We start from the raw sequence: 144,179 nt of genomic DNA, 5'->3' as shown, positions 1-144,179 counted from the left end.
ATTGAAGAATTCTTATGTCACTATAATTGGGTAAATCAAGACCTTTGTCTTAGGTTGATTTTGACTCCTGTGTTCAATAGTCTCATTGATTTTTCTGTTGCTGGAGAAGGGAACTCTAGGGAAAGGATTGTGTTGGTTAGGAAACCAGATTACTTTGGGCAACTCTTGGATGATCCCTTCATGGGTTTGGTAGTTGCCAGGGACAGGAACACCAGACTTTATGCTCTTTGAGGATAGGAACCTGGTTTTATATAACTGTGTGTCCCTGGGGCTTGGGATATTGTGTTGTAATAATAAGTATGCAATATATATTTGTTTAACTCACACTACTGAACAATAGTTAAGCTCAGCATAAAATTCCAGGTTGACAGGTTTTTTGTTTTTTGTTTTTGTTTTTTTTTTGCTAAGCACTTTGATCTTATGAGCAACTGTCTACTGGCTTCTGGGTTGTTTTGAGAAGTCTGCTGTCCATCTAATTGCCATTCCCCTCTTTCTCAGGGGTAATCTTTATTCTAAAGTTGGTGTGTATTTTTCTCATCCATGTTTTTATACTTTTACTAAATGCATGTATGTATGTATTTATTTTTTTAATGTTTATTTATTTTGAGAGAGAGAGAGAGAACATGAGCAGGGGAGGGGTAGAGCGGGGGTGTGGGGTGGACAGAGAATCCCTAGCAGGCTCCGTGCTGTCAGCAAAGAGCCTGATATGGGGCTTGAACTCAAGAACTGTGAGATCATGATCTGAGCCGAAAGCAAGAGTCAGTCGCTTAACTACCTGAGCCACCCAGGCACCCCTACTAAATGTATTTCACTATAAAATATTAGTGTGGAGTTTAAAACAATTATGTAAATTACTACCCTGTAGATAAACTGCTATTTGCTCTTTCAAGTTACTATTATGATCTCAATATTTATTGATGTCGATACAAGTAAGTCTAGGTCTTTCATTTGTACCGCTGCATAATAATTTCCTTGTGTAAATATACCACCATGTACTTATTCATTGGTGATCATTAGGTGGTGGTTTTCACAAACAGTGCTTTGATGAGCATTCTTGTATCCATCTCCTTGTGTTCGTATAGAAGATGCACAATTACAAGTGGAATTCCTAGGTCATATCTTGGATGTTGATGGTTGATCTCCAAAATGGCCATACCGACTTACACTACCCCAAACAAGGCAAAAGAACCTCCCTTTACATTTTCACCAGCATTGGCATTGCCAGACTTCTGAATGGGTGTGACCCCCTACTTAATACATTCTCTCTGGTATTGTCATTCCCTTAAAAATTTTTTTATGTTTATTTATTTTTGAGACAGAGAGAAACAGAGCATGAGTGGGGAGGGGCAATGGGCAAGGGAGACACAGAATCCGAAGCAGGTTCCAGGCTCTGAGCGGTCAGCACAGAGCCCGACATGGGGCTTGAACCCACCAACCATGAGATCATGACCGGAAGTCGGACGCTTAACCGACTGAGCCACCCAGGTGCCCCTGTCATTCCCTTTTATAGATGAGAAAACTGAGACTAAAAAGTGGAGTGTCCAGAGAATGAGTGAATGAATGATGGATGAATGAATATGGTGATATTTTGTTTATTATTTCTCCCCCCAGAATTTAAGTTCCATGAGTTGTAAGTACCTATTCCTAGGTCCTGGCATAAGGTAGATGCTCAATAATTATTTGTGGAAAGAATGAATGAATGAATGAAGGATGCTGGTCAGAGAACAGCTGCTTTCTTCAGGAATCTCCTCTTGGCTTTCTGAGTTGGACTCTGTACTCTTCACTTACCCTGCAGGATTTTAGAAGGAGGGGCTCCAGCAAGCTCTGCCGCTGGAGTGGTAAGCCGGCAGCCTGCTGACGCTGAGCTAACACTGGAGGAAGGGTGAAAGCTAAGAATTTTCTCAATGGAAAATTGAATCTGCTCAGCAGGAGTCTGATGAGAAGCTGGGGCCAGCGAGGGAGGATGCAGCTGGAAGGAGTGTCCATCTGGATCCCACAGCCCTCTGGGTGTTGAGAGGTTATTCTTAGCCATCTTTTCTTCAGTCTTTATTTTCTCTTAATCAGGGCTCTCTTGATTTTGCAATTGGAGCCTTTTTTCCCCCTTCTGTAAAGCAATGATTTTCCATATAGTAATTCTTTCCTTCTTTAGACTTCCCGGAGGGGGTGGGTGGTTCTTTTTGTGCTCAGACACTTTGCACATTGCCTCCCACCCAGCTCCTCCCGGGTGCTTTTGTGGCTGGTGGAGACTTATTCTGTGAGCTGAGTATTTGACCCCATCTCCGTGTTTGTTTCCAGAGAACATAACCATAGCATTCTCGTTGCTAATTATTTTTTTCCTAGTAACATCAATGAGCACATTTCCCACCCTTCCTCCCTGTGCCTCATGTGTCCTGAATTCTGCTGGCTTAATTTAACTTGAGCCTTAAGAGGCAGCAAAACCGAGGGCAGGTGGCCTAGCTCCAGTCTTTGGATCCTGCGTCATAATCCTAATCACTCTCATTGACATGGTGCTCCAATGGTTGACAAAGCACTTCCATGCTCAGTAGCTTCTGAGTCTTTCAGAACGACAGAAGCCAAGACCCCTGGGGTCTGGTGACATCCCAGCATCAGGTGTCCAAGAAGGCCTGGGTTTGAACTTGCTTTTCTGACGCTAAATCTCCTCATACTTTTTCTTACGGCTCTTGCAGGAGTTACAAGCTCAGATGCCCTTGGGGCCAGCTGTATAGTCAAATGAAAGAAGCTGGCTGGGGTAGTGAGGGTTGTGGGGAATTGGAGAACATGCTTTGCCTAAGGGCGTTGAAACGCAATGCGTATAAAAAGTAGTTAAAAAACCCATTTATTTTATCACCTACACAGTGCCCAGTCTACAGTCTATCTTTTGATGCTGGAAAAGGGAGAGCATAGAGTCCATGTCACCTTTACCACGGAGTATCATGGCCTGGTGGCATGAGTAAGCACACCTTGGTTGCAGTAGGTCTCCAGGGTAGATGAGGCAGTATGGTATGTCAGAGGTCGAGTGGTTCTCTTGCTCTTAGGGTAGTGTTAACGACTGAAGGATGTATGGATCTTGGGTCTACCCATCATCTCACATCCCTTAAAGTTTTCAAGGAATGAGATTCAAAGTAATATTACATTAATGGTTGTGCAAGTCCCTGGTTCCCTAAACTGCAGCCCTTATCAGAGGCTCTACTTCATCCCCACCTCTTTCTACCCTTTCTCATCCCTTTTTGAAATCATGGGACTTGGTCTATATTCTGAGAGAAAGAGTGACAGTGACAGACCAGAGAGGTAGTCAGGGCCTTAAAGGAACCCCAAGTTCACCTTCTCATCCAGGGCATGGGGGAAAGAGCCCTGAGAAGGAGAGGAAGAGGACAGCCCACTGCATTTAAGTAGAAAAAGCCTGCCCATGAGTGAAATGTGGCTCAGTGAAGGTCATGGCCTTTGGCCAATCAGATAAAAACTCCTCTTTTGGGAGGGGGGAGTTAGGGAGGGCATGGGCTGAGGTGGGGCTAGCATGAGAATGGGGCTGAAGCATGTCCCCTACTCTGAGTAGAACAGGTTAGGATTGTGACCCTGGAGAGCACAGCTCTCCTACCTAGTAGCTCTGTGACCTTGGACAAGTGATTCCACCTCTTTCCTCGTCATCTTCATCCATAAGACATGGAGAAGTGCAGGGGTGACGCGGATTAACTGAGCTAAGGCATGTGTATTGTTCGGTAAATGTTAGTTGTTTTTATTGTGAGCTCTGCCTTCTAACTATACTCATCTTCGTGTTAGAACCCGAGGAAGCCTACAAATGCTGCCAGAAGGAATATGGAGAGGATAATTCATAGAACAAGAAACTATAATATTCTGCCAATATTTTTCTTTTCAGAACTTGCCACTTGTCCAAATGCCCTGATTCTACCTGTTTTTTTCCTCCGGTTCCATACCCTCAGATGGTTCCAGTGAGTTGGAATTCTGGACAAGGTAGCTGGGATTCTGCTGGCTAAGATTTGGCTCTGAAATGTGCTTTTTGAGGGGTGTAACTGTGATTTTTGTGTAAATACTCCAACTTAACTGTCATTCAGTTGAAACTTTTGCTAAGCAGTTGTTTTCCCATCTGGCTTTTTGTGGGGCAGAAAATTAAAGAAGGCAGATTCTTTTATTCAAACACAACATTGCTGTACGTACCTAATCAATAGTGAACTGAAAGCACCCCCTGCCAACCCCCACCGATCTTTAGAATTTGTTTTCTTTGGTATGTCTCACTCATACCAATGAAAAACAGTTCATGGCAGATATCGCCTAGGCATAGAATTAGGTTCTTGTTAATGTGAAGAATTACGTTCTTCATCAATGGCAAAAATAGAATTGAGAGGCTATATGAAGTGCTTATAGACTCTGATTTATTCTTAGTTTTTAGTCTCATAATGTTTCTGTTGAGACCGGTTGACAGAGTGGGAGGCTCAGCACGGAAAAAGCATGGTAAATTCTGAAATGCAGGTAATTCACAAATTACGTTACATGTGTTTTAGCATGAAGTCAGCTGTATAGTCAGGGATGATCTCTGTCTTCTCCCCCATGCACCCCCCCCACCCCCACCCCAATCTTTTCCTCTCCTCACATCAGCAGCCATCCCCTCCTGGCTAAGCCCAGAAGGAAAACTGGATGGCAATGGAGGGAGGGTACCATCCAGGAGATTATGATACCCAGGTTCTAGGTCCAGCTCCAGTTACTACTGACTGGTTGTCATCCCTCTGGGTTTCAACTTCCTTATGTATAAAGTAGGAGATTGGGGCCAAGGCACCTGGGTCTAAATGAACTCCCAATTTTCATTACTCTGTGGATCCCACCTCTGCCAGCTTGGGGCCTGGCGGGTCTCTGCAGCTGGTCACTTGGATAATCCCCAAAGCACATAACTGCATGCAGGAGAGCTGAGAATGGACTGTAATCACAGCAGAGGCCAGCCACTCAAATAGACGCTGGGGCCTTTGGCTGCTTCCCGGAGCCACCAGCCAACCAAGAGATGAAGCTGGCTGGAAAAGCAAATGGATGTGTTGGAAAGGCCAGTGTCATCTCCAAACACAGCATCTGGGAAATGCCCATGTCCCCACAAAGAGGTCACTGAAACCCTTCAGCTGGTGGTGCAGTGCAAAGAGTCAGGCAAACCAGGTTTTGAATCCTGACTTTGCCACTTACAAGAGCTGCATGACCTTGGGCAAGCTCTCTGGCCAAGTGTCGTTTTTCTCCATAGAATGGGGTGGCAATGTATCTACCTTGCAGAATTGTAGTGGGATTGAGGTACTGCAGAGGCCAAACAGTACCTACTGAGTGTAGGTACTCAGAGGTACTTAGTAAATGATGGTAGTAGTTGCTATTGTTATTATTAACCCTGTGCCCTTTATTCACAGGAGTCTCTGGGGTGGGGATGGGGGAATGGGGCCGTGGTGTTTGGCTCAGGGCTCCTCTCCATGGCTGGGAGACACGGGCTCCATGCCCAGGCCCAGCAGTGCCAGGGAGCCTGGTACAGAGATGCTGCTGATTGGGGCGCTGATTGAATTCCCTGATAGAGGAGCCTCAGCATCCTGGCCGACAGTGCCGCCAGCAGCATTTAGCACAATCTGCTTGAACCCCTAATTAAGTTATTTTTCAGAACTGCCCTTTTCAAGGTCTTGTCCCTTTTCGTCACCTCTCTCTGGCCCCTTCTCTGTGGGTCCCTGCCAGAGAAGGGAAATAAAGCGGTGTGGGGCTTTCCTCCCTCTGTCCTCCAGAGAGAGGGTGACAGGACGCAGGAAGAGGCAGTTTTCAGGGCAGAGTACACGGCTGACACAAGCCCTGGCCACTCAAGGTGGCCGCAGCCCCATCCTAGAGGCTAAAGTCTCCGTGGGCACCTGGCCCATCCCTGTTTTCCTTCAAAGCTGGGTTCCCAACTCAAACCTGCCTCCTTCTCCATCCTGTGTCCCGACAGCTCGCCATCGTGGGAAGCGTGATTAAGTGGCACTTAGCGTATCTTTCCATCTTCTTGTGTCCGCCTCGTAAAAATAAAATACAACAAAATAAAAGGAGCCCGGGATGGAACTGTTGTTATTTTTTAAAAGGGGAGAAGGGGGTCACATGACTGCGAGTAACCGGTTCGGTGAAGTGGCTGCAAGTCGGAGTTTGCTGCAGAGCCGCCCCCTCCCGGCGGGGGCGCTGACGTCACGGAAAAGCCCCGGCGCGGACCGGCCGGCGCGCTATAAACGGCGGGGCCGCGGCGGCTGCGGGCGGCGGCACGGACGGCGGGCACGGCGCGAGCACCCCGCGCTCGGCGGCCCGGGATCGCAGCGCGCACCCACGCAGCACACGCGGACCCGCGGGCGCCCACGCTGCCGAGCCGAGTAAGCGGGCGGTTTGGGGCGGGGGTCCTCCTGAAGCCGGGCGGGGCGGGGGGCGGGCGGACACGAGGTGGGCGTTCCCAGCCCGCAGAACTTTCTAACTTGAGAGAAGAGCCCCTGAAACTTGCGGTCTGCGCCGTGGTTTTCCGGTCAGGGGCAGAGTTTAAGGTGCTGAAGATGCTATTTGTCGTTAGCAGGTTCCTTAGTTCGGCTCGGTAGGAGCGTGACCTCCTCCTACAGACTGTGTGGTCAGAGGGCAGCCGTGACTGATACGTCATGCTTTTGTTGTTTGAATGCAAGTCAGCCAACTGAGGCTGTGCTTGTAAGATCGAAAAACCGGCTGGTCCTCCCCGTTAGTGGCCGGCTCTCACGAATGATCTTGCTGATGAAAATGAGACGGCTTCTACTTTATCTCAAGTAGCCTTCGGGAACAGACCTTCGTGCAAGGGGAGGGAGTCTTGCAAAGGGAAAGTTGTGGCAGAGTTGTTGAATGTCATTTTGGGAGAGTCCTTGGCCTTCTGATTTTCTTCAAGAAGGTGGAAATCTGCGTTGAATTTTAAAACTCTTGGAGTGAATGTGGTTTCAGAAGAGGGAAGCATTTTCTTTGCAAATGGGATAGGTCGGAACGTGAGTAGGTCCTTAACCTGCGAGAACAACAGGGCTTGGGGCTGGGTTTTTTTACACATGATGTCTGTGGGCAAGAGGGCAGAGCTGAGGCATAAACCTCAAACAGAAAATTCTTTTTTTTTTTTTTGCCCCCAAATAATAGCTTATTCAAGCAGCTGGAGAGCATCAGGGTGACTTTACTAAACATGGAAGTTCCAATAAGTGCTTGTCCAGTCCAGCCGGAGGAGTGATGTCATTGCCACGTGTTTCCCACCCAGGCACAAAAGCCCGCTGGACGCTGGTGCAATTAAGAGCCATGTTTAGACAAGAGCAGCTAACCTGGCCAGCTGGTCCCCAGCTCCATTAACTTGTTGCTTTTCCAGCCATCTCTGAAGGCTGTTAGTTTCTTCTGGCTGCCTCTGTGTCAGTGCTGAGTGAGGGGTCCCAAGGCTTCCTTGAGGATGGAGGAAGCCCAAGGGCAGTGGGTGATGTTGACGGTACTTTTTTCTTTTTGCAAATGACAGTCCTCCTGAGGAGCCTGTTACGAAGTGTATGCATGTGTGTGTGTCCAGTTGAAAGCCTCTTGGGTTTGGGGACTGTTTCCTTGGGGTTCCTCATGTCAGGGTTACTGGGTCTCACCCCATCTGATCAAATATCACTGATGACTGACTGTGTGGTTGAGCCCCCGAGCTCTCGCTCCTGCTTATGATGCTTACATCTTGGCTGCTTTGCTCTCCAGGACCCAGCGATGACTCTGAACAATGTCACCATGCGCCAGGGCACCGTGGCCATGCAGCCGCAGCAGCAGCGCTGGAGCATCCCAGCGGACGGCAGGCATCTGATGGTTCAGAAGGAGCCCCACCAGTACGGCCAGTGCAGCCGTCACTCTGCTGCCCCGGAGGACCACTGCCGCCGGAGCTGGTCTTCCGACTCCACAGACTCAGTCATCTCCTCCGAGTCGGGGAACACCTACTACCGGGTGGTGCTCATAGGGGAGCAGGGGGTGGGCAAGTCCACTCTGGCCAACATCTTTGCAGGTGTGCATGACAGCATGGACAGCGACTGCGAGGTGCTGGGAGGTAGGTGGCCCGACCCCAGTGGGCGTCTTTCCGTTAGCGGTGGTCCAGTCGGAAAGAGCGAGTGGGTGCGCCATTTATCTGCAGAGTTGGGAGTGGTGATTATGCATTCCTGGCACTGGCTGGGCAAGCTGAGTCCCCAGAACAGCCTGCTGGCATGGTCCTCAGGACAAGAGAATGAAGATTCATCCTGTTCCAGATGGAACCTGGGCCAGAAAGGGGATTTCTTAGATTCCAGCTCCACAGGGACTGGGGGTAGAGTGGTTAAAGAGGGCAGAGTCAGAGGGTCAGGATCCCACCTCTGGTTTTTGCCAGCGCTGACCTGGATTTTTCAAGAGCTCGGTGCAGACATAGCTTTTTCCCACGATTATACCTAATACCAACCCGATTTGAAAAAGTATTAGGATGGATTCATCAGTTTCTACCGTTATTAGAGTCTTTCAAGGTTGTAAAATAGTTTAAAATAGTACAATGTCAAAAAAAATTTTTTTTGAGTATAACAATGGTGATACATATGTTTGTGTGTGTGATACATATGTTTTCAAGACGATTTTCTGTGTATAATCTCATTGAAAATATTCAAGACCTGCCTATTTCCAAAACTGATTTGAGGTGACATAGTTGCAAAAATGCATGTGTTCCTCGAATACACGTAAAGCATAGCGCTGCATTCTGGGAAGTAGTATGAGGATCCCAACTGTCAGTGGTATTCATACAGTGTTTCTCAGCCACAGCTTCCCTCGTAGCATACCTGACAAGGGGAGCTGGATGTCCTTATTTGCAGCTATAGAAATGAAGGAAGAACCTTCTAGTGCTTGCCCAAGTGGCACGATGTGTCTGTGCTCTCAGTTGCAACTCACAGCTGAATCACAGACCCCCAGGGTAGGAAGATGCCTTAGTGAGGAGTCAGTTCTGCCCTCCGCTTGATGCACTGGAATGCTGCTCCTTCCTCACTACTACTGTGAGCCCATTTTGGCTAAATGTTTCATCTTGATCATCTCCAGTGTGCGGGAGTTCACTGCTTACGAGGCAGCTCCTGAACTGGACTATAAATGATGACTCATTGATAGGACATTGATTTCTCTCCTCACTTCTGGAAGTCTCAGGGACTATAGCTAAACGAGAGTCAAGGAGAAATAGTGACCTCAGTCTTAGAAGGCTGGTTTTTCTCTTTCTCAGTAAGGGCTGGTGGTTGACTGTCGGTATGGGAGAAAGGGAGAGAGGAACTACTGTCTAGAAATCACATTTGCAATGGGAGAGGTGCTTTGTTGGGCATCTTATATTTGATCCCTTTTATTTTGGTACTCACAAAATTCTTGTACTCATATGAGTAAACTGAGTCTACAGAATACCACGTGGCTTACCTAGAATCAGTGGGGTAGCTGGAATGAGAACTCAGGATTTTATAATCTTAGTTCGGTGTTACTCTTATAGTGCCATTGACAGGGTACCTGCGATGTGCCAGGCACTATGCTAAGTACTTCTCATAAGTTTTTTCTGATAATGCAAAAACTGAACCAATTTGGTATTAATATCCCTATTTTACAGGTGAAGAAATGGAGGCTTATGACATCAAGTAACTTTCCCAGAGTGATAAAACTAGTCCACGGTATGGCCACGAGTCAGACCTAGTTGTGTGCATTCATTGTACCCTGCAGCCCATGGGCGTAGCATCTAAATACTCCTAGTGTCAGGCATGTGCCTGGCTCTGGGCTAGGCTCTGGGGTACCCAGTGGTAGTATATACCCTTTTAGGAAGGGGTGAAGTGTCAGTGGCTATAATTCAGAGCAGGGTAAAATTAGTGAATACCTTATGAAGTTAACAATAAAGTGTTTGGGGAGATTGACATAAGGAAGAGATCAACCAGGAGTTTTGTTTGTTTTTCAAGGGAGGTCTTAAAAGAGCTGGGTGGCAGGCTTTCAAAAATGCTTGTCAGTTAGAGTGGAGAGGTACTTATCCGGAGGGTGGTACCCCTATAGGCATATGGTGCCGGAAGACCGACTCATAACTGGAATTTGGGAAGGCATGCTTCTATATTTGGGAAAACTCATTTTGCTTAATGGGGGGAAAGGAGAGGGAGAATCCTTTCCTTACCTCCTTGAATAGAATCTTTGGCAAGAAACTCCTCAGGTGACCCAACCTATTTAATGTGTCCTATTTGAGTACCTTAATTTATACTGTCTAGGATTACATCTCTTATCCATAGGCAGCTGTTGGAATCACTACAGCTGGAAACTTGGAAGAAGGTTTTCCAAGTCATGCCCTCACATTGTTCTTTTTTCAGCATTAACCATAAAAAAACCTCTACACAATACTCTCATCAGTATCTCTCCTAATAAAGATGGATGTTGTTACAGCTCTATTGCAATAATCTTATGACTCTCTGTATACATTTAATGCCATTCGTTCATTTATTCGTCCATTCATTCATGCAATATTCATTCCTAAGTAGTTACTGAACATACACCATGGAACTTGGTGAGACACTGCGGGGGCATGCCAGGAGTCCTAGGGCTCCCCCCTAAAGATGCTTCCAGTATGTGCAATAGAGATCAGATGTGCACCAACTAAATCAAGATAGGATGTGATGAGTGGCTTGAAGAGGTAGAGGGACCGTGCTGTAGGAATTGAGAGGAGAAAAGATTACTTCTGACTGTGGAAGTCAGTAAAGGATTCATAGAAGAGGTGGCCTCTGAGCTGGATCCTAAGGATGACTAGGATTTGGAAGCCCTGAGTCAGTGAGAAGGTACGGCACGTGCACACAGGAAGTATGGGAAGAGCACTGGACTTCAGTCTGGTGATGTGGTTTTGGAGCCCAGCTTTGACACGATGTAGCTGAGTGCTCCTGCACAAGGTGCTGACCGCCCCCCCCCCCCCCCCCCACCCAAACTCCTCACTAGGGAGATAGAGATGATGCCTACCTCATAGGGCACTGGAGGATTGACGGAGGTAGCATATAAGCATGTAGCATAGTGCCTGGCACATAAGACGTACGGAATGAGTGTTAGAGCTGATTCTGAATCTACCATTTCCTGTGCCTGGATTTATCTTCTCAAACTGGCAGTTTTGTTGCTTGTAGTCCCCATCCACTCCGGCCCCTCTTGGCTAGGGCCCCGTGAGACGTGCAGAGGAAACGTGCCACAAGAGGAGAGGACGGTGTTCCTAGAGTGGGCTTCCCTTCCTGGGCTATGGAAGCTGGAAGCAGTTGAGAGTTTGGGGGAGAGGGATGTTGGAGCCTCCCAGCCTTTGAGAGGCTGCAGGAGCCCGTTCTAGTGTGGGAGAGAACTCCTGTGCAGCTTCCACACAGCATGTGAGCCAATCTTGGACAGAAGGGTCTCTGAGCACCGTGAGGGTTAAGTTAAAGACACATTAAGGTGTACTAGTCCAGGGGAGAATAGCTTCTGTCACCCAACCAGGTGACATCCATCCCATCCCTCAGGATGATCTCTCTCATTCCAGAGTGTGCGTGTTCACCCCAGCTTTTACTGAGAGCACTGGAGAAGTGAGGGCTTCTCCAGACCCACGATACTGAAAAGCTCTATAAGCCTGTAGGCCTCGACCCTTTCTCCACACACCTTAACCAGGGCAAATTTCAAAGGACTTTTCTAGAATTTCATGTTCTTTTATTTCTCCTCTCCTTACCTGATTAGCTCTTGAGAAAGCTAAAAGGTGAGTGACAAAGGGGAGGAAGAGAAACTAGAACTTTGGTTGCAGGCAGGCCCTCTCCTGGTTAGCAGAGGGCCGTGAAGCAGGATACTTTGTGTGTCTGAAGAATCTGTGGGGAGTGGGGGGGAGTAGTCAGAGGCTGTATATAGATCTGGGTGTGGGGGCACCTGGGTGGCTCAGTTGGTTAAGCATCCTACTCATGATTTTGGCTCAGGTCAGGATCTCAGAGTTGTGAGATTGAGACCTACATTGGGCTCTTAGCCTACTTAACATTCTCTGTCTCTGTCTCTCTCTCTCTCTCTCTCTCTCCTCTCCCTCCCCCCTCCCCACTCGTGAGTGCCTGTGTGTGTGTGTGTGTGTGTGTGTGTGTGTGTGTGTGTGTGTTCCCCCCCCCCCCATCCCACTGGCAAATAAAAATAAACTAGGTGTGGGGCATATGCGGTGAAGCAGGGTGGAGATATATTGTTTTAGGATTTGCAGCATAATGATTTTCAGGCAGGGCTAAGTCCAGGAATCTTCCAGAATGTCAAAGCAGTTAGGCGTCTACTTTTTAAGGTATAATCCCCGTTTTCTCTAGGCTAATGTTCAGACATCTCTTAAACCAAGGGGAAGCGTGAGTTTGCTTTTCCCCCCTAGCTATTGGAATGTAGTAGGTTTCTACTTGAACTGCTGGGGTCTCAGTCCCTTGTACCTGCTTCTGGATGATGAGTGGTGGGCTGAGGGCAGAGAAAGTGCTGTTTTGGATTTTTTGAGAACAGGGAAGGCTTTTAGAGAAAAGGGAAAAACTCCGAGGTAGTAAGGGGCAGTCAGCCAACCCCCCTTTTGTGCTGCTCAGGCTCTGATCATTTCCATTTGGTTGTAAAATTTGCCTGTTGAGTCAGGAGACCCTACTCTGCAGAAATCCAGATTGTGCGTCCCACTGTGATCCCATTCATGCTGTACATTGTGGATGGCAGACAGGATGGGGATAACAGACTTAATCCCCCAGTGGGACACCATTACCATTGATTAGAATGACACCTTATGGAGGCACGGAAATTGACGGAAAGAGCCTTTTCATTTGTCCACGTTTTCCTTCCTTTGCCTCTGCTGATTCCATTTCCTAGATGAAGAAACATTTAAACTGGGAGCATTGCTTTTTATAAATCCCTTGTTATTATAAAACAAGAGATGCCTTGGTTTCCCCAATGTAGTGTTTTTAAGCTAGGATTTACCTATGGTAGGAAACACCAACTATGGCAAGAACCGGCTTCCTCCATCAGAGCGAGTGATGACAACAGCTAATATTTATTGCATTTCTACCCCGTGCCCATGTCTAGCCTATGTAATTGCCCCAAGGCATGAATACTGTTATCAGTCCCATTTCACAGATGAAGAAACTGAGGCCCAGAGCACTTCAGTAAATGGTCCAGAGCCACATAGTTAATAAGAGATGGCATTCAGATTCTAATTCAGGTTTGCTTGTGTTTATATCCCCAGTGCTATAGTTATCATTCATTCATTCATTCGATAAGTGTTGGTTGCCCACCTGCAGTATGCTAAGCACTGCACTGGGTTCCGGGGGACATAGCAGCAGATCTCTGCCTTAATATTCGGGGGCCGAGAGGGACAGAAAAGAATAAGATAGGTGAATAAAATAGGTTAAGTGGATTGCATGTGGGGTACTTACAAGTACGACGAAGAAAAATGAAAATGGAAAGGAGTAAGCAATACTGGTAGGGGAGATGTGTTGCAATTTTAAGTAGCTGGTGAGGGAACACTTCCCCTGGAAAGAGGTGAGGGCACACGCCTGTTGGATATCCCAGGGAACAGGTTTCAGGCAAAAGGAGCAGCAAGAAAAATGGTAAAGAAAAAAAATCATTACAAAAATAATAATTCTCAAATGATGAAACTCGAAACAGGAAACCTCGTTGTGGAAACAGAGTGGGGATGGGCTCATGTGGATGGAGTTGATGGGAATCCCTCTTGCAAAATCCCAGTTAACTCAGCCAACTCTCCCCCTTGCCTCCCCCGCCTCGCCCCCGCCAACTGGTTTCTCTGGGCTGGAGCTGCTCTGGCGCATGGTACTGCTCACCCTTCACCTACACTCAGTCTGGGCTCAAGTGTAGGGAGGAGAGTTTCCATTACCAAGGAGGCCTGGAGGCTGTCCTGCTGACTTGAGATGGAAGAATAAGCCTGTTTATTCCTAGGGAGCTGAATGTTTTTTTTAAAGGAAGAGAACTTCAGCCAAAACAGGGTCGCAAGATTTTTTTCTTGCATGTTTCAAAACAGGAAAAATGTCTCTGAGCTTAGAGCTCCTGAAATTGCCAGTTAAGCACCCTACTGAAAGGTACAGTGGATTTCCATGTAAGGCTTATGAATGAGGCTTAGAGTTCCACTGGGCAGTTAGTGTTCTCTCATGGCATCATCCAATGAATCAGAGTCAAAAGCTCTCAGTGAGTTTATCCTTATAAATGGTTTTTCTATATAAAAGGTCCAGGAATGATGAAAACAAAAGCTTTTCATTTCAAGTGGTTTTTGGTGACACATGCAGAAGACATAGGGGTTCTGCTTAGGAGGTAGTGGAAGAATATACGTAGAATGTTGTTAAAGGTGATTAAAAAGTAGTAATTTGCCTTTGTGAATATCTGTATATTTGCATAATTGATTGCATATTTAGTAAGCTAATTTTCTAGTGTAATTTTCTACGTGATGCTTATGGAAAAGCGTTGCCTAATTTCCTGACTCCAGTGTCACTGTTCTTGCTTTTCTAGAAGATACATACGAACGAACCCTGATTGTTGACGGGGAAAGTGCAACAATTATACTCCTGGACATGTGGGAAAACAAGGTATGCAGAGCTCACAGCTCTCTGTAAGTTCTGTCAAGGCTTGCCTTCCAACAGGCTGTCTGATGCAAGGGTGACCTTGTCCTTTTTAGTGTTCTAGGTGAGGTGGGCTCATTTTCTTGATTAAAAGCTTTCTTTTTCTGAAGTAAGAGGCTGTTCTAAGGAACAGGTCATTCGCAAATGAGCTCTGAATATTAAGCAAGTGACAGTGATTTGCCCTCAGTTCAATTAAAAAAAAATACAAAAACATATATCCGCTTTAGGGCAAGTGCCAAATATGGATGATAATTTAAAGCTATATATAAAACCAGATTATGTGGAGTTGACAATCTTAATACTAGTCTTCAACATGTGCTTTTTAAAGATTTTGGGCTCCTGAGGATATTTGCTAGACCTTCTGTTTACTGAGAAGTCTCCTGTTCTCACAGAAGGACTCTAAATTTCATCACTTGGGAAAGGCAAAAGGGAGTTTTTGGAAGTCAGAAAAGGCTCATTTTTGGTAGATTGGATAAAAATTGGAAATGTGGTTTGGCAGAGTCATTGTATAATTTATCAACTCAAGCTGTAGGAGGAATGGGACAGTAAAAACTTTTTGGCAGAAATACCCGATGGGCTAGCTTATAGCCACCAGACATAGTACAGGCATGGGAGGCATGCATGTGGGGAGCTGGAATACGTTTCCTTTCTTCCTCATATCAGCAAGGGTACATAGGATACATGTACTGTTTCCCCCGATGCTTCATGTACCAGACCAGCCTGAGCTCAGGGAGGTTCTCCTTTTACCAGGGAGAGAATGAATGGCTCCAAGATCACTGCATGCAGGTCGGGGATGCCTACTTGATTGTCTACTCCATCACGGACCGAGCCAGCTTTGAGAAGGCATCTGAGCTGCGAATCCAGCTCCGCCGGGCTCGGCAGACAGAGGACATTCCTATAATTTTGGTCGGCAACAAAAGTGACCTGGTGCGGTGTCGGGAAGTGTCTGTATCAGGTAAGGGGAGCGGTGCCAGTGTCGTAGAAACCGTCTCTGGGTCACCTGGTTTTCTTCAGATAGGTGCTCTTTTCTTCCTTCATGAAGCCGGAACCAGGGACTCATTAAAATGCTCCCTGGAGTTTTGTGTCTAAGATTCCCGCATTCCCAGCAGATTGTTTCTGTGCTGGTTGTTGCTCCCTGATCCATCTGGTCGACTTGCAGGATTCCACTTTCCCCTTCCTGCAATTCCTTTAGGGAAAAGATCGTGCTCAGGGATTTACTGGCACTCCCCAGCCTTTATTCCTTGTCCTTTTCTATTCTCCTGGGAGCTCTCAAGAGTTCAGGGAAATAAAAGTAGTCTCTTTATGCAAGAAAGATGAAAACTCCAAGAGTTTCAATGAGAATAAGGATTCTACTCTGGCTGCCTCTGGTTCCTGGAGACCCTAGAAACTCCTTCCTGTCCCCTGCCTTTTGCTTCCTAAATTTCAGTTAAGGCATCAGCCTGATGCCTTAGTTTTTTTTTTCATGCGTAGTTCAGAGATACTGCCTATTTGCTTTGGGGGCCTTTGAGATTTTTTTGGCCTACTATAGATTTGGTTCCTGGTACCATGGTAAAAAATAAAATACTGCATTGCTAGGCCCCATTCAGGAGGAAAGAAACCTGATGAAGACTTAAGGTATACAACTAGTTTGGGAATGTCTTACTCTTAGGAAAGGACTGTCTATAGTAATCTTTTTTTTTTTTTCCCTAACGAAAACTTGGATACATGGCCGTTGAACACAGTGGAACATTTGACATTGAGGCTGCTCCAGAAAGCCTGTTTGTATAGTTTGCTGTCACTGTATTGTACATGTGTGAAATCATCAAAAAGTTTTTCAAGGTACCTCATCAGAGCTTTAAAATTGTTTTCTAAGAGAGGAAAGTCAGATAGTAGGATTCTTTTCCAATTCAGGAAACTCAGTTAGGAGAAAGAGTTAAGAATCTGAGCTTGAGGAAGAAGCAGGCTTGGCTTTACCCCTGCCACTTACAGGCTATGTGAATGCCTTCATGTTTTTTTTTTTTTTTTTTTTTTTTTTTTTTTTTAAATTTTTTTTTTCAACGTTTTTTATTTATTTTTGGGACAGAGAGAGACAGAGCATGAACAGGGGAGGGGCAGAGAGAGAGGGAGACACAGAATCGGAAACAGGCTCCAGGCTCCGAGCCATCAGCCCAGAGCCTGACGCGGGGCTCGAACTCACGGACCGCGAGATCGTGACCTGGCTGAAGTCGGACGCTTAACCGACTGCGCCACCCAGGCGCCCCGATGCCTTCATGTTTTTAAAAGACCACCCCCCCACCTCAGTTCCTTCATCCATCTGAAAGGGATAGTGTATTTTTCAAGATTGTTTTGAACATTAAAAAAATGTTTATAAAAAAGTATTTAACTCAGTTCCTGGCACATAGTAAGTACAATAAATTAAAGCTGTGGTTTTTATTGTTATAATTAATGTTACCGTATTTGATGAAATTGGACTTTTGCATAGTGAATTTATGATGGCCAGATCTAAAGACCATCTCTCCTGCTTCCTGTGACTCTGCCTCTTTCTATGCTCTGGGAGTGGCCTCCTATATCCATCACATGTGTGACTGACCTAGAGTTACCTGGAGACAGCTTGAGGTCAAGAATCATCAGCTTGGCTGTGTCCTGTGTAGCTCCTCTGACTTTCTTCTCCCCTTCTTTTCTTTCCAGAAGGGAGAGCGTGTGCTGTGGTGTTCGACTGCAAGTTCATTGAGACCTCCGCAGCTGTCCAGCACAATGTGAAGGAGCTGTTTGAGGGCATCGTGCGGCAGGTCCGCCTTCGGCGGGACAGCAAGGAGAAGAATGAGCGGCGGCTGGCCTACCAGAAAAGGAGGGAGAGCATCCCCAGGAAAGCCAGGCGCTTCTGGGGCAAGATCGTGGCCAAAAACAACAAGAATATGGCCTTCAAGCTCAAATCCAAATCCTGCCATGACCTCTCTGTGCTCTAGGCACCCAGAGTCGCCCAGATGTCCCCCTGATGGACGTCATCGAACACCATTGGGACTGATAATCTATATTAGATTGGATCCTTAAGTATTATTACATATGGCTTCCCCCATTGTAGCTGGGAATTAATGTGTTAGCCTTAAGGGCAACATAATGCATGGGAAATGAAAGATCTTTGTAAAATCAGTATTTATTTACAGGAAAAAGCCTGACCTGGCTGCTTGAACACCCAAGACTCATTAGAGGACATGTTTGGTGTTCACTTGTGTTCCTCTCTCCTTTGGATAGTAGAGAATTGAAGCCTACAAAAGAATGCTCAGAATGAGAACTTTTCATCATTAAAATTTCACCCAGTGTTCTGATACATGAATTTGAGGCCATTAGGTCATACACAAATGTAGAAAAGCCTTCAAGGGATTTATTCAAAGGAGGGAGAACTTCTTTCTCTGTACCTTGTATTCATGGAGCTAGAGTTATAGAACCGGGCTCATCATAATCATGACCATCATGGCTCCATCAAGCTGTGAAATGAAATGGTGCACCTTGCTGGAAGCTAAAGCTTAGTGAACAATTTTTGTTCAGCGCCCACAGTCGGGGATCCAGAAATTTGTAGAATTGGGAACTGAGACAGATACTACTTACGGGATCAAAAAGTCATGTCTTTGCTTCTGTGTCTTGTAATTTTTTGTTTAGGGGAAAATTATTTTAATCAAATTCTACTCGGTCAAACCACCTTTTATGTTTCATTGTTTTTAAAGTCATGGGGCCATCATGAAAATATTTTAAAAATTTGAATTATTGATAACCTGGAGTGCAAAATGCCAAATTTTGAAATATGATCAAAGGTCTGAATTTTTATAAAACACAAAACATAAATACTTCCAGTACTTTGGGTTGACCATTGTATGCCACAGCTCTGCTCTATTTATTGTTATTTTGCAAAATAATAGCCATTTTAACATTTGATAAAGCATATTTATGAGCATATTTCTTAATAGGAAAAATGTCCATTTTATTACCATTTTCTACCTTTTTCAGAATATGCAAGTTTTTACCTATGTGTCTTATAATAAAAGAAATAAAATCTTTGGGAAAAAAAGACATTCTTTAAAGTTTTTTTTAATCTTTATTTATTTTTGAGAGAGAGAGAGCAAGCCGGGGAGGAACAGAGAGAGAGGGAGACACAGAATCAGAAGCAGGCTCCAGGCTCTGAGCTGTCAGCACAGAGCCCAACACGGGGATCGAACTCGTGAACCGTGAGATCATGACCTGAGCTGAAGTTGGACGCCCAACCAACTGAGCCACCCAGGCATCCCCAAAAAAGGCATTCTTAAATGTTTTTCCTCCCCAAATAATACAATTATGATTCTTTCCATATAGCATTTAGGGCAAGCACTCTCTAAAGAAACATGCCTGTTATTTTATTTCTTCTTTTCTTTGGTGATAGCCCAGTTGTTATTTGTTTCAGAGTATCCTTGACACCTCTCCTTTGGAGTCATGATTCATAATGATGCAAAGTTAGTTTTGGCTAATACGGTTGCGAAGTATTTGGGTTCCTCTAGATGCTAAGTTCTAGTAAAAGCCAGATTGATCTTTTACTTTGGCAAATTCCTGACTGAACAGATGTGCCCTTGCTCCCTGAAGGCTCATGGTCCTAAGCTAGACTAAAGCATTAGAGGAAATTATAAAGGATTATGGGTCCAAAAAAAAAAAAAAAAAAAAAAAAGGAAACTGGTGATTTTCAGCCTGGATCCAGTTAGGCAAGGCTTTAACCAAATTCTCCTCTGTGTCATTAATATGGTTTGACCTTCCTACGTGGCATCTGCCCAGTGGTGGTGTGTGACCCCTGGCTGGAATGGAACCATCTGGTGTCCCCCTTTCACATCTCTGGCCCCCTACATGCACCCTCTTTTACTCCCACTCCCTGTGTTTCTGAGTTTGCAATCAGGCACACACTAATAGCAACAATCATGGGACCTCAATATTGCCGAAAGCAACAGCCTTATAATTCAGTGCTGCTGGCCCGTTCTCCTTTTTCCAAATTGAGCACAAACGTTCCCGTCTCTGTGTGCTTTGCCTCTTTGAAATGCTCAAGGAAGCAGTACAGGGAGGTGATAAGAGAGAAGATTCTGGTTTCCCAGGCCTTTTAATATCAATGCCATTTAACGTCAGTGTGTCTTTGGAGTAAAGGCGAAACGTTTGCAACCATCACTTTTCCCATCTGTAAGATGGGGTTGCTAACTAATACCTACCTTATAAGGTTTGAGATGAACATCTTTTAATCTGCCATACCACGAAGAGCTCGAGAGATGTCAGTCTTCATTGTCATACACCTTCCATTCTGCATAAATCAGTTTTATACATCTACCTTTCCCCAAACAGAATGGAAACTCCTTACAATCAGGGACCACGACTTCTTTTCCTTTTTTAGCCCTATACTCCTCAATACGGTGTTTTGTTTTGTTTATATTGGGCTTTTTTTTTTTAATGTTTATTTACTTTTGAGAGAGAGTGCGCAAGTGGGTGAGGGTCAGAGAGAGAGGGAGACACAGAATCCGAAGCAGCTCCAGACTCTGAGCTGTCAGCACAGAGCCCAACGCAGGTCTCGAACTCACGAACCACGAGATCGTGACCTGAGCTGAAGTCGGCCACTTAACCGACTGAGCCACCCAGGCGCCCCTATATTGGGCTTTTATAATGTTGTTTCTTCTTCTCCTTCTCCTACTTCCTCTTCTTTTGATGTAGGTTTCATGCCCAGTGCACAGCCCAATGTGGGACTTGAACTCACGACCGTGTGATCAAGACCTGAGCTGAGATCAAGAGTTGGATGTTTAACTGAGCCACCCCGACACCCCTATAGTGTTTCTTCTTGAATAGCTCTTCCCTGTGGCCCCATGAGGTTGAAAGGCCGTTTTACAGCAAACAAGTTCAGAGGGATAAGTGACCTGTCCCCGTTTGTTCAGATGTTCAATATCTGAACTAGGAGTGGAGGCCAGATGTGACTCAGAGTCATTTGCTTCTTTTGGTGTCCCAAACTGTTTCCTATAGACACAGCTCTTTTCATCCCCAGGAACCACTGCACTCCCCACACATGACACCCCCCCCCCCCATGACACCTACTTCACAGGGTTGCAGTGAGGATGGTGTTAGGCCTGCAAAAGTGATCGGCCCTAGAGGACTCTGAGGACTTCTATTCTAAGGCAGCATTTACACCTTCGTTCCCGTCATCCTTCAGACATTGTTGGGCACCCAGGCACCGCTAGGTGCTGGGGATACAAGGACGGAGACATTGTCCTGGCCCTCACAGCCCCTGAGAATAGTATATTTGCCTGTCCTAAGAAGCCAGGGAAGGTGGCGTTGGAGATAGGAAGAAACTGAAAAAAACCAGGATGATACCTGGAAAGGGCTGGATTTACTGCTGTTAGACAAAATTCAAATGAAGGACAAAAATTATCAGTAAAATGATTGGATTCGGTGTGGAAAAGTAAATTGGGCTATTTTTAAAAATTCCATTTTGGGTGGGGCGCCTGGGTGGCGCAGTCGGTTAAGCGTCCGACTTCAGCCAGGCCACGATCTCGCGGTCCGTGAGTTCAAGCCCCGCGTCAGGCTCTGGGCTGATGGCTCGGAGCCTGGGGCCTGTTTCCGATTCTGTGTCTCCCTCTCTTTCTGCCCCTCCCCCGTTCATGCTCTGCCTCTCTCTGTCCCAAAAATAAATAAAAAACGTTGAAAAAAAAAATTCCATTTTGGGGAAGTGGGAATGTTGGGGAAATTTGTTTTGTAAGCATCCTGCATTTTTGCTCACTAACACATGAACTATTCAATACAGGGAGAGAGAGATGATTATGAGTTCACTTGATGAATGTGAGCTAATTGTAAGGAGCTCCTGTTGTGCAAGGGGCTGTGGAGAAGACAGTGTGAGAAAGTAGTTGTGCCCTTAAGAAGCTTGTGATAGAGCTGTGACATATTGGTGGGATGTGGGCACGGTGGTGAATGAGGACAATGGCACAAAAACCTAGAATGATGGAGAAGATGGGCCAGCAGAGACAAGTGAAGTAAGGCAGTTGGAGCTTGGGTGGGGGAGAGAATTCCTTGGTTGGTTGGTGCAATCATGAATGTCTTCCTGGAGGAAGTGGCATTGAGCTTGATCATGAAGACTATTGAAGATTTCCACAGGTGAGATGGGCTGAAGAAAAGAAAAAGGGAGAGGTTGGTTTATGTAAAGAAAACAGTATATAGTTTGAGCAAGGGCAGAGAGGCAGAAGAGAGAAAATTCTGTTTAGAAAAATGAGAGAAATTCAATGTGGTGAGGAACATTCTAGATGGTTAAGTGAAGTGTCTGAAGCTTGGAGTCAGAAGTAGTTTTAAATTCTCACTTGCTGGGTGTATTGGGTTGAATTGTGTTCTCTCCAAATTCATATGCACCTCAAAATGTGACCTTATTTGGAGGTAGGTCCTTCCAGATGTAATTAGCTAAGGATCTCAAGATGAAATCACTCTGGGTTAGGGTGGATCCTAAACCTGATGAGTGGTGTCTTCATAAGACAAAGGAGGGAGAGATAGAAAGAGATCTGGACACAGAAGAGACACTCAAGGGAGAAAGGCCTTGTGAAGATGGGGGCAGAGACTGGAGTGATACAGCTGTAAGCCAATGAATGCCAAGGAACATCCGGCATTGCAGACCCACCAGGAGCTGCAAAGGGAAGGACGGGTCTCCCCTAATGTTTTCCAAGGGAGTATGGCCCTGCCGACACCATGATTTTAGATTTTTAGCTTCCAGAACTGCAGGAGAATACATTTCTGTTATTTTAAGCCACCACGTTTATGGTAAGCTCACAGTCCTAGGAAATGAAATACTTTGGGTTATTTAGGGCAACTTAGCATCTATAAGCCTCAATTTCTTCATTGGGAAAACAAGGGTGAAGGATTATTGTGAGGATTAAATGTAAAGCGCTTATTGTCTGTCTAGGAGGTGGAAAGTGAGCGGTCTGCAAGAGAAGATAGACAGCCGTTGTGGCATATGTTGGTCTCCAGCCTGAGAAGTTTCCACCTGGTTCAGAAAGCACGCTGGAGCTTGAATGTTTCCAAATAAGGATGCGACAGACCAAGTGGCGTTGCTTCAGGACATGGCTCAGGAGGGTTGACTGGCAGGAGCCACTGCCAGGAGATCAGTGAGGAAGCCACCAGAATACCTAGCCTGGTGTGCCCAGTTCGCGCGCTGCAGAGGGAGGGAGGGAGTCGTTCATTGGGAGAAACAGCGCCTCAAGAGAGTCTGAGGATGGGCGTACAGAGCGTGTATCTGTATCTGGCCCCGTTCAGGTTTTGTATAAGGAGCGCTCACGAAGCAACGGGCCCGGCACCTTACAACAGCAGATAGCAGAGCAAATGAGGGGTGGGGTGGGGGCGGGGAAGGCAGCTGAGTGGGGGAGTCCCAAGGGTTAGCCGAGGCCCCAGTCACAAGATTGCACTGCAGCGAGGGCGCGGATTCTGACTTTGACTGCCTGGAAAACAGTCAAAAAATGAGAGACCCTAAACCGTCAGCCCTTGTCCAGCTTAACTTCTGGGGAAATGAGGAAGTCAATACCGCACACCTGCTTTTCTTGTGAAATGGCTAGGGAAACATGTATGCAAACAGGGACTTGAGGCTTTCGGCCAAAGAATGCTATTGGATGCGCAGGTGACTCTGCGTGGCTGTGCACGTGTGGGCACGCACGTGTGCATGCGAGTGTGCATGTATATGTGTGTGTGTATGTTGGGGAGGGGTACGGCGGGGGGTGGGAAGAGATGCCTCACAGTTAAAGAAAAAGTAGAGTAACTTCAAGTATCAACCGGACTCTCATCTTGCTCTACTCTTCAGTATATGCCCCAAATGCCGCTGCGGTCAGTGGTCTTATGTATTTTAATGTCTTTCAGGGAAATGAAGTATTCAAGAAGTGCACGTCTTTTCTAAAAGTCAAGACAAGTTGTAATAAAGAAATTTTTGTTTCAGTGTTTATTTCTGAGAGAGAGACAGAGCACAAGCGGGGGAGGGGCAGAGAGCGAAAGAGACACAGAATCCCAAGCGGGCTCCAGGCTCTGAGCTGTCAGCGCAGAGCCGGAAGCACGGTTCAATCTCACCAACCATGAGATCATGACCTGAGCTGAAGTCAGACACTTAATCGACTGAACCACCCTGGCGCCCCAAGACGAGTTGTAATTTAAGTTTGCTGGGATGGTGGTCAAGTAAGTCATGACAAAAATGTGCCTGTGTCTTCTGTTGTGCTGGAGTTTTTAACTACTTGAATCAAAGCAGAGAAGCTCTCCTTTACTGTCAGGCTTTTAGAAAAATGGAAACACAGGGGGACTGAGAATTGCTCTTCCTGGTATCACAGGAGGCCCTAGGGCAGCTGTTTGGGAGAAATCTGGCTGCCTTGTGCGGAATTTGAAAGTTTTGGAAGGCGCTTTCTTGAAAGGTGTGTGAAATTTTACATGCATATTCTTACACACACATATACATACATGTATACATATATATGTGTTTATACATGTTTATACATGTATAAACATACCTACCTGTGCATATGTATGTGTTCAACACACACACATCCACGTTTACAGCAGCCTTGTTTAAAGGCAGGGAGTTGATGTGGTCCAGACGGCAGATACTCTGAAATAAATATCTGATGAGGGAATTACAGCCTTTTGACGAGTGTTGGCAAAGGGTACCTTACCAGGAGCACCCCGAGACACAAAGTGAGCGCAAGTGTGCAAACATCAGAAAATGGGCGAGGCACAGGGTTGCGAGGAGTGCAACTCAAGCAGTCAGTCAACTTTTATTTGACAAACAACAACAACAAACACCATCGGGTGTACTTGAAAGCAGTAATTTCTTTTTTTTTTGTAAATGTCAGGCTGGACAAGGCCATGAGGTAGGAGTGGAAATCTTATTTTAAAAAAAGCCAAAGGAAGTCGCCTTGCGATTCACCTATTTGATTAAAGATGGAACTGGTGGCCTGCCATGATGTGTTTCACTATTTGGAAACAGCAGTGTGAGGAGCTTGGGTTATCTGAGGAATGGTTGGGCAAAAGCCTTTCTGAGCCTCGGTTGAAAAAAAGTGAAACCAGGCCCTCCAGGTGTCTTTTGGGTAAGAATCGCAAGACCATGAATAAGCAACCCTGGCCAGCAGGCTGGTGGCCCCGTGTATACCTTCTCTTAGCACCAGGTGAAGGGCACATTTGAATGGTCACTATTAACTGTAAATTCTGCAAGTCACAGCCAAGATTATTATTGATAAGGATAGTAGTGCTAATTGTTACAACCGTTTAAGTTAGCATTTCTTAGGTGAAGTACAGGGGGCCAGATAGGGAGCCACGGTTCAAAAACAGACCACAAGAGAAATTGAAATTGAGTTTTGCACAAGTCCTGGACAAAATACCAATCAGGCATTCCTCGGGGGGCCGCATGGGGAGGTCAAGGCAGGGTGCAGGCAGAAAGAGAAACAGGCCCTTGGGCATGTGCCTTTATTAGAGTTCGTGCTTTGGGGTTCCCAGGCTAAGGCCTGATTGGTCAATTCCAACCAGAGTTGGCTTGTCTTAGTACAGCTACTGAAACTTACCTGTCTTAGGCTCAGGCTTCTGGCAGATGAAGGAATTGTGCAAGAGGTGTTGATGGGTGAAAATATCTTACATCCAGAGAACATTGGTCTTGGAGTTAAAAAAAAAAAAAAAGCCTTAGATACTAGCCCTGGCTTTGCTAGTTACTAGTGAGCTCGAAAATCCTCATATAGGGGCGCCTGGGTGGCTCAGTCGGTTAAGCGTCCGACTTCAGCTCAGGTCACAATCTCACGTTCCGTGAGTTTGAGCCCCGCGTCGGGCTCTGGGCTGATGGCTCAGATCCTGAAGCCTGCTTCCGGTTCTGTGTCTCCGTCTCTCTCTGCCCCTCCCCTGTTCATGCTCTGTCTCTCTCTGTCTCAAAATAAATAAATGTTAAAAAAAAAAAAAAAATTAAAAAAAAAAAAAAAAAAAAGAAAATCCTCATATAAAATAGGAAAAGCGATATGAAGCTCGCAGCGTTTTTAAGATGACAAAATGTGATAAGTAAAAGTGTTTTGGAACCTCAGAATATTCAAATCTCTACAGGGTTATTAAAGTGTTATACACGTATGAGGTGATATTAGGGCCTGTTGGCACATCAATTACTTCAACAGTGTTTGAGGGAGAATTACAGTTACGCGTGTGACTGGCACGTGGGAAAGATCTTTTGAAATAGGTGGGTGTCTCAGTGCCCTCCCCCAGCTTACCCTTTGGACCCCAGAATGTAGACATTCGCCTACTTTGCTGATATATTGGACTGGCCCTGATCGCTGTCTCTTGGAATGTGGAAAGCCAGCTGAAAAATATTAGCAGCTGGGAAAATGCCAATGCTATCTCTCGAGGCAGCAGAAGAAAGGAACTCTTCATTTGATTTCCTTAATTGTGTCTTTGAGAGTCTCTGTACAGACAATGGGCAATGAGAAATGCTATTTTAGGTGTTGAAGATGAGGACTTTTGACTCATAAAAAATCAGGTTGATAGTGACCTTGTCCATTCCCTTGCTTTTATGACAAGTGCTCCATGCAACAGATAAATGGGACGTGAGGGTTTCACAGGTGCTTTCGGTTATAATTGTGCATATGAGAAAGAAGACGGAAATGGACATAAAGAATCCACTTCCTTTGTGACTGAGAAGGAAGATGCAGACTGTGGGGCTCTGTACACGAGCGGCTGGAAAGAGGGATGAAGTGGCTGAGAAAAGGGTCCGTTCTGGGGTCCAGTTGCCTGGGTTTGATCCTGGCTCCCAGCTGGGAAACCTGGACAAATAACTTAATCTTTCTTAGGCTCAGGTTTTTCATCTGAATGAAGAAATCGAGGAAATGAGTTACAAAGTTATCTACTTCTTAGTTCTTTACAGGAAATGGGAAAATGCATACAAAGCCAACTGCTGGCACATGACGAAAAGCTCAACGCTTTTAATTATGTTTTATTACTTTCTTTATGCAAATGAAAACTAAGAGCCTTCAGAGATTAGTCTTAGGAGGAAGCCTGCAATGAGGGAGGGGCTACTTAACAAAAGACTTCTACACTATTATCCTAAATTGTCATCTTTCCCTTGGGCAATCTCAATGCCATTCCGGCCCGAATGCCCTGGCCAAGGGGTGGATCAAACTCCCTGCCAAAGGAGTTCTGCTCAGTGGCTGAGAACCGCTAAACATTTCAAAAAGCCTTTTTTAAGTTCTGAGATTGCTAAGCAACTTGTGTTCTGCGTGTAAACAGTACAGTCTATAATGGTGGAGGTAATTAGCCCCCAGTCCCTGGGGATGCATATTGGGGTGCATTGTCTCAGTCCTCTTGCCTGGGTCTCTTATTTCCAACCTTGCAAACCTGCTTCCAGAAGAAGGATCCTTAGGTTCTCCCACTTGGGAGCTACCTCATCGATATCTTGATATGAAGGTCCAGAGAAGCAGGTGTCTCCTCTGCGCTCTGCTATTGCGTGCTTTCTCTCTGAATCCTCGTTTACTGACTGACACGAAGCCCTCTTCCTTCCCTAGATGACTGGCCCAGTGTTTCTTCCCTGCATTAGATGAGACCCTTGCTCTGTTCCACCCTGGGATTTTATCCTTGAAGGTTCAGCCACAACATGACATACTGGCCTTTCCCAAAGGATATTCTCTGGGATCCTTGCTTTGTGTGTTATTCATGTGCAGTTCTGGTGAAAGGGAGAAGTCCGTGGTCAGATGCATCCAGGGAAATTTTGGTTATAGAAAGTGAAATAGGCTTCTTTTTTATTGTGATAAAATATGCATAAGATGAAACTTACCATTCACTGTGTAGTTCAGTCTCTTCACATTGTTGTGCAACCATCACAGCCACCCCTCCTCAGAACTTTTCCATGTACCCCAACTGAATCCCTGTGTGCATTAAGCAATAACATCCCATGGCCCTTCTCTCGAGCCCTTGGCAACCACCCTCTACTTTCTGTCTCTGTGAATTTGACTATTCCAGGTACGTTGTATCAGAGGAATCATATGATATTTCCTTTTGTGACTGGAATATGCTATATTCATATAGCATAATGTCTTCAAGATTCATCCATGTAGTAGCATGTGCCTGAATTTCATTCCTTTTCAAGGCTGAATAATGTTCTATTGTATGTATGCACAAATCTATTCTACCTTTTGTTTATCCATTCATCCATCAATGGACACCTGGGTTTCTTCTACCTTTTTAAAATAAAAATATTGTTTTTTTTTTTTATTTTGAAAGAGAGAGAGAGAGAAAGAGAAGAAGAGAGAGCATGCCTGAGTGGGGGGAAGGCAGAGAGGGAGATCATGACCTGAGCTGAAACCAACAGTCTGAGGCTCAACCAACTGAGCCACCCAGGTGCCCTTCAATTCTTCTGAGAATATACCCAGAAGCAGAATTGCTGGATCATTTGGTTAATTCTATCTTTAATTTTTTGAGAACTCTCCATGCCATTTTCCACAGTGACTGTACCATTTTATATTCCCACCAGTGAAGTGCAGGCCTTCACTTTCCCCGCATTCTTGCCAGCACTTCCTGTTTTTTTTCTTTTTTATGATAGCCATCCTGAGTGTGAAGTAATGTCTCATTGTGGTTTTGATTTGCATTTCCCTAATGGTTAGTAACATTGAACACCTTTCCATGTGCTTATTCGTCACTTATACGCTATTTTTGGAGGAATGTCTGGTAAAGTCCTTTGCCCATTTTTAAATTGGGTTATGTATTTTTTGCTGTTGTTGAATTATAGGAGTTCTTTATATATTCTGGATATTAATCCCTCATTAGACATATGATTTGCAAATATTTTCTCCCGTTCTGTGGGGTTTCACTCGGCTTATAGTGTTCTCTACTGAACAAACATTTTTAATTTTGATAAGTCTAATTTTTTCCCGTGTTGCTTGTGTTTTTGGTGTTATGGCTAAGAAATCGTTGCTGAATCCCATGTTATTAAAGTGTTTTCTTCTAGGGTTTCATAGTCTTAACTTTTATGTTTAGGTCTTTGATCTATTTTGAATTAATTTTTGTATAAGGTGTAGGGTAAGGGCCCAACTTCATGTTTTTTGCCTGTGGAAAATAGGTCTCTTGCTTCATCTAGAGTTTTTGGGTTGCAAGCAACAGAAACAGACAGAGGCTAATAAATGGAATAATTCTAGATAGTTCGTAAGAATTAAGGGAAAACATGAATGGTAAAATCTCTGGAGGTACAAAATATGACTCAGCTCCAATAACCTTGTGCGTGTGTACTTCTGTGCTGGATATTGTGTTTGGCTGTGTACCTGTAAGGGAAGTGTGTGTGTGTGTGTGTGTGTGTGTGTGTGTGTGTTGAGGATGAGGCAGCATTGTCACTGAATGGTTTCAATAAGCAAAGCCACATGAACTTCATGGTTGAGTGGGGCGAGGGGGAGGGAGGGAGTATTTCCCTAAAGGAAAGCTAGAATGTTGTTATAAAAGTGGGGACAGATGGGGAGGGGTACTGAGCAGGCCAAACAGTAAATGCTTCACCAAAAAACTTTCTCAGAGCTGTGGTACTACATCGTGAATCCCTGGTAGGGAGGAACAGAGTATGCAATGTTTCTCACATCTATTGGCCCAAGACACCCTTTAGTACGTCTTTCAGAATTAATGTTCCATGGGACGTGTTTTGGGAAATGATCTCACATGCTAATAAAAAGAACTCTGTACTTGTACAAGAGCGAATTCAGTCCTGCTTGGCTTTTTTCTTCAGTGTGTAAATCAGACCCATCTTACATAAAAGGCGAGGACACATGTCGCACACGTGCAAGTGCTGAGCAGCAGTGGGTTAGGACTTTCCAAGGTCATGCTGGGAAGCTGAGAGTCAGACTTGAGGAATTCTTTCATAAACTCACAGCTTGAATGATGACCTCACATAAGCCAAGCAGAAATATGGTTCATGAATTTTTTTTGGTGGGCATATTATCTATGTGATGAGTACAAATTTCTCTGTGACACTGAGACGTGAAGAATGACACATTTCTTTATTTTTTAAAGGAAAATTACATCTAAGCCATTCCTCAGCAGGCTGGTCTTTTTGGAAGACCTCCACTCCTTTGGACTATTCGTGAAACCAGGGGATTTGAGGCCAAAATAACTGGTCTTTAGGGAATGGTTACCTTTATCACTACTGTTCTTTCTGATACTCATTCCCCACCCTGGGTGCTCGTCCCCAGCATGTATTGGGCACTGACACTCTGGGTGGGTTCCTAAGATGCCCTCTACTGTATGCTTCTTCCCTGACTTCAGGCTTGGCACAGGACTCTTAGTGTGGCTTCCCAAATCTCTTAGCATCCTGCCTCTGCAGGTGCCCAGGAAGCCACACCCCAACTGAAGTCCACTAGTCCGTGGGGGTGGCACAGTGTGAGGCTGGGACAGCCCTGCAGGAGCCCCATCTCCTCCACAAGCTCTGGGACTCCCATTTCGTTTGACATCGAGTAATTTCTGTTTCTTACCTCAAAGCATCAATGCCTCTATTCCCTCCTCTGGAACACAGTGATCCAGCACTAACCCTTGGGGTAAGGGGATTGCAGATTGGTCATCAAATTCAGTGCCCCAGGGGTTTTTTAAGATCCATGGCCCTGTCTCCAGAGGTTGTGCTCCAGTACCAGAATGGGGCCCAGAGCAAGCTCCCCAGGAGAGTCTGATACAGCAGGTCTTCTGACCATACTTTGATGAGCATTGGTCTAGACCTTGGGACAAAGGGCTGACAAGTCTCCAGCGGGTAGAAAGAGCTCAGTCTTTGAAACTCTATAGTTGGTCTCCCAGCTTCCAAAAATGGACAGCATACTTCTAAAGTAGCAACAGGGTTCAATAGGGTTCAGTGTTCCTATCCTGATTAAATTCGCCATGACAAACCTGTGTAGAGCTGTGTTCTGGAAGTCCTTGTAAATACAGAGGAGTCTGGCAATTGTGGTCTGACAGGTATTGGCATGACCTTGGCCAAGTGCCTGGTTTGCTAAGTCTTAGTGTCTGACAGGCTTGTGGCTTGACGTGATTAGGAGCAGATAGATGTGGGGGCTGGGCAAGGGCTTGTCTTCCCCAGGGCACAGCTGGGAATCCAGTCACTGATTTGGGAACCTTCTGTGACTTTCAGAACCAGTGCCTTTTATTTTCTGTTGCTTCTCTAAATTCCATGTCGGCACCCATATTTCTCTTTTTTCACAAATCCTGGAGTTCGAGAAATCAGTGGCTGTCCACCAGGACTGGTCAGGTGGAAATGACTGGTTTTTAATTCCAAAACTTAGGGCCAATTGGCAGGCTGATTTGGGACTCTCTGAAGACAGGTTTTGGAAGGGAGCAACTGGGGTTTTTGTAGGAGCCCTTTAAGGCTCTGAGGGTCAGGGTTGGGATGAAGGACCGGCTGAGTACAATAAGCTAGGACCAACGAGAATGGGCAGTGGGAATATTCCTGGTGCTCAGAATGGTGTTTTCTAGAATGTGAACCAGCAGGCAGGAAATTGGACACATGTCACCTGCCTCAGCCCTTCCTCGAATGTCTGGTCACCTCTGTGCTTCAGGGTTTTTTCTTTGGTAAAGTGAAGTGTGTTGGGATAAATCTATTAATTCGAAAATAAACATTTACTGAGCTTTGGTTAGGCACCAGGCTCTGTGCTAGAGGGATGTGACATTAAATACAGCAAGGTACATGCCCTTGTGAAGATAATTTCCAAGGTCTCTTGTCTGAGTCTGTAAAATAACGCCTCCCCTACTGTAGTCCTTGAACGCTGCACTTTCACATGCATAATCATGCCTGCACTGTGAAATGTGTTGTCCTTCCCACTGTGTGGGTGTCAGATGACTTGTCTAAGGCCACATGGCTACTAAACAGTGGAACTGGATTTGAATCCAGATTTTCTGATTGTCAGCCCTGTGCTCTCTGCCCTGTAGCTTGCTGTCTATGACTCTCCTCCTTAGTATCTATGATGCTCCCTCCTTCCAGATTTTTTCCACCCGGTGGAAAAATAGCTATCATTTTCCAAGCACTTACTTTAGATCCTGCTACATGCATTCTCAGGGAAATCTCGCAGCAACCTCAATAGGTACAATTATTATTGTCATCTCACAGAGGAGGAAACTGGGGCTTAGAGAGGTTGAGGGTCTTGCACAGAGTTGTGCAGCTTATCAGGGGCCTTTGATGCTAGGTCTGCTCTGGGGCTGTTTTGTTATACTGTCCTCTGGAATCTTTGAGAGAGATGACTGGGGGCGCAGTGGACTCAGTTCTGTCCTGCAGAGATGAAGGTTGGTATGGTCTTTCCTGGGCTCCCACTGGAGGATGGGGAGAGAGCCAGAAGACTCCAGGGAGCTGATTGTGAAGAGGCCTTGGCCAGGGCCCGCTTTTGGGTTGAAGGCCCTGAGACCGGAGTCTTCATGGGGGAAACTTCATGTCAGACATCCAAGGCTCCTGAGATGCCCCCAGGTCCCATAGATCTAGATGTCCCAATCGAAGTCAGCTGAAAGGTGGGAGCACCCTGTCGTTTTCCAGAAGAGATGATGTGTGCTGGCTGGGGAAGCTGCTTCTGGGGACGGAGGCCCTCCCTTTCTCCCTGTGCCCGCCATCCTGGGCTCCCTGCTCCCACACTCAGGCCAACCAAGAGGACTTTCCTCTTCCTAAAGCCTGCCCGTGGTGCTCTCTTTATCCAGCACTTGAAAGCTCTGAGAACGAATTAACCTCTGGCGGGGGAGCACCCTTGCCTTGGGGCTTCTGCTTAGCCTCACACCATTGTGGGAAGGCTGAACAGTAGTGGGGTGCACCCCTAATATGCATATGGGGAATGTATGTTTAAAGGGACTAGATCTTGGTCATCTCGCTAATCACTGACAGAGGGAGCCAGGCCTCAAAGCTCTGACCTTAGTTTCTGAGGGCAGGATGCCGAGCTGGCCCAGCAACGTGGGTAAGCGTCATTCACTCACACCTGTGGTTTGCTGATAGGAACTTTATCTCATCCACGACAACCCTGTGAGGCAGGGAGTAGTGTCCCCATTCTACAAATGAGGAGCCTCACACTTGGAGAGGTTCACTAACCTGCCCAAGGCCGCTCGGCCAGAGGGCCGAAGGGCAGGATTCAAACTCGGGACCTTCTCATTCCCTTCACTGTGTCCTGCTCTATCTTCCTGTGACTTTCCACACTTGTAGGGTTCAAAGTAAGGTTGAGTTCACCGGATATGAGTGAAGCACAGATGGTTCTTTATGGAGGGTGGCTGGTAATTGGGGTCCTAATTGCCCATCAGTGGCTGACCCTCCAGGCCCTGGATTTTAATTATCTTGCAAGCTGCTGTGATCAGCTTAGACTCACTTGTTAGCAACAGGAAGTGTGTGGGCTATGCAGAGGCTCCAAAGGGACCTTCTAAGGTAGCCAGCAGCTCGGGGACAGTTATGGATAGAGTAAGCAGAGCAGTCCGGAGATGAATCCACAAGCCGTAGGTCTCCGGGAAAGGAGGCTCTGAAGGCTGGTGAAGTCACCTTCAGGTGACAGATGCTAACGGAGGAAAGTCATGGCCTTCGTAGAGATGGGTGTGAGGCATGCATGTGTGAGTCACCGCAGGAGAGACTCACAGGCATGATCTGAAACCCAGAGACCAGAACCAAGATGTCTCCACAGCTGCCCTCCCATAAAATACATGATTAATTATAAGAAAACTTCCTTACAAATGTGAGGCTTGAAACTAGTTTTGCAATTAGGAAGAGGAAAAGGTGCTTCACATTCAACTAATTTTTATCTGACCTGTCTGGTCTCCTAAGGCAAGGCTCTGCTCGTGCTGTAAGGATTACATTCTCCGCCAGGGCCTAAGGGGGATTGCAGCTCTGGGTCTTTCCAGACTGCAGAGCGTGTTTGTGAGATGTGCAAACCGAGCAGATGGGCATCTAATGAGCTTAATTGTCCTCTTTCCCACCCTCTGGAGATCCGGGGAGGTAAAATCAAGCCTGTACTTTTGGAATCTGAAAGAGAAATCAGATGGCACAGTTTTTTTTTCTCAAGAAAGCATCATTCATATATATGTGTGTTTGTGTGTGTGTGTGTGTGTGTGTGTGTATGTATGTATATACACGTGTATATATATGTGTGTGTGTTTTAATGAAGAAAGTGTAATTCTTAAACGGGGAAATTTCACGTGTACACAGATGATTTTGACCTTGCACTGGCAGAGAGAGAGAGAGAGAGAGAGAGAAACACAAGACATGAATGGGGCTCCTTCTGGGTGCCTGATATTCCCTGTGACCCCCCCTCTTTAGCATGCCCATGTCTTGGTTTCATGTCCCAGACAATGCGGAGGATCGGTGAACATCCTGGAGTTCTTGAGGCTTGCTCTCAGTGTCACAGACAGGTGCAGTCTCTGGGGAAGAAGTGCCACATCTTGGATGGAATTAGATCACTGGAGTGAGGGGGCAGGGGGGTGATGCTAATGCGACCCCAGGCCGGTCCCAGCTCCTGACCTGAGGGCCTGATCCCACCAGGTCCGGGAGGGCAGGGTGGTCACAGGGACCCCGAAGCACTGGCTTTTGCTGGAATTAGGGTGGACGGGATGAGGGAGGCCAATGGAACCGTCCACTAGAGTAAAATGGTCCCCATTTGAGTGGGACGGGACGATTTAAATTCGGTGGTTTGGGGGTCACTTTACCTAGCCTTCAAATAAGGCCAGCATGCTGTGAATCACCACATCCTGGAAGGCCTGGGGGTTTGGAGTTTCAAGAATAGGTGGTCAGAGCTCTCACCACCTAATTAGATTTATCCAGAGAGCCCTCAAGGCAGAGAGGCCTGGTTCCACTTCCTTCCTGATGAGTCATCCTGGGGAAGTTATTTAACCTTGTAATCCTTACCCTTATAATATGAAGGTCATAAACATCTCCCAGTTAGGGCTGATGTAAGGAATAATACCAACAGACCCTTGGGGCTGCTGCAGGTGTGTTCCTGAGCCCTCCAGCCTAACAGACTCACCTTTTCCTTTGATATCCTGGAAGGCTCACTTGAGACCTGTTCCACATTGTCCTCTGAGTTCTTGGGGGGATTTGTTTTCCTCCTAATGGCCCCCACTTTGATTTCCTGCTTCTGCAAGATTTTCAAGCCCCTCTGCACCTCTCCTGCTGTGACTGTGCTCCTGTTACTCATCACCCGGATCCCCTTTATTCAGTGGGAAATGTCATCTACCAAGGTGGTTGTGTCTGCAGATTTGGGCCCCATTGTGGGTGGTGCAAGAGGGTTTACAGCACAGACCAGACAACCTAAATTAGATGTCAACCTTCTTGTGATCCTCCACTGTTCTACAGGCCATCCCCCTAGTCATCTGTATTGGTTAGCTACTGCTACATAACAAATCATCCCAAAACGCAGTGGTCACAATTCTGTGCATTAGCAGTTGAGGGTCAACAATGTGGTTCTTCTGGTTTCAGCTGGACTCTCACGTGGGTCTTGAGTTAGTTGTGGGTCCCTTTGCTGATCTCGGCTGAACTCTCACATGTCTGGTAGCTGGACTGGGATGCGTAGGGTCTGTTTCATGCGGTCTCTCAACTTGTAGCAGATTAACCCAGGCTCACACACATGGAAGTGAGTGGAAGCATGCAAGGTCTCTGAGATCTAGGCTTAGAACAGGCATTGCGTCACTCCCGCTGCATCTGCTGGTCAATGCAAGCCACGGGACTAGCCCAGGTTCAAGACTAGGAGAAGAGGACTCTAGTTTTGGATGAGGGGAGTTGCAAATCATATTGCAAAGGGTGCACATTCGGGGAAGAGTGAAGTGTTGTATCCGTGTTTTGTAACCCAGCATACCACCTTTTCTGTCAGGGTCTTGCCTTCTGTCCTGTTTGTGGATCTTTAGTCTTTTCTCCTGGACTGTCTAGATCTCTTTCCAAATATTCTCTTCTCCCTGTTCTAGGGTTCCCAACTCTTCTTCCTACTTGAAGAAGACTCCAAAGTCTCCTAATGTTATGATGCAGGATATATGACTTTTTTTTTTCTTCCCAATCATGTTCACACACACAAAAAAATGGTCTTAAGTGTGTTGATTAAAGTAAACCAGTGGTTCTCAGCCTGCTTGGGCATCAGAGTCACTGGCAAAGATCTTAAAATTACTGATGCCTGAATGTGAGGGTGATCTGGCTGTGACATCTGTCACACCATTGATCGCCATGGTTGATTTGGTTGTTCTGGCTGTCTAGGCGGATGTCCTCTTTCTCCCTCGCTGCTCCTTGTGCGTCCCTCCCGAAGCTGCGTGCTTGGTCCAAGAGGACGACCATCCCCAATAGAAGAGGATCTTTCTTTGGTCAAGGATATACAAGTGGCTGCACTACCCTACTATAAACTCCAAATAAGCTCTCAAGGTCCATTAGTAGGAGAACATAGGGTAGTCAAGCCTCCAAGACTCCAGACACAACCAAATGAAGTATTTATATGGTAGTCTACCTTTCTTTTTTTTTTTTTTTTAATTAAAAATTATTTTTTAAAAATTTTTGAGAGAGATACAGAGCACAAGCAGGGGAGGGGTAGAGAGAGAGGAGACACACAATCCAAAACAGCTCCAGGCTCTGAGCTGTTAGGATAGAGCCCGACGTGGGGCTCCAACTCACAGACTGTGAGATCATGACCTGAGCCAAAGTCAGAGGCTCAACCAACTGAGCCACCAGGTGCCCCAGTAGTCTACCTTTCTTTAAAACAACAACAACCACCAAAGACCAATGCTTGGGTCCCACCCCCAGGACCGGGAGTAGGTTTTGGATACTGGTATGTATGTGTATATATATATATACACACCGGTATATATATATGTATATGTATATATATATATATAATTTTAACTAGGCTCCATGCCCATTGTGGGACTCAATGGACCTCACAACCCTGAGGTCAAGAGTCATATACTTTATGAGCCAGCCAGGTGCCTCTGGATGTTGGTATTTTAATTTTTATTTTATTCATTATTTCTTAAATTTTTTAATGTTTATTTATTTTTGAGAGAGAAAGACAGAGTGTGAGAAGGGCAGGGGGCAGAAAGAGAGGGAGACACAGAATCTGAAGCAGGCTCCAGGCTCTGAGCTATCAGCAGAGCCCGACATGGGGCTCAAACTCACAAATAGTGAGCTCATGACCTGAGCTGAAGTTGGACACTCGACCAATTGAACCAGCCAGGTGTCTCTGGATGTTGGCTTTTTTTTTTGGGGTGGGGGGGGGATGTTGGTATTTTTAAAAACTACAAAGTGGTTCTAATATGTAAGTAGGATAGAAAACCACTGAAATAAACAAAAACACCATGTATCTCTGAGATAAATTTTGCTCCTTCCTTAAAGTGTGGACATTTTAGAAGCTGGTTTTTTTTTTTTCCCTAATCAGTGAATTCCCTCTTTGTATTACATTTGTAAAGTGTCCAGTGTCGTGCACATGCTCACTAAGTATGAGCTATCATCACTATGACTGGTGCTATCATGGGCAACATAGTGTGGTGGTAAGGAATGTGGGCTTTCGGTCAGCCAACTTGGTCTCCGCCTCAGTTTTCTCATCTGTAAAATGAGGGTAATTAAAATTCCTACTTCACAAATAAATACTATGATAAGTAATATAGTATTATGGTGGGTATTATTTAATACGTCTTAATGATTGTGCTTAGACCCAAAGTAAATGTTCAATGAATGCCGGGTAATGTAATTATCAGTGTGTTCATTCAGCACCCCAGAGTTTATTAAGCTTAGTTTGCTTTCTTTTGGATCCAGTTTCCAAATCAAATGTGATGACAATGGATAGAGAGAGGTAGCAATAACATAGAGAGCACAGTCGTGTTGGAAGAAGGCAGAAGAGAGATATTTCTTTTTTTTTTTTTTTAATTTTTTTTTCAACGTTTTTTATTTATTTTTGGGACAGAGAGAGACAGAGCATGAACGGGGGAGGGGCAGAGAGAGAGGGAGACACAGAATCGGAAACAGGCTCCAGGCTCCGAGCCGTCAGCCCAGAGCCTGACGCGGGGCTCGAACTCACGGACCGCGAGATCGTGACCTGGCTGAAGTCGGACGCTTAACCGACTGCGCCACCCAGGCGCCCCAGAAGAGAGATATTTCTATTGCTCGGGGGAGCCCTCAGCTCTGGCAGCTCCAGATTATTAAAAGCACTAAGAAAATTCTCTGGCAAACTTGGGTATCTTTCTTCTTTTCCAAGTTGACTTTTCTTCAGCCCAAACATTTATTTTAACGGAGGCAGCCTCAAACTTGTGCAATTACTTGAGTAGAGCCTAATTGGCACATTTAGCTCCATTTGGATGTCCTGGAGGTAATAGATGTGAGCAGGGATGCAAAGATCTGGCAGGGGCCCGGGCCCTGGGCCAAGTGCCAGCATGGATGTGGCAGTGGACAGACAGCATAATGAGGGGTGTGGGCGGGACAGAGGACACCTTGGAATCACAGAGTCACTGGGACCCTTTGATATCTAGACCCACACGTAAGGAAATAGAATTCTGGAAGAATTAAGCATCTCGAAAGTCACATGAATGGTGACGGGTAGAGCTCAGACCAGGGAGAACCATGGAGATTTTAACTGTCATTGTGTCCCTCCTTGTGCTAGGCTTGTGTTGGGTCTTTATCTTTACTGCTTAGTTATACCTCATAACTCCAAGAAGCGGGGATCATTGGTTCCTTTTTGCAGTTGAGAGAATGAAGGGTTCTAGAAGGTATGATGTCACAGCAACTAACAACCTAGGTCACAGCACAACCCGTGACACCACAAAAACTGTTGAAGGCATTGGAATGACATTAAAAAAACCTCCCATACGATTTTTATTCGCTTTGAAACAGATTGCTCACCTGTCTCCAGATGCCAAATGAGATTATCTCCATGGTATGGTTTTAGGAAGACCATAAGTGAAAAACAAAAAACAAAAAACACCCCAAATCCTTTCCAAAAAATGAAAATCAGAAAACCCAAATCTCACTTCAGTTTCCTGTCATCATACTCATGGATATGTGGAAAGAAATTAGAGCTCAGTTTAAGGTTTTAATTTCTGATAAAATAGAATCATTCTTGAAAGAAGCTAAAATTTAATGTGACCCGAAGGAAACCATGAAGTATAGGAGAATGATCTCATATTTTAAATAACGAATTTGGGTTAAAAGTTGGCCCAGCCAGTACAAGTCACATATATAGGAAAGTGCCGGAAGAATGGCATGGACAAAATCTTATTTTGGTGGGAAAAAAGTCCAAATTATGAAATATTTAGGAAATACACAATGTTATTATGGTCTCTTTTATAAACCAATGCATGTGATATTATTGTGAAAAATACGATGTGAGAATTAAAAACTAATAAATCTCAACAGTCCTGATAACCGTCTCATAAGCAGAAAGCAATTACAAAGTTAGAATGTAATTTACCAACTTGGGAGTCAGACCTCCCGGTTTCAAATCCTGATGGGGCCACTTTACTAGTTGTGTTACTTTGTACAAGTTTACTTAACTTTTCTGGGCCCATTTCCTTATCTAGAAGAATAGTCCTAATGCGTATGTAGGTGCCTCATAATGTCATTTTGATATCTGAATGTGTTCATGTGTTATTTTCTTCTCCTTACAGGAATCCTCCCCTATTATTGCCTTGTTACAAGTATATGTCTTTGAATTATGGCAACCACTTTCCTGGCTTCTGGTCATTGTCTTTGCCTAGGACGGTCTGGCAATACTTCTCTTCGACTCTAATTTACTACTTGCACATGGCTGCCCTGGCTTGGACTAACAGCTCTTGCACTGTTTTTCAGATTAGCCGTGATTTTCAGAGCTTTGGCAAATGTGCACGGACTGGCTCACTGCTTGCTGCAAGAGACACCGCGGAAGGGAACGCAGATTCTCCTGGTCGCTCTCACCAGAAGTTGGCCATGGCAGATGTGGCTTGCCCCACACGTGCCTGTTGAGTGGTGCCCCATAGACTGGTGCGTTATTTTCATGTCTGCACCTGGCGGGCATGCCTGTGGCTCTGCTGAGCACTCAGCCTCTTGCCCACTCTCCAGGCCCCTGGTCCTACTTGAGATCAGGCACTGATCTCCTACTGAGATCAGGCACTGAGAGTAGGGTTATCTGGGGGGGCGCAGGAAGAAGAAGAGACAGACTGTTTTCCTAGCCCAAATACCAACACAAACTTTAAAAGCAAATAGCACGAAGATTCTACTACAATCTTCTTCTTATGTCTCTCCAACTCAATATTTCCACCCTCGAAACATGAGCCACAAACAAGGGTAGATCTTAGCATAAATTAAAGACATGGTTTCCGGGGGCGGTGGAGGGGGGCCCTGGAGCCGGTCACCCGGGGTGCTAGAAGGGTCAGTTAGAGATCAAAGCGCAGCCTTGCCACTGGCTGCCTGCCTTTCAACGGCTCTTTGGAACAGCTTCGCCACAAACTATGAGCCACCGTCAGTCTAAGTTTGGGGTTGGCCGAGATAAGACACCTGGCAGATGGCCTGGTGAGAGCCTTTCCAGGGCCTCCTTAAGAATCTGTGACAAATGATGATTGTCAGGAGGGTGCGACAGATTGGGAGATATGGGCGTGCCCTGCTACCAAGAGCTTCCCTAAATCTCTTTCGAAGAGAGGGTATAGTTTGCAGTCTCCTTCCATCTGCATGAGGATTGCTCCCCACAGTTACCCTAATCGCGGATGAAACGATGAAATCATGAAATCATTACATGTTACAGGAAATAGAACATGTAATATTGCACACTTACCATCACAAGTTCCTTCTGTTATAGGCATTTTGTCGGGACTTCACGTTTCCCTTACTTCTGACACAGCATAAAGAGAAATCACAGGTAATATGGAATTTGAAGACCTGTGTTCATATTTAGATTCTTCCATTAGTTGATCGATGCTAAGGCAAATCACTTAACTGAAAAGAGTTCCTCCATCTGTAAATGAGAATACAATATTTAGCTCACGGGTTTTAAAAATAGCATCTTAGATACATAATGCCTATTTTCTCAGTCAATGGATTGTTTTTCTCTTAGAGAAGAAGAGATAAAATCATACCTTGGAATCAATGCGGTGATGCTCTCATCAGGCATGTGGCCTCTTGGGAAGGTTCCACAATAACTCCGGTTCCTTCTAGATGCTTCCTTCCTCACTTTGTGATGAAACTTGCTCAAGTGTGTATGTGTATGAGAGAGAAAGGGAGAGAGTGAGGGTTAATTTTATTTGTCAACTTGGCTGGGCATGATGCTCAGATATATGGTTAAACAATATTCTGGATATTTCTGTGGGGATGTTTTTGGGTGAAATGAACATTTAGATTGGTGAACTTAAATAAAACAGATTGCTTTCCCTAATATGGGTGGGCCTCACTCAATCAGTCAAAGGCCTGGATACAACAAAAGATTGATTCCCTCTTATTCCTCTCTCCCCTTCAGCCAGAGTAAATTTTCTTAGCAGATGGTCTTTGGAACTTCAACGTTGGTTCTTTCTCATTTTCAGCCTGTTGGCCCACCCTGCAGATTTTAGATATGTCAGCCTTCATAATTGCATGAGCCAGTTCTTTAAAATAAACCTCTTTTCTTTTTCCTTTTCTTTTCTTTCTTTTCTTCTTTTCTTTCTTTCTTTCTTTCTTTCTTTCTTTCTTTCTTTCTTTCTTTCTTTCTTTCTTTCTTTTCTTTCTTTCTTCTTTCTCTTTCATCTGTCTGTCTTTCAATATCTTTCTATATAGATATACATTTTATTGGTTCTACTTCTCTGGAGAACCCAGACTAACACAGGGGTAGTGAGACAACGAAAGCATCAGTATTCTCTGCTGCTTTGTATCAGCTGAAGGACTTCACTTGAAAACCCAGCTCCTAGCATATTTCACTGAAGATTTTGCATTTTAGGAATAGTCTTTTTGTCTTGTGCCTGCTTTTTTATGTATTTGCTTATTTGGGATAAATTAAAAGCAGTAAATGAGGAATAGTTCGGTGGTTATTAGATTGCACTATGTTCAAGTGAATCTTAGCTCAAGCTAAGACCAAAGACACACACCCACTCCTCTTCTGAGGACACAAGCCCATTCCTCCCAATGTAGTTCTATTTTCAGGGCCTACAAGACAAGGATTATGATCTTAATAATTATAATATGACAATAATAACATAGTGGCCACCTAGGATCCCTTACCGATTGTGGGCATATATAGGACTTTACATATATTATTTCCTTAAACATGAGAGCAGATTTGGGAGGTCTCCCCAAATGTACCGAGCAATCATTTTCTACCATATTCTTTCCAACTCGGTTTTAAGGCTCTTTTCTCCAAAATCTTCCAGTGATGGAGTAAATATTTTGGCAGAGGTCATATTTATCTAGATCCAATGGCAGAAAACCCAGTGTGGTCAGAGAATGTGCTATTCTGGGTAAGGAAGTATTCTGGTTGTATAGATTTCACATAGCCATATGCAGCTGAACATTTATCAGATAAATTTAATTCAATAAGAGATATTTAGAGCTCTGCCTCTCTGGAGTATAATTGCAGTTTGATGAGTCATAAACCTTTTTAGGATATTTCGCTGCCTCTGGGTATCTTTACGGCCATCAATACTCATTGTATTGTATCACTGCTTTCTAATCAATAGGATGCTAAATAAATGAGCTCTTATTGCATTACTTGCCACAGGGGAAAGGGCCTGGATTTGTCTATAAAAATATCATTCATGATCTATTTAAAAGTGATATAAGGTGATGGGAAAAGGAGATGTGAAATACGCTTCCATTGCCCACCAGCACCTGCCAGGCTTTCTGAAAGCTTTGCTCCTGGATTTGCTGCCAGATAAATGACCAAGGCATGAGTTGTCTTCTGAACTCTCTTGCCTTGTGTAACAAGGTATTCATCCTGTCCATCACGGTGCTGTTGGCCTTTACTTTAAGGATTTGGACTTTCACCCGGGAAATGTTCTGTGAATTACCCCTGCAGTGACATTGACCATCAGTGTCCACAAAGTGCTGCTCTGGGGCCTGCCAAAGTAGAGAGTGGAGAAAGGGTCTTGTAGGCAGACTTCCCTAGGTTAGAAGATGAGCTAAGTCACCTACCAGCTCTGTGACCCTGAGAAAATTATTCGACCTCTCTGAACCTCCTCCGATTTCCCTGACCACTGGAAATACAGAACCCCAAGTCATGCTGTGAGAGGCTAAAGACATCCCCACAATGGCTGAAAATTCGTGGGGCTTAGTCACAAGTGGGACCATCTGCCCCTTCACCCCCTACATCCTCCTTACTCCCAGGTCACCGGCTCCTGTGTCTGCACGCGCTCTGTTTCACTCTGTGGCCACCTGGCCATGAATCCTAGCTTTACATTTAGATGCTGACACAGGAGAACAGTTTTTGTGTTTCAATACTAATATTTTAGGACTTTGATCTTCAAATTTACTGTCTAATTCAGGAGCTTTCATTTAAATTTTCTGAAAGGCCAGACCGAGAAGGCAAACCAAGAGGATTCAGCACATGGTGTTATGGTTGAATAGTCAGGCAGCTTTCCAATTGGAATGTGCTCATGACTGTCTTGAAATTAAAATTTTTAAAAATTTTTTTAATGTTTATTTATTTTTGAGAGACAGAGAGAGAGAGGGAGACACACACACACACATACACACACACACACACAGACGGAGCATGAGTGTGGGAGGGGCGGAGAGAGAGAGGGAGACACAGAATCTGAAACAGCCTCCAGGCTCTGAGCTGTCAGCACAGAGTCTGACGCGGGCTTGAACTCACAGACAGTGAGATCGTGACCTGAGCCGAAGTAGGACGCTTACCCGATTGAGTCACCCAGGCTCATGACTCTTTTTAAAGAAGTAAATGCCCTGATTATTTAAACAAACAAACAAACAACCCCACCACTTAGCCATTATTGACCCAGATCCTTGCTCAAGAACAAGAAGTTAGAGAGAAGATCAGGATGTGTGTGTGTGTGTGTGTGTGTGTGTGTGACCTGATTTTTCTCATCTTAACATTTTCTAATAGAAGAATTCAAATGCAAACAAAAGTAGAGAGAATGACGTAATGAATTCCCATGTACCATCACCCAGCTCCTGCTGTCACCAGCTCACGTCTGATCTTATTTCACCTCTGTTCCCCTGCATCTCACAACCCACCCTCACAGCCCAAATGGGTTCTTCTGAAGCAAGTTCAAGACAGCAAACCACTTAATCCATAACTTTCCATATGTATCTCTACATGGTAAGGACTCTTTAAGAACTGAAACCACATAACTGTTATCACACCTAAAAATGGACAACATTGGAATTTTCCTAGTTGTGTCATTTCCCTACCCCCACACTTTAGAAAGAATTGGTTGTTTCCATCAGGTCCAAAAATTCTCTTAAATTTGTTTTAATCTACAGGTTTCTGCTCCCTCTTCCCTGACCCCTTTCAATTTATATATGGAAGAAACAAAGTCATTTGTCCTGTAGTTTTTCATATTTTGTGTTTTGCAACCTGAGGTGTCATTTCATCCATAACCTGTTCCTCTGACCAGCATTTCCTATAAACTAGCTGTTAGACTCACATTTTAGAATTGGAAATTTGATCTGATGCAGGTACAAATTTTCATCGAGAATTCCTCCTAAGCTGACTTGTATAACATCTCTCAGGAGGCACATAGTGACCAGTTGTCTGTTCTAGTTCATCATCTCTGTGTAGATCCATTATTTCAAGTAGGGGTTGCAAAATGATAATATGCTAATTCTATCATTCCTTCATTTATTAGCTGGAAGACTTTTATAAAGAGAAACTTTTCCTTAAAAATTTATTTTTTATTATTTTATTTTTTATTATTTGATTCCCCTGAAATTCAGCGTGTATAGGAAGGGCAGGTTAAATCCTTGATTCTTGCCCTGGATTTACACCTTTCCAGAATAGTAAATTGGTTCTTTAGCACCCTCCAAAGGTGATCAGCGAGTTCTTGTTGTGCAGTATAATTACTACCACCTGGATCTTACATATTTCATGTGTTTCGTATTGGAGTCATTATTCTTACTGGTTCTCAAAATTTTCCATCTTTTGCCTGTGAGAGCCTCTTTCCTGTTGGCTTCTGAATCTTTGATACAACCCCAGTAGTTTTTGAGAACTTCTTTGCTGTCCAGTATGACAAATGTTCGAGGCACATTCTGTGGATTTCCTGCTGCAGACCTGAAATCAGCAATTTCTCCAAGGAGGCTTAGCTCCTTTTGTGAAAAATGATATTTAAAGATCACGAACTGGTTTTAGGCTGCCCATTGCTTACAAGTTGGTCATTGTTTCTAGGTTGTTTTGGTGGACAGAATGACAAAAAAATATTTAGCAGAAAATACATCATGAGTTTCTGCTAATATTTTGAATTTGGATTTAGTAATGCAAGGGTTTTTTTTAATTTAACTTCTTCGATTTTGTATTTGCATATTTTCACTCTTCTGCCTAAAATCCTGGTTCCAAACAATATTAACATAATTACTTTCTGCTTTATGATGTTTCAGAATCATAATATTAATATCATTACTAACAGTATGATATTTGAAAACAGTGTAAGATTCTTTAAAGTTATTTTTGTCCTTAGGATCTATCCCACTAGGGATACGCAGTCAAATTACTGTTTTAAAATTACTTGGATTAATTCCTCTCAGTAGTCATGTTGCCAACTCCATACATAGTGAAGTTCACTTGTTTTATTTGCTTTCAATTTTTAGGAATTGCTCTCCTTTCATTTTGATTTAAGACTGTTTTATAACTATGTAAAGAATTTATGTGGTTCCAATGACGAATCTATAACACTAAGTTTTATCAAGAGAAGTTCTAACTTCCCTTCTTCTCTCCACTTTGGTCCCTCTCTTCCCCTACGGTAACAATTAAACAAATGTGGTTTATTCTTCTATTTTCTAAAGTACAGATGGTTCCAGACTTATGGTGGTTCAACTTACTGCTTTTTCAGCTTTACGATGGTGCAAAAGTGATCCACATTCAGTAGACGCCGTATTTCAAAATTTGAATTTGGCTCTTTCCCCGGGCTAACGATACGACAGACGATCATGTCTCACGATGCCAGACAGGGACAGCCACAGCTCCTGGTCAGCCAGGAGGCCATGAGAGTCAATAACTGATATACTCACAACCATTCTGCACCCATACAACCATTCTGGTTTTCATTTTCAGTATAACATTCAATAAATTACATGAGATATTAACACTGTTATAAAACAGACTTTGTGTGAGATGATTTTGCCCAACTCTAGGCTAATGTAAGCGTTCTGAGCAAGTTTCAGGTTGGCTGGGTTAAGCTCTGATGTTGGGTGGGTTATGTGTATTAAATACATTTTCCACTTACGATGTTTTCAATTTATGATGGGTTTATCATAAATCAAGGACATTCCATAAATCAAGGAATATACGAATAAGCAAATGCCTACAAATGTGTTTTTATATGTGTACATAGTTTTACATACATACAAATATACATATTTGTATCTTCCCCTTCTTAGATATAACGTAAATGATATACTATATATACTTTTTAAAAATGTTGTTTCTTTCACTTAGTGTATCCTAGAGCTTGCTCCATAATTGTGTATAGAAATTATCCTGATTCCTTTTAACAGCTGAAAAGTGTTTAATAGATATACCACATTGTATTCAACAGAACCTTATTGGTCGACATTTTGATTGCTTTCAGTTTTTACTAGTAACTAATGCTGCAATGAATAACCTTATACATAGATCTTAGGAAATTTTTTCCAGTGTCTCAACGGGATATTTTCCTAGAAATGAGATTTCTAAGACAAAGGGTAAATGTAATTTTGTTAATATTGCCAAATTCCCATCCACAGGGTTGTATCATTATGCATTCCCCATAGCTCTTCAACAGGCCTTGTATTTGGGCTTTTGTTAATATGATAAATAATTGTTTTTTAATTTACATTTTTCTCATTATTAGTGAGGTACAGAATTTTCTTCTTCATATGTTTTAGGGCCATTTGCATTCCTTTCTTATGAACTATTGTTCATATTGCTTGTCCATTCGTCTACTTTCATGGGGGATCTTTTTTGCTTCTATTTTTAGCAGCTCTTATACATTAAACATATCAACCCTCTCTCTATTATGCAGTGCATGTATTTTCCATAGTTTATCTTTTCTTTTTACTTTGTTCTTGGTGTTTGTGCCCATGCAAATTGTTTTTAAAAATTAATATTATTGTGTTTATCAATGTTTTCATTGTTTTTTGAGGTTTTGAGTTAGGAAAGTTTTTTCCATTTCCTGGCTGTAGAGGAATTCACCTTCTGGTACTTGTATGGTTTTCTTAACTTTTTTTTTTTTTTTTAAATTTCTGATCGACTTGAAACATATTCTGGTGTGTGGTGTGAGGAATGGATCTTTCCCACATTCATGCCGGTTTTTGACCAGAGCTGAGTAGCAGCAGCCAGGCAGACTTAGCTGTTTGGTTAGGGCCTGGAAGGTGGTTGACTGAAAGATAAAGTCTTTTCAACCACAAAATTCTGTGGTTCAGAGTCAGAACTCATGAACTCCTGTAGTTAAGAGTCAAAACTCACCAATATCTGCAGCTAAGAAAGCAAAAATCCCTCAAAATTGTCTACCACAAACAAAAAACGTTAAAAGTAATTTGTATGACGTCTCTTCAGAATTGAGCACAAATAGAGTTGGAAAAAGCCTCTAAGAATCCGATCTGTCTGTAAGTAGAAGAGCTTCTATACTTCAGATACCAGTCAGGCAGAGAGCAAAGCTGACACGATTTTATGAATTGATAAGCCTGGCCTGTATTCCAGGTAAGGGAGGACCATTCTACCCTTATCAGAGTTGACCAGAGGGCTGCTTCCAGAATAAGATCATCATTTTCTTTTTCTAAGAAGCAATTTGGATGCTCTGGGGTGGGGGATGGTGTGCTTCAAGGGAGGCATAGATGAAACAAGGTTGGACATGAGCTGATAATTGCTGTACATGGGGTTCATTACATTATTCTCTCTACTTCTGTTTATGTTTGAACTTTTCTATCACAAAATGTTAAAATGAGAAAATTCAAGTCACACACACACACACACACACACACACACAGCCTGGATGAAACATTTGGTGTGACTATAGACTACAGATACTTCTGTGGGCCTTCTGCCTATCTGTGAATCAAATTAATCACTAGCAGAAAGATTATCCTAGATGGATTTCCTTAATTTAAACCCCTGTAGAAAAGCCTTTATTAAGTAACACTTTAATGATATATCCTTTGCTTTTACCAATGGTGGATGTAAACAGTGTCCTTCTAGAGAATGTTTCTGCATCTTTTATACTCTCAATGCAGAGAGATCTTACACTGTTGGATCTACTCTCTAAAGTTGGAGGTTTGATCTGATTCAGGTACTTTTTTTTTTCAACATTAGTCCTGCATACACAGCATTACATGCTTTTATTGGGAGGCATATGGTGACCGGTTCGTCTATTTGTGATGTGGCAGCCATTGCTGGTCTTTGCCTAGACTTATCATTTCAGTAGGGTTTGAAAAATGATAACATTCAAATTCTATCATTCTCACTTTGTTTATTTATTGAAAGACATCTTTAAGAGAAACTTTTCCTTGTGACCCTAGAGTTCTTTTTCATAGATCATGGCAGACATGACTTCAGCTTGGAAAATGCTAAGGGAAGCAACAACCAATTGCTACCATCTCAGGAAAATCTCAGTGAGCCCAGGAGTCTTCGGAAATGGAGAGCTTGGAATTTGAACAGAGCACTCTGGATGAATTTATATAAATATGTCCTGGAGGGAATATAGGAGCACACAAATACATAGGACTGGTTAACATTGCCTACTTAAACATTAGAGAGTTTGCCCAAAGCAGCAATTCTAGTTTTGATATAAATTCTCCAGAGCTGTTTTTGAGATTGTTATAAAACAGAGTTGGCCTTTAAAACCACTTTTTAATTGAGGTATAAACAACATACAACATTGTGTTTGTTTCAGGTGTGCAAAATAAATGATTTGCTGTTTGTGTATATTGCAAAATGATCACCACGATAAATTTAGTTATCATTTGTCACACACACACACACACACACACACACGAGTTGGTTATATACTAAGTCCCCTTCTGGTTGGTGGCAGTAAAGCCATGGCAAGGCCAAGTGATAATAGAAAAGGAATGGTCGTGGTGTCCTGAGCAGGAGCTGTAACTAGGACATCCCTATAAACCAGGAGCGGTGTACAGAGTGGCAAAGATCTTGGGTCACTGCATCTGAGTTCAAATCCTCGCTCAGTAATCTACCAGCTAAGTGCCTTTGAGCAAGATAGTTGACTTCCCTGAGCTTCAGTTTCCTCAGTTGTAAATGGGGCTTGGAGGTTGTGATCTGCTTTTCAGACTTGTGCACATTAGAGATAATGTAAGCCAAGCACTTTTCCCAATGCCCAGCACAGAACAAACATTCGCTAAACAGAGAAAATCGAAGTAACTGTTTATTTCTCAGAGTAAACAGTTGAATGAGAATCAGGGCTCATCCTGAAATCCAGTAGACGAACACTTCAGGTGGCAAACTAACTTTTGGAGTAATCAGATGGGTTACATTTGAAAATTGTTCAAAGTTTCTGATGGGGAGTATTGCCGGCTCCACAAAAGATGAAGACATTGCTGTAGGGCTGTAGAGTCAGGACAATCCCCTAGTCAGCTACCAAGAGAAATCAGAGTCCTCACCATGCTCCCAGAAGCCATTTGGTGAGAAATGCCATGTCCAGATTATGTCCACTACAGTGCCTAATGATTCATCTCAAGCTTTCTCACTGATGCTTGCTGTAGTTTGTTTTTTTGTTTGTTTTTTTTAGTTTAGCTTTTAAAATAGAAACTTACATGAGGATTTGAACTTAACTTTCTGTGGCTTCCTTTGTATCTGGTTTGGTGTGGTAAAGACACCAGGTTTTAATTTTAATTTTCTAGCAGCCTTTGTAATATCATGACATAGGGTGACTCTCTTCTTAGTTACTTACTTAGGCTTGTGACAGATAAGGCTGATTGCTGTTGGTTTCTGGTCTGAGTGTGGTTGGGAGGAGCAAATGGGAAAATATGCTTAAGGCAGGTGGAGTAGAGTTGAAACCTCTTTAGAAAAATAATTAACGGAAAATGTTAGGAATCTCCTCTTTCCACCTTCGCTATATATTTAAAATATATTGGTCCCATTTTTAGATGGTGTTCAGAGCTCCCTACAAAAACCCCTAATGCACCTTGGGTTTTTACCCCCTTGACTGGGCTATTGAAGTAACGAGCACAGAGTGGAGGGTGCATTATCGAGGGTCTAGTCTAAGATTTCCCAATCCATGCTGGTGATACATATCAAGGTCAAAGAATAGCATTAGAATTGGGATTCAGATCCCAATTTGCTAGTCTCTAAAGTCTGTAGTCTTAAACACTCTGCTTAAAGAATAGTACACTGGAAAAAAAAAAAGAATAGTACACTAATTTGTCATGGAGCTGGATAAAGGCAGGGAGAAATAAGTTCCCACTGCCTGTGTCAGGCTCGGGGGAATGTGCCACTGGCACTGTGACCTCCAGACCGGCTCCCTGGTAATTCTCCCCACACTCTTTTGCTTCATGACCAAAAAAGAAAAGGACCAAAGAATTTTGTATGCCAAAGAGAGAAGAAAATTAATTTTCAAAGTCCAAGGTCCCTGTAGACTAATGTTAAATTCTAGAACAAAGATCCTCAAGTCAGAATTGTTATGTGGGGAGCCACATGATAGCCTAGTAATGGAGAGGATATTCAGTCATTGAGAGCAGGGTACATTTTATTTTATTTGTTATTCTTTATTTAAATTCAAGTTAATTAACATACAGTGTATGTATTGGTTTCAGAAGTAGAACCAAGTTATTCATCACTTACATACAATCCCCAGGGCTCATCCCAACAAGTGACCTCCTTATTGCCCATCACCCATTTAGCTCATTTCCTGCCCATCTTACTTCCAGCAACCTTCAGTTTGTTTTCTGTATTTAACAGTCCCTTAGGGCACCTGGGTGGCTCAGTTGTTGAGCGCCCAACTTCGGCTCAGGTCAGGATCTCACAGTTTGTGAGTTCAAGCCCTGCGTCAGGCTCTGTGCTGACAGCTCAGAGCCTGGATCCTGCTTCCAATTCTGTGTCTCCCTCTCTCTGCCCCTTCCCCGCTCATGCTCTGTCTTGCTCTGTCTCGCTCTGTTTCCCTGTCTCTCAAAAATGAATAAACGTTAAAAAAAAATAAAAAAAGAGTCTCTTATGGTTTGCTCCCTCTCTGTTTTTATCTTTTTTTTTTCTTAATGTTTTTATTTATTTTTGAGAGGGAGAGAGACAGAGTACAAGCAGGGGGAAGGGCAGAGAGAGAGAGGGAGACACAGAATCCACAGAAGGGTTCAGGCTCTGAGCTGTCAACACAGAGCCTGACGCGAGGCTCAAACTAGTGAAACTGCAAGATCATGACCTATGCTGAAGTCGGACACTTAACCGACTGAGCCACCCAGGAGCCCCATATCTCTGTTTTTATCTTATTTTTCCTTTCCTTCCTCTATGTTCATCTGTTGTGTTTCTTAAATTCCACATATGAGTGAAAGCATATATTTGTCTTTCTCTGACTGACTTATTTTGTTATGGAAACTCGTCTGGATCACCAGGCAGAAGAACCAAGTGGCAGTTGAGATCTTGGATGGAAGGAGGTTTATCTTACACCGGTGGGCCCAGAGGAGATCATTCTCCAGAGATCTGAGCCCAGAGCATCAACAGAGGGGACAATTTATAGTCTGTTTCTTCCACATTCCTCATTAGCAGTAATTTGGCGTCTGAGACAAGCAGGGTGGGAACAAGTACCCGGAAGGGAAGTTTTCAGGCAGGAACTGAAATTCCCTTATCAGTCCTGTTGGGCATCATATAACAGATTTTTCCCTAACAATTTCACTTAGCATAACACATTCTAGTTCCATCCATGTTGTTGCAAATGGCAAGATTTCATTCTTTTTGATCAGTGAGTAGCATTCCAGTATATATATATATACACATATATATGTATATATATATTCCAGTATACACACACACATATATATATATATATATATATATATATATATACCACATCTTCTTTATCCATTCACCAATCAATGGACATTTGGGCTCTTTCCATGATTTGGCTATTGTTGATAGCGCTGCTAAACACTGGGGTGCATATGCCCCTTCAAAACAACATTTTTGTGTCCTTTGGGTAAATACCTAGCAGTGTGATTGCTGGATTATAAAGTAGTTCTATTTTTAATTTTTTTGAGGATGCTCCACACAGTTTTCCAGAGTAGCTGTATCAGTTTGCCTTTCTACCAGCCGTGCAAAAGGGTTCCCCTTTCTTTGCATCCTCGCCAACATCTGTTGTTTCCTGAGTTGCTAATTTTAGCCATTCTGACAGGTGTAAGTTGGTATATCTTTGTGGTTTTGATGTGTATTTTGAGGGGAGGGTACATTTTAGAAAGCCCCCTGAGCCAGGGATAATTCAGTTACTGCTAGGGGCAAGGTGTGCCCAGTGTTTACGTAGAACTCCTTGAGTAATATTGGTCATTAGGCCTGACTTGTCTGAGCTGAGCTACAGCAAAGCTAACCACTTCCTAATTAGCTCTGAGAGAGGGTGACCTTCCTCCAGAGCAATTGAAAGACAGCAACTGAATCTGAAGCGGCCAGGTGATGCTTTTTTGCTCCATGACAAGGGAGGGCAGGAGGAACCCTGGGAGGCTATCAGCAGGGAGAAAATTTGGGTGGGATATGCTCAACGGGATAAAGTGGTTGGTGTTGCTGTTCATGGAGGTGGTACCCGGGCAGGTTGCTCAGCTGGGATAGAATTCCCAGGGAAGTAAGTCAGGAAATGTGGCATGGGAGGGAGAGCTGGTGGGAATGGTATTGGGGTGAAAGTATTGCTCTTTTGGCTGTGGATCTGTGAGCTGATCAAGCTGCTTGGTGAACTGGAGCCACCCTGTTTCCAGGGTGTTCGTGGGTAAGTAGGGCCGGGTGGGAGACGGGGTGGCAGGGTCTGGAGGCTGTAACTTGAGCTCAGCGATGGCAAGCTCTTAAGTGCTTGGATGTTTTTCTCCCCTACTCTTACCTGGATTCAAACTGTGGAGCGTCTATTTTTACCTTTTTGTCCCTCAAAAAAAAATTTTGTTTTTTTTGTAGAGTAATAATAGTAGCTACCTCACAGGATTGCTGCAAAGATGAAATGATATCATATAGAGAGCAATTAGAAATGGGCCCGGTTCTTCACCTCAGCTGTGCCTGGGCACCAAGGAGAACTTTAAAAAGGTTTGCTGTCGGGTTTCACCAAAGACCAACAGATCAGAATCCCTGTGATAGAGTGTAGCCATGTTTGAGAACCCCTGCACTAATTATTTGTATTTAGAAAACTCTTTCAGGGGGTTAAAAAAAAGTGGTGGGTTTGGTTAACTTTTTGTCAAGCCCTGTGTTAACTGTTACTGGTTTTCTTTCGTATTAAGTGGTAACTTAGGGAAGGTATTGCCACTTCTGTCTTGTAAATCTGCTTGGAAACAGACCCGGTTTCAGGCAATTCCCTGTGTCTCTTGATTAGGGAGCAGCACTGGGAAGAGAGGCCACCTCTGTGAGATGCTGGTCAAGCCAATCGGATTTAAACAAGGGGCCGAGGGGCCGGTGGGTAAGCGGGACTCCAGCCACTTAGTTAAGGATGCTCTGCTGGGCCTTCTGCATGCTTTGCTAGAAGGGAGATCTGGTGCCCTGAGCACTTGCTGATGAGGCCAGAGATTCGGTCTCCAGGAGATTCCATCCTCCTCCCTCTGCACTGTGGGCTGCTCCCATGGACTGGGCTTCAGCAGGGGAATTCAGTGAAGATTGATTTCAGTTCCTGTATTTCTCATAGATGTGAGATTTCAGTTCCTGTATTTTCTCATACAACACCTGGAAAATTCCAGACTTAAGATAACAAGGCTTTTCCAGAAATTCTCCTGGGTTTTTACTGAGGCTAGGCTTAATGTTATCCCGAGCGGGAACACCAAGGAGAAGAAAATTTTCTCCTCTTTATTTCTCAAGTAACTAGGTTTAGGCGCCTAGAAAGGCAGGCGGTGAGATCAGAGGTTTATCCAGTGTTGAACTGGCTGAGCTGAAACACTAAGAAACAGACCCAAGGGCTCTGTGGTCACATGGTTGTTTCCTCCTTTCTTCTTTGCTCAGGGCAAAGATAATCTTCAAGTAGGGAAATGCTTTTATTCACATTATAAAAAGGAAAACCTATAAGAAGAGATAAACTAATAAGTAAAACAAATATATTTAAGCAAAAATAAAATGATTAAAACATCCCAAAATACCTGTGACGATAGAACACAAATGATCTGTTTCAAAGGGACTGGATTGAGGTGACTGAAAGTATTTAGCCTAAGTCTTGAATAGGGTGGGATTGGTTGCAGGGAAATCTTCCTTTTTTTGGTAACACATTTATTGAGATAAAATTCATATGCCATAAAATTCAGCATAGAGTTCAACAGTTTTTAGTATATTTATAGAATTGTGAAGCCATCATTGCAATGAATTTTATTTTATTTTATTTTTTTGTTTGTTTATTTATTTATTTTAAATTTCTTTCTTTCTTTTTTTAAAATACAATTTATTGTCAAGTTAGCCAACATACAGTATATACTGTGTGCTCTCGGCTTCGGGAGTAGATTCCCATGATTCATTGCTTACATACAACACCCAGTGCTCATCCCAACAAGTGCCCGCCTCACTTCCCATCACCCATTCCCTGCCCCCCCACCCATCAACCCTCAGTCTGTTCTCTGTATTTAAGAGTCTCTTATGGTTTGCCTCCCTCTCTGTTTGTAACTATTTTTTCCCTTTTCCTTCCCCCATAGTCCTCTGTTAAGTTTCTCACATTCCACATATGAGTGAAAGCATATGATTTCTGTCTTTAACTTATTTCACTTAGCATAATACCCTCCAGTTCCATCCACATTGTTGCAAATGGCAAGATTTCACTCTTTCTCATTGCCAAGTAGTATTCCATTGTATATATAAAAGACATCTTTATCCATTCATCAGTTAATGGAGATTTGGGCTCTTTCCATAATTTGGCTATTGTCAATAGAGCTTCTATAAACACTGGGATACATGTGCTCCTATGCATCAGCACTCCTGTATCCTTTGGATAAACACCTAGTAGTGCAATTGCTGGGTCATAGGGTAATTTTTAACTATTTTTAACTTCTTAAGGAACCTCCATACTGTTTTCCACAGTGGCTGCACCAGTTTGCATTCCCACCAACAGGGCAAGAGGGTTCCTGTTTCTCCACATCCTCGTCAACATCTGCTGTTTGCTGTGTTGTTAATTTTAGCGATTCTGACCGGTGTGGGGTGATATCTTAATGTGGTTTTGATTTGTATTTCCCTCAAGATGAGCAATATTGAGCATGTTTTCGCGTGTCTGTTAGCCATCTGGATGTCTTCTTTGGAGAAGCGTCTATTCATGTCTTCTGCCCATTTCTTCACTGGATTATTTGTTTTTCGTGTTTTGAGTTTGGTAAGTTCTTTACAGATTTTGGATACTAACCCTTTATCTGATATGTCATTTGCAAATATCTTCTCCCATTCCGTCAGTTGCCTTTTAGTTTTGTTGATTGTTTCCTTTGCTGTGCAGAGCCTTTTATCTCCATGAGGTCTCAATAGTTCATTTTTGCTTTTATTTCCTTTGTCTTTGGAGAGATGTTGAGTAAGAAGTTGCTGCAGCTGAGGTCAGAGAGGTTGTTGCCTATTTTCTCCTCTAGGGTTCTGATGGTTTCCTGTCTCACACTTAGGTCTTTCATGAATTTTGAGTTTATTTTTGTGTATGGTGTAAGAAAGTGGTCCAGTTTCATTCTTCCACATGTTGCTGTCCAGTTCTCCCAGCACCATTTGCTAAAGAGACCATCTTTTTTCCATTGGATACTCTTTCCTGCATTGTCAAAGATTAATTAGCCATACATTTGTGGGTCAAATTCTGTGTCCTCCATTCTATTCCATTGGTCTATGTGTCTGTTTTTGTGGCAATACCATACTGTCTTGATGATTACAACTTTGTAGTAGAGGGTAAAGTCCAGGATTGTGATGCCTCCAGATTTGGTTTTCTTTTTTAACATTACTTTGGCTATTTGGGATCTTTTGCGGTTCCATACATATTTTAGGATCGTTTTTTCTAGCTCTGAGAAGAATGCTGGTGCTACATTGCAATGGATTTTAGAACATTTTTATCACCAGTAAAAGAAACCCCGTACCCTTTTGTTATAACTCTCTAGCCTCATGCCCCATGCCCTGGCCCCCGGCAACCATTAATTGTACTTGACCTCAAAGGTCTGGATTCTTTTACATAGCATAATGTTTTCAGTGTTCATCCACGTTATACCACATGTCAGTACTTCATTCCTTTTTAGGGATGAATAATATTCGATTATCTGGATGTACCACACTTTGTTTATCCAGTCATCAGTCAATGGACATTTGGGTTGTTTTCCCTTTTGACTATTATGAAAAATACTGCTGTGGACATTCATGTGCTTTTGTCCGCTTTTGTCTGGACATACATTTTCATCTCTCTTGGATAGATACGTAGGAATGAAACTGCTGGGTCGAATGGTAGCTCTATGTTTAACTTTTTGAGAAAATATCCATCATTGTTTTCCAAAGTTGCTGTATCATTTTACATTCCCCCTAGAAGTGGAAGATTCTGACTCCTCTCCCTCCTTTCCAATACTTGTTGCGATCTGCCTTTTTATTGTTTTAAGTTTATTTATTCCGAGAGAGAGAAAGAAAGAGAGAGACAGAGACAAAAGAGAGAGGGAGAGAGAGACTCTCAAGCAGGCTCTTCACTGTCAGCTTGGAGTCTGATGGGGGGCTCAAACTCATGAAACTTGAGGTCATGACCTGAGCCGAAACCAAGAGTCAGATGCTTAACCAACTGAGCCACCTGGGTGCCCCGCCCCTGTCTTTTTTAGTACAGCTGTCCTACTAGGTGCGAAGTAGCATCTTGTGGTTTTGATTTACATTTTGCGTATGCGTAATGATGGTGAGCTTCAGTTCATGTTCATGTTGGCTATTTGTGTACCTTCTTTAAAACAATTTCTGTTCAAATCCTTTGTCCACTTTTGATTGAGTTTTGATTGTAAGGTGTTTTTTTTTAGTGTATTCTACATACAATTCCCTTCTTAAATATGAGATTTGCAGTATTTTCTCCCATTATGTGAGTTCTTTTCACTTTCTTTTCTTTTTAAAAATTTTGTTTGTTTATTTATTTATTTTTGAGGGAGAGAGACAGAGAGTGAGTGGGGGCGGGGCAGAGACAGAGTGAGAGAGAGAATCCCAAGCAGGCTCTGCTCTGTGAGCATGAAGCCCAACATGGGGCTCAAACCCACAAAGCATGAGATCATGACCTGAGCCAAAACCGAGTTGGTCATTTAACCGACTGAGCTACCCAGGTGCCCCTCTTTTCACTTTCTTAATACTGTTCTTTGAAGCAAAAATTCTTAATTTTGAAAAAGTCTAATTTGCTTTTTTCTATTGTTACTTGTGTTTTTGATGTCATATCTGAGAAGCCATTGACAAATCCAAGGTCATGAAGATTTACCACTGTTTTCTCCTAAGACTTTTATAATTATAATTTTAGCTCTTACATTTAAATCTTTGATCCAGGGGCACCTGGGTGGCTCAGTTGGTTGAGCGTCTGACTTCGGCTCAGGTCATGATCTTGTGGTCTGTGAGTTCAAGCCCCGCGTCGGGCTCTGTGCTGACAGCTCAGAGCCTGGAGCCTGTTTTGGATTCTGTGTCTCCCTCTCTCTCTGCCCCTCCCCTGATCATGCTCTATCTCTCTCTGTCTCAGAAATAAATAAAACATTAAAAAAATTAAAAAAAAATCTTTGATCCATTTTGAGTTAACTTTTCTGAGGTAGGGGTCTGACTTCATTCTTCTGCATGTGGGTAACCAGTTGTTTCATTACCATTTGTTGAAAAGACTATTCCCCCCCCCCACCAGGAAATACTTAAGGACAAAATTTTCAGAGGCAATCCGATGTTTCAGCATCTAATGAGAGATCCACAAACAGAGAATGGAAACTGATATTTACTGAGCTCCTAGTATCCAGGCTACAGAGTCCTCCTAGGAAAGATTGGTGAATCCCAGGCATATCCATTGCCAGTCTCTTATTTATACCTATGACAGAGATTACTAATCAATCACAGCACTGTCTGGCTGAGACTTGATGACTGCCAGGGCTGACACGAAGGAGTGGTGTCCCAGGAAGATCAGTTTGGGAGGAATTAATATAGTGAGGTTAATTTTGACTGTGTTGAGTTTGTTGTGCATATGGGTGGTAATAGGTGGTTGGATATAAAAGACTGAAGCCCAGGCCAAGGGAGAGGTCTGGGCAGAGAGAGACACTTGAGTCTTTGGCATGTAGACGGGAGCAGATCCAATCACTTAGAGTGAGTGACAAGGCAAGATAAACTGGGAGTCTGATGAGCCTACAAATGGGGTCAGAAGGGACTGGCTCGAGAGGTAGAAGAAAAACCAGGAAAGAGTACTGGCAAGGAAACCATGGAGAAAGGGCGATTTAGGGAAAACATATGATAGCATCAAATGTTGGGAGAAGTTTGGTAAGGTGCAGATTGGAGAGTATCTCTGATTATTATGAAGTTTTTAAATTATTTTTTAAAACTTTATTTGTTTTGAGAGAGAGAGAGAGAGCAAGGGAGGGGGAGGAGAGAGGGAGAGAGAGAGAGAGAGAGAGAGAGAGAGAGAGAGAGAGAGGTTGAATTTCAGCAGGCTCCATGCTGGCAGTGCAGAACCTGATGCGGGACTCGATTCCATGAACCGTGAGATCATGACCTGAGCTGAAATCAAGAATTGGATACTTAACTGACTGAGCCACCCAGGAGCCCCTATGAAGAAGTTTTTAGTCACCTTGGTGAGTGCAGTTTCGGTGGGATAGGGAAGGTGGAAACCAGATGCTATAGTCTGAAAGGTGAACTGAATGTGAGCAAAGACTCACGTTGGTGAAATCTGATCAGAGAGATAGAGATAGGTCTTAGAAAACCAACAAGATTATTGTAACTTCTTGGAATTTGAAGAAAATCTGAAAAAAATATAAAGAAAATCCGAGGTCAAATAAAAGGCTCTGTAGACTGAGAAAAAGTGTCTAAGGGAAGATGCGCATATCTGTGTCTGCTTGATCCAGTTCGCATGTACAATATCAAACCAACTGCATCATTGTTTGAGACAGATCCTGCAGAAATGGATCCTAAATAGTGGGGGAGAATTAATTTCAAGTGCAGACTTTGCTAAAGAATATGTACTGACAGATAAAGCACAAATCCCTAAGCTTGTGTTTCTCACAGAAGGATCCACATGATCACCTGCATCAGAAATCCAGAGTGTTTCAAAAATGTTCATCCCTGGGATGTATTCTGGACCTACTGAATTGGGATCTCATGGTGTAAAGCCAAGTTTTAATGAACTCTCTGGGTTTAGAAAGCTCTAGAAGACATCTGCCCACTGTACAGCTAATGATAGGGATATTACTAACTGTTCCGTTCATAGGATTCTTTAGCAGTTTCATGACACTGGTAACTAGAGCCAGATTAAGAACCTTGTCTACTGAGCAGTTGCCTAGAGTAACCATCTATAGATGGAGTTAAAATATTCCTGGAATAAACAGCTGAAAACTGGGTCCACTTCAGTCAAAGTAGTGACGGGAAAAAATCCCAAACCTTTGTTAACCTCAAACTGTCTTTTTTGAATATTTTTTGAATATTATTGAATATTTTTAGGATGAGCACAGGTGGCTGTCAGCTAAGATTTTGCAACAGAGTTATGTATGGTTTAGTGTTTCTAACTTGGAACTAGTGATTTATTTGAGCTGAGTCTTAAGTCATTTAATGGTTCCTTAAAGTGTTCTGCTTTGGGAAATTACCCCCCTCCCCTGACACTGTAAACAACAGCAACAACACAAAAAACCAAGACTCAAGCCCAGAGACAAGTATAAGAGCTGCATAAAGGAGAGTCGTGTTGCTTAAATTTATCAGAAAATGGACACTGTCCTGGCCAGTGAAATTAACTAGGGAAAACTTTGCTTCAACCTAAAATATTCCCTACCAGAAAATTAGTTTCACCTTGTTTCACTAAATAAATGTGAAACAAAAGGTGTAAAATATTGGTTTGAGGAGGTGCAAAATCATCCATTTGGGTGGGTTCCCATGAGCCTTGGTTGACTCTGAATGTAATCCTGAACATTTGAATTAATAACTGAAATGATTTTGATTCTAAAAAGTACTTACTGAGTGCCTACGGAAGACAAAGTTTGTGCCATCATTAAGTTAACAAGAGCAAGACAGATACTAAATAAATAATTCAAAAATATTTTTATATGCTTCTGTTCGGTGAGGCTTGTGTGTTGATAAACATGTGATAAATGTTCTCAAAATATCTGCTATGTAACACACAGAAAAAGTAGATGTTAAAATGAAAGTGCATAATAAGTGGAAAAACTTAGAATTCAGAGATTTCATTTACTTTGAGATTTCAAGAATAAAAATATTAGAAATGTGACACACTTTGAATTTTAAGAATAATTCCAAATTTTCATGGACTTTTTATCTAGCAAGTGTGAGAGATGAGCCCACTGACCCAATCAAAGGAGGGACCCAAGGACTAGGAGCACAGTGAGGCAAGGGTTTAATCAACGGACTTGCAAGAGCGGGTGTCTGATGGACAGGCAAATTTGGGGCACTCACAGCAGGCAATTTATCTCCTAGAGTGCAAGTCCCTCCCCTGATTCCTCATTGGCTGAGTACTACAGAGCTTACAGCCTTACCCAGACATCACCTATGCCCATGTAAGGAAAAAAGTAGTCTGATTGGAACAAACGTATGTTCTCTGAGGTAAGGCAGAGACTTTTAGTCCCTCCTCCCTTTATTCTTTGGCGCATGCTCATTGCAAAGCCAGTAAAAAGGTCCATGCTCATCGCAAAGCCTGTGAAAAGAAGCCCATGAAAAGAAGCCCATGAAAAGAAGCCCACAAAATGGAGAGGGGAAGAAGAAGAATGAGGAAGTGAAGTGTCTGAAGGTTTGGGACTCCATTGTGTGTGTGTGTTTGGGGGGGGGGGGGTTGTACATATTTCCAGTAGGTTGTAAACCTACTGTTAACTGGACAGCACATGAATCATCTCTCTTACTTCTCACAGGAGGCTATCCAATGTTAGTTATTCCTTATTAACTAACATTGTCTATAAACTAGAACACTATTTGTATATTTTCCAGGGCTAACATTAAAGGAATGGTTAAAACATTATTATAGACAAAAGTGCTAAATGTTTTAAACACCATCAATCTATTAGTTAGAAGTATCTGCCCACTTTTTTCATTTGTTCACATGTTTCCATCATATAAATCATTTATATCTCCTTCTCTCTAATAAAGGCAATCAGTAATTTACCAGTTAAATTTTCTTTATTCCCCTTATTGAGTCAGTATTAAACTACTGAACTAACAATGTTTCATGTTTGCATGAAAATGAATTCCCTAACATGCCATGGTATTCATCCCAAAACACAGGGCAGAACATATAGAATGATAAAATTCAGACAACTTTATAAATTATAAGAACCTTGCTAACCTGTTATCCTAGAGAGCACAGGAAAAGCCTTTATAATTCAGACATGCAATCACCTGTTGATTTTTCTTTTCTTTCTTTTTTTTTTTTTGTTTTTTGTTTTGTTTAAAAACTTTTTTTTAAGTTTATTTATTTATTGAGAGAGAGAGAGAGAGAGAGAGAGAGAGAGAGAGAGAGAATGAATCCCAACCAGGCTCCACACTGTCATCGCGTGGAGCCTGATGTGGGGCTTGAACCCATGAACCATGAGATCATGAACTGAGCCGAAATCAAGAGTTGGACCCTTACCTAACTGAGCCACCCAGGCACCCCTGATTTTTCTGATGGCTGACTTTGGCCTTTTAGTTTAGTCAATCTGATTCTCTGACTTGGAAGCTAGAGGCTGGAAGTAGCATAAAATGCACAGGGAAGCCTTGTTTGGGAACTTGGCTATCTTCTATCAGGAATGGTGTCACACAGGGAGCTTTCTTCCTATGGATATTCTTATTACTCACATGGAACTAGAAGGAAAATAATTTGACAGATTCTATAGTTGTGGTGAATAGGTTGGGCTTTGAATCAGACCAGGTTTGGAGTCCTAATTCTATAATCAAGCTGTGTGATTTGGATAAAAGGTAAAACTTTTGTTTTCTACCTATAAAATGGAATCTACTTTGTAGACAAGTCGTAAAGATTAAGTGAGAAAACATTTTTTAACTGATAAGCTGATATGCCATGAACATAGTCATATAATATTGCTGAGAAAGAATGACTAAAAGTTATACATATATACTTTTTAAAAAGACTTTATAGATTTAAAAGGACTTTTTACATACATTATTTCAAAATTTCTAAAGAAGCAAACTCCTTTTAGGGCCATGCTGGTGGAAGCTTGTCATTGATTTCAGGAAGTAAAACATACAAGCGGGAGCTATTTGATTTTGTAGAACAAGGTCATTTTATTTAACTAATGGGAGGGCAGAGGTGTTAAGAATTTCGCTTAGCCTCACTGACCTCATTGCCTTAAACATAGTTATGTTGGCTGTGAGACAAAGGAGAAGGATTTTTCCTAGACCTGCTGGTCCACTGAATATGCTAACCATTGGCATGTGACGAGATGGTTTCACTTTCAAGGTCCTCAAGATAAATAAGGCTTACAGCAACCATGGGCTTCCTACGGGATCTGAGAAGGAGGAAGTCCATCTAGACAGTGGGTTGTACTGGATGCACACCTAGAGACAAATGGAAAGCATAACACAGCTCAAGAGAAGCCCAGAAATGAATATCAGAAAGTCAACAGAAACCGGATAAAGTGTGACACATTTGACACAAAAGTGACATTGCTTCTCCTCTTCAGTGTGGATTCCCAGAGTGACTGAAGGATGGGAATCAGAAATCAGCCTAAAAGATGACTTGACTTAAGAAATCTGGGGCTATTGGCTTTTATTGTTTAATTGGAAACCTGATTTTGAGTGGAAGAAGTAACCTGATTTTTAGGTAAATCTATTCAATTGTGGAGAAAAAAATAAGGACTTGTTTGTGTTTGGAGGGAAGGCTACTACTGGTTGTTTCATGTCGACTTTGAAGAGGACCCTTGAATTGCAGAAGCAGGTACTGCCAGATTGCATCTTTGGTCACACCTTCTGAGTTATTTCTTAATGTCTCCTGAGGCTGGTTATCCGTGAACTGCGTCATTGCTCAGACGTGGATCCCTGTGGTCTGTCTGTGTTTGCGATGGAACTGACAAAAATTTGTCGATTGAGCCTTCTGTACAGACACTATGCTAAATGTTGGGTGTACAAAATATGGACAAACAGTCTTGATGTCATGGAGCACTCTAGAAGCAGTTGAATACATAGAGTGTTTCCCCTTTTTGGCTTCTGTTTGTCTTCTAATTTACTTCTCTACATTCAAAAGTTCAGATACTTGTTTGGAGATGTATTGAGTATGAATTAACTTCTTTTGGTACAAGCCCACTTCTTTTCTGGAGTGAATACAATGATACCTTTTATGACATCTGATGGCTTCTGCGGTCAATAAAACCTACCTAATAGGATGGTTAATGTTTGACTGAAGTCTGAAGGGAGAGGCTGGGGAAGCAGAACAGTGCGGAGGGAGTGTTCTCCAGGGAGATTCTCAAGCCCCAGCAAGAGTCTCAACAGCTGAATGGAAGAAAATAACTTTTAACGGCCATTTTGTTATTTACTTACAGAAAGGTAAGGGTTGACATGTCTTAACTATGTTGATAATGTACTTCTTCAAGAATGACAAAACAGATGGTGGAGGGAGAGTACTTAAGTTGCTGGACAAATTTATTCCTTGAAGAGTGCTACGTAGCTGGGAAGGGAAGGGAAGCTTATTTCTGGTGTGACAAGTTTTGCTTAGGGAGCATAATTTCTTTCTCAGTTTCTTTTAATTAGTCTCTATTTTATAAATTTAATGAAATATCTTTGGTTGAATCAAGCTTGGCAGTGTAAACAAAGAAAATATGGAGTTTTGGGATGTTTAAATGAGTATTATACCCATTCTTTCTGATTAAAATAGAAGAGCGCCTAGACCTAAGATGCTCTGGAGCTCTTGTATTCCAGAAATTAGAATTGGAATCTCATTCTTACAAAGTGTTCTCTCTCAGCTGTGGTCTTCAAAAAATGAGCATTCTATCTACTTCTCAGAGACTGAGATTAAATTTAGGATTCTTGGGACTGTCTGGGACACAATGGGGGAGGGGAAATGCATAGGAGAAAAGAAACCCTTTTCTTAAAAGTATTGGGTATAAGAATTGAAAACAACCAAAAAACAAAACAAAAACAAACAAATAAACAAACAAAGAGTTGGAAACAGACAGACCTGCAAGCAAGTCTTGGGAAAGCAAGACTTATTGTATGTGTTGGTCAGCTTTTGGTGTTTCTTTCCACCTCATTGGTAGATGTACCATCTGCTAACAAGTGATTATTTTGAGGTGTCAAGTTGTGTACAGCCTATTGTGTCTTCAAAGGTCCGGTCTCTGCCTCTGTCTTGTTTTTTTCTTTATTATGGGTGACTTCTGCGGGACAGATGCTGTCTCTGATGGGGGATGCTGAACAGGAGATTAGAAGAGCAATACCTTCTCTGATATTTTCTTGTTTTTATTTTTCTTCAAAAACTTAGATAGCAAGTGAAAAACCATTTCAAAGAGAAAGAAAGCACATGTTTAGGTGACAAGAAAAATGGATGACATTTAGCTCTCACCAGGAAAAAAAAGAATCACTGAGTAAGGGTTTATCACAGATTGCAGGGTATATAGTTTATGAGTCTTCAGGGTTGGGCAGATGGGTTAGGCCAGTTTCATCATTTACCAGCCAGCAGGCATTGAGCAGATTGCTTAAGCTCCCTGGACCTTAATTTTCTCATCTATAAAATGGAGATACTTGCCTAATCAAGCAGTTGTGAGAATAAATTAGATAAGCTTGTAAAGAATTTGGTACATGGCTTGCCATGTGGTAGCTGTTCAATGAGAGTTGGCTCTCCTGTCCATTAAAAAGGTCAAGCAGATGATTCAGGTCAAGCTGAAAAGTTGTTTCATTTCCTAGGGAAAAACAACAGTAATGTTACAGTAATGGCATTTTGGGCAAGAGAGCAACAGATTCTATTCTAAGGACATGAAATCCAAAGATATAACAGAATGATGAAACAATTGGGCTTTGTTTTTTTGTTTGTATGTTTTTATGAGAGGCATTTAAAAGCCCCTCTGATGTTTTGTATATAGTTGACGCTTGAACAACATGGGTTTGAACTCTGTGGGTTCTCTTAGGAACAAATATTTTCAATAAATACAGCACAGTCCTATAAATGTATTTTCTCTTCTTTATAATTTTCTTTATATTTTCTTTCCCCAACTTATTTTGCTATAAGAGTACAGTATCTAATAAAACATAGAAAATATGTATTAATTGACTGGTTTTGTTATCATAAGGCTTCCAGTCAACAGTAGGCTATTAGTAGTTAAGGTCTTGGGGAGTCAGAAGTTGTATGCAGATTTTTGACTACACGGGGGTTTAGTGCCCCTAACCCCTGAATTGTTTACGGGTCAACTGTGTAAGTTTTTCAGTGGGTGTGGCATCCTTTGAAACTTGCCTCAGTGACCCCTGGGAAAAGTCATTGTTGTTCAAGATGAAGGTTACCTTTCCTGTGCCTCCTCCCTTCTTTTATGAAAAGCAAAATATATGCTGGCAGGAACTCAACTTAGAAGTCCCTGGAAAGGAGAATGCACCCCCACTTTTCTTCCATGTTAAGAGAGGTGACTCAGAGAAGGAAAGCTGAGCGCGAATCATCCTGCTTCTTTTTCCAAAGGCTCACAAATAAGTTCTTTTATGGATGTTAGTTTACATGGATAAAAATCTATAGATTTAACTGTTGGCATAAAATTGCATTCATTCAGAAATCCTTGGTCTCCAGCCTAGACTGGGGCTCATTCTGTGGTCTACTCAATGATTCAACACGGAAAAAGCACTTCAGTTTGTTACGGGAGTATCTATCTACCTATTTGTTACTTGTGACAACAAATAGCCATGTTTACTGAGGTACAGTAAATATAAATGTCATAAAAACAGATATTTACTTAGTGGTTGAAGTAATAAAAAAAAAGTTGATTTTTCACTTAAGCTTATACAGCAGCCCAAGCTATGCTCGGTTAGTGTATGTGGCACAAAGAAAACTTAATTTTTCTTAAAAGATTCTCTAAGACTGACATATTGAATTTTCTCATCCATGATATTCTGACTCAATAATTTCTTACCATATTTTAATTATTTTGAAATATTAAGACTTGTGTTCTTGACAAAGAGATAAAGAGAAGTCAAAATGGTAGATTTGTAGTTTTAAAGAATGTTTAAACTAAGGATGAATACCTCTTCTGTTCATCCTAAGGAGGGTTCTGTGCTTGATCTGTGCAGTCAGATTGGTGCCCCTTCCTCAACCTCTCTGAGCTTAGTTTCCTTCCCCATAGGATGACAACAGGACCTACCTTATAGGATTGTTGTGCTATTTATTTTTTAAATTTATTATTACTATTTTTTAATATTTATTTATTTTTGAGAGACAAAGAACGAGCGGGGGAGGGGCAGAGAGAGAGGGAGACCCAGAATCAGAAGCAGCCTCCAGGCTCTGAGCTGTCAGCACAGAGCCTGACGTGGGGCTTGAACCTGTGAACCGTGAGATCACGACCTGAGCCAAAGTCCAACGCTTAACTGACCGAGCCACCCAGGTGCCCTGGATTGTTGTGCTATTTAAATGAAATAAGTTATCCAAAGCGTTTGACTTAGTAAATGCTCATAAAATGCTAGCTGATTAGAAAAAAAATTTTTTTCAACTATAAATAAACTAACTCACGAGAGATTTCATAGTGGCATGGTATTCTTTGTTAAGATAGAATTAAATTCATTTTTCTTTTACTCTCTGACTCATCCCAGCTGCCAATTATGATTTAATTCAGGGATTGGAAAGTGAACCTGCTATAGTTGAGCATGTCTGTACATTTTTGTCATGAGAACCCTTGCCTCGGGGCTACTTTATAAATGAGCTAGTATTACAACAAGTGTTTTAGGGATTTTTGTTTTGTTTTGTTTTGTTTTAATCTCTGTGTCCAAACCCGTTGGGATGAAATCTAATTTAGACTTACCTCACAAGGAATTTCTAAGGCCAGAATGTGTGATTTTATTATACTGGCAAATGCTTGTCTGTGTCCTTTATAATACACAAGTCACTGTTGTATCATGAGAAAGCACTTTGTCAAAAGCAATTCAGCCATCTTTTATGAGAAATAATGATTCCTAGCCTCCTCTTTAGGCCAGGGAAGGCCCTTACGATGTTCTGACAGATACGGAGGAAAGCACATCTTTCCCTTGTGGCCTCCCGGGGTTTCTGAGGTGTCAACCTGCACATCGCAGGGAAAGCAACACTGACGTCTTACGGCCAACCTGCCTGACATGTCAGGCAAGCACCATGACTAGGCATCCATCTATGCCCATTGGGGCCCTCCCTTCCCTTTGACCTCCCCTGACCACCTTCTCATTCAGGGATGGGGCATCCTGTGCGACTCTGAGGAGAGGGCTCCTCACTCCCGCTGCCCTTCCCTTACTCCCTTCCTGGGAGTGTTGGGTGGAATAAAGCTAGGCAGGAATAGGCATAAGCACATGTCTCAAAATGTTTCTTAGAGCTCATTTCTTCTTTAGTATGACTGATTCCAGTAGTCATTTGTATTTAAATTGATCACATAAATTGAAAACATTTTAAGTCCTGGGGGAGGCCGTCTATCTTTCGTGAGCCCATTTATCTTGACCACGAACCTATTGATACAAATAATCACTCTAAGTTTTGCAGACGTGTAAATCCAGATTTTCATACACTGAAATATTGGCATATCTACGTTACAAAGCTTAGCGAGAGAACAAAGTGCTTCTATTTGTGTTCCCCGGGGGTGGGCGTCCATCCCTCATTTTCTTCTTTCCTTCCTCCTAAATCAGTCTGAAGGATGAGGCAGCGGCCCTGCTTTTATGCCTGCCTGTTTACTTCTAGCTTATTAATGGCCGCTTTAATTGGGTCCCTAATTTGTCAAGAGTGCAAATTAGTCAGATCTTCCTGTGATTTTTCTAGACCTTTAGAGATGTAATTGGTGCCAAGGATTTGTGAGCAAGACCGACAAGATGGGCATGATTGATCTGAACATCACTTGATGAACAATGGTGTGAGCAGGCTTTGAATCTGATCTTTATTCATATCTGGCCTTGCTTTATAATTTATGGGGCTCTTAGCAATATACAGTGCAGAGATGAAAGAAATGGTACACAGGATATATGGTGCTGTTGGGTCCTGGCAGTATTATGAAGTCCAGTCACATCCTTTCCTGCCCACATCACCTATGAAAACAAATTTTCTAGTCCTTCCCTCCTGCACCTCCTTTGTTCTTTAGAAATGCATAGTTCAACCTTTGAGCAGGGTAAATTATTTGAATTCAAAGCCCTTAATGCTTCATTTTTTTTTTTTTTCTGTTAAGGATGAGCGATGACTAACTCTATTTAAGGTTTGCCTTTCTAGCTTTTTGCAAGGGGGAGAAAATCAATGCTTGTGTGTTGAGTTACTTGAAGGTTTGGAGACTTGGGATCTAGAAATTCCACGTCCTTACTCAGATAAAGGGGGAAATGACAAGAGTGTCTAAAAATGCCTCTTGGAGGAATTGGCGCCCAGCAGGAGAATCAATCAAGCTTCGAACGGAGCCCTGAGAGGCCTGCCATGGGCGCTGCATGTATAATAACTGAAGACAGCCCTTTCTGAGGCCACCTCTGTCCTGGAATGGCAGTGCCTTTCTTAGTCAAAATCAGAGTTCCTTGGTATATTAGTTTGATAGGGCTGCCAAAGCAAAGCACCACGGATGGGGTGGCTTAAACAACAGACATTTATTATCTCACAGTTCTGGAGTCTGGACATCCAAAATCAAGGTGTCAGCAGGGGTTGGTTCCTTCAGAGGGCCATGAGGGTCTGTTTTTGGCCCCTCCTTTCTCCTTCTGGATGCTCATCTTCTTCTTATGTCTCTTCACATTGTCTTCCCTCTCTGTGTGTCTGTGTGTCCAAATTTCCCCTTTTTATGAGGACACCGGTCAGATTGGATGAAGGCCTACCCTAATGACCTCATTTTAAGCGCATTACCTCTGTAAAGACCCTATCTCCACATAACATCACATTCTGAGGTCCTTGGGAGATAGGACTCCAACATACGAATTGGGTGTGGGCACTATCCAACACATAACACCTGGCTTGGTTAAAAAATGGGAGACCGCTGGGGCACCGGGGCGGCTCGGTCAGTTAAGTGCCGACTTTGACTCAGGTCATGATCTCGCAGTTTGTGGGTTCAAGCCCGGCGTCAGGGTCTGTGCTGACAGCTCGGAGCCTGCAGCCTGCTTCAGATTGTCTCCCTCTCTCTGCCCCTCCCCTGCTCTTGCTCTGTCTCTCAAAAATAAATGTTAAAAAAAATTTTAAAAAGGAGACTGCTAAGGTGAAGCTCAGCGGGGAAATGAGGAGCGATGGTACGATACGTGAATACGTGTTCCGTAGGAACTAGATCTCCTAGGCTAATGTTCCTCTGAGCAGGGGGCATCATATCAGTTTCTGATGAGGAAGAGCAGCAGAGTTTAAAAAAAAAAAGGAAAAAGAAAAAGTTTTTTGAATTTTTGGGAAGATGTGTGATGGATTAAGTGATACTAGGTGTCTCATTATGTTTATGAAAAGAACATGGGTGTAGAATTAGCCAGGCAGTGTGATCTCGGGCACGTCTCTTAACCTCTTTAACTCTCACCTTTAGATTTTTGATCTTTAAGAGGCAGATTTTAACAGTACCTGCTTCAGAGGGTTCTTACGAGAAATCAATAAGGTAACGCATATAGAAGTCTTAGCATGTGCATGGCAAATGGTTTTCAGTAAGTGTTAGCTGCCTTCGTGCTATTCTTCCGGCTGGACACAGATTCAGGACGCAGAGGGATTTGTGTTTTGTGGGCTGTGGTGAATCAAGGCATTGGCCGTAAACAGCAAGGCCAGCAGCCCTGATTCTGTATTTGCCGATGGTCCATGGTTAAAGCAAGTGGTGGTGGCTTTTCAAAATCCCCCTTTCCCACAAAACCTTTGACCTGTGTTGCTAAGGATGTGCTTGGCCTCACAGATAGTTGCCATAGAAACTGTCTGAATTTAGTCTTCGTGCCTGAGGGGAACCCCAACAAATAGCAAAAATTCTAAGCAGATCTTTGGATCAACCATTTCAGGTAGGGCAGCTAAAATGTCACTGAATTATCTAGAAATACACTCCAATCCTTTTCTAAGCAGTGTTTGTGAGGAAATCTATCAAGTGTGTGTGGCGTGGTGGTTTTAGGCAGTTGCGGTTATAAACTATGGTTTTCCTCCAGCAATATTATGATCCAGGATGTGATATTCATTAGTGGAATTACATCCATGCACAGAGGAAATATAGGCAAGATTTGTTTGAGGGGCTAAAGTCCTCCTCTGGCATAATCCCAGCATTAGTGCCTTTTGCCTTGATGCATTCAGATAAAGGCTTTGTCTCATGGCTTCACTTGGTTGTGAAGGCTGCTTCTTGAGTATTATGGGGGCCTCCAAACGCCAGGGATGATGAAAGGAGACGTTCTCCAGGACAGTGCTGAAAGCTCTGACTAAGGGAACGAGGTGGCAGAATGAATTTTTATGTGCTGAACACTGTTCAAACTATTAACTCATTGAACCCCATAAATCTCAAAGGTAAGTACTAGGATCATCCCTGCTTTACAGAGGAATACAGACAGGTTGCTGGAGGAGCCAGGATCCACACCAACCAGTCTAACTCTGGGGTCCATGTTCCCAACAACCGCACTGTGGGGTATATTTGTCTGCAAATAAATCATGGAACCCTAGGCACGGCAGCAGAGAGCAATTACTTCTCTTGCTCACTGGAAACCTTTCTGTGAGGGATAAGACTAGCTGTGACTGACAAAATAAGGGATAAGTGCATTGCTACTTTTACATTTTAGATTCCTTAAAGCATCTCAGATGGTGGCCTGTCTGAGCATCTGACTAAAATAAGGCATTTATTTTATTTTCATTTGCTTTTCTATCATTCAACTTATATGTCTTTGGGAGATTAAAAGCACTAAAGAAATCAGTTCAAGGAAGAGGTGATGTGTGTCGGCCAGTCCTTAACCTATTTACTGAGCAGAAATCTGTTAGTGTATTTAAAAGAGAAGCAACCCTTTTCGCCAACAATAAAAATGTATTACTTTGCATCAAAACAAATCTTTAAATTCCAAATTAACTTCCTTTAACAATTTATGTTTATTCTGAAAGCTCTTATAGATTGGACAAAATTCATAGGATATCAGTGTTAGACAATTAAAATGTTTTAGAATTTAACAAACATCTGTTGAGGGCTTAATATATGCAAGGCATAGTATGACAAACTGTGAGAGGTAAAAAAAAAATTTTTTTTTAATTAGGCCTCATGGCGCCTGGGTGACTCAGTTGGTTGAGTGTCAGACTTCGGCTCAGGTCATGATCTCACCGCTTGTGGGTTCGAGCCCCGCCTCGGGCTATATGCCAACAGCTCAGAGCCTGGAGCCTGCTTTGGATCTGTGTCTCCCTCTCTCTCTGCCCCTCCCCCGCTTGCGCGCACTTTCTCTCTCTCTCTCAAAATAAATAAACATAATAAACGAATTTTTTTAAATAAAAAAATAAAATTAGGCCTCTGTCTTGAAGGATTGTGCTTCCTAGTAGAGGAAATAACACAGATATATAAATAAATGATTAAAAAACAAAATGCAGGAGGGGTTTCAAGAGGAAGATACATCTGGCTGAAAATCACTGACCATTTCATGAAGGAAGTAGGATTTTGGTTCTAGCTCTGTGAGCTACCCCTTATTTGCATATCCCAGTTCTTAGCATGGTATCTGGCATATGAGAAGCTTTTGATAATAATTCAATGCTTTTGAAATAAATGAACAAGTTGGAACTAGAGGTGAGGTATGACAAGTAGTATGAGTAGAGGTCAGGAAGGACAATCTTAATCCAACTTCCTGATGCAAATATTATCTGTCCCTTTATTGCAGCTGGCCTTGTGCTGGGTGGGGAGGACAGCAATCCCCGAAGCATGGAGACAGGAAATCTCGGGTGCAGAGTCCATCCTGGTAGACAGCTTTACTGAGGGTGGGAAGGGAGTTGGAGATAAGGCTGGAAGAGTAAGTTGGGACCAGTATTTGAAAGCTCTTGAATGCTGTGGAGCTTGAGGAGAATGATCCCCAAGTGTGCCATTATCATGTATATTTTCGCTTCTCTTACAAGTATTTTTTATAATAATTATTATTTTTTGTTATTTTTTTTTTGAGAGAGAGAGAGAGAGCGTGCACGCACAAGTGGGAAAGGAGCAGAGAAAAAGGAAAAGAGAGAGAATCTCAAGCAGGCTCCATACTGTCAGTCTGGAGTGCAACGTGGGGCTTGAACTGACAAACCATGAGATCATGACCTGAGCTGAAACCAAGAGTTGGACACTCAACTGAATGAGTCACCCAGGCACCCCTTCTCTTAAAAACATTGGTGGGGCGCCTGGGTGGCTCAGTCGGTTAAGCGTCCGACTTCAGCCAGGTCACGATCTCGCGGTCCGTGAGTTCGAGCCCCGCGTCAGGCTCTGGGCTGATGGCTCGGAGCCTGGAGCCTGTTTCCGATTCTGTGTCTCCCTCTCTCTCTGCCCCTCCCCCGTTCATGCTCTGTCTCTCTCTGTCCCAAAAATTAAAAAAAAAAAAAAAAAAAAGTTGAAAAAAAAAAACATTGGTGACAGCTGATCATGTGAATTTTTCCAATGTGAAAAAACAAACCTAGTTAGATTTAATCATTGATTCATTTATATATATATATATATATATATATATATATATATATATATTTAATATTGCAATATACTTCAGCCTGGCATTGTTATTTATTTCCATGTGTTTCCAAACCACATAAGCAGTCTAAAGCAGTAGAAAAATGTCTGTTTGTGTTTAAGATAATGAGCCAATTCTAAAATGATGTTTGAACACAACAACCAAATTAATTCTGTTGCAAAAGCTCATTTCTAAACATTTATAGAATTTATGAATCTGATTTTCCTGAAGGGTTTGGATTCTAGGTCTTCCTTAACATAGCTGTAGAACCTTGGGAATAGTTGCTTCATTGATTTAGCATGTAGAAACAATATATACATTTTGTATATCTCCATACCTCTATTCCTATATCTGTATCTCTGCAGCTCCCACATTATATACAGTACAGTAGAAAGAGTTGAAAGAGGTTTAGGTCTTTGGGATCTGACAGATCTGGCTGAAAGCAATGCAATGTCCCTTTCTAGCTATGTGTTAGGCAAATCACTTAACTTTGAACTTCTATTTCCTCATATATACAACAAGTATAACATTTCCTAACTCATTATGTTTGTGAGAAACTCACAGGCTTTCTGACTCAGAATCCACTGTCTACATCACTGTTACACTGTTTGTAAAGGCTCCTCCCAAATCTACCTCCTAGATGTTGCTTAATAAATGCTTATTTCCATCTTTATCTCCTAAGGCATTTGCGAGGCTAAAATTGTGTAGTACATTTACCTTTTTAAAGTTCAAATATGGGAGCTCCAGTGGCACAATCGGTTAGTGTGTGGTACTTATAAAGTTCAAATATAAGCTATCCAAATGTAAGAAATTTAAAATGTCAGGGATTACATTTTTAGAGTGGTTAGAATTTCAATAACCATATTTTCATGGTGACTATATTAGTGATATAAGTTCATTGGAATTTTGGTGAAATGGGTACATGTTCCATTTTACCAATTTTTTTGGTTTTGTTTTAGCAGTCCAGTATTATGATAGGCAACAACCCTGCTTTATAGTCCATGTGGAAAATTTATATCAGATCTTAAAAATCAGTTCGTCATGATGTGTCTCAGAGTGAAAGTTATAATGTTGAAAAAATGTGAAGCCACAAGAAAGAAAGGAATAATGCTGAACAGAAGAGAGTAAGGACAGAGTTTGGATTCTTATTTGGTTGCTTTTGGAGTATTAAGAAACACATTTAGGGGGCGCCTGGGTGGCGCAGTCGGTTAAGCGTCCGACTTCAGCCAGGTCACGATCTCGCGGTCCGTGAGTTCGAGCCCCGCGTCAGGCTCTGGGCTGATGGCTCGGAGCCCGGAGCCTGTTTCCGATTCTGTGTCTCCCTCTCTCTCTGCCCCTCCCCCGTTCATGCTCTGTCTCTCTCTGTCCCAAAAATAAAATAATAAAAAAAAAAAAATTAAAAAAAAAAAAAAAAAGAAATACATTTAGGCATATTGCCTTAGGCATATATACTTAGGCATAGGAAATATACTTAGGTATATTCCCTTAGGCATATTGCCTAGTTAGCAACAGTGTTTAGAAGACCGAAGTGTGGCTGGTGAAGTCTTTGAATGAAGGATGATGAACGTTCTTGGGTTCTTTCTGCTCTAGGAAGCTCATGTCTTTGCAACTTTGAATCAGAATCACTAAAATTTTAGTATCTGTTATCCTGGCATTTGCCAAAACATATCTTTCCCATGCATACAATAAAAGTGAAAACTATACTTATTTTCTACCCTTTAAGACCCTTAAATGGAGAAGATTATAATAAAGTGAAACAGGTAAAGAAATGGAATTACTATGAGCTTCTTTGGGGATTTTGACTTGTGTGTTGCTATGGATGAGGCATCATAAAGCTTCTGGAAGGCTGGGTGGTTCCAAAACGAGAAGAAGTTGGCCTTTAGAAATCCCATTCTACTAGGTTTATAACTGGATATTGTTCAATGATCCTTTCTGGTTGGAAATATGTGATTTTTTTTTTTTTTTCAACGGTTTTTATTTATTTTTGGGACAGAGAGACACAGAGCATGAACGGGGGAGGGGCAGAGAGAGAGGGAGACACAGAATCGGAAACAGGCTCCAGGCTCCGAGCCATCAGCCCAGAGCCCGACGCGGGGCTCGAACTCACGGACCGCGAGATCGTGACCTGGCTGAAGTCGGACGCTTAACCGACTGCGCCACCCAGGCGCCCCGGGAAATATGTGATTTTAACCGACTGGTAACTAATCACTTTTATCTCTGGTTTATTCACAGAAGTTTCAATACAGAAAACCATAATGATGCGAGCCCAACTCCATTGCTTGTGTCTCCTTACACTTTATTTGGTAAGAGAAGAGGATGCTCTTTATTTATTTGCCAGAATATTTTCTGCCATTTTCTACCTCATACCAAGGAAACGATGATTATCATCACCTAAAAAAAAAAATCTATCAAAATTAAATTGTATACAAAGGACACGTAGTTTGCCCCACTGTGATATTTTTGATGAAATGGCTACAAGTCAAATGTCTACTCTTCAACCAGGGAGGTACTTTCTCCTCAGCTCTTAAGAACCAATACCACTTAACGGGCAAGGTTTAAAACAAATCTGTCTATTCATGTTTAGATCTTCATGTATAGCTCAGGGACTCTGGAAAGAAAAGTATACTGTACATATATTAATGTCTATATATACTAAATATATTTATGTGTATGTAGTGTGTATATATATATATATATATATATATATATATATATATATATACTTTAGTCTATGTCCCTTAATCTTGACTTTTTTTTTTTCTTTGACCATGAAAAATTACCATGGGAATATTAAGAAAAACATTTTCTCTATTTTCAACCCTGCTCTGTTTTGTACTTTTATCCCCTATATATGGTTTGGAGTTTTCTGGTCAAAGTTGTCTTTAGCCATTTGTTGAGTCAACCCTGTTGACTAACAGGCTTCTAGAAATTAGAGCTGGATGGACTCTGGAGAGACCCAGCCCTCAATCTTGGGTAGATAGTGGGGTGTCATTGTTGTTTTATTCATGAGTCTCATAAAGGTCATACACTTGCCCAACAGTCTGTTGTATTAGGAGGCAAGATTATGGGGAAGCATCTGCTTTCTCTTTAGAAGGAAGTTGCTAGACCCTCACATTTCAAATCTTGTTTTTTTCTTCTGGAACCCAAAAATAGCATCAAATTCTAAGTTCCTGGGAGCCTCCTAGAGTCCTCAAAGTTCAGAATATTGACATAATGAAACAGAGCCAAACTTGTAAACCTACCAGAGCCTTCCTCCTGGGGGAGGGAAGGAAGCTGTGGTTCCAACTTTATGAGCGATGTGCCTCCTCACAGACTGGAGGCTCAAAGCCAGACACAAGGGCTGCTTGGAGTATGTCAAACATCCCCTCTTAACCTGTCTCCTCTTCTTCCCTATTGAATGCCCTTTGCTATCTGTCTTATCACAGGTGGTAGTGAAGTCAGACCTAGGTACAAAAGTGGCAGTGCCACTTACTAGTGATAGGAGCTTGGGTGAGATAGTTAAGTTCTGAACCTCAGTTTTCTGCCCCATGAAATGGGTCTCAAAAGAGTACTTGCCTTGGGGCACCTGGGTGGCTCAGTCAGTTAAGCGGTTAAGCGTCCGACTTCAGCTCAGGTCACGATCTCACTGTCCGTGAGTTCGAGCCCCACGTCGGGCTCTGTGCTTACTGCTCAGAACCTGGAGCCTGTTTCAGATTCTGTGTCTCCCTCTCTCTCTGACCCTCCCCGTTCATGCTCTGTCTCTCCCTGTCTCAAAAATAAATAAAACGTTAAAAAAAATTTTTTTTTTTAAAAAAAAGAGTACTTCCCTTGTTGGTTGTTGTGGCCATTAAATGAGCTAGTGCATTTATATAAAGCCCTTTGATCAGTGACCGGCCCAGTCTAAGTACTAGATAAATATTGCCTATTATTATTACTACAGCATTTTAAATATTCAGTGTCTACATTCATATGGACCTTGACTTCCATGAGGAGAACTATCTTTTAGTCATCTTTGCAGCCTCAGCATGCAGCACTATGCCAGGAACGGGGTAGAAATTAAGTACATAATCATGGACTTCTATTAGGAGACAGCAAGATCTAAGACAAGATTCTATCATGATAATTTGATAATAGTGGGCTTATCTTGTCTGAGAAGGGGACATGCATTTTTTATTTTCCTGGATAAAACGTTGGATATAAGTTTTCCTTCTCTCTACTCTCAGGCCAGTGGGATTTCTACCTAGAGTAAGAAATAGTGCCCAAACCATTGCTGGCAGCAAGAGCCTTGCCCAGGAGATAGCCACATGCACAGCTGTGTCAGGTGAAGGAAGGGAGTTGCTACCATCCACCCCACCACCCCCTGTCATTTAAAAAAATTTTTTTTAATGCTTATTTATTTTATTGAAAGAGAGAGAGAGAGAATGAACAAGTGGGGGAAGAACAGAGAGAGAGAGAAAAAAAAAGAGAATCCTAAGCAGGCTTCATGTTCAGCCTGAGGTGGGGCTTGATCTCCCAACTGTGAGATCATGACCTGAGCCAAAATCAAGAATCAGACACTTGACTGACTCAGCCCCCCAGGCGCCCCTCACCCTCAGTCATTTGTTCAGCAAGTGGCTTTCCTGTTCTCTCCTGAGCACTGGTTTCCGTCAGGGGAATGAAACATTGCATGAATATATTGCAAGGGCCCTGAAGAGAAAGCAAGTAAGTGACCAGGGTTTGGGAAGGGGTGCTGAATAGTTAGGTAGGGAAATCAAGGAGAAGCCACCTGTTTTAGAGTTTTGCCTGGGATTGTACTTCTTCTAGAAGTAAGGAGGGTTTGGCATAAATACTATGTAATTACTGCAGAGAACTCTTGATGGGAAGTACAAAGAGGGTGGCTACAAGGTAGGCAGACCTAGCAGTCCCATGTATCCTTTGCTGGTCTGGAAGGGTGTGGCAACGTGGCTCAGAGTTGGGGCTCGGTGGTGCCACAGAGCTGGCTTCATCCCACATTCTCTGTGTCTCCACTGTGGCACTTTTCTGGACATACTTTCCTGATCTTGTTGAGGAGCAGAAGAAATCATATGTGTGGAGGGTCTAGTCCCACAGCTGCTGTACAGGAAACATTTAAAAAATGACAGTTCTATTCTCTTCCCTTCCTTTTACTTCGTGCAGGATGGTAGGTGTTACCTCTCCAACTCCTGCATGAACCCTCTTTTCTTTCTCGTTTCCCCCACACCACCTTTCCCAGTTCGGGCAATGTGGCTTGATGACTCAGAACACGCACACGCATTTTGAAATCTTTATAGCCCAAATAGAAATGTTAATGGGCATGTAGGGAGATTTGCTGCCCTGTTACGAGAATGCAACTTTGAACCTTGCAACTGAGATATACCCTCCTGTCCCGAAAGGTGAGCCAGCTTGTCCTCACAGGAAGAACACAGCCCTGTTTGTGAGGTTTGCTCGACTAATGGGAGTTTCTTCTGGATGCCATTACTAGTGTGAGCTGCTGAAAGACTGGCCGCTTGCGGACATGAGCAGAAAGTTGATGAAGGCAGTTTGCTGTTAAATCATGATCCCACAGAAACCACTGCTCTTATCTTGTACAAACCATGGTGGTGCCTGGACATCTGCACCCAGTTCTTGTGTCCTGCCCTCCAGAGGATATGTGGAAAAGGAGTGCAGGGGAGAAAGAGCCCCCAGAGGAAGATATTCCTTTAAAGGAATTGATGAGCTAGAAGTCTATAACGTTATTGTGTCAGTTAAGGATGCTTTTAGTATAGGCAATAGGAAGTTCAACTTTGGAGTGGCTCTAGTAAGTCGAGGTTTATTTCCTCAGATAACGAAAAGCCTGGAGTGGACAGCCCAAGGCAGGTTTTGCATTTCTGTGATATTATCAGAGACTTGGGCATCATTCTCTTCGCTCCACCATTATTTGAGCTGATTTGTTCCCTTGTGGCTTCATGATGGCCACCACAGCCATAGACACGCGGTCCACGGTCTGAGCAAGAACAACGGGGAAGGGGGGTGACAATGCTGGCCACATCTGTCCTTCTTCATTGGAAAATAAAAGCTTGACCAGAAACCCTCCAGTAGACTTCACCTTTTGTTTCAGGAGCCAGAACAGTCACTCAGCTCCCTGCTAGCTGCAGGGGAGTCTGGGAAAGAGACCTCTTGGCTTCCCGAGAGAGAGAGGTTGGTGATGGCTGGGGGCAGCTAGTCCACGGGCCTTCCACAATCTGAGGGAGTGGAGACCAAATTCTAAAACCCTCTGTGTTTTCATCTGACAGACAACCAGTATCAAGTTAATCGAAATTCAGTGAACCAAGGGATATAGTGGAAGGCCTTCCCCCAAACTCTCATACTGATTGTTCTTGGTTTATTCTCAGCATGTCCATCCCAAGAGTGTACTTGCTCTCCCTGAAGAAGTGGCAAACAGTTCTCTTCCCCCGAGTTCTTCACACTTTCGTGACTTTACCTCTCCAGCTCCCCAACCATCAACTCCTCATATTATACTTCTGATCCTAACCTATCCCACCCATGATTTCTACACAAGTAGACCTGAAGAACCACAGAAGAAGCATTGGGTATGGGTGCTAAATCCCTCATTCCAGAGGGCGCCCTCTGTGGGTGGGTTGATGGCTGGCTGCCCCCCTGTGTGCCACCTGTCGTGCTCTGTCTCACTTTAGAAGGATAGTTGTGGTGGGACATGGAGGGATGGCAGGGGTTGTCGCTGGATGCTCCCCATCCTCCTGGGTTGGGAATGGTGGGAGTCATACCCTCCTGTACATCCTTGATGTCACCTGTTTTCCTGTCAGATTGTCTTGGTCCTTTTTTGTTCCCTCTGGTAGGTAGTGGGGCATAGCAGCTGAGGGCAGCCATTGCAGAGTTGCAATGGGTTAGAATCCTGCTTCCTGTCAGCACCTGGGCAAACTGCTTACCCTCTCAGCATCTTAGTCTCATTGCCTGTAGAACGGAGCTGGCAGTAATAATTTGTCCCCAGGTGGTTGTCAGGATTAACTGTTTTTAGGACTGAGTTCGGCACATAACTAATTTCTCTTCTTACTGTCCCAGCCACCACATACTGCTATTCCAGCCTGAATTTGGGTGTCTGCAGAGGTTTCTTGCCTGTCAAATTCAAGGTCTTTTGGCTTTAGAAATGTCTTAGTTACTTGAAGTAAACATTTTGTTCTTTTTTTTTTTTTCCTGTATGAGCATGGATTGCTAATCAAACGTTAAAATAGTAAGCTTTTCTTGAAGTTACAGTTGTACCAAGTAAGCACTGTACTCAACACATCTAAATATTTTTTTCCCTTATAAATTTAATTGTCCTTGAAGTGACCATGAACTCTAGGGTGCTGGGAATCTTCCATAAATGTCCTTCTAAATGAATAGGAGTGGAGGAAAGGTGTTTTAAGAAGCTGATTTAACACTGTGTTGTATTTAGAAGACAGAGTGGCATTGTGGGCAGATAGAAGCTTTTGTTCAGTTAGATCTTAGTGTGTGTGCCCTGACAACCACTTAAGGCATTTACTCTGGGCAAGCAGCTTCACCTCTGTGAGCCTCATTTATAACATGGGAGTGTTAATATTCTCTCTACAGGAGGATTGCTTGAATGGTTAAAGGAGAAAAATAGCACAAGACTCATGGCAAGCCATCTTGATATAGTGAAACTCAACAATATCAGATCTCTTTCTATCTGTTTTGACTATACTTTGCATTGTTTTGACTAGGTTAGAATGTTATGTCTTCTATTTCAGTCCTAGAAGCCATAATAAAATTAGCAAGTGGCATGTATATATTCATAATGATGGGTATGCCAATTTTCTTTTTTTATTTCCTTTTTTAACAGACAGCTGGATATGGCCAGGAGAGGAAGTTTAGTGGACCCCTGAAACCCATGACATTTTCTATTTTTGAAGGCCAAGAACCAAGTCAAGTCATATTCCAGGTAATGGCTACTCTTGATCACTGTCACCTTCATTTTACAGGCTCTCACAGTGGACTTTACTCCTTAATCTACTGTACAGCAGGAAATAAAATAGAGGCATGGCAGATCTCATTATCAAGAATGATTTCAGAAGCTAAGTTAAACAGAGAGTTGGGTGGCCTCAGTATTGTAAGGGGTTGTACGTGACATCTCATTCAGACTTCTTCAACCATGTCTGGGGAAAATGCTCCCATCCCTGGGGGTGCGGAGCTTGGTGCCTATAGGCACTGCCTCTTCCTCAGGGTGGGAAGGGAACAAGTCCCTGGAGTGGGATGGCCATCTGACTATCCATCCAATGAGCATGCTGCTTGAAGCATTTGAAGATGCAGATTCTCTGGAGTAGCACTGGCATGGTGTGCTTTTCCTTACTATCTTCTCTGAACCCATCCCTGGGCCCTGGCCGGTGGGTTGGCCATGCTGGGAGGCGGTCATCTCATGTAAATAGATAACTGAGAAAAGCATCAGATTGAGGGTGGACTGTAGATGGAAGTAAGAGACTCCAGCTATAAAGGGGACTGAAAAAAGGCAGCAGCATGGACACCTGCCCTGTGCTGCCAGAGGAAAAAGCGTGTACCGAGGACTGGCAGTATAGAGTAGGTATTCTGTGAGCATCTATTGAACTTTCTATTGAACAGAATCAGGACCCCAGAGAGGCAATCCCCAACTTACAAACTTCACAGACCTGGAAACTGGCTTGGTAAGATGATTCTAGTCTCTGAGTATCCCAGTCAGTGCAATCATTTCTTGGGTTGCTCCACGTCTTTTTCGGTTCTTTTTCCATTAGCCAGCCACCCTACAAAGCCCATCTCTTCTTGGCCAGAAATGATAGTCCAGTTGTCATGGCTGAATGTTTCTTACTTATGGGTGAGTGTGTTGGAGGAGAGGAGTAGGAGATGAAAGGGATTTCCTTCCTGGGATCTCAGAATCTTTGTGTTAGAAAAGACCTTGGAGACTTTTGGTACCAACCACTTGTTTTACAGATAAGGAAACTGAGGCTTAAATAAGTTATTGGCAGAGTTGAGATTAGAACACAGATCTCCTGATACCTGTTTGGAGATGGAGATACCATAGTCTCTCCATTTTGTATAAGTTTAAGTAAGTTAACAACAACACTGAGATTAGAAAACAGGTCTCCTGATACCTGTTTGGAGATGGAGATACCATACTCTCTCCATCTTTGTATATGGAGAGAATGCAGCAAACCCAGTTATGGTAGGATGTGCTTTGAACTCTTTATTGCAATGGTGCGGAGGTGTTGCACAGATACTTTTATTTGGTACCACTGGAAATATTCCCCTGGAGTTTGGGAGACACAAAGCAAGCTCAGTGCCGCACGAGGCTGATCCTTGGGTTGGTAACATATCTTAAAACAAAAAAGAACTAAACAGCCACAGACTTCTTTCACCGAGGATTTTCAACTAGCTCCAGTTCAGTACTCTAGGGGCTTCTAGATCATAAGATAATATAATACAAATCTAAGATAGGTCATTTTTTTCCTTGTAATGAGATTTAGCTTACACACCATAAAGCCTACCATTTAAAATGTGCAAATCATTGATTTTTAATTTATCACAGAGATGTGCAACCATCACCACTAATTCCAGAACATTTTCATCAGCCTCAAAATGAACCCTGTACTCATTAGTAGTCCTCATTCTCTTCTCTTCTGAGCTCCTGGCAAACACAAATCTACTTGCAGTCTCTATTTGCCCATGTAGACATTTAATATAAATAGAATCATACATGTGGCCTTTTGCGTATGGTTTTCCAAATTTATCCATACTCTAGCAGATATTAATACTTATTCCCTTTTTATAGCTGATTAATATTCCACTGTATGGATATATACCACATTTTGAATGTCCATTTTTCAACTGATGGACATTTATGCCTATTATGAATAATGCTATTATGGACAGTCATATACAACTTTTTGTGAGGACATATATTTTCTTGGATATATACCTAGGAGTAGAATTGCTAGATCATAGTTAATTCAATGTTTAACTTCTGAGGAACTGTAAAACTGTTCTCAAACCAACTGAACTATTTTACATTCTTACCAGCATTGCTTATAGGTTCTGATTTCTCCACATCCTTGCCAATGCATGTATTTATCTGTTTTTATTACAGCTATCCTCATGGTGGAATGGTACTTTTTGTGGTTTGGGTTTACATTTCCATAATGACTAATGATGTTGAATATCTTCTCATGTGCTTATTGGCTGTTTGTATATCTTCTTTTTTTTTTAATTTTTTTTTTTTTTTTTTTTCCTGAGAGAGAGAGAGACAAAGAGAGAGAGAGAGAAACAGAGCACGTGTGGAGGAGGGGCAGAGAGAGAGGGAGACAGAATCCAAAGCAGGCTCTGGGCTCTAAGCTGTCAGCACAGAGCCTGATGTGGGGCTCAAACTCATAAGCCATGAGATCATGAACTGAGCCAAAGTCGGACGCTTAACTGACTGAGCCACCCAGGCGCCCCTGTATATCTTCCTTGGAGAAATATTTTGCCTATTTTTAAACTGGGTTATCTTGTATTGTTCTAAGAGCTCTTTATATATTCTATATTACAAGTTCCTTATCAGATATATGATTTGCAAATATTTTCTCACATTCTATGGGTTATTGTCTCACTTTTTGATAGTGTCATTTGAAGCACAAAAGCCTTTAATTTGATGGGATGTTTTCCATTTATTCAGATCTTCTTTAATTTCTTTCAACCATGTTTTATAGTTTTCACTTTACCAATATTGTATTTATTTTTTAAATTTATCTTGAAGTATGTTATTCTTTTTGCTCCTATTGTAGATGTAATTATTTTCTTAATATCATTTTCAGATTATCCTTTGCTAGCATGTAGATATACAATTGATTTTTTTATACTGATATTTCATTCGGCAACCTTATTGGACTTGTTTATTAGCTGTAATAAGTTTTTCAGATTCCGTATGATTTTTCATATATAAGATCATGCCGTCTTTGGTTAGTTTTACTTCTTTCTTTCCAATCTGGATGTTTTTTTATTTCTTTTTCTTGCCTAGACCTTGAATAAAGCCTAAATAGAAGTGGCAAGATTGGGCTTTTTTTTTTCTTGTTTCTAATCTTTTGGGGAAAGCTTTTAGTCTTTCATCATTAGTTATAAGGTTAGCTGTGGGTTTTTCTTAGATGGCCTTTATCAGGTTGAGGAAATTACCTTCTATTCCTGGTTTGTTGAGTATTTTTTTTTTCATGAAAGAATATTGGATTTTGTCAAATGATTTTCTGCCTCTGTTGAGATATTAATTTGGATTTGTCCTTTATTCTATGGACATGGGGTATTAAATTAATTGATTTTCATATATTGAACTAGTCTTATATTCTGGTATAAATTCCACTTGATCATGATATATAATCATGTCAGGATGATACTATCCTCTTAGAATGAGTTGGGACGTATTCCTTACTCTACTTCTGGGCTGCATTTGTGAAGATTTGGTTTTATTTTTTCTTTATGGGTTAGGTAGAATTTACCAGTGAAGTCAACTGGTCCTGGGGTTTCCTTTGTGGGAAGTTTTTTGATTACTAATTCAGTCTCTTTACTTGCTATAGTTTTATTCAGATTTCCCGTTTATTTTTTAGTCAGTTTTGATAGTTTTCATCTAAGAATTCATCCATTTCACCAAGGTTGTCTAATTGATGGGTAAATAATTACTTACCATATTCTCATTAATCCTTGTTATCTCTGAAGGTTGGTAGTGATGTCTGCTTTTACATTCCTGATTTCAGTTATTTGAATCTTGTTTTTTTTTTCTTGATAAGCCCAGCTAAAGATTTCCCAATTTTGTTGATCTTTAAAAAAAACCAAATTCCAATTTTGTTGCTTTTTTTTCTCCTTTGCTTTGGTATTCTCCATTTTATTAATTTCCATTCTAAAAAAACATTTTTTTTAATGCTTATTATTTTTGAGAGAGAGATAGAGAGAGGACAAGCAGGGAAGGTGAAAAGAGAGCGGGAGACACAGAATCCAAAGCAGACTCCAGGCTCTGAGCTATCAGCACAGAGCTCAACGCGTGGCTCGAACCCATGAACTGTGAGATCATGACCTGAGCTAAAGTTGGATGCCCAACTGACTGAGCCACCCAGGTGCCCCTCACTAATTTCCATTCTAATCTTTATTTTCTTCTGCTTGCTTTGGGGTTAGTTTATTTATCTTTTCCTAGTTTCCCTTTATTCATCTGTTTCTAGTTTCTCAAAGTAAAAGATGACTGACTTGAGATCTTTCTTCTTTTATAAACATTTACAGCTAAAGATTTAGCTCGAAGTACTGCTTAATCTGCATCTCATGAGGTTTGGTCTGCTGTGTCTTCATTTTAATTCATCTAAAAGTATTTTATAATTTCCTTGAAAAATTTTTTATGTTTTTATTTTATTTTATTATTTTATTTTAGTTTATTTTTTAACTTTACATTCAAGTTAGTTATCATATAGTGCAACAATGATTTTAGGAGTAGATTCCTTAATGCCCTTTACCCATTTAGCCCATCCCCCCTCCCACAACCCCTCCAGTAACCCTTTGTTTGTTCTCCATATGTAAGAGTCTCATGTTTCTGTCCCCCTCCCTGTTTTTATATTATTTTTGTTTCCCTTCCCTTATGTTCATCTGTTTTGTATCTTAAAGTTCTCATATGAGTGAAGACATATGATATTTGTCTTTCTCTGACTAATTTCGCTTAGCATAATACCCTCTAGTTCCATCCATGTAGTTGCAAATGGCAAGATGTCATTCTCTTTGATTGCCGAGTAATACTCCATTGTATATATATATATACCACATCTTCTTTATCCGTTCATCCATCGATGGACATTTGGGCTCTTTCCATACTTTGGCTATTGTTGATAGTGCTGCTGTAAACATTGGGGTGCCTGTGTCCCTTCGAAACAGCACACCTGTATCCCTTGGATAAATACGTAGTAGTGCAATGGCTGGGTTGGGAGGTATTTATAATTTCCTTTTTGATTTCCTCTTTGACCTGTTGGTTATAGGGTGTATTATTTCCACATATTTGTGACTTCCCCAAATTTCCTAGTGTTTGGTTTCTAATTTTCTTCTGTTGTGGTCAGAGAATATATTTTGTATGATTTCAGTGTTTAAAAATGTATTGAGATGTGGTTGCTTCAGCAGCACATATACTAAAATTGGAACGATACAGAGAAGATTGGCCCCTGCACAAGATGGCATGCAAATCCACAAAGCGTTCCATACTTAAAAATAAAAAAATAAAAAAATAAAAATGTATTGAGACTTGTTTTATGGCCTAACATATGATCTATCCTGGAGAATTTCCATGTGCATTTGAGAAGAATGTGTATTAGGGTTTTGTTGGATGGAGTGTATTTTGAGTGTATTTTGGGGTCTGTCAGTAGGTGATCTTTGTCTGTAATTGTTATAGTTTCTTGATGGATTGGCCCTTTATAGAATGTCCTCCTTTGTCTCAGTTAACAATTTATGTTTTAAAGTCTGTTTTTCTTCTAAAAGCAGTCAGGCTTAATTTCACTCTCATTTTGAAATGTAGTTTTGTTGGATATACAATTTTAATTGGCAGGTTTTTTTCTTTCAGCATAGTCTCCATGAGAAACTAGGTGTTCATTTCATTGAGGATGCCCTTATGTAATGAGTCTTTGCATTTTCAGCATTCTCCCTTTGTCTTTCACATGTTTGATGATGTGCTAATTTTGAGTCTCTTTGAGTTTGCTGTAGTTGGATTTAATCCAACTTCGTGGATGTATCATATTTTTCTTGAACTTGGGAGGCTTTTGGCCATTCTTTCTTCAAATAATCTTTTGGCCTCTTTTGTTCTTTCATTTCCTTTTTTGACTTTCACTACGCATGTGTTTGCTTGATGGTTCTTCATTGGTCTCTAGGATTCTGTTAATATTTCTTCATTCTTTTTTTTTCTCTCTGTTCTTCACATTAGATAATCTCAATTGATCGAATATCAAGTTCACTTATTTTTTCTTCTGCTATGTCAGATCTACTGTTGAACTTTCTATGAATTTTTTTATTTTAGTTCTTATACTTGTCAACTCCAGAATTCCTATTTTTAAAAAATAATTTGTATGGGGTGCCTGGGTGGCTCAGTCAGTTAAGCATCTGACTTCAGCTCAGGTCATGATCTCACAGTCCGTGAGTTTGAGTCCCACATCGGGCTCTGTGCTGACAGCTTGGAGCCTGGAGCCTACTTTGGATTCTGTGTCTCCCTCTCTCTGCCCCTCCCCTGCTCATGCTCTGTCTCTCTCTGTCTCAAAAATAAACAAAACATTAAAAAAAATTTTTAAAAATAATCTCTATGTCTTTACTGATATTCTCTCTTTGGTGAGATATCATTTTAATACTTCCCTTCAGTTCTTTAGAAATAGTTTTATTTAGTTTTTGAGCCTATTTAAAATAATTTAAAATCTTTATCTAGTAAATGTAACATCTAGCCTTCCTCAGAGGCTATTTCTACTGACTGCTTCTTTTCCTGTATATGGGCCTTACATTCTTTTTATTAGCATGTCTCATAATCATTTGTTGAAAATTAGACATTTTAAAGAATATGATATGGAAATTCTAGAAATCGTATATCCTCCTCTTTCCAGTGTTTGTTGCTGTTTGTTTGTTTAATGACTTTCCTGAATTAATTTTGTAAAGTGTATATTTTTTGTCATGTGTGGCCATTGATATCACCAAATGATTGAACTGAGATTTCATTTGCCAGGGAGTTCTGTGTGCATGTTGGACACACCTTCAAGAATGTGGTAAACAGTTTACAACTCTGCCTTAGCCTTCACTTTTTGCTTGCACAAAGCCTCAAGGTCAGCCAGAGGTGAGATATTAGGTCCTTCTCTGGTCTTTCTTGAGTAGGTACACAGCCCTACTTGTGAATGTGGCTTTCTACACTCCCAGGAATATATGGAAGATTTTCAATGCCCCCTAGGGTCATCTTATTTCCCAGATTAACCTTTTAAGTATTTTGGTCAGCTTCTTGTTTATATTAACTATTATCACTGCCTCAGGTAGCTGCAAAGTTGAATAATTGCTGATAATTATTTTTGACACATTCCCCAAGAGAAAAATTGTTTGCAGTGAGTGAACTCCCAAATTCCTCACACTATATTTCCAGGAAACTTCCAGATAGGTCAGATAACAGCATTTCTCTGGGAGTGGGGCTTTTGGGAAACTCCAAACCCTTTCTCCCTTCTCCGTGGTACTGTGGTTGTGAGGCTGTTGGATTTCAAGACTACTGTATATCTTTTTTTTTTAATTTTATTTTTTTAAATTTACGTCCAAACTAGTTAGCATATAGTGCAACAATGATTTCAGGAGTAGATTCCTTAGTGCCCCTTACCCATTTAACCCATCCCCCCCCCCCACAACCCCTCCAGTAACCCTCAGTTTGTTCTCCATATTTATGAGTCTCTTCTGTTTTGTCCCCCTCCCTGTTTTTCTTGAATAAGGGACAATAGAATTTGGGCAATTCAATGTAATCACAAAGCTTGGTTCTTATTGACCGTAATTTTCTTAAACGCTCCTTGGATTTTGCAAGTTTTTGGTTAATTTCCAAGGTTCTGATAAAGTTTATATTTATTTATTTGCATTTTATTTCTATATTTATTTACATTTTTTTTCCAGTTTCTCATTGCTTTCTGGAGGAAAAGTTTTGGTTTTTTTCCAGATCATTACTCTACCTTTCCCATTGACATCTAAGACTTTTCCTTAAAACACAAAATAGTAACACTTTCATTTAGTAGATAAGTAACATAATATCAACAAGCAAACACTCACAAAAAAGTATTCACCCACAGTTCTACCCACTTAACACATCAAATATATTTTTTTTCCATTTCTTGCCCACTGACATGAATGCTTTTGGTACTATTACAACCATAGTCTAGATTTACTCTTATATTCTCCTTTTGTTATTTTTCATAAATCCACTTTTTTCTTGTGCTGCTTCATACTTTATAAAATGAACATTTTAATTATTAACATTCTATCAACTTTATTATGTACAGTAGTAATTTTATCATCTTTAGTTTTTGATCATTTAAGAATTTTCAACTTTCCAATATTGTAAATAAGGCTACTTATACTATAAACATGTAGCTTACTGTTTAAAAAATATTTCTTTAGGATAAATTCTGTTTGGTGATGTTTTCTATCAAAGGCTACATTTTATGCCTCAAGTTATTTTCAAAAAGATTGTGCTAACTTAAATTTCCACCAATAATATATATGTTTCTTTACATCCTTTACAACATTGGCCGTTATTAGTTTTTAATGTTAATAAATAATATAAAAATGTATTAAAATGATTAATGAGGCTGAGCAAACTTTTATGTTTGCTTCATTTTATGTGAATTTTCTTTTTTTTTAAATTTTATTTAAATCCAAGTTAGTTAATATATAGTGTAATAATGGTTTCAGGAGTAGAATTTAGTGATTCATCACTTACATTTAGCACCCTGTGCTCATCCCATCGGGTGCCTTCCTTAATGCCTGTCACCCATTTAGCCCATACCACAACCCAACACCCCTCTAGCAACCCTCAGTTTGTTTTCTGTATTTAAGAGCTCCTTCTCTGTTTTTATCTTATTTTTCCTTTTCTTACACTATGTTCATCTGTTTTGTTTCTTAAATTTTATACAGGAGTGAAATCATAGGATGCATCTTTCTCTGACTTATTTTGCTTAGCGTAAGACATTCTAGTTCGATCCACATTGTTGAAAATGGCAAGATTTCATTCTTTTTGATCCTTGAGTAATATTCCAGTGTGTGTGTGTGTGTGTGTGTGTGTGTGTGTGTGTATCTTTATCCATTTATCAGTCAATGGACATTTTGGCTCTTTCCATAATTTGGCTATTGTTGATAGCACTGCTATAAACATTGGGGTGCATGTGCCCCTTTGAATCAGCATTTTTGTATCCTTTGGATAAATACCTAATAGTGCAATTACTGGGTTGTAGGGTAGCTCTATTTTTAACTTTTCGAGGAAACTCCATACTGTTTTCCAGAGTGGTCGTACCTGTTTGCATTCCCAGCAGCAGTGCAAAAGTGTTCCCTTTTCTCCGCATCCTCACCAATATCTGTTGTTTCCTGTGTTGTTAATTTTAGCCATCTGACAGGTGTGAGGTGGTATCTCAATTGTGGTTTTGATTTGTATTTCCCCGATGATGAATGATGTTGAGCATCTTTTCATGTGTTTTTTGGCCATCTGGATGTCTTCTTTGGAAAACTGTTCATGTCTTCTGCCCATGTTTTCACTGGATTATGTGTTTTTTGGATGTTGAGTTTGATAAGTTCTTTATAGATTTTGGATACTAATCCTTTATCTGATATGTCATTTGCAAATATCTTCTCCCATTCTGTCAGTTGCCTTTTAGTTTTGTTGATTGTTTCCTTCACCTTGCAGAAGCTTTTTATCTTGATGAGGTCTCAGTAGTTCATTTTTGCTTTTGTTTCCCTTGCCTCGGGAGACATGTCTAGTAAGAAGTTGCTGTAACCAAGGTCAAAGAGCTTGCTGCTGGTTTTCTCCTCCGGGATTTTGATGGCTTCCTATCTTGCATTTAGGTCTTTCATCCATTTTGAGTTTATTTTGTGTATGGTGTAAGAAAGTGGTCCAGGTTCATTTTTCTGTATGTTGCTGTCCAGTTCTCCCAACACCATTTGCTGGAGAGACTGTCTTTATTCCATTGGATATTCTTCCTGCTTTGTCAGAGAAGAGTTGGCTATAGATTTGTGGGTCCTTTTATGGCTTCTGTATTCTATTACTTTGATCTATGTGTCTGTTTTTGTGCCAGTACCACACTGTCTTGATGATTACAGCTTTGTACTACAGTTTGAAGTCTAGAATTGTGATGCCTCCAGCTTTGGTTTTCTTTTTCAACATTACTTTTGCTATTTGGGGTGTTTTTTGGTTCCATACAAATTTTAGAATGGTTTGTTCTAGCTCTGTTAATAATGTTAGTGTTATTTTGACAGGGATTTCATTGAATGTGTGATTGCTTTGGGTGGTATCAACATTTTAACAATATTTGTTCTTTTGATCCACGAGCATGGAATGTTTTTCCGTTTCTTTGTGTCTTCTTTGTTTCTTTCATAAGCTTTCTATAGTTTTCAGTGTATAGTTCTTTTATCTCTTTGGTTAGGTTTATTCCTGAGTATTTTATGGTTTTAGGTGCAATTGTAAATGGGATGGATTCCTTGATTTCTGTTTCTGCTGCTTCATTATTGGTGTATGGAAATGCAACTGATTTCTGTACATTGATTTTATATCCTGCAGCTTTGCTGAACTCATGGATCAGTTCTAGCAGCTTTGGGCAGAGCCTTTCAGGTTTTCCATGTAGTGTATCATCATATCATCTGTGAAGAGTGAAAGTTTGACTTCTTCCTTGCCAATTTGGATGATGCTTTTTATTTCTTTATGTTGTTTGATTTACTGAGGTACAACGTCCAACACTATGTTGAATAACAGTGGTAATAATGGACACCCTTTTCATGTTCCTGACCTTAAGGGGAAAGCTCTCAGTTTTCCCCCATTGAGGATAATATTAGCTGTGGGTTTTCATATATGGCCTTTGTGATCTTGAGGTGTGTTCCTTCTACCCTGACTTTCTTGAGGGTTTTTATCAAGAAAGGATGCTATATTTTGTCAAATGCTTTTTCTGCATCTATTGAGAGGATCATGTGGTTCTTACCCTTTCTTTTATTAATGTGATGTATCATGTTAATTGATTTGTGGATATTGAACCACCACCACAGCCAAGGAATAAATCCCACTTGATCATGGTGAATAATGCTTTTAATGTGTTGTTGGATTTGGTGGGCTAGTATCACGTTGAGAATTTTTGCATCCATGTTCATCAGGGAGATCGGTCTGTAATTCTTTTTAGTAGGGTCTTTGTCGGGTTTTGGAATACCAAGGTAATGCTGGCCTCATAGAATGAGTTTGGAAGTTTTCCTTCCATTTCTTTTCTTTTTTTTTTTTTTTTTTTTTAGAATAGCTTCAAAAGAATAGGTATTAACTCTTCCTTGAATGTTCGGCAGAATTCCCCTAGGAAGTCATCCAGCCCTGGACTCTTGTTTGTTGGGAGATTTTTAATTACTGATTCAGTTAGTTTACTGATTATGGGTCTGTTCAAATTTTCTTTAAAAATTTTTTTAATGTTTATTTATTTTTGAGAGAAAGAGAGATAGAGAGGGAGGCAGAGGATCTGAAGCAGGCTCTGTGCTGACAGCAGACAGCCTGATGCTGGGCTCGAACTCACAAACCATGAGATCATGACACGTGCCAAAGTTAGGTGCTTAACTGACTGAGTCACCTAAGTGCCCCCTCAAATTTTCTACTTCTTCCTGTTTCAGTTTTGGTAGTTTATGTTTCTAGGAATATGTCCATTTCTTCCATATTGACAATTTGTTGGCATATTAATTGCTCATAATGTTCTTTTTTATTGTTTGTATTTCTGCAGTGTTGATTGTAATCTTTCCTCTTTCATTCATTATTTGGGTCCTTTTTCTTTTTGATAAATCTGGCTAGAGGTTTATCAATTCTGTTAATTTTTTCAAGCAAACAGCTCCTAGTTTTGTTGATCTGTTCTATTGTTTTTTTGATTTCTGTATCATTGATTTCTGCTCTAATCTTTATTATTTCCCTTCTTCTGCTGGTTTTGGGCTTCATTTGCTATTGTTTTCCCAGATCTTTCAGTTGTGTGGCTAGGTTGTGTTTTTGAGACCTTTCTTCCTTCTTTAGGAAGGCCTGGATTGCTATGTACTTCCTCCTTAGACTGCCTTTGCTGCTTCCAGAGGTTTTGGACTGTTGTGTTTTCATTTTCATTGGCTTCCATATACTTTTTAATTTCCTTTTTAATTTCTTGGTTAAGCCATTCATTCTTTAGTAGGATGTTCTTTAACCTCCAAGAATTTGTGGTCTTTCCAAATTTTTTCTTGTGATTGATTTCAAGTTTCATAGTTTTGTGGTCTGAAAATATGCATGATATGATATTGATCTTTCTGTACTTGTTGAGGGCTGATTTGTGACCTAGTATATGATCTATTCTGATCTATTCTGGAGAGTATTCCATGTGTACTGGGAAGAATGTGAATTCTACTTTAGGATGAAATGTTCTGAATATATCTATTAAGTCCATCAGGTACAGTGTGTCATTAAAAGCCATTGTTTCCTTGTTGATTTTCTGCTTAGATGATCTGTCCATTGCTATAAGTGGGATGTTAAAGTCCCCTACTGTTATGGTATTATTATCAATGAGTTTCTTTCTGTTTGTGATAATTAATTTATATATTTGGGTGTTCCAAGTTGGGGTCATATATATTTACAATTGTTAGATCTTCTTGGTGGACAGACCCCTTAATTATGACATAATATGCTTCATCTCTCGTTACAGGCTTTGTTTTAATATCTAGTTTGTCTGATGAAATATGGCTACTCTGGCTTTCCTTTGACATCCATTATATTATACGTGAATTTTCAATTTTTTAAAATTTAATTCTTTTAAAAAAATTTATTTATTTATTTTTTTAATGTTTATTTATTTTTGAGACAGAGAGAGAGCATGCGCTGAGCATGGGAGGGGCAGAGAGAGAGGGAGACACAGAATCGGAAGCAGGCTCCAGGCTCTGAGCTGCCAGCACAGTCTGATGTGGGGCTCAAACCCATGAATCATAAGATCATGACCTGAACCAAAGTTGGACTCCTAACTGACTGAGCAACCCAGGGATCCCATGAAATTTCTATTCTTGTGGTCTTAAAAGTGCTATAACTATTCCATGAATAATTACTGATATTTTCTTCACTTCTGAAAAATCAATTAAGATTGTCATATAGAATTTTATCAAGTTGAAGCCACTTTTAAATTGCTTTCTTAACATTAAATTTTTTTTTTCAACGTTTTTTATTTATTTTTGGGACAGAGAGAGACAGAGCATGAACGGGGGAGGGGCAGAGAGAGAGGGAGACACAGAATCGGAAACAGGCTCCAGGCTCTGAGCCATCAGCCCAGAGCCTGACGCGGGGCTCAAACTCACAGACCGCGAGATCGTGACCTGGCTGAAGTCGGACACTTAACCGACTGCGCCACCCAGGCGCCCCTTAAATTGCTTTCTTAACATTAAAATGTCTCTTAACCTTTGTCATAATGTTTAGAAGAACCAAATGACATCTTTTTTTTAATCTTAGAAATCACGTTATCCCTTTTAATGTTTCTTTTCTTTTTTTAGTATAATTTATCGCCAAATTGGCTAACATACAGTGTGTGCAGTATGCTCTTGGTTTTGGGGGTAGATTCCCGTGGTTCATCGCTTACATACAACACCCAGTGCTCATCCCAACACGTGCTCTCCTCAATGCCCATCACCCATTTAGAAGCCAATAATGTTAGGGCACCTGGGTGGCTCAGTTGGTTAAGTGTCTGACTTTGGCTCAGGTCATGATCTCACAGTTTGTGGGTTCGAGCCCTGTGTCAGGCTCTGCACTGGTGGTGAAAAGTCTGCTTGGGATTTTCTCTCTCTCCCTCTCTCTGCCCCCTACCCACTTGTGCTCTCTCTCCCTCTCAAAATAAATGAATAAACTTAAAAAAAAAAAAGAAGCTGGCAATGTTATAGTTTTCAGATATTCTCAGAAAAATCTCATCTAACTACAGCCACAATTTAAAGCATCAATTTACTTTTATCAATGTGTTAAATTATATTATACATTGTTTCTTGAGGAAATGTATTTTAAAAGATAAATAGTTAATATTCAGGTGGATATTTATTTATTTATTTATTTATTTAAATGTTTATTTATTTTTGAGAGAGAGAGAGAGAGAGAGAGAGAGAGAGAGAAACAGAGTGTAAGCCAGGAAGGCACAGAGAGTGAGGGAGACACGGAATTGGAAGCAGGCTCTAGGCTCTGAGCTGTCAGTGCAGAACCTAACACGGGGCTCAAACCCATGAACCACAAGATCATGACCTGATCCCAAGTTTGATGCCTAACCAACTGAGCCACCCAGAGCGAACTTTTATTTATTTATTTATTTTTTTTAAATTTTTTTTTTTCAACGTTTTTTATTTATTTTTGGGACAGAGAGAGACAGAGCATGAACGGGGGAGGGGCAGAGAGAGAGGGAGACACAGAATCGGAAACAGGCTCCAGGCTCCGAGCCATCAGCCCAGAGCCGGACGCGGGGCTCGAACTCACGGACCGCGAGATCGTGACCTGGCTGAAGTCGGACGCTTAACCGACTGCGCCACCCAGGCGCCCCCAGAGCGAACTTTTAGAATGCACCACGTTAAAAGCTCAGATCTTATTTAGTGGTTGTACAAATGAAAACGTCACCTTTTCTACAAATTCTGCAACATTGTTTTTTCCTTACAACCTAATCTGATTTTTGCTTTCTTCCCCAGTTTAAGGCCAGTCCTCCTGCTGTGACTTTCAAACTAACTGGAGAGACAGATGGCATATTTCAGATACAACCGGATGGACTTTTGTATCATAACAAAGCCCTGGATAGAGAAACAAGAGCTGTTCACAAACTCCAGGTGAATTGAAACCAGACACAGGAATCTAACTCCAACCTCTCTGAACATCTTTTATCTTAGAAGAATCATTGGCACCTGCATCTCTTTCACAGAATCTGGTTACGGCTCTCTTGACATTAATGTCATGCTTTGCAAACCTCATTTGTCAATTTTTTTACCAACTACAAAAGGATTCCCCTTTGGGTATGGCAAAGGAACCCTTTTCTTCAGGCTTTTTAACCAGAGTAACCCAATTTAAATTGCCAAGGCCCTCAGAAAGCATTGCTTCCCCAAGCATGGCCATGCTTAAGTACCTGGATCAAAACCAAGCCAACCCTTCTCTGATATTTCGCTGGTGTCTTCCTTTGGTTGTTGTGTGGGTTCTGGATCCACAGAGAAGGCAGCATCAGTGCAAGGACAGACCTCCTGTGGGCCTTGCAAGAAGCAGAAGTAACCAGTGGTCAGAGGATCTGACTGAAGATAACTTCTCCCTCTTTGTCCTCCTTAGTTTTTCATGGTTTGTAGCTGAATACATGGGAATGGCAGAGAGCTAATTTTAGGGAAAAAAAGAACAAGCAAAAGCTTCCTGTCTGGTAACTTCTATTGGCTTTGCAGGCTGACCACTAAAATGCTCTGTAAGAGGACATGGCACTTCCACAGCCTTAAGGGTCAAAGTGTTCTTATCTAACTGACTCCAACTATTTAGAAAGGAAGCACGTCCAGTGTCCAGTATACCCTACTGCTGGAAGAACAAAATCATGATTAGCCAGATTTAACGGATAGGGTCCCTGTTTTAGTACTTCCCAATATAGGGCTTTTATGGGTGTCTTTCACCCCTATAGTCACAAGGCTATTGGGTCTTTGACGTCTAATTTCCTTCAACTGACTTTTGAGTGTGTGATATGAAGTTCAGACTCATCACGGTGGTTTCCTTTTCCTTTCTACATCAGGTCTCCACCCTGGATGCTTATGGAGCCACAGTGGAGGGCCCAGTTCCCATCACCATAGAAGTGAAGGACATCAATGACAATCGACCCACGTTTCTCCAGCCAAACTATGAAGGCTCAGTAAGACAGAATTCTCGTCCAGGTAAAAGGCAGGAGTCTGAAGATATTTATGGAAAGGTAGAAGAATAGCAGGCAGGAGGAGCAGATTTGTATGGCTAACAGCTGCGGCTATCACTCATTGAACACTTCCTGTCATATTTAAATTTCACAACAGTCATCTAGGAGTTAGTTTATTATCTCCATTGCTCTAAGACATGGTTTCTCAGCTTTGGCACTACTGACATCTTGGACCTGATACTTCTCTTTTTGTCAGGGGCTGTTCTGTGCATGTTAGAATGTTTAGCAGCATCCCTGCCATCTACTCACCAGATGCTGTTAGCAACCCCTCTCCCCAAGCTGTGACAATAAAGATGCCTTCAGACATTGCCAAATGTCACCCAGGGGACAAAATCTCTCCAGTTGAGAACTATGATTCTAGAATGAGCTTTAGAACACCTTAGAGCTGGGAGCACCTGGATGACTCAGTTGGTTGAGCATCTGACTCCTGGTTTTGGCTCGGGTCATGAGTTCATGGTTCGTGGGTTCAAGCCCCATGTTGGGTTCTGCACTGGCAGTGCAGGAGCCTGCTTGGGACTCTCTCTCTGCCCCTTTCTGTCTACCCCTTCTCCACTTGCTCTCTGTCTCTCTCTCTCTCTCTCTCAAAATAAATAAATAAATAAATAAATAAATAAATAAATAAATAAACTATATAAAAAAAGAATATCTTAGAGCTCTAAGACACTCAAGAATACTCTAGGGAAGTGAGCTCAGTCTCTTACATTGTCCCAGAAATCTACACGCTTATGGTCACTGTTGGCTCCCAGTTCTTTTTCTTCTCTTACTTGCAACTCCTGCTTACAGTCCATCCCTTCACTATGCTTCTACACTTCATTTACATTAAAGCCCCTCATCAAGGCATTATTGAAGATTTGGGGAGATGAAGGAGCATTATATCATAATATGAATATGAAGAAAACAAATGTGAATATTAGACTTCTGAGTTTTCATAAAGACTCTTGGCCATTTCCACCAACTCAATGTCAAGTTTCCCTCTATGTTACTTAATCTTGTATCTCTTTCTTCAGTGCCACTTCTAGTACCTCAGGAAGAACATTTCTTCCGCTTTATCATGTGCAGCAATTTCACTTTCTGTCCCTGAGACCATAACCAAAGACTCACTTATGAATTCTGCTAAATAAGAATCTTCTTTTTTTTTAATTAAAAAAATTTTTTTAATGTTTTATTTATTTTTGAGACAGAGAGAGACAGAGCATGAGCAGGGGAGGGGCAGAGAGAGAGGGAGACACAGAATTGGAAGCAGGCTCCAGGCTCTGAGCTGTCAGCACAGAGCCCGATGCGGGGCTTGAACCCACAAATTGTGAGATCATGACCTGAGCCAAAGTTGGACGCTTAACCAACTGAGCCACCCAGGCACCCCAAGAATCTTCTAAGTCTTACCCTTTCTCTCTTCACCAATAGGGTCTTCTAGATCAGTGGTTCCCAACATTTTTGGTCTCAGGGCTCCTGTGTTCTTTTAAAAATTATTAACAACTCCAAAAATCTTTTGAATATGTGGATTATATCCAGTGATGTGCTGGTAAATGTTTAATAGCTATCTTTCTGAGGGGAGAAGCCCTGATTTGTAACATTTTCCAATTTCTGTGGTATAAACACTCCCAACATGGCTTATTTTAAGCTACCAGTGGTGTTAATAATTGGTTCACAAAGTTTCTGGAAATTCAACCATTGGCTTTCAAGAGCTGGCTCTAGGACATCACTGATTATCAATATTTACCATATTAGAAATTTAAAAAATTAATTCATTGTAAGTAATAATAAACATATTTTAATGAAAATAACTATTTTTAAGGACAAAAGGAATTATTAAGAATAGCTTTGTTTTAATCTTTTCACATCTTTTTAATAACTGGATTAATTAACTGAAAGCAGTTGGATTCTTGTGTCCTTTTCTGCACCCATTCTGTTGCTATGGGCTGTTTTAGTTGAAGCATATGAAGAAAAACTGGCCCCACACAGATATGCAGTTGGAGAAGGGAGGAGTATTGTAATAGCATCCTCAGATAACTGTGGATATTCTTTGATACTACACCAGAACTCAACAAGTGGTGGTTTCTTAAAGGCTGGTGACAATGTGAAATCTGAAACTATACCAAAGCCTTTTTTTTGATACTCCTTTATGCTAAAATCCATCAAATTATCTTGTGCTTGACTGGATCTTTTACATGTGCATGACTCCATCAAACCTAAAATAATCTCAAAGACCCCTACAAGTCCCTGGACCATATTTCAAGAAACCCCATCCTAGGGGAAGGAAGCAGAGTAAAGATTTATTTCCCCACTGGTATAAATTATGGTACCTTCTGCCATCCTATCTCTGCCTCTTAGAAGATAAAAGTGGCTATGGTTGGTTTGGATTTCAATCAACATATTTTTCTTCTCTGGATATGTTTTGTTAAACAGGAAAACCCTTCATGTATGTCAATGCTACAGACCTGGATGACCCAACTACTCCCAATGGTCAGCTTATTTATGAAATTATCATCCAGCTTCCCAAGGTCAATGATGTCATGTACTTTCAGATCAACAACAAAACAGGGGCAATTTCCCTTACCCTAGAAGGTAAGTCAAATGATGCCCTCATAAGACTGAGTCAGGAAGAGGGTCGTAGATCTGTGTTACCCTTGGAGACATTTCCTTTTCTCTCTCTCCTACTTCTCATAGGATCTCGGGAATTGGATCCCATTAAGAATCCTTCCTACAGACTGGTGGTCTCAGTGAAGGACATGGGAGGCCAGAATGATCATTCCTTCAGTGACAGCACATCTGTGAACATTATGGTGAAGGAGAATATTTGGAAAGCACCAGAGCCTGTGGAGATTGTAGAAAACTCAACTGATCCTCACCCCATCAAAATCACTCAGGTAGTGCCCAAGGAATGTCTCCAGACTACAAGATAACTTTTTTTTTTAGTTTATTTATTTATTTTTGAGAGGGAGAGGGAGAGAGGGAGAGAGAGAGAGAGAGCGCAAGCAAGGGACACAGACACAGACATGGACACAGAATCTGAAGCAGGCTCCAGGCTCTGAGCTGTCAGCGCAGAGCCTGACACAGGGCTTGAACCCACAAACTGCGAGATCATGACTTGAGCCAAAGTCGGATGCTCAACCAACTGAGCCACCCAGGCACCCCTCAAGACAATGAGATAAATGGCCTCACTTTGTAGAGGCCCTTTGTCATGGTCTTCACTGATATATTTATTGGGTACATTTTTACATAGCATAATTATAAAACAAACTAAATAGACAAAGTCTCTGGCCCTGAGTCTCTGGAGTTTATTAGTTTATTATCATGGGTAAACCCTGGACTTTACCAACTTGGATTCAGATACACACACATACACACACATACACAAGCTTTAAAAAAGAATTGTACTCACCTTCCCTTCCAAGTAGATACTACTAATATACATGATTTGAATAGGAGTTGCAAATATTTTTGAAAGACTGCTTCTTATTCTTGTGAGAAAATCTCTATCCAATAGACTCATCCCATCAGAGACTGAGGGACAGACACAGGACTGGCTAAGAGTAGGAGTCAAGTAGGCAACCTGTACTCTTGGAGACCACCCTCCTGCGACTCCATCTCCTATATGTGCCTCTACTCTTCATTCAAATGTCCCCCCTCTTCCCACTTCTGTGGTTGGTGCTCTTACCCTGGGTCCCCTCCTACCTTAGATCCTGGAAATCCACCTTCAGGTCCACCCAGATCTGATATTTTCTGTAAGATCAGGGGGTTCCTTGACGTGAAAACTGTGGGTTAGTGAGAGAGCACTAGATTTTGAAGCAGATAACCAAAACCACATGCCTCCTCCATTATTTTAATGACTGATCATGAATAAGCCATTTAACTCCTCTGAGCCCCAGCTCCTCTTCAATAAAATGGGGATAATAATACCTCTCTTGTTGTTGTGAAGAGTAACTCAGCAACAGTATTTGTGAACATGGATAAAAGGTTTTAATATTATGAGTCTCAGTCTGTAGTTCCCCTAAGATATTTTTCTGAATGATGTTGTTAGGGGTCCTGGAATGGCCCATCCCATCATACCTATTGTCAATCTTAAAAGTATTTTTATTTATTGAAATATTGAATTAATGAACTTCACCTTCGGGGTGAAAAAAAAGAATGAAAGCAAGAGATATTCTGCTTTATCAGCTAAGAAAATGTGTCAGGACTCACAGCCATGCAAATTTCAGACTTGGGGCCTTTACTAAAGTCTTATTTATTATGTAGGTTATCCCCACAAGGACTTAGAAATGCTAAAAAGAGCACACGTGTTTGTTTGTTCTCAGGGCTGTCAATGTAAAGAAATTCGAGGTGCTGCACCTAATACCCAGGCCTGGGGAAAGTGCTTTGGGTGTCTTGAGACCCAGGAAGAAGAGTAGAGGGAACAGCTCAAGAGAAAAGAAGTCAGACTGAATTTTTAGGACACAAGGGGAGCTCTCTTAGAACCAAGAACATGGTCTTTGGCTTGACAGGAGGGTGGTGTTTAAACAGCTAACAAGGGGCAAGGGTGGTTCCTTGATACCCTTCCCAAGCTGGTCTGAGAGAATAGTTTAGTCTGGAAATTTCTCACAGCCATAGAGAAATTTCTCATAGCCATAGACATTGTGCCCTGGTTTCCTCACTTATAAAATGGATATAATAGTCTCTACCTCTCCACCTCATGGGGCTCTTTGAAAATTTAATGAAATCGTACATAAGAGTGTTTAGAATTGTGTCTGGCATGTGGCAGATCCTCTGCAGGTGTTATTATAAGTATTAGAATGTCAGAGAGGCCAGGCTGTGTCTCTAGCAAGTTGACTGATCTTACCATTCAGTTTATTTTTTGCCAAGTTGTTTACGAACAACACTAGGAGTTGGCAGTTATTCTTGTCTTTGGAGTCTCTAAGACTAAATATTTAGGGGGATGAATGTGCTTTATTTATGTACTATTTGTCTTACTTAAATAATGGCATGGAGAAGAGTTTAGAGCGTCTCCTACTGCTTTTATCATCGCCATTGTTGAGTTTCAGAAACTTGTCCTATGTCATGGATTTGTTCTCAGATAGTACCAGCTGCAAAGTACATTTTGTTTCTTGAACTAATGTTTCATGGATATGAAGTCTCCATGGTCAGACCTCCAAAGGAGCAACCCACAAATTCTTTAAAGATTCACAAAGACCTGCTTTAGAGAAGAAAAACACCCCTGTGTGCTTTTTTTGAGCAATGTAACTTGGTAAAACAAGAAAACAAAAGGCTTAATTTTGGTTGAGTATGAAGTAGTTCTAGGAAAACACAGACATAAAAACAAGATCGTCAGAAATTTCAAATTGAAAACCAGAAAACTGTTTATTCCTTTCCGGTTCTCTTGGTCCTGATATATCTTTTCTCGCAATTCACTCTGGGCCCTGTAGGTGCAGTGGAATGAGCCAGGTGCACAATACTCCTTAGTTGAAAAGGAGAAGCTGTCAACTTTACCGTTTTCAATTGACCAGGAAGGAGGTATTTATGTGACTCAGCCCTTGGACCGTGAAGAAAAGGATTCGGTGAGTAAGTCTGGGAGGAGTTTCACAGATAGCAAGACGGAGTCCAGTGCCTACGGACAACTAAATGCAGAATCGATTTTACATAAAAACAACAACGACAACCAGAGCCCCACACCGTGTTCTGGACCCCAGTATATTATTTCTCTCAAAGACATGAGAGCACACCCACAGATCCAACTCATTTCATTTTTTCTCGTCTTCCAGCTCTAAGTAAATTGAAAATAAAGGGGTAAATCCAAGCTGTTTCCTCTGCCTTTTAAAGGGGATGATGGAGGAGTCCTGTCTTAACACTGATCTTCCTGTTGTAGTATGTTTTTTATGCCGTGGCAAAGGATGAGATGGGAAAACCGCTTGCCTTCCCACTGCAAATTCGTGTAAAAGTGAAAGACATTAATGATAATCCACCTACATGTCCATCTGCGGTGACCGTATTTGAGGTCCAGGAGAATGAAGATATAGGTAAGAAAAGAGAGCTGTTCGAAGCTGTGTAACTCTTCACCATATATTACCTCTGTAAGCCCTTTCTCCTCTCTACCAGGTGGTGGGTGGGCAGGTAAGCCTGGTCGGGGATCGGTTGTCCATGTCTACACAGCGCAGAGATTGAATACACTTTGGACTGCCATAGGTACAGTATTTTGGCTCAACGTATGTGGGTGGTGCTCCGAAACTGGAGCTTTTATGACTACGACCACCACTATATTGCTACTACTACTACTACCCATTTACTACTACCAACTACCCCTATTATCATAACCATTTATGGATGCCAGGATCCTGTATACATATATAAGGCTATCTCATGTACAAGGTTGTCCCATCAATTCTTATTTGCCCTTCTGACAATCCGATAAAATCTCATCAAACTTGCTAAATGATTTAAATGATCATTTACATCCAATGTCAGATACCTTACAATAAGTAAGCACTACGAATGCAAGTTGGCTTTTGACCCTTGAGTCTCCCTCTCTAGGAATCAAATAATTGTTCAGGAAGATGGTAGATGAAGCTCAAGTCCTACCTATTTTTGTCCTTTCGTTCTCAATTTGCTTTGTTTCTCAATTTGCACTGTGTTGAATGATAGCTTTGGTTTTGTACAGAGGACAACTGCTAGGAGAACATTATGATGTCTGGGAGGTTTTTTTTAGCTTTATTTATTTTTAGAGAGGAAGAGAAAGAGCACATGCATGGGAGGGGCAGGGAAAGAGGGGGAGAGAATCCCAAGCAGGCTCTGTGCTGTCAGCATGGAACCCAATGCGGAGCTCAAATTCACAAACCACAAGATCATGACCTGAGCTGAAACCAAGAGTTGGATGCTTAACTGACTGAGCCAACCCGGTACCCCTGATTTCTGGGAGTTTTAGGACTTCCCTGGATTTGGCACACTGCTTGTCTATTACCCCATGGTAATGAGCCCATTGGTTGAACAGGCTGGCATTTCTTTCTTTCTTTCTTTCTTTCTTTCTTTCTTTCTTTCTTTCTTTCTTTCTTTCTTTCTTTCTTTCTTTCTCTTTCTTTTCTTTTCTTTTCTTTTCTTTTCTTTTCTTTTTCTTCCTTTCTTTCTTCCTTTCTTTTTAATTTTATTTTTTTAATTTATATCCAAATTAGTTGGCATCTAGTGCAACAATGATTTCAGGAGTAGATTCCTTAATGTCCCTTACCCATTTAGCCCATCCCCCCCTCCCCCAACCCATCCAGTAACCCTCAGTTTGTTCTCCATATTTAAGAGTCTCTTATGTTTTTTCCCCCTCCCTGTTTTTATATTATTTTTGCTCCCCTTCCCTTATGTTCATCTGTTCTGTGTCTTAAAATCCTCACATGAGTGAAGTCATATGATATTTATCTTTCTCTGACTGACTAATTTCACTTAGCATAATACCCTCTAGTTTCATCCACATAGTTGCAAATGGCAAGATTTCATTCTTTTTGATTGCTGAGTAATACTCCATTGCATATATGTACCACATCTTCTTTATCCACTCATCCATCAATGGACATTTGGGCTCTTTCCATACTTTGGTTATTGTTGATAGTGCTGCCATAAACATTGGGGTGCCTGTGTCCCTTCAAAACAGCACACCTGTATCCCTTGGATAAATACCTAGTAGTGCAATTGCTGGGTCATAGGGTAGTTCTATGTTTAATTTTTTGAGGAACCTCCACTGTTTTCCAGAGTGACTGCACCAGTTTGCATTCCTACCAGCAGTGCAAAAGAGATCCTCTTTCTCGGCATCCTTGCCAAAATCTGTTGTTGCCTGAGTTGTTAATGTTAGCCATTCTGACAGATGTAAGGTGGTATCTCATTGTGGTTTTGATTTGTATTTCCCTAAAAGATACTTTCTTTAAATTTTATTTATTGAAATAAAATTGTTGTTGCCTGAGTTGTTAATGTTAGCCATTCTGACAGGTGTAAGGTTGTATCTCATGGTGGTTTTGATTTGTATTTCCCTGATGATGAGTGATGTTGAGCAGTTTTTCATGTGTCGGTTGGCCATCTGGATGTCTTCTTTGGAGAAGTGTCTATTCATGTCTTTTGCCCGTTTCTTCACTAGATTCTTTGTTTTTTGGGTGTTGAGTTTGATAAGTTCTGTATAGATTTTGGATACTAACCCTTTATCCGATATGTCGCTTGCAAATATCTTCTCCCATTCCATCAGTTGCCTTTTGATTTTGCTGATTGTTTCCTTTGCTGTGCAGAAGGTTTTTATTTTGATGAAGTCCCAATAGTTCATTTTTGCTTTTGTTTCCCTGCCTCTGGAGAAATGTTGAGTAAGAAGTTGCTGCAGCCGAGGTCAGAGAGGTTTTTGCTTGCTTTCTTCTTGAGGATTTGGATGACTTCTTGTCTTACGTTTAGGTCTTTCATCCATTTTGAGTTTATTTTTGTGTATGGTGTAAGATAGTGGTCCAGGTTCATTTTTCTGCATGTCACTCTCCAGTTTTCTCAGCACCATTTGCTGAAGAGACCATCTTTATCCCATTGGATATTCTTTCCTGCTTTGTCAAAGATTAGTTGGCCATACGTTTGTGGGTCCATTTCTCGGTTCTCTATTCTGTTCCATTGATCTGAGTGTCTGTTTTTGTGCCACAGGCTGGCATGTCTTGAAATGTTTTTGTCTGTTGTTTTGTGCAAGATTAGACTGCCACTCCTAGGGCCTTGCTGTCCTTGTAAGCAGACCCTCCTATACCTTGTGGACCTTCTTACCATTTTCTTTTGATCTCTCTACTCTTCTTGCTACACATTTTTGGCACAGTGGGTGCTGTTCTGGCAGCTTGATGAGTACTGCTCCTGTGGCTTATTTGCTCAATACTCATAGTTTTGTTTTGTTTTGTTTTCTTTTCTTGCTGTCAGGAGTCCTATATAGATTACCTATTGTCTGCGTGTTCTGCTCGGGTCCTCTTTTTTTCATTTATTCTAATTCTTGCTGCAGTAGGAATGGTTAAATGACAGCTTGAAGGATTTTAGTTAATTATAAGGAAGAATCTTCCAACAGTGACAGTTGTGTAAGAATGAAATGTATTACAATAGCCAAGAAATACTTGTGGCATCGCCCTTTTTGAAAACCTCCCAAGTTTCTGGTCTGTGATGCTAAGTGAAGGCAGAGGATCTTTGAAGAACTTTCCAGATGATCACTCAAGTTTCTTTGTTTAGGGCCTAACATTTAGTATATTAGTTGTCTATTGCTACATAACAAATGTCCCCCAAACTTCACAGTTTCAAACAAATGTTTATTATATCAAAGTTTCTGTGAGTCAGGAATCAGAGTGTAGCTCAGTTGGGTACCTTTGATTCAGAGGGGAAGCTTGGGTGTGGGGGGCAGTGAGAGCTCGAAAAATGGTGACCAAGATGAAAGTCAGTATTTTTATAATCTAATCCCTGAGGTGACATCCATCATTTTACCATATTCCATTCATTAGAAGTGAGTCACTAGGCCCAACCCACATTCAAGAGGTGGGGGTTACACCAGGGCATTAATATGGGAGAGGTCATTGGGAACAATTTTAAAAACTGCCTACCTTTGGGAAGAGGATAGTACTAGCTTTCTGAGACTGGTGAAGAACTCATTGTTGGTAGAATAAACTGTTCAGGGGCCCAGGGGATATTTGCTTCTCTAAAGGTGAGAATTTATTTTGTAGCTATATTTCACAAGGTGTCAAACAGTGGATGTAATGGGCCAGGAATTCTTATAAATCAGCACAGATTGAGTCTGTTCTCTATATTTAGCATAAACAAAGATTTGGTATCTTTAGTGTCTTTTATTAGCCAAAATCTCGTAGGACTCATGTCCCCAAGTTTTAGCAATGCCAATATTAATTCTGAAATCCCACTCGTTACCAAGTTCTATGTGCTCATACAGGAAATTTCGTTTCTTGTAAAAGGCCCACCTCCCTGCCCCACCGGCCTCAACTATTTCTGAGTGTCCCAAGAGATGCTGTATATACCTCTGAATCAATTCAGGCTGCCACCTGCTCCTGGCCTTTGTCACTCAGAGACATGGCCCTCCTTTTACTTCTGGCCCACCCAAAACATTCTCTGCTCCCACTAAGTAGTATCCTCTGCTGGAATTTCCCCAGTCACTGATGTTGATAGTCCTCGTGGTGACTCTGACAGCTGGAATTTTCCTGTGGGGTGGGAGAAGAACAGTGTCCTCTGTGTTACACTTACTTGCTGAGAGGAAAGGTCCAAGACAGGGCTGCTCAGACCACAAAGGATCACAGAATTTAGTAAGATACTCTTTCATTCCAACACACATATTTTTAAGGGCAGATGTATGCCACAAAGGTGACTTGGTTATAATGGACTCAGAAATAGCAGCTACTGCCATATTAGATAAATATTTGCCTATGCCTTGTAGATCATAATGCCCCCTCCCCAGCCCATGAGACACATCTACATGTGTCTGGTTCCATTATAGACAAAACATGCATACTTCTCTACCTCTCCTGTCAAAAAAAAAAAAAAATCCCTAAATTTCCACGTAAGTCAGTTGATGCAGATTGATTGGGGAAGGGGTGAAACTTAACTCCACAACTGGGATGTATTCAAATTTTAGCCCCAAGATGGAACTTTTACTGCATGTTGAGAAACCCACAGTTCTCGTTTCACAGGGCAAGATGATCCAGAACCTATTAGAACTCACTCAGAACTAGAGGGAGCAGTGAGTCATAGCCTCTGACTTCTGGAACTCCCTGGACCAAAACACTCACCAGCATAAAATACATGGGGCTATAAACTGCACCAAGGTGGGGGATGTGTGCCTGTTCTTTGCCCTGTGTTATCTTTGGGGTGGGGTCAGTCTCTGCAACCAATGCATAAAGTTGCTTAGAAGCAAGCCACAGTTGGCTCAGCCTTGTTTCGTTACACCATTTGTCTTGTCTATTAGTGTCCAAGGGGGGCCATAACAAATGACCACAAAGTTGGTGCCTTCAAACAACAGAAATGTATTCTCTCACAGTTCTGGAGGCTAGAAGTCTAAAATCAAGGTGCCAGCCATGAGAGAATTCTTTCTTGCCTCTTCTAGCTTCTGGTGGTTCCTGGCATTCCTTGACTGCTTAAGGCATCACTCTAGTCTTTGCCTCCTCCTTCACGTGGCCACCTCCTCTGTGTGTGTCTTGTGTCTTCTCCTTCTAATAAGAACAGCAATCACTGGATTTAGCCTACTCTAAATTCAGGATGATTTCATCTCAAGATCCTTAACTAATTACATCTGCAAAGACTCTATTTCCAAATAAGGTCACATTTGAGGTTTCAGGTGGACATGAATTTTTGTAGGACACTATTTGTTATGGGCTGAATTGTGTCCCCCCCTAAAACGCATATGGTGAAATCCTCAGTATGTCAAAGGGGAAATATTATTTAGAACTAGGTTCGTTAAAGAGGTAGTTAAGTTGAAATGCTTCCATTAGTGTGGGTCTTAATCTAATATGAATGGTGTCATTCTAAGAAGAGAAAATCTGGACTCGGACATGTACAGAGGACTGGCCATGTGAAGACATGGGAAGATGGCCATCTGGAAACAAAGGAGAGAAGTCTTAGAACCAACCAACCCTGATAACATCTTGATCTCAGATCTTTAGCCTTCGGAAACTGTGAGAAAATAAAGTTCTGTTGCTAAATCTATCCAACCTGTGGTACTTTGTTATGCTGGCCCTGTCAGACTAATATACTGCTCGATGTACTACACTATGGAAAGAGTGAGAGGAACCAAATAAATCTAAGAACTTTAGTCTGCTACTCAAAGTTATTTACAGCACTTTCTAGGAAACTGCTTATCCACTAAAACCATTTTTAACAGATTAAATAGATTAAATAGAGCCTGTAATGGATGGATTCCCTTTATTCCTTCTCCACAGGTAGCAATATTGGGACTTTTATTGGCCATGACATGGATGAAGAAAATACTGCCAACAGTGTTTTAGAATACAAAATTGTGGATCAAATTCCCAAACTTCCCAAGGAAGGACTCTTCCTGGTCCAAACCTACTCAGGAGTGGTCCAGTTGGCTGGGCAGTCCTTGAAGAAGCAAGACACTCCGCAGTACAATTTGACAATAGAGGTGTCTGACAAAGGTTAGTATCATGTTCACTGTCAAAAGTGAAATACTGTTTTCCTTCCAGTTGCGATTTGTTAAGCTGCTCTAATGCCTGGGTGTATTATAGAATGCCATTTGAGAGTTCTTCCTTCCTTTATAAAACACACATGGAACATAGAGGGAGTTGGCCCAACATGGTAAAGGCCAGAGTTACAGTTCAGGCATCAGAACCATTAGACCACAATACAAACCTAACCTTGAATGGAGGAGAGAAGGAAAGAAGGCTGGTGGGAGTACCATAGAACATTAAGAGTAAAAAAAAAGGAAAAAATGAAAAGTTGGCCAAGGTCATTGAGGAGTCCAAGGTTAGCCATCAAAAGAGTCTATGATCTCCTTGAACATGCCTGCCTTGTCATGCCTGCCTTGCTCTGTCACTGGCTGGGGCAGCCCATGGGAAGTGAGGCCTCAATGCCAACGTGCTGATGGATTTCAAAGCACAGCAGTGGGGCCATTGTCAATTAAGTTCCCTGTTGTTGGAAGTCAGCAAGGCACGTTCTCATGGCTGCTGTGATCACGAACCAGCCTGTTAATTGTATTTTTCTATTCTCCCTTTCAGACTCCAAGGACTCTATTGTATGAAAATGGGGGAGCAATACACTTGGGGGAGTTCTGTTTTCTCTCAGCTTCCAGTTGGCCATGTGACATCACCAGGAGACATTGTTCCTTATTCCCGTATAATTTCAAAGCAAGTGGTTCTTAATCTTTGTTGGTCCCAGGACCCTTTGAAACTCTGATGAAAACGGTGCATTCTCTAAGAAACGCACACATTTTCAGACAAGTGTGCATAGACATACAAAAACACGTGTATTCATAGCCAGATTTATTTGAGGGGCACACACACTCCTAGGTTAAGAATCTTTCTTTGAGTTAACTAGCACCGAATGTCACACGACCAATAGTTCAGTAACTGTTGAGCTAGGAGTCATAGATTATATAGGTACAGAGAAGAAGAGAGCATCATTTGACACTACTCTTCACCTTTCCCCCTTTATATGGATATTGATATACTGAAGAGAATTAGGGTTTAATAGGCCTCTACTACAGACTTTTTGGAAGTTAGTAATTTGGCAAATATTGAGGGCCTGATATATGTCTAGCATTATGTTAAGAGGTACAACAGAAGTGAGTATAATAAGTCATCCCTTCCTATGATGAATTAACAGTTTCACGCCTTTAGCCATCCGTTCTTTTGGCAAATAGTTATTGAGCGCTTACCTTGCATAAGATACCATTCAAGGTACTGAAGATACATAGATGAATAAGACACAGTGTCTGTCCTCAAGGAGCATTTCATGATAAAGGAGATGGACATGTGAATAAATAAATTACAAGAAACATGCACAAGGTAGCCCATGAAGGAAATGAGTGACTCAGTGGAGGGAGAGGGCAGGTAAGGCTTTCTGGAAGGGGTTTCATTGAACTGAGTTTTGAAGGATGAATATGACAAGTTATAAAATAGTGCAGGGCTTATAGAGGAGAAGAAATTCCATCTGCAAATGCATTGAGACCTGAAGCAATTTGAGGCTGCAAGAGCATAAGGTGGAAATCAGATTACAAATTTTCATGTTCGTGAGTACATCTATATAGAAAATGGGGACCAGATCATGAAATATATTTATTCATAAATATATACGTGTGTATGTGTGTTGTTGGAATGAAACATTCAATTGTACACTACTCTAGCCTAGAGACTAGGCTTAATTAACATAGTTTTACATAAAATCATGGCTCACTGTTGGCCCAACTTGAGGTTTGTGCAGAGCGAGGAGCCAGCAAGTTCAGGTCCTGAGACCACCCCTCCTCCATCCTCCCTGCACCAGCCCCGCCCCCCACCACAATGTTAGCTATTCTTGTTGTCTGCAAATATTCCAGGGACTGACCCCAGCTTTAATCAGCATCCATCATTATAGTTCGAATGTTATTATTTCACAAGCCTGGCCTCATGTCCGGTGCTTTGAACATCATTTATGCCTGAGTGTTTGTCAGGATCCTAGCAGCAAACAGTTCCTCAAAAGGAATAACCAAGAAGAATTTAAAGAAGGGGTTATTTGCAAAGGTTGAAGGCAAGGTTAAGGGAAAGCAATGGGAGGTGTGAAGCATAATAGACGGCCTGCCTTCCACGGAGGCGGAGGCGGGGTGGGAAGGGGCAAGGGAAGGGAACATTCCCGGAAGGAGCAAGACCTGTACTTGTACCTATAGGAGAGGCTGCTGGCAAAGGGGAACTGCCCCCGACTTCTGTCCTCCCACCCCTCCTCCCATCTCCTGTCACTGCTGCCATTGGCAGCACCCAGGGTGTCCGTCATGTAGTTAGTTTCTGAGGTCAGCCTCCCAGGGCACAGAGCAGGGTGAAGGGTGGAGAGCAGACAGAGAGAGCAAAGGGAGCACATGGATTTGAATCCTGGCTCAACCACTAGTTAGTGTGTGACCTCGGTTAGCTTATCTAGCTTTTCTATCCTGTGGTGTCCTCATTCGTGAACTAAATGAGAATGATGATAGTACTTAACGTCATGAAATTAGCCTGAAGATGAAATGAGTAATGCTGGTAAAGCACTGATAACAGTGCTGAAGATTTGTGTTGGGATAAGAACCTCAGTTCTGTTGTTATTGACATTTCATTCATTCATTCATTCATTCATTCATTCATTCATTCATTTATATTTAAGAGAGAGAGTGCTCTCTAGTGCAAGTGGGGGAGAGGGGCAGAGGAAGAGAGAAAATCCCAAGCAGGCTCCGCGCTCAGTGCAGAGCCTGACATGTGGCTCGATCCCATCACCCTGGGATCATGACTTGAGCCAAAATCAAAAGTTGGATGCTCAACCGACTGAGCCACCTGGGTGCCCAGTTATCAACATTTTGTAGAAAAACTAACTGAGGCACAGAGTCCTTGAGTGACACACGCCAAGCTCTTACACATCTGGTAAGTGACAGAGTCAGATTTTAACAGTGGGACTCCAGAGCCCTGAGTCTTAGCCATTATACAACATAATATATCATGGCTTAGAACCATGGGGACCCCAGGAAAGAAACTCACGTTGTTCCTCATTCTGGATAGTTCCCTGGGCACCCCATTCCCATCTGTATTCTGTGCTCCTCTTGGACCTACGTTGAACCTGCTCTCTCTGACCAGATATTTGAATAGTCAAACCCACCCTCAAAGCCTGTGTTATTTCCCAAAGGGTTCCATGAGCTACCTCTGACCCCCCTCACCTCCTACAGGCTGGGTAGCCAGGCTTTTTGGAGAGGGCTAACTGTAACACTTCCTCCCTCATTTGGAGGAAAGGGAACAGGCACCCGACTTTCCCACCATAGAGGACAGAGAAGCAGGATGGTAAGTACTGGAAGTGTTCAGAGAAGGAAAGACAGCTAGCTGGGCTACTCAGGGAAGGCTTTCTGGAAAGATAGTTTTGCACTAGGCTTTGAAGGCTACGGTTGGTTGCTTCACAGGAAAAAAACCCAAACTGTCTTGATCAGAACAAGCCTTACTGAGGAGGGGGCATATGTTCCATGTGCCTGGAACGCCCAGAGGAACTTCTTCCAGGGCTTTCTCCAGCCTCCTTTTGGGGACCTGCTTGTGGGTACAGGTGGGGAGCAGAGAATTCTGTTTCCACAAAAACTGCATGTCAGTAGCAGAATTCTGGCTGTGGCTATCACTTGCCTTGCCAATGTTTTTCTTGCAGATTTCTAATTTTAACGCATGATTTCTAACGAAAAATTATTGTCATATGACTTTGCCTTTCAGATTTCAAAACCCTCTGTCACGTGGAGATCAATGTTATTGATATCAATGATCAGATCCCCATCTTTGAAAAATCAGATGTGAGTAGTTTTCATCTGTTTTTTCTTTATTTTGTTCATATTACTTGGCCCTTACTTCTGCGATAAAGACACTGTAAGTAGTTAGGAAAAATTCCAGACTTTAAAGGTAGCTTTAGGCAAACTGGTAACAAACCCAGACACCATCCTCAGTGGAAATCTTCAGGGAACAATAGCATTCACTGTTATAGTATATAACAGCATTTATAAACAGAATTTTATAAACTTCTACCAATGGCTCATTTCTTCCAAGGGCTTGCTTAAAAGCTGCACCCGCAATCTTTGTCAAATGGAATGGAGTTGAATGGCTAATTGCAATTTGTCATTATATATTGTGTGACAATAAATGGTCTCAGACCAGCATTTTTAGTAAAAAATGTGATGTTTGGAATATTGGCACTTTCCACTCCTTTTGCAATAATTGGGTAAGAGAAAGGAGAAGAAAAACTAACCTCTCGGTTAAGCTCAAGAAGGATGTGCTTAAGACATTTGCAAGAATTACGAAAATTGTTCAGAAAAAGCAGGAGAAAAAGGATCAGTAGAGAACGTCAAGAAAAATATTTCACATATTTTGATTTGGGCTTTAAACTTGGGTGGTTTTACCACTGCTTCCCTTAAAAGGGATGTCTCTCTTTATTCTAGAGCAGAGGGAAGCCCATTTGACTAGATTGTTAGGTCATGTTTGAAGTCAGTTATGGGACGGTCCAGAGCCCTGTGATGATGATCACAAATCAAAATAGGGACAAGGCTGTGACAAAGAAAGGGAATTGATGTATGGGAGGGTTTGGGGCGGCAAGAGGTGTAACTGAATATAACTTGTGTAGCAGGCACTGGGGCTACACAAGCATGGGGTAAGGAACCCCTTCCTTCTCAGTCTCCAGGAGCCCTTCCTTGTGTTGTGGTTTCCTTCTGGTCCATCTGGACAGTGCTTTCACACTGAGGACAAGAACACCCTGCTTTGAGAGTTGGAAATACAAAGTGGGCTCTTGAGAGAGTGAGTGGGCTTCTGTCATTGCCTCAGTCCTCCGCCTGGGCCCTGCCTATTACCATCTTTAAGATCATGATGCCGAGAGAGATGATCGGGGGATTTTCAGTGGACATGGTCCAGGCCAGTGAGTAAGAACACAGGCTTTGGAACTGGACAAGCATGGGCTTGAGTCCCAATTCTGTGACTCACTAGCTGTATGCTCTTGGGTGGGGTTTACCCTTCCAATCTTCTGTTTTTCTGTCAAATGGAAATGATAATATAGCTACTCAATGGAGTGTTTTATTGCTTATCTTTATTGAGTACTTATGTGCCAGGCATTCAGGGGGTTTACATGCTTTATCTCTCTCAATCCCCACAGCAAGCAGGAAGTAGGTCCTACTATTATTTTCATTAGACAGAGATCACCTGAGACGTAAGGAAATTAGATGACTTTCTTCCAGTCACCTGGCTCCTGAGTGGCAAGCCTAGGATTCATCCCCAGGCTGTTTGACTCCAAAGTTCAGGCTCTTACCCTCTATTCCTTGGTGGATTACAGATGAACTAAAATAACGTATGTAAAGTGCCTGCCACAATTTAGGTACTCAACACATAGTAGCTATTTATTTATATGATCACTAGTATAATAATTTCAGTTAGTAAACATATTGGATGTGAGAAGGGGAATCTATTTTAGAGTCCTACCAATAGCTCTGAGACCTGTTTCTTGGTGCAATGGATATCAGTCTACAAGTATGACTGAAGTCAAAATCAACTGCACCAAATTTATCAGTAGGAAAACATGCTCGGTAAGTATTGATACAACCTATGACGTGTGTTCATTGTGAAACCAAAGAGACAAATTTGCCCTTTGGCAACTGTGCTTGATGACAGAGGACATTCTCATTTTCTTCTCCTATTTTTTTTTTTTTGTTGTTGTTGTTGTTAGTATGGAAACCTGACTCTTGCTGAAGACACAGCCGTTGGGTCCACCATCTTGACCATCCGGGCCACAGACACTGATGAGCCATTTACTGGGAGTTCTAAAATCCTGTATCGTATTATACAGGGAGACAGTGAGGGGCGACTGGGGATTGACACAGATCCCCAAACCAACGCTGGATATGTCATAATTAAAAAGGTAAATAACCCCGTTAGTGGAAGTTTTCTTTTTGATAAATCAAGTTACTTAGGACGGTGTAAGGATCTATGAGCAGAGGTAATGGATTAGCAGTGACCTTGCAGGTGTAGTGAGGGACTCCTAGAGCACTCAGTCATTCTCATCCACCGGAAAGACAGAAGGCCAAGATTCTAGTTCTGCATCTGTCACTAACTCAGCAAGTAACCTTTGTGGAGGGAGGGAGGGTTGCCATAGAAGATATATAAAATATAGGATAAATGATATTTTAGAATAAGGGTATCCCATGCAATATTTGGGACCTATTCATACTAAAAATAATGTTTGTTGTTTACCTGATATTCAAATTTAACTAGGTGTTCTATATGTTTATTTGTTAAATCTTGGGAGTGGGGAGGTTTTGATTAGGGCTTTACTTTGCAAGTATGGGATGTTAGACTGGATGAGCCCTATGAGCCCTTTAGGCCCTAGACCCTCTATTCTAATGTGTCATCCATAGATTCTTCTTTAATAATGACTGGAAATTGGTATATCTTCTTCCAAGGTTTAATAGACAAGTTTATCCTTTCCTCCTATCCTTCCTGCCAACCCCCTACTTTCATCTTTTATGGTATTGCTGAACTCACTGGCTCTCACTTTATCTTTCCTTCTGTAAGGACTGGGAAGTCTAGAGCCAAAGTCTAATTACCATAGTAGCTACTTCTTTGTACAGGATCTTCCCATCCCTTCTTCATTCTATTCCCATCCCGCAACTGACCTTTTTTCTCTATGGCTGCCTCATCTATGCTTTAGAGCATGTAAATAGTCTACCAGATGACTCAATAGGAAGCAGTACTCAGTGTCATCCAATATATTTGGAAGTAAAAGGGATAAGAGTTACAGTGATAGTCTCTGTAGGTGTGGTTGAGTGTTGAAGGTTTGCAGTGCAGTGTGCTAGAGGCTGCAAAAAAAAAAAAAGGTGCTGGAGGAAAGTTTTGGACCAGAATAAAGGAAAGCTGAAGAGGAGGACAGAATAGAATGATGTCACAGAAAATGGATAGAAGCATGGGGAGGAAAGTGCTAGCGTTGAAGGGAGCGCTAGGGCAGAGTGTCAGGATTCTGATCCTATTATTACCATATACTTCACTTCTGACGAAGGGCCTCGTTGGGATCGAGTGGCAAGGTTTGTGTTTGGACCAACTCAAACCATTAGCATCCTGTCTCAGTCTGACATTTGGAAAAGATGATGTTATAACTACCCACCCCCCTCCTTCTTCATGGCTGTCTATGTGGAGAAGAACCACAGAAGGAACAGGCAAATGAAAGGACAGTTTTCAGAGTTGGCAGTGGGTGCTCCAGGAAGCGTGCTGACAGGGGCAAACAGCTCCCAGTTTGTCCAGGACCAGAGCTCTTTGGAGATCTACGAGAAGATAGAGGCCTGTCCATCTCAGTACGAGTAATTTCCACATGTCAACATTTCTTTGTGGTGGCTTTTGTGAACCAGCTTAACTTGACCATTTGTGGCTATTGGGCACCTTTAGGGAGGTGTTGGTGACCCCGAATGATCAGGGGTGGGTGCAAGCTGTGAGTATCCTCCCACACAACCCTGGCGTGAGGAGATACGTTACAATCACGCAGGCCTCTGACCTAAATCTTTGTCACATCCTTATTGTGTTTGTGGTTGTATTCCAAGTGTCTGGAATATTGCATGGCGCATTGTAGAGTCTGATAAATATTGGTTGACTGAATAAATAACTGAAGTCTGCACTATATACACAAAAAGAATCATCCAGCTTGTGCTGTAGTCCTGTGAAGTCCCAGCTCTCCGTCCCTCAGGCACTGTGATGACAGTATTCTTGTGAGAGGATTTGTCTGACTGTCCAAAGAAAGAGGATCCTAGACAGAACAGAACTGGAGTTCTAGAACTCGGAAGGGTATAGGCTGCTAGCCTAGCCAGATGCTCACACTGTTGTTCATGTGATGACTGAGAGATTATACCACATCTTAAACCAGACTACATGTCTTGGAGACCACTAATATCACCCCATCTCTTTGTAAGATCACTCTGCCAATTAATAATGAACCTTCTAGGGCTGCTTGAGGTAGTTGTGGCTCAAGGCCTGCAGTAGCTGCAGCGTATATCTCTGATTAAGATCTTTTAAATGCTAAGCAACAGCTCACCCTAAGGTGTAGATTCTGGGTTTAGGATATACCAAATGTTAACCAATAGCCCTTAGGATGTATGTATTCACTATAACAGATGTGTGTATTTATACTGTTCTTAGTGTTTTAAGTAAATTAGACTCTGTAATGTGGTTACTTGTGTGTGTCTTAGGCTTCTAATTCCATATCCATTAAGCTGCTAGGGGAGTACCATTGCTTTTGAACCATCGTGTCAATCATCTTTTAACGTTTAAAACTAGTTGAAAAAACGGGGCACCTGGGTGGCTCAGTCGGTTAAGCGTCCGGCTTTAGCTCAGGTCACGATCTTGCGGTCCGTGAGTTCGAGCCCCGCATCAGGCTCTGGGCTGATGGCTCAGAGCCGGGAGCCTGCGTCCAATTCTGTGTCTCCCTCTCTCTCTGCCCCTTCCCCTATTCATGCTCTGTCTCTCTCTGTCTCAAAAATAAATAAACTTAAAAAAAAAAAAGCTGCTGAGGATTCAACTCAGTTAAAAAAAAAACTAGTTGAAAAAATTATGGTCAAAAATACATCGCATAAAATCTATCCTTTAAAATTTTATAGTGCACCTTACCTATATGCACACGGTTGTATAGCATATCTCTAGATCTCTTTCATCGTGCATGAATGGAACTGTGCATTCCTTGAACAGGAGCTCCCCATTTCCCCAACCCTCCAGCTCCTGGCAACCACCATTCTACTTTCCATTTCTGTAAATTTGCCAATCCAGGTAGCTCCTTTAAGCGAAATCATATAGTATTTATCCTTCTGTGACTGGCTTAGTTCCCTTAGCTTAATGTTCTCAGGGTTCTTCCATGCTGTAGCATATGACAGGATTTTCCTCTTTTTTCAAAAAGCTGCATAATTTTTCATTGTGCACAATGGGTCTCTTGACTTGGCTTTGCAGGCACCTCCCTGTGTTATGAAAGATGATACAGAGGGTTTGATAAGGCTTGTCTCTCTCTGATTAAGTTCTGCTGATTATCGTTTGCTAATTTAGCATCTTTCATCTCTAATTTTTTCCCTGGAAGATGTGGGTCAGTGTTTTTCCTGGTGTGAAAGTTAAGCACACTGATCAATAGCAGGCTGCTCCTTTCTCATTTGGTCTTCCATTCAGTAAGTGTTTAAGGAGCACTGACGTCCTCTCGTTACCGGTCTCCCTGTTGGGTGTGGGTACCCTCACATGGCTGCTTCTGCAGTTATTTTCCTAAAACACAAATCTGACCTTGTCAGTCTTGTGCATAATGCTTCTCTTTGCTTCTCAAGGATAAAGTTCCAGCTCTTTAGCTGGACACACAGTCTCCCCTCTCATCTTTTTCTACTCTCAGTCTCACATGTTCTTTCGGGATAACACAGGCTTCTTCCCATTTGCAGACATGGTGTCTCGTGTTTTTATCCCCCACTTCTGGGGGCAGCAGTGATGGGGTGGGAAATCCAGGGAGGCCATGTAGGACCCATTTGGTGAGAGGATAGGATGCCCGTCCTCTGTCTGAGCACATGGAGAGCTGAGCTGCCTGCATGAGCTTGGACTTGGCTGGACCAGCAAGGAACAGAGTACATCCTTTGTCCACATTGTAGGCTTGCTCTGGGGCTGTTCTATCTGCCAGGATTTCTCTGTTTGATGCCCCTGTCTTCATCCCCTGAGATAAGGAGTGGGTCCCTGGGAGTCAGAAGCTCTAGCTTGCACCCCACCTTCAGGTGGAGAGCTCTATCAGATCACTTGGAGGTGATCAAAAAATCATTATGGGGCCATGGCCTGCAGATAGGGTGTGCTTATCTCTGTAAACATCCTCTCTTTTACATCTTGTCTAGCTTACAAAATTTTATAACCTGTGTGTTATATCCTGTCAATTGCTTCTTATTTTCTATCTCAAATGACCTTGAGTCTTCAGACATAATCCTTTCTCTTCCATATGAACAATCTTTCTATCATCCTTTCTATTGCACTAGAAATTGTGTTGTGATGTTGTGTGTGTTTGTGTGTGCATAGAGGAGAGGGGTTTCTGAAGAGTGGGAATTTTCCCCAGAATCTCTTTTCTCCTGGGGCTCTCAAGAGCCCAAGAAGGACCAAGTCCTTCTCATCTTTATATTTCTTGACTGATAACACAATGGATACTGCATGCCAAGGAAGAGTGGAGAAACAAAGGTGAATATAACACAATTCCTCCTCTCAGAGAGCTTATGCTCAGTAAAGATCTAAAATAGATAACCAAACAATGAGATTCCTGAGGCAGGTACTGTGAGATTACAGAGGATGTGGAGCCCGTCCATCTGGGGATAGCCAGTGGGGACTGGGAAAGCTGATGTGGAGAGGACAACATTGACATTGAGCCAAGTCTTGACTGAGGGAGAGAACTTTTTCGGATGTTAGGGAAGGGCAGGCCAAGCTAATGCGATGGTGCGTCAAATCCTCCATGAGTTTTTCTCTTCCTTGATCTTAGCCAAAAGGCCAAGAAACGATGAGTTTTTCTCTTCCTGAATGGATATTACCATTACTGTTTAACTGATGAGCAACTGACATAAACCAAAGTTAAAAGACTGACAGCTCACTAGAGGTCCTGGGTCCTACAGGCCTGGGAGAGTGAACAAAACAGTGTGGTTTCCACAATCCGTGATGTACCTTTCGGGCTTTGCTTTGGTTCCTTTGTTTTTGAGGTCCTGGGTGCCACTGAGACTGTAACTGTATCCTCTCCCTGGAAGAAAATTCACATGTACACAAATATAAATATTTCAATTTTGGTTTCTAGGGCTTCACAGCTTCCTAGAAGCCTTTTAATCCCAGATGAGAAGCCCAACTTTAGGGGCTATCACTCTTCAGCAGGCCTTTAAAGTTAGGATTCCTCCCCCACCCCCAGAATCATGGACTCTGTGCCTTGAGAGAGACCTTAAAAGTCACACAGAACCAGTTACTTAAATGATATGTAAGTTCTTTCTAGGCTAGCCTAGTATATCTTGTTTAACCCTATTCTTGAAAGCTACCAGATTTGGGAATTTACTGGTTTTTGAAGCAACTCCTTGTCTTGGGTAGCTCTGTTATGTGCTTCTTCTTATTACACTCAAATTAGTTTCTTGATTCTTGATTCCTGGCTCTGTCCAGCATGGTCTGGAACAAGAGTGGATCCTCTATCTTTTGATTTTCTCTGCTAACCTCTGCCACCCTCTATGAGGTTAAGTCCTTTATTTTGGGGTTTGGATCCCGAGGTCTCTGGGAAATCATTCTCCATACAATGTGAACATCTCAATATGAGCCTTTCCCCATCTGTCTTCTGGGAATTTTCTTGATAGAATTAATAAATTTCTGCTGAATGAATGGAGTATCCCAGGGTTAAGTAAATTTGAGGAATGCTATATTGATTTCCTCTTTTAGGAGAGTCAGAATGCGTATAGCATATTAAAAGCTCTGATAAGTCCTTTAGCAAAGTCTTTTTTATGGTTCTGTTATCATTCCGAGAAGTAGGTTTTTGCTGACACCAAATTGGGAACTGCTGCTCTGTAAGAAAGTTTTTAAAGGACTTTTGGGACCGAATCTTTTAAGAGAGCTAATCGTCCTCCAAATTAATTTTTCCTCTTTTTTTCCCCCTACACAGCCTCTTGATTTTGAAACAGTAGCCGTTCACAACATTGTGTTCCAAGCGGAGAATCCTGAGCCTCTGGTGTCTGGTGTACATTATAACACCAGCTCTTCTGCGAAGTTCAAGCTTATTGTGACAGATGTGAATGAAGCACCCCAATTTTCCCAGCGCATATACCAAGCAAAAGTCAGGGAAGATGTGGCTGTAGGCACTAAAGTGGGCAATGTGACTGCCAAGGATCCGGAAAATCTGGACATAAGGTAGAGGAGAGCAACGCTGGGCAGGCCTAGCTATGCTGGGACCATGGCCAGAGGGGAGGAAGAAGGGCTGGGAGGGGCAGAGAAGCTGGCCTGACTCCAGGGCTCTCCCCTAAGAAAGCAGCCAGTGATCTGAAGCTCTATCCTAGGGTCCATGGTGAACTTAATCTTGGTTCCAACAGTCATCAGTACCCTGTGGGCATCAGTGAGAATCCAGGCCCAGGCAAGTAGGAAGCATGTCAGCTTCCATCCCAGCCCACTAACTGCAAGTTGTGGCTGAGAGCTGGTGAGTTCAGCAGATGGGGTCCAGAAGTTGGGCGGCCCAAAGCCAGTCTCTGTGTCTGTACCAGCCATGGGAGCCAGGGTTTGGGAGAGAGTTCTAGCCCAGTCCCTAAAATGGACTGAAGCTCTAGACAGAGAGAATGAAGCAAAAGCCCAGTTGGACAGACTCAGCCACCTGATATAAGGGAATCTTCTGGATGCAGAGTGCCTACATTTCTTGGATCTCTGGACAATAGTTCTGGGGTGACAAGACTCATTCCAGAGCCTACCTCTGGAGAGGTCAGTGCCCAGGCTGAGGCGGTTAGAAAAAAAAGATGTAAATCTTTCCATTCTTAGTCATTTTTTCCCAGTGCGACAGGACTTACACAGATTTGCCTTAGAAGTGAACAATGATAATTTGCCCAAGATATATATATATATGTGTGTGTGTGTGTGTGTGTGTGTGTGTGTATCCATATCTGTATCAATATTTATAACTTCTTTAAGATTGTATAGTTAACAAGCACATAGATAGGATTTGAGCCCAAATCTTTTGCTTCTGCGGCATGACAGATACTTTAGCATGCCTTAAACCATTGCATGTGGTTAAGAATGACCTTAAATTCCTTAAATTTCTTGAAACATTTGAGGGGAGTCTTGCCTCCCAGTGAGCTGTCATTTAAGTACTTGGGATTACTTCTAAGACCTTTTTCTGATCGTCTATCAAGGAATAAATTTCCCATCTACAATTTCACTCTCTACATCCTTCTCTGGTTCCATAAAAACAAACATAAGGGGCGCCTGGATGGCTCAGTTGGTTAAGCGTCTGACTTCAGGTCAGGTCATGATCTCACGGGACTGTGCTCTGTGCTGACGGCTCAGAGCCTGGAGCCTGCTTTGGATTCTGTGTCTCTTTCTCTCTCTTCCCCTCCCCTGCTTGTGCTCTGTTTCTCTCTCTCAAAAAATAAGTAAACATTTTTTTTTAAAGGCAAACATAAGAAAGAAAGAAGAGTGGGGGCTGTACTGTGTGGTTTAGTGTAGGTACTAATATATACATCAGAGCCACAAATTATGATGGGGCACAAAATATTTGTAATTTACGGCCATTTATTGTTTAACAAATGCTTCTGCCTTCTTCATGAGAATGCTATAAAGATTATTAGTCAAAGATAAGTGAAAAAAAATTTGAGTTTATGAGTAAGGAAAACAAAGTCATTTAAGAACATTTCTTGGATCAAGGAAAAGGTATACATGCTATTAAATTGAGATCAGGAAGATGAGGAAAAAGACCGAGAAGGGGAGCATCCTGTAAGAAGACAAATGAAAAAAGGCATTTCAAGAATGAGGAATAATCAATATTTCTGATGCTAGTAATAGGTCAGTTTAGAATTAAGGATGGCTCCAAAGTTTTTGGCCTGAGTGCATTCTTTTTCTCTCAGCCCCCAAATTTATAATCCATCAGCACCCATTGGGTCCTAATCCGACCCACCAGCAAAAATTAGAGATCCTCTCCTTGAAATATATCCAGAATGCAAATGCTTCTCACCATGTCCACCATGGTCCAGACCACCATCCTCTCTTTCCTGGGTCCATCCCTGCCCACTCCTCCAGCCCACCCTGCGTCCACCTGCCACAATCACAGTGGTCCTTTTAAAAAGTGGATCAGCTCAAAGGACTTCACTGAAAACCTTCCAAAGAGTTCCCATCTTACTCAGAATGAAATCCCAAGTACATAGGATTTCTTCTTCATCAGCTGTACATGCAGCCTAACAGTGCTTGGCATATAGAACATACTAATATTACCAAAAAAAAAAAAAATTAATTTGATGAACTAATACACCCTGGCTTTTTAATCATTCTCTTGCTTCTGGGCATATAGGTTGTTTCCAGTATTTTTTTATTATATAAAATATTTTGAATATATGCATGAATAGAATTCTTTTTTAACCTTGATTAAATTGTTTTTTATTTGGGGGAAAATTTCCAGAGGTGGTATTCTTTGGCCTAAAGATATGGACATCCTTATGGCTATGTTGTGTTGCCTCTCAAAAGGCAACACTAATCGGTTTTCCTGTGGTTCTAGTCTTGTCTCAGATTCATCTCTCACACACCTAACAACAAGTTCCATTGAAAACACAAATATGACTAGATCACCTTCCTGCTTAACAGCATTCCACGGCTGCCCATTGCTTCCCATTATCTGGCTCTTTCTACTTCCCTGGTTTCATCTTTTGCTATCCACTGCTTCCCGTTTTTATCCCAACACAGCTGGGATGTCTGACCCTCTCACACCACCAGGCTATTCCTTGGTCTCTTTGCATTAGCTCATGCAATCGCTTCTGCCTGAAGCATCCTGTTTCTTGCCTTAGTTAACATCTCCTGCTTCAGAAAGGCTCCTCTGGGGTGCCACAGGGCCCCTCTCATTGTATTTACCACATTTTATTGGAATTGTCTATTTCTGTGTCTGTCTCCTCCATTGGCCTAAGAGCCTGGTTTTTTTTGTTTGTTTGTTTGTTTGTTTTTGTTTTTGTTTTTTTTTTTTTTTTGATAATGTCCTCTCTTGTTCTATAGCCTGATGTTTGCTAAGCACTCAGTAGATGTTTGTAGAAGGAACAATTCACTGTGCCACCAGCAACCTGAGTATCCACCCATTCCCTGGCATCTCCGCCCCTGGGTGTTCAAGTTTTCTTAGAGGGAGTGGTTTGCTAATCAGTTTTAAAAGATGTTTCCAGGGGGCACCTGGGTGGCTCGGTCGGTTAAGCATCTGGCTTCGGCTCAGGTCATGATCTCACCATTTGTGGGGTTGAGTCCCACGTCGGGCTCTGTGCTGACAACTCAGAGCCTGGAGCCTGCTTCGGATTCTGTGTCTCCCTCTCTCTCTGCCCCTCCCCCGCTCACACTCTGTCTCTCTCTCTCCCTCAAAAATAAATAAACATTAAAAAATTTTTTTAAAGATGTTTCCAGGCTGTCTTAATTAGAAACCTTTGATTTGCAGAAAAGTTTAACTTCTTTGCTCCAGAATTTGTGACTATACCTTTTCTAATAAAACAAGTATAACTACAAATCTGTAAGGATGAGGACATCCTCCTTTTGAAGATAGATGAGATACAAATAAAGCATTAATAATATTGATTAATTATCCTTGAAATATGTTATAAGTGATATGCAAGAGATAAGGCATAATAATCCATAGACTCTCATCACATTTTCACACAGACTAATGTGGGTTTTCTTTTGCTCTTTTTACTTTATGAAGTTATTCTCTGAGAGACAATACAAGAGGCTGGCTTAAAATTGACCCTGTCACTGGCGAGATCTTTACCACGGCTCCTCTGGACAGGGAAGCTGAAAGTCTGTATCGGGTGCAAGTGATGGCGACCGAAGTAGGTGAGAAAGAAAAAAGGAACAAATTATTAGGTGGTACATTAATAGACTTGGGAGGGAAGATGGCGTGGGCTGGAAACTTAACTGGGTCAAATTGTCAGCCTATCTTAGAGTGGAAGGTTGATAAGGGTATACAAAAGTGGAGTGAAGGGCTCACACCTTCCTGGTTCTGTGCAAGGTGCGGCCCACGGGTGCCCCTGAACTGGGCTCTTTCAGGCAGGGGTGCACCTGCAGGCTGGCTAGGCAGCAAGAGAGCTGCTGCCACTCGATCTTGTTCCTGGAGGGACTACAGCTTCTGGGCAGGTGTCTGTGTCCCCGCTGAACTCCCTCCCCTTCCTCCAAAGTGCTTGTGGGTTTCTCTCGAGAGCAGGGCCAAACCACTGCTCTGCTGACCTAGACCATTACTTGCTCTTTCAGCCTGCGATTGCAGTGGTTCAGGTCTGATCCTTTCTGAAACAGAAAATATTTAAAAAAAAAAATTTTTTTTAAGTTTATTTACTTATTTTGAGAAAGAGAGAGAGAGCACAAGCAGGGGAGGGGCAGAGAGAAGGAGAGACAGAATTCCAAGCAGCCTCAGTGCCATTGGTACAGAGCCCGATTGATGTGGGGCTCAAACTCACAAACTGTGAGAGTGTGATCTGAGTGGAGATGAAGAGTCGGACGCTTAACCGACTGCACCACCCAGGTACCCCTGAGACAGAAAGTGTTTTATGTCATGTTGTCAACTTGGATATGTGCCAGAATCACCTGGGAGACTGTTCAATAAGGTAGGAGGAGTTCACCCCTGGAGATTCTGATTCACTAGGTTTGGCTGGCCCTGGGTATCTCTGTTTTGATGAAATCAGGTGACCATTTGAAAGAAAAGACGTATATAGATGAGCCCAAGATGTTTGAATCATCCTGCAGAATCTTTGCATTCCGTTGGATCTCGTTGTGGTGCTATGTATCCCCACTGACTTTGAACGTAGAGTTCCAGGGAATTTAAAAAATTAAAATCAACATAAATCCACAGGAATAGCATGCTTACCAGTGATAAGGCTGGTGATTAAAACATGAGGCTTCTTTGCATTTAAATGGAGTTTTCTAACTTAGAGTAGAAATTCTGTTGTTCTTATGCTGGTTGAAGCCTCTAATTAAATAGTAAATATATCTGCCTGGTTTACCAGAAAATGAGAATTGAACAAATTGGGACTAAATAAATACAGTTTTAGACCAAAAAATATATATAAATAAATAAACTCTCAAAATGTGAGGCCCAGGGTTGGGAGGTGGAATGGGGAACATTCCAGTGGATGGAAATCATAAAAATGGCCCCTGCCTGTGAAAAGATTAAGAAAAACAAAAGCACCACAGTCAGATTAAGCCAATGAGGGTAGAAATGCCGAAGTGTGTGCCAAATTTGGAACGATTGTGTGCAAGCAGACGGGCCTTGCTGAAGTGGGGGTGGGGGGGGGGACGGTCTTTCTCCCTTGCGTGTTTCCACAGATGCACATTCCATTATCACATTGTATACCTTTAATTCTTGATTTAAAAGCTCCCGAGTAATCAGGAAGTTTCTGGCTGAGCCTTTGTGCCACGCATTCCACTACAACATACCATGGGGATTAACGCTTGACTTTGGATGTGTCCTAGAGGCCTCTCACATTTTAGAAGTTTCACAAATCAAAATCAGGATTCAGTGCTCTGCACCCCTTGTTGGCTCTGAAATGATGCCTGAAACGACCTCAAGAGCACAGTGTCTTTTCCCCCTTTGGTTAAATGTGGTCAGGGCCCTAGAAGACAGTTGAAAAGCAAAGCAGGAAGACAGGGTTCACTGGAATTGAAACGGGATGGGGTCAGACATTGTGGAACTGATATCTGTGATTGATGTCAGGGAGAATGAGGAGAGTCAGTGTTTATGTTGCCCTGGCATCCTTGTTTCAAGCACTCAGTGTGACAACGTAATCCTCATACAACACTTTGGGTAAGTTCTATTATTGGCCATATTTTATGGACGAGGGAATCAAGGCACTGAGAAGTTAAGTAACTTGCCCACCATCACACAGCTACCAACCATTAAGGCTACAGGGTCTAAATCTTTCACCACTACACCACTACACCACAGAAAATAACATTCGCGCAGCCCTTTACTGTTTTCAACAAACACGACACATGGGATCCTCACAAAGTCACATGTTGTACAGCTGAAGAAACGGGGTGTAGAAAACCACAAACATGCCCGAGTCAGTGCTGAGGAGCGGTTGTGGGCTCTAGAGTCAGACTTCCTGGGATGGAGGCCTCTCTACTGCTGTGTGACCTTGAGCAAGTCACACGACTTCTCTGAACCTCAGTCTTGTCATCAGTAAATGCACATCGGAGTTGTTTTGAAGTAATACGTATAAAATATTAGTGTGTAAATCTTAGTTATTATTATCATCACTAAGACTTTTTAACCAGGAAACGAAAGCAGGTCTGATTCTAAAAGCTTGTTATCTTTCTACTACTTCAGCATACCCAACTGCTTTAAGAGTGTGTGTGTGTGCGCGTGCGTGCGTGCGTGCGTGTGTATTTATTTATTTATTTATTTATTTTAAAGAAAAGAAGGTATCTTGTCACGTTATGAGGAAAGTGAGAAAGCTGATATCATGTTTCAATCCCTTACTTCCTTAGGCGGCTCCTCCCAGAGCTCCATAGCCAGTTTCCACCTGACCCTCTTGGATGTCAATGACAACCCCCCTCGGCTAGCCAAGGAGTACACGGGCTTGTTTCTGTGCCATCCCCTCCACCAAGAGGGGACTCTCATTTTTGAGGTCACTGATGATGATCAGCGGTCATTTCCGAGTCCACACTTTTCATATTCCCTCGTCAGTGAAAGCTCACAAAATGACTGGAAAGTTTCGAGAGTCAACGGTGAGTTGAACAAAACACTGACGGATGATAAAATCAGTTTTTGTTTGCCTTGGTGTGCTTGCGGTGGCACTCAACACAGAGTTTTCCCCCATGCTGCACGGAGGAAGCTCATGCTTTGAGAACCTGTAGAGGGGAGCTCTCCATGGGGAAGAAAGCCCTGGGCTTCGGAGGGAGGAGAGATTAACATACAGCATCCCCCTTAGTGTATAGGGGCAGCTGGACAATCTGAACAGCATTTGCAAAATTTCCAATGGCCACCGAGGGACAGATTTCATAATGGTTTTTAAAAACACCTTCATGGAAAAATAATTGTCACACAATAAATGGCACATATTTAAAGTGCACAATTTTAGGGGCGCCTGGGTGGCGCAGTCGGTTAAGCGTCCGACTTCAGCCAGGTCACGATCTCGCGGTCCGTGAGTTCGAGCCCCGCGTCAGGCTCTGGGCTGATGGCTCGGAGCCTGGAGCCTGTTTCCGATTCTGTGTCTCCCTCTCTCTCTGCCCCTCCCCCGTTCATGCTCTGTCTCTCTCTGTCCCAAAAATAAATAAAAAACGTTGAAAAAAAAATAATAAAGTGCACAATTTTATAGAAGTTGATAAATGTAGACCCCATGAAGCCCTCATCACAATAAGGATAAGAATATTTTCACCACCCCCCAAGATTTTTCATGCTCTAGCTCTAGGTGCAGTCCTCATTTCCCACCCCACCCCCACCCCGCCAGTCCTCCACCCCCCATCCCCGGGAATGGCTGCTCTGCTTTTCATCACTATAGATTAGTTTGCATTTTCACGAATTTTATCTAAATAAAATAATACAGTATGTGCTCTTTTTGGCTGGCTGTTTTTGCCTTAGCTTACTTATTCTGGAATTTCTCCATGTCGTTCTGTGTATCAATACTCATTCCTTCCGATTATGGAGTAGCATTCCATGGTAAGACACTCTCACAGTTTGTTAGCCAATTCACTTCTTGACTGTCACTTGGTTTGCTTCCAGTCTTTGCTGTTACAAATAAAGCTGCTATGAGCATTGTGACCAAGAATTCTGTAGGAGCATATGCTTTCATTTTTCTTGGTTAAATACCTAGAAGTGGAATGGCTGGGTCATATGGTAGCTGTATGGTTAAAGTTTTCAGAAAATGGCAAATTGCTTTCCAGTTTGTAACGTTCTACATCTGCAGCAGTCTATGAGGGTTCTGGTTACTCAACATTCCTCCCAATACTTGCTCTGCTTGGTTTTTTTTAATTGTAGCCATTTTAGTGGGAGTGCAGTAGCATTTCATTATGGTTTTAATGTAAGTTTCCCTAAAGACTAATGGTGTTGAGCATCTTTTCATGTGTTTATTTGCCACCCATATATCTTCACAGGTGGAGGGGCTGGTCAAATTTTATGCCCATTTGAAAAATTTGGCTGTTGGCCTTCTATTGTTGACTTCTAGCATTCTTTCTATAATCGAGGTATCAGTTCTTTGTCAGATATATGTTTGCAAATATTTTCTCATGGGTTATGACTTGCGTTTGCATTTTGTAACAGTGTCTTTTTTTTTAGTTTTTTTTTTTTTTTTAACATTTATTTATTATTGAGAGACAGAGAGAGACAGAGCATGAGCAGGGGAGGGGCTGAGAGACAGGGAAACACAGCATCCAAAGCAGGCTCCAGGCTCTGAGCTGTCAGTGCAGAGCCTGATATGGGGCTCACACTCACTAACCATGAGATCATGACCTGAGTTGAAGTTGAGCTTAACTGACTGAGCGAGCACCCAGGCGCCCCTCCAAAGATTTTCTACATGGACAATCATATTGTCTGCAAATAATAGCATTTTAATTTCCTTTCCAAACCAGATGACTTTTATTTCTTTATTTTTTTATTACTGGCTAAAACCATCAGTAGAATGTTGAATCAAAGTAGTGAGAGTAGAAATAAACCGATCTTGGGAGAAAGCACTTAGGCTTTGACCATTAAGTATAAAGTTTGTTATAGTTTTTTTGTATCAGATCAAGGAGTTTATCTTCTGTTCCTAACTTGCACAGAGGTTTTTTGTTTTGTTTTGTTTTTTGTTTTTGTTTTTTTTTAACTAGGAATGGATGCTAAAATTTTCATGTACTTCTTTTGCATCTATTGAGATGATTGTATGGTTGATTTTTTTGGTCTATTGATTTGGTGAATTGTGTCAATCAACTTTTGGAATCAACTTCTAGATCTTAAACCAATCTCTTCCTGGTATAATGCTTACTTGGTGGTGAAATATTAGCATTTTTATGTATTGCTGGATTTGATTTGCAAAAATTTTAAGGATTTCTCCATCTGTATTCATGAGGGATATTGGTCTATATCTTTCTTTCCTTGTAATGTCTTTGTCAGGTTTTGATGTCAGAGTAATGCTGCTTCATCGAATGAGTTATGAAATATTCTACTTCTTCAATTATCTGGAAGAGTTTGTGTAGAATTGTTTTTTATTTCTCTCTTAATGTTTGGTAGAATCTACTATGAAGCCATTTGGGCCCAGAGTTGTCTTTATAAAAAGTTTTAAGTAAAAATTCAACTTCTTGGGGCACCTGAGTGGCTCAGTCAGTTAAGTGACCAACTCTTGATTTCGGCTCAGGTCATGATCTCATGGTTCCTGAGATCGAGCCCAACGTTGGGTTGAGAGCTGATAGCATGGAGCCTGCTTGGGATTTTCTCTCTCCCTCTTCCTCTCTCTCTGCCGCTTCCCTGCTCATGCTCTCTCTCCCTCAAAATAAATAAGCTTAAAAAATTCAATTTCATTAATAGATACAGGGCTATTTAAATTATAGATTTTTTCGTGGTTGAACTTATTAGTTTGCGTCTTTTAAATGATTTGTCTGTTTCATTTGATTTGTCTAATTTATTGGCACAAAGTTATTTGTCATATGGTTTTATTATTCTCCTAAAATCTACAGACTCTGCAGTGATATCATCACCTCATTCTGATATTGGAAGGTTGTCTCTTTTTTTTTTCCTGATCGATCTGGCTAGAGGTCATTAATTTTACTGATATTCTCAAAGAACCAGCTTTTGATTTCATAGATTTTTTTTCCTGCATTTTTGTTTTGTATTTCAATGCTCAGATTTTTATTATTTCCTTTATTCTTCTTATGTTGAATTTAATTTGTTCTTCTTGTTTTATTTTTATTAAGGTGGAAGCTGAGGCAATTAATTTGGAAAGTTTTTCTTTGTTATTGTGGGCATTTGGTGCAATAATTTTATGTCTTAGTGTCATGTTAGCTGTAGCCCACAAAGTTTGACGTGTTGTGTTTCCATTTTCATTCCATTCCAAATACTTCCTAATTTCCCTTTAGATTTCTTCTGTGACCCATGGCTTACTTAGAAGTGTGTTATATAGTTCCCAAATATATGGGGATTTCCCACATCTTTGATTATGGATTTTTAACTTAATTGCTTAGCAACCAGGGGACAATTGGCTAAAATACTTTTAAATTTATTGAGACCTCTGTCTGTCAGTACTTTGAAGATGTTTTTCCCCCGGTGTCCTGGATTGCACCGTTTCTTCCTTGTTCCCTTAAATGTAATTTATCCTTTTTCCTCTGGATGCTTTTAAGATTTTCTTTTCACACACACACACACACACACACACACAGGATGATCTTTCTCACTAGTTTTAAGCAATTTGATTATTATGTGCCTTAGTGTCACTTTGTTTTTCTTTTTCCTGGGATTTACTAATCTTCTTGGATCTGAGGACTTAGAGTTTTTACCTAATTTGGAAAGTCATTTAGCAGTTACGTCTTCAAATATTTTTTCTTTTTCTAATTCAGTGTTTCATTCAGCCTAATGTTATAAAACATAGCTACAGAGCTATGATAGTTAGTAGTATTTATTCTACAGAGCAATCATAAATTGAGAAATTAAAGGGTGCTTTGGCATCCTGTTTGACGTTATGGAAGGCAATGTTGAGTGGTGATACTTTGGGTAATTTAACTCATACTTATATCGAATAATTTCCTGGCCAACCATAGTATTATATTGCAAAGGTGAGCTTTATTCCTGTTGATACATGGGTATGAGGTTGTGTTTTTATGTCATTCATTTTTTCCCCCTATTCTGACAGGAACTCATGCCAAACTTTCTACCAAGCACACGAACTTTGAAGAGGGACTTTACCGTGTCCCAATCCGCATCAGTGATGGTGGCCGGCCACCGTTGGAAGGTGTAGTCTCTTTACCAGGTAGGTACTTTGCCACAGGCAACTTGGGATAATGTCTGTCACCATGGGTAGTTTGAGAGAATTCCTGTCTTTGATATAGGATTTTGCAAACTTTTTGCTTGAAAATATATTTTACCAAATACTGTTTTGCGTTTTAGTTACTTTCTGCACATGTGTGGAAGGACATTGTTTTCAGCCAGCAGGTCACCAGCCTGGGATGCCCACTGTGGGCATGGCAGTTGGTATACTCCTGACCACATTTTTGGTTATTGGTGAGTATAATTTCTCAGATTCAAGGATTCCTGTTCTGGGCCTTAGAAACCTTCACCTCAGGGTCTGTCTTCGGGGCTGGTTTGCTGGCTGCTTACTGACGTTCTAGGCAAACAGCCAGGAATATGCATTACCAGCAAACCATCAGACTCTCCTAGTTGAGATCTGCTGCCTTAATACCACCCATTACCTATCATTGGTTAGTTGGGAAATATCACACCAGAGGCTTTAAAGCATAAATTGTTATGTTTTGTGCCTAGTGTCCAAGCTTTTGTGATACAGGAGAGAGAGATGCAGTAGCTGTGCCCCTGCTATGCGGCAGGCATGGTGCTTGATGTGGGGGATAGGTGATGGGCAAGATATACATGGATCCTACCCTCACAGAGCTTACAGGCCAGTCTACTGTTGTTGGAACAGGTAGAATTAGCCTTCCGGTGGAGACGCGTACATACCCAAAATGTTGCAGACTTTCCCTTAGAGTATTTTCATGATGGTAGACTAATTCTTTGTTACCCCAGAACAAGTCGAGCTTATCATGGGCCTTATTCTGCTTCGGCCCTGGTCAGGCTAAACAGCAGGGTCCCCACTTCTAGCCGTCTTCTTTTTTTGTGAAATGCTCAGTGCTCAAAGAGGTCCTCTTTCAATTGTTGTCCTCACCATAAGTTAAATATTAGAAATAGATACTTCACCAAGTCATATCCACTTTACTGAAGGGGTTTATACCATTTCACATCCTTTCTCTTTGAAAAGGAAGGCTGGGATTATTCTAAGAATTCTTACTCGTTCTCTTAGCATTTGGTCTTTGCTGCTGCTATCTTCTGATTCGCAGCTCTAAAAGGGACCTCATTTCCTTGTACCATTCCATCCAGATTCCTCATTATCATGACATGGAAGGGCCTTTGTGACATAGTCACTACTCATCCTAACATATGCATGGGGATCATCTTTTCCCCCTGATCACAGGCTGGTGCATACCCTTTCATACTCATTGAGCTAGACTTTTGAGTTTTCACTCACTTAAGCTTCCTTCTACCTCTATGCCTTTTCTTATTCTCTCCTCCCTCCCATCTTGAAAGGATTTTTTGAGTTTATGCACCAAATAGCAGTTTCTCAGACGACCATGTAAAGCCATAATTTTGCCACAAGTTAGACTGGGTAAGTCTGGGGATATCTGGAGCTAGAAGTAATAGGATCTTACAGTTTCATGCCCTTACTTTTTTCAAAGTAGGGTTGGAATTAGTGCAAGATTCTTTTTTTTTTTATGTTTATTTTTTTCCTTTTGATAGAGAGAGCAAAAGCAGGGGAGGGGCAGAGAGAGAGGGGGACAGGGAATCTAAAGCAGGCTCTGCACTGACAGCTCGATGCAGGGCTTGAAACTGCGAATCATGAGATCATGACCTGAGTATGACCGGATGCTTAACCGAGTGAGCCACCCAGATACCTTGGAATTAGTGCAATATTCTTAATGGGTCTCTGAGTATCCAGTCTTTTCTGCCACGACTCCTCCTATAAATTTACTGCAGGTTAATTTCCTTAAAACAACTCCCCTTTTCCATATTGGTCTCTGGTTTATAGTACACATTTACTGCTAAAACGCACAATGTAATTTTGTAGGTGTTCAGAGATAGGAGGAACCAGAAAGATTAGGGAGTCTACTCAAGCTGGAGCTATGAGGAAGGCACCAAAGAAAATGTGATAACTGGTGTGGACACACCCGAGCTTTAGGTAGGCGAACAGGTCAGAGAACAGCTTTCTGGTTGTTCTCACTGAACTATTTCCTCTAGAGAAGAGGATGAAGGACTGGAATCAACATTCACTGAGTAGGTCCAAAGTTCAAGAAGTCTGCCAGATGCTCATGCACTTAGTCAGCCACATACATTAGGTCCTATATTTCTTGGTAAAGACCCAGCAATAGCCACCAGCATAGATATGATTTGGGAGTTGATACGTACTTACTGAACAAGATAAATGATAAGCTTATGAACCCAAGAAAGCCAATGCCTAGAATCCCTTATTCACCAGGACAACGAAACTTTGTTGACCCACAGAAAGAAATGAAGTTACATGAGTCACTTTTTCCTACCAGGGTATTACTTCATAAACAAATGTGATAGTACATTTTAAGATTCCATCTCTTTGACCTTCAATTTTCTCTTTTAGGTATAATTTTAGCAGTTGTGTTTATCCGAATAAAGAAGAATGAAGGCAAAGATACTGTCGAAAGTGCTCAGGCATCCGAAGCCCAACCTCTGAGAAACTGAATTTGAACGGGAATGTTTGAGTTTCTGTACCAAGTGCTATTTCAGTAACACAACCATTTAATCTCATAATTTTACTTTTTGTCCAACATGTGCTCTGTAATTTTTTACAGATATACCCTCTTGCCCTTTAATATTTTACTACTCTTTGATATTTCATGTGCTATAGACATTAGAGACATTTTCCATTTTCCCATGACACTTTCCCCTCTGCAAAAGCCTTCGCTATTTATCCAAAGCCAAAAATGTATGTGTTTTTTCCCTTTAGGGAAAGATGGACGGATGAACTCTTCTGTTCACTTTCTCCTTATCGAGATTTATCAGTCCTCCACCACAGAACTTCCTGGATTCCACTCATACTTTCTCCCACTTCTATCCTATGTCTCCTTCCTCATGTCTCATTTGGTATTGTACTAATTTTAAGACATTTGTTGGAGACCAGGACAAAGGGAAATCTCAGGAAAAAAATAAAATAGGAGCGCCGTCCCTTGGTGTGAACAGACACTCTCTTGTGTTAGTAGCCTTCTTTGGCTCACTGTGGCTCATAGTGCTCTTCATTTGAGGTTCTTCCACTTGGGAATGGCACAAGCCACACAGGCCCCTTTCATCAATCTTGGTGCAGAAACCAACCACTGACTAGACTTACTTACTACCTACCATGCTTACATGCTGCACGTGTTTTCTTTATGTGTATATTAATAGTTTTGGTTACTGTATATTTAACGGTAAAAGAAAATATGAACGCATGAAAGATGTAGTGACAAAAACCAAGAATAAATATTGGCTATGGTTTTGTTCCTTGAGCTCTTTGGCTCTACTTGCCGGTTCTTTGCATTTGTTGAGGGAACACCTGGAGAGCCATGGTTACTTACGGTTTATCAGAACTGCCTCCCATGTAGAGTGGGTCCGTAAGGAGGAGTGTCCAATGAAATAAAAATTCACTGCTTTCAGGACCATGGATTGGGTTCAAGACAAATATAGTTGGGATTTAAAAATTTTAAATACGAGAACCTTAGACATTTGGAAGCATTTTTAGGTCTGATGCTATTGTCTTGCTCAGGCTTTGAGCCTTGAAAACATTCAATATTACAAAACCTCTCAGAATTTCCAAGAATTTTTTGGAAGAGAACTTGTATCTGAAAAGGTGCTCTTAGAATGGCAGCTGAAGCAGGCCATGGAGTTCTGTTTTTCCTAAATAATCCTTTTTGTGGACTTCTATTATATTTTTCATGGGCAAAAAAGTAAAACAAAAGAAAATATCCAAACCCTAAGACCTGATTTTGCTTTCTTATTTAGTATCTTGTACTTCAAACTCTTACCTGTTTTTTTACATGAGGCTCATTGAAAGTCTTGTAATGGGTAAAGTTCTCCCTTGTCTCACTGTACATTAGAAGGCAAAACAAAAGTCCAAGAGTGCCAAAAGAAAATTTACTTCACAAATTATACTCCAACCTAAAGAATAGTCTTCCTCAGCAACTTCTATAGGTATATTGTGTGTTTTGATCAAGAGTGACTATGATGTGACATTTAGGTCACGTAAAATTGCATCATTTCTTGCCCTGCTCATTTTCAAGAAATCCTATTATCATCATTGAAAGACCAAAACCGTCCAAGGCAGTTTTCTGAATTGGGTTCAGGGATCTAACCTGCCTCAATTCAGTGTTGTTCTCTCTGGACCAACTTGTACCACCTAATAATAGACTGATCACACAGAATCTTCTCATCTAAAATCATTGATTAGTATTCATACTTTTCTTGCTGTTCTGTTTGTTTGTTTGTTTACCATGGTGAGCTCTTTCTTTCAACCTTTTCTTCCTTCCATGACCAGATCCTACCCATTTTTAAGGTCTTTAAGGTCGATTTAAATACTGGTCCCTTTGAGAAGCCTTCTCTGATTTCCTCCAGGAGATCAGGCCTATTACCTCATCTAAACTTCCACAGTGTGGTGAGAAGAATTGTTTGGCCAGGTTCCATCCCCTCTTCTGGTTAGGGTAGCTCTATTGCCACTGGGAAACATTTCCTCCACCCCTCACCTAATCTATATAGTTTGGGTAGAGCCAACCCCTGTGTTTCCTCATCCTTCCAGTTTTAGAGATAGGTACTTTATCTCACTAAGACTTCTAGAATTCTAGTTGGCACTCTTAGAAAATAGCTCTCTTCAAGTGGAATTTGCTAATCGTGTAGGAAGTTAGCTTAGAGCATTCTGATCACCACTACAGTGAGCTTGTCCCTGAACAAAGACTATAGAGAGTTAAGAGATAAGAGGAGAAATTCAAAAGAGGTTGAGGACGAGCATCCAGCTTTGTTTGAAAGCAAACTTGCCTTGGACTTTTCTATCCTGTGAGCCAGTACATCCTTTTTAACTTAAGCCTTGATGTATTTCTGGCCCTTGCAAGAAAAAGAGTGGTATTTGAACCTTGCTTATGGCCCTTCTCATGTTCTACAATTAGAGCCCATTTAATCTCTGCAACTGGTCGGGGACTTCTCAGAGTCCTTGCAATGCCACTATGACAAGTCTTGGCTCATCGTGGCTCCTCCATAGTTTTTTGAAGTATGCATAAATGAAAGAGCTGATTCATTTTGGCCACTTATGCTATTGTCATTTAAGTGCCATTCATTTGGCAAAATTGGAACTAATTCGTTCTTTGTGTTCACTTACCCTATGCTCAAAGACATCTGAAGTCCCACTTTACCGCCCTTCTTTCCCTACATACAAACCCTGATGCTCCATTCAAACATCCTCAGAGCTGGCTGTGGTGGTTCATGAGGCCTATGAATTAAAAAGCCCCTGAGAATTTCTGGATGGTTACGAATAGCTGTGAGATGAGGGTCTCGGTGGTGGAGGTGGGAGGAATAGGTGACAACTTTTGTGAGCAGCTCTGTTGAAAGTCTCAAAGGCTTCTGGGGAGCAATACATTTAGAGTGGAGATCTCTGGGTATTGGTCCCTAGTCTAAAGAACCCACAGGCAGGAAGCGGAGATTACCTCTGAGGTATCTAAGGGAAGAAGGAACTGATTTATTTCCAAGATTCGGTGCAACGCTATATGCATCACGGGAGCTTGTTAAACTTGGAACCTTAAAAGTTATCCAAAATGATACAACATCTTGTAATTCAACTGAAAAAAAATCAGTTTATCTAGTTTTTAAAATTTATTTTCAGAGAGAGAGAAAGACAATCCCAAGCAGGGTCCTGTGCTATCAGCACCGAGTCCAATGCAGGGCTCGAACTCATGAACAATGCGATCATGACCTGAGCCAAAAGCAAGAGCCAGACATTTAACTGACTGAGCCACCCAGGCACCTCAGTTTAACTACTTTTAGGTATACAGTTCATTTGCATTAAGTGAATACATATGGTTGTGCAACCATCACCAACATCCATCTCCAGAACACTTTCATCTTCCCAAATGAAATTCTACCCATTAAACAGTAATTCCCCATCCCCTTCCTTCCCCAAGCCTCTGAGAACCACTATTCTAACTTTCTGTGTCCGAATTTGATTATTCTTTGTACCTCATATAAATGGAATCCTACCATGTTTGTCCATAATATCAATGTTTTAAAATAGTAGCAGGAAAAAAAAATAGAATTCAAAACCTAAAAGTTGTCTCATGAGGAAACTCTCAAGACCAAGGCTATTTTTGGTTTTGCCTGCATCCATATGTATCACACACATTGTATACACTTAAATATACATTTTACACACGTGAAGATGTCCATACAATGGATATGTTTGTTCCCCAGACACCACACATGCTGTCATTGCTCCTAAATTTCTCTTCACAAAAGCCTGTCTCGTTCTGACCGAGGCCCAAGAAGTGTGGTCAGGTGGTGGGTGACCAGCTGTTTACTACAGGGGTTCTCGGTGGCTGCATGTTCAAATCACCAGGGGGAGTTTTTCAAAAACACTCATTCCCAGGGCCCTATCTCCAAATGAATTAGCATCTCTGGGCAGAGGGCCGTGCCTTTAGCATTAAAAACAAAATCGGGCATGAATCTAATGTGTATCCCCAACTGAGAACTCTTCCTCAAGACGATCCCTGGAGGGCATAGTCAGCACCTAGGCGGGATGGAATGTGATCCTTTTTAGGGTCTGAATCAGCATGCTTCTTCAGAACCTTGGCTCCCCAGTCCTCTCAAATTTCTGGGCACCTTTAATCCTAACCAGCCCTGCCCAAACCCCTTCCAGGTGCAAACACGTCCCTGACCCAGAGCTCAGGGAAGGGGGGTTGGGGTGGGGTGGGTGCTGGCAGGAGAGCCATTCGTTGGCCCACAGAGATCCTTCAACTAAGAGCAGCCTGGTGCGTCCAGGCTCAAGTCACTCTTCCACCGCCTGGGAGCCTGTGAACTCCAACCTAGAAGCTGAGAAGAAAGAAGCCTTTGCAGCTGGAGAGGGAGCGTCAATGCCTAGCTTTTCACCGTAGATAAGTCTCTCAAAAATTACTCTAAAAATGTGCATCTGTGTAAAGTCACCCTCCCGTGTCTGTGCTTGGAGAGTTGGCTATTTATTTATGAAATGCTTTTGTTTATTTTTGAGAGAGGGTGTAAGAGAGAGAGAGAGACAGCACAGGCAGGGGAGGGGCAGAGAGAGAGACAGAGGGACATACAGAATCCAAAGCAGGCTCCAGGCTCTGAGCCGTCAGTACAGAGCCCGATGCAGGGCTCGAACTCACAAACCATGAGATCATGACCTGAGCCGAAGTTGGATGCTTAAACCGACTGAGCCACCCAGGTGCAAAGAGAGTTGGCTATTTAAAGAAATATTATCAACCATGCAAAACACAACATTTTTTAAAAAATACAAACAGTTACCTTCCATTTTATTGGTTTTCCATTTTTACATACTAACATGGTACAGGATCCATTTGGCATTTCAAAATGATTTCCTGAGTACGTGTTATGTGTTAGTCATTTGTAAGCTATCTGGGCCTTTCCGGCAGGGAGGCCTCCTGAGATGGTATACTTCTAACGGGTAAAGGGCTGTCCTGGAATTCAGGTCTGGTAATGGTGGTGGCTGAAGCATAAGCCAAACTTGAGGCCTCTATGAGTTGTCTCCAGTAGTCATTGGTTTCTCTGGACAGAAACCAAAGCCTCCTTTTTTCATGTGGTCCTTGTCCTGAGAGAGGCAGTGAGACGGGAAGGCCAGGTGAGGAAGGGGCAGGCCATAGAAACAAGTGCCCATCTGATTGAGAGAAAGCATTATTTTCATTTTTTCCATGGCAACAACTGGGCTGATGTGTAACTCCAGGATTTGAAAGGCTACCGTTTCGAAGCGGAGAAGGGTGTGCACATGGGAGGTGGGAATAAAAATAGCATGTGTGTTGACCTAGCATTTTTAGCTACTCTTGAATTAAGCACAGGATTGGGAGGAAACAGAATCTATTCTTGGTAACAGAGTATAAAACGGGGCTTCTTTGGCTCCTGGCCAAGAAAAGATCCCAATGACAGAATTTCTGGCGGCTCTGCTCAGACACAACCCAAGTGAGGTATGGTCTGGTTGGCAGAGGGCACAAAGAACCGAGGAAATGTTCTCAAGGTTTCCAGGTCCACCACAGGGCAGGAGGGGAGAGACCGTGGCTCAGGTTCCCCGCTTAGTTTTGCCTTTTACAGCGGGGTTTCAGACAGCCTTTCTGGGGCCTCCAAGGGAGAAGGGGTTTTCCTCAGTAAGCAAATATGGCTTTGTGCATGCTTGCTGAAATCCTGACACGGTTGTGCCCAATGGCACTGGGTTTTCAGTGGGTTTGAGCTCTTCCTGGGCTGTTCCACATCCTCCTATCTCTGTTGCTTCTCCTCTGGCAGCATTACGCTTGACGAGGCAGGAGACGCAGAAGCACTGCTTGGGTCCAGGTAGGCATTACTGTGTCCTTCAGGAGGGGCCCTCTGAGAAGCAGAGGCCAAGGTGGAATTAGACAAGGAAGAGACTGAGGGAAGGAAAGGTCTGTGAGGGATTTAGGGGAGGAACAGGAGAAGGCGGGGGGCGGGGAGTGTCCCACACCACATAGAAGTTCGATAGCTGTTGAAGAAGAGAAGGAAGGAAGGAAGATGGATAGGAAGAATCTCAGGCCTCTGTGTGGTCCAGCTCTGAGAGTCTGGGTGGGGTTGATGTTGAGCCCCGAAGCAAAGATTGTCTGTCTGTCGGAGCCCATATTGGACTGAAACCACCTGTCCTTGGAACCCCTATTATCTGGGTGGCTGACTGGGGGTGTGATGCCGGAGGTGGAGGTGGGAGCAAGCAGCTGGGTGCAGGAACCTCTCAAAGGAAGAGCGGAGCCTCTGCTCCTATGGCTGTCAAGGTTAGTGAGTTCTTTTGCTCTTTTACTTATTTGTCACATATTTATTAAGCCCCCAGTCTGGCCAGTTACCACCCTAGCCACCAGGAACACAAAGAACAGTAGCCAATAATTCTACAATGTTAAAGTGTGCCAGGCACTATCCTAAATGCCTTACAATATATTAAGTCAGTGACGCCTTACAACTACTGGCTGAGGGAGATACAATTGTTATGTCTAGTGCACAGATCAGAAACCGCAGTAGAGAGAGGTTAAGTATGTAACTCACTCAAGGTCACGTACCAAATAGGAGACCCCAGCAGTGTGTCTCTGAAGCCGGTCCCCAGAGCTATCATATTTATCTAACGTAAGATGCCATCTGTTGTAAGACACGTTATTATTTCATATGATGCTAAGAAAAGAGAACTGTCAGTTGACTGCACCATGCCATTGTTCGTAAGATGCATCCTCGAGTTCAGAGATGTTAAAATGTAAAAAAATGTGAACCTTGATTCGACAGTTATTGCACAAAGTCACTGCCTTTGTTCTCACGGACTCCACAGTCACACAGGGGAGACAGACCATTGCCATGCACTGCAGTGAGTATCAAATGTCACTGAAGCAGAGCACACAGATCACTGCAGTGGCCGAGAGAGGAGTGAGTCACTGCTTTTCCCCCCCCGCGGTGTCTAAGAAGCCATCACAGGGGAAGAGGCATCCAGCTGTGTCCCAGGGTTTCTCCAAATAGAAAAGGGAAGGGTGGAATTGGAAATTTGGGGTATTTTAAGGGCCATGGTTGATAATGCTAATGCTAATAATAAAACACCAATAGCGAATCATTGATTAAGAGCTCATGATGTGCCAGGCTCTGTGTGAAGGGCTTTTCATGCGTCATACATTTTAATCCTCACAGAAACCCTAGGCGAAAGCACTCTTAATAGTCCCATTTTACAGGAAAGGAATCTGAGGCTCAGGAAGTGGACTGATTTACCCCACAGTGCACAGCTTGGAGGAGAATGAACCAGGGTAAGAATCTCCAGAAGCCTGGCTCCCAAGTCTCAGACTTTCATTGCACTGCTGGACCACCTCTGAGAAGCAAATTGGTTTGATAACGCTGTATGGTATAATTGAAATTTGCTAAGAGAGAAGAACTGAAATATTCTCACTAAATAAATAAGTAAATAGGTAAATCCATGAGGTGATGGATGTGCTAATTAACTTGATGGGGGAATCCCTTCATAATGCATACTTATATCAAATCATCACGTTGTACACTTTAACTATCTTACCATTTTATTTGTCAATTACACCTCAATAAAGCTGAAAGAAAAAGAAAGCCGATCAGCGATGAGATGTGCTCACCAAAGTCATTCTCATCCACTGAGCTCCCCATTTCCTGGGAAAAGCATGGATGAGGGCTGGACGTGATCAAACACAAGGATTGAGGAGCAGCTGTCCTGAGTCCTGACTCTGAAGTTGGTCAGATAATGAATGATGGGTGGGGGGTGCTGGGGGTGGGGGTGGTGCAAGACTGGAGCCTCTCAATCATTTCAGCTGTCTAGTATTTGCTGAAAGTTTACCCTGAGCAAAGGTCTGTGCTGGGCGTTAAGGGGATCACTGAAGGGAGGCATGGACTGGGCACCAAAGTTGAATGAATATAAATGTAACATTGGGGTCCAGCTGCAGCCCTGCTCACCTCCAGCCTCAGCTCCTGCTTCCTCCCACCTTGCTCGCTTTAGTCACGCTGGCCATCTGCACTTCCTTGAGGAGGCCAAAGTCCTTCCACTTTACAGTGCTGTTCCTTTACAGTCCTGTTCCTTTACAGTGCCTCTGCCTGGAATGTCCTCTAACCTCTGCCCTTTTTGTGTGGCTCACCTTTGCTCTTGTTTTAGGTCTCGGTGTCCAGGTTGCCTCCTCTGAGATGTTCTGCCTATTATTTTCTATCATAACACCTGCTAATTCCCTCCCTCACACTTTTCATAGTGTATAATTGTGTCCTTTATTAGTCTGCATCTTTAGGGCAGAGACCTTGTTCACCGTGGTGTCCCAGCACTGGGCGTGATGCCTGGCATATAGTAGGTGCTCCAGTTTTGGATGGATGAGTGTCTTAGCTTAGAATATGATTGAGGAGCCAAGATGTATGTCTAGGACACAGAAAAGAGTTAGCTGCTCAACTGCTCAAAGAATGGAAAGATTGATGTGTGCATTGAACAGTATGGGCAGAATTCAGAGACTTAGGGATGGCCAGGGAGGAAAAATCAGTGGAAGGGGGTAGGGGCAAAATCCAGTCTGTGGGAGGACAAAAAATAGTTTTCTCTTTCTGCAGGTTTGAAGCACATTCATTTTCAGTATCTGGAATCATCCTAGCTTTCCTTAACCCCTGGGCTCTCCTTCTACTCGTTGGAACATGGGCTAAGGCTCCAATGGCCAGTTGCCCAAGCTTCTGTCCCTGGAGTGCTTTGTGGGCTCCCTTGGGAGACTGAACACAATATTGGGACTGAATTCTCATGGCTTCTCAGCCTAGGAATGGGCACAATTTGGGGAAAACCATCACGGATGCTATCCTCATTTTTACTATGCATCATGGACCAAATGACTCCCAATGTCCGGAAAGGACCTCAAATGCCCATATTTTAGAACTCCTTTGAGGATTTTATTTTATTTATTTATTTTTTTTATTTATTTTATTTATTTATTTATTTTTATTTATTTTTGGGACAGAGAGAGACAGAGCATGAACGGGGGAGGGGCAGAGAGAGAGGGAGACACAGAATCGGAAACAGGCTCCAGGCTCCGAGCCATCGGCCCAGAGCCCGACGCGGGGCTCGAACTCACGGACCGCGAGATCGTGACCTGGCTGAAGTCGGCCGCTTAACCGACTGCGCCACCCAGGCGCCCCTCCTTTGAGGATTTTAGAAGTAGAGATAGGTCTCATCAATTATAATATCTTTAGTCAGCTATTCCTGGTTGGGTTTTTTTCCCCCCACACAAAGATAAAATAGAGTACATAATTTGATTCACTCACTGAATTATGTACTTGCAGAGTTTGAATTTCATTGATTTCCATACCATATATTTTGAAGGTCAAGACATGTTGCCCTTTTATGGATTAAAGACCTAAATGTGAGGGGCACCAGGGTGTCTCAGTCAGTTGAGTGTCCAACTCTTGACTTCAGCTCAGATCATGATCTCACAGTTTGTGGGTTCCAGCCCCATGCGGGGCTCTGTGCTGACAGCATGATGCCTGCTTGGGATTCTCTCTCTCCCTGTGTCCCTGCCCTGCTTGTGTGCTCTCTCTGTCTCTCTCTGTCTTTCTCCCTCTTTCAAAATAAAGAAGTAAAGACCTAAATGTGAGCCCTGAAACCGTAAAAATCCTAGAGGAGAACACAGTCAGTATGTAACCTCTTTGACATCAGCCATAGCAACTTCTTTCTAGATATGTCTCCTGAGGCAAGGGAAACAAAAGCTAAAATAAACTATTGGGACTTCATCAAAATAAAAAGCTTCTGCGCAGTGAAGAAAACAATCAACAAAGTTAAAAGGCAACCTACAGAATGGAAGAAGACATTTGCAAATGACATATCTGATGAAGGATTAGTATCCAAAGTATATAAAGAATGTATAAAACTCAACACCTCAAAACCAAATAATTCAATTTAAAAAAAGGGCAGAAGACATGCATAGACATTTTTCCAAAGAAGACACCCAGATGGTCAACAAACACATGAAAAGATGCTCAACAGCACTGATCATCAGGGAAACGTGAATCAAAACTACAATGAGGTACCACCTCCCACCTGTCAGAATGGCTAAAATCAACAACGCAAGAAACAACAGGTGTTGGTGAGGATTCAGAGAAAGGGGAACCCTCTTGCACTGTTGGTGGGAATGCAAACTGGTGCAGCCACTCTGGAAAACTGTATGGAGAGTCCTCAAGAAGTTAAAAATAGAACTACCCTGCAATCCAGCAATTGCACTACTAGGTATTTACCCAAAGAATACAAAAATACTAATTCGAAGGGGTACATCCACCCTGATGCTTATAGCAGCATTATCTACAATAGCCAAACTATGGAAACAGCTCAAGTGTCCACTGATTGATGAATGGATAAAGAAGATATATATATATATATATGTATATATATATATATATAATTGAATATTACTCAGGCATAAAAAAAGAATGAAATTTTGCCACCAGCAATGACGTGGATGGAGCTAGAGAGTATTATGCTAAATGAAAAGCAGTCTGAGAAAGACAAATACCATATGATTTCACTCATCTGTGGAATTTAAGAAACAAAACAAATGAGCAAAGGGGCAAAAAAGAGAGAGAGAAAGGAAACCAAGAAACAGATTCTTAACTATAGAAACAAACACTGATGGCTACCAGAGGGGAATTGGAGGGTGGGGTAATGGGTGAAATAGGTGATTGGGGTTAAGGAGTGCACTTGTGATGAGCACAGAGTGATGTATGGAAGTGTT

At 42.0% G+C, this 144,179-nt stretch overlaps 2 protein-coding genes and 1 pseudogene across 7 annotated transcripts; all 3 read left to right on the top strand.

Annotated features, from left to right (window-relative positions):
- The first annotated feature begins 6,224 nt into the window (after positions 1-6,224).
- On the top strand, positions 6,225-18,608 carry GEM (GTP binding protein overexpressed in skeletal muscle). 2 transcript variants are annotated; one of them, XM_058698581.1, is made up of 5 exons: positions 6,225-6,359; positions 7,702-8,041; positions 14,458-14,534; positions 15,318-15,522; positions 17,235-18,608. In XM_058698581.1, exons 2-5 carry the CDS (start codon positions 7,711-7,713, stop codon positions 17,510-17,512), a joined length of 891 nt encoding a protein of 296 aa, XP_058554564.1. In that variant the 5' UTR covers positions 6,225-6,359; positions 7,702-7,710; the 3' UTR covers positions 17,513-18,608. The 2 variants fall into 2 exon arrangements, with proteins under 2 accessions (XP_058554564.1, XP_058554563.1); XM_058698580.1 differs by lacking the exon at positions 6,225-6,359 and adding an exon at positions 7,144-7,459.
- A 41,954-nt stretch (positions 18,609-60,562) lies between these two features.
- CDH17 (cadherin 17) lies at positions 60,563-134,228 on the top strand. Of its 5 annotated transcripts, none has more exons than XM_058698579.1 (18): positions 60,563-60,605; positions 74,792-74,862; positions 80,370-80,468; positions 94,925-95,059; positions 95,989-96,127; positions 98,566-98,724; positions 98,827-99,026; positions 101,559-101,690; positions 101,999-102,149; positions 108,039-108,254; positions 112,017-112,093; positions 114,004-114,195; positions 119,938-120,182; positions 123,697-123,860; positions 126,474-126,713; positions 130,802-130,918; positions 131,056-131,169; positions 133,328-134,228. In XM_058698579.1, exons 2-18 carry the CDS (start codon positions 74,815-74,817, stop codon positions 133,426-133,428), a joined length of 2,529 nt encoding a protein of 842 aa, XP_058554562.1. In that variant the 5' UTR covers positions 60,563-60,605; positions 74,792-74,814; the 3' UTR covers positions 133,429-134,228. The 5 variants fall into 5 exon arrangements, with proteins under 5 accessions (XP_058554562.1, XP_058554561.1, XP_058554558.1 ...); XM_058698578.1 differs by lacking the exon at positions 60,563-60,605 and adding an exon at positions 63,191-63,346; XM_058698575.1 differs by lacking the exon at positions 60,563-60,605 and adding an exon at positions 70,303-70,406.
- Positions 85,655-85,751, top strand: LOC131495206 (U6 spliceosomal RNA; annotated as a pseudogene).
- Positions 134,229-144,179: the final 9,951 nt, after the last annotated feature.

This window comes from Neofelis nebulosa, chromosome 14, assembly GCF_028018385.1.
Source record: "Neofelis nebulosa isolate mNeoNeb1 chromosome 14, mNeoNeb1.pri, whole genome shotgun sequence".
NCBI classification, from domain to species: Eukaryota; Metazoa; Chordata; class Mammalia; order Carnivora; family Felidae; genus Neofelis; species Neofelis nebulosa.
The sequence above is the reverse complement of the archived record's forward strand: the minus strand, read 5'-3'. Positions and strand labels throughout refer to the sequence as shown.

Excerpts from the sequence above, each read along its gene's own strand:
- CDH17 (XM_058698575.1), top strand. The coding sequence starts at position 70,343 with ATGAATTTTTATGTGCTGAACACTGTTCAAACTATTAACTCATTGAAC. Across the intron at positions 101,691-101,998 it reads ACCGTGAAGAAAAGGATTCG|TATGTTTTTTATGCCGTGGC; the intron begins GTGAGTAAGTCT and ends TTCCTGTTGTAG. Across the intron at positions 108,255-112,016 it reads AATAGAGGTGTCTGACAAAG|ATTTCAAAACCCTCTGTCAC; the intron begins GTTAGTATCATG and ends TTTGCCTTTCAG.
- GEM (XM_058698580.1), top strand. The coding sequence starts at position 7,424 with ATGGAGGAAGCCCAAGGGCAGTGGGTGATGTTGACG. Across the intron at positions 7,460-7,701 it reads GGCAGTGGGTGATGTTGACG|GACCCAGCGATGACTCTGAA; the intron begins GTACTTTTTTCT and ends TTTGCTCTCCAG. Across the intron at positions 15,523-17,234 it reads TCGGGAAGTGTCTGTATCAG|AAGGGAGAGCGTGTGCTGTG; the intron begins GTAAGGGGAGCG and ends TTTTCTTTCCAG.